The following is a 144,179-nucleotide window of genomic DNA, read 5'->3' on the forward strand; positions in this document are numbered from 1 at the left end:
TTTTTTTAAAACACGGACCTTGTTATTTAAATTTTCCTCTATTTATTGTCTTTTAACTCCTTTACAAGAGCAGGACCCATGCATGACAGAACTGCTTGCAATGGTTCAGTAAATTAGTTGATTGAGTTTTTAAATATTGCAGCATTTCCACAAGTGAAATAAAAATTTTAAATAGAATCAGGTGAAAATAGTTTTAAAAAAAATTTTGGGATGCACTTCAGCATCACTGCATATAAACAACTAGGATATGTGGAAAATCTATATACACATTTTAAATAATTCTGATGATACAAAAGATGATTTTATTTCCACTTAACTTGATTTCATTTAATCTTTCAGAAACTCTGGTCACTTTTTATATCTATACTTTATTTAGCAGTAGTTAATCTTCATTGATAAAGGGAGTTTCTGCATTGGAACTTACCTATACAGATGAAATAACAGATGCCATTTTTTTAATTGTTTTTTATTTAAGACAACCAAAAGAACCTTACTTTAACTCCTTGTTTTTTGGGCAAAAAGAGTGAGACTAGTTGGTCTGTTACTGAAGTCATAAATGAAAGAAAATTGGCTACATTTGAAAGTGATTTTATTTAACAAATGAAAATGATATCTAAACAATCTTTCTTATCACCAAGAAGCAGAATGGAGTTAATTGTAAAAGACAGAATGATGTGAGGACTAGAAAAGTATTTCATCATTCTGCAAAATAGAATTAGCCTTGTATTCACATTTCATCAGTACTCTTTGCCCTCTATTTGGACATTGATTAGAGTTAAACAAGTTTTGGAAGTCTTTGGACTTCTTCATTATGCTTCTGCTATTATATAAGCCCCTTGAGAGCAGGAACTGTCTTTGTTTTTATTTGTAATTGTTTCCCTAGTGCTTAGAAAAATGCCTGGCACACAGTAAGTGATTAACATATATTTATTGAGTATTAACTATTAAATCAAATAGGGAATGAACTTAAAAATTTTGGTACTCTTCTGGAAATGTAAAATTGGCTCGATTTCTTTATGTTTTGCTGCTTAGACTATTTCATATAGATGCCTGTTGCCAAGGGAAATAATATCTAGTATTTACATAATGCTTTAAGATTTGCAAAGTACTTTATAAACATGATCTCATTTGATCTGCATGACAACCTTGTGAGATATGTTCATTTATTATTCTTATTTTATAGAAGAGGAAACTAAGACTGAGAGCACTTTAAGTGACCTGTCCAATTTCAAACAGCTAGTAATTGAAATAGGATTTTAATTACTGTCTTTTTCAATCTTCAAACCCTATACGCTATCCCTTGTGCTATCTAGCTGCCAGCAATACTAAGAAAAAATGAAAATAAACCTAAATAAAACAAAAATAGTTTTTAAAATTGTACTATGTTTGGGTAAAATAACAAAGCTCACAGAAAAGGCTACGAGAGCAGATAAATAGATCTGAGTGATGGTTGCTATAAAGAGAACCTGTCACTTTTTCTTCCTGTAAGAAAATTAAAACACATCCATTAAGATTATGCTTTCGCTTTTACTTTCACTGTTCATTTTCAGTCCTGAAATTAAAAAAATGTTCTTTTGTCAAGTTATCAAATGAAGGAATTCCCTTAGATCAGAGCTTCTTAAACTTCTACTCTTGATCCCTTTTGGCTGAGAAACTTTTATGCAACTCCTGATATATAGGTATATAAAATAACTATGCAAATCAAACATTTACTACTAATAAATCACAATTTTGTGATACACATTCAATTATATGACCTCATAGAAGCTTAAGAAGTTTTGTTTTGATAACAAAGACCCATTCAGTTCTAAAAGTCTATGATTCGTCCTACTTATATTCAAAGAATTTTCACAAGAATTTTAATTTAGCAAGGTCATCAATGTTGACCATATCTTATACATCTTTATGCAATGTGTTACTTAACAAGAAGGTGCAACTCAGTATTATGGAAAGAACAATTGTTTGGAAATCAAATTTCCTGGATATAAAACCTGGCTTTGCTACTTCATCCTTGGCTGTGACCCTGTGTCATTGACTTTCCTTCTCTGGGCCTCAGTTTCCTTTCCTGTAGAATGAGGGACTTGGAGTAGATAGCATCTAAAGTCCCCTCAAGCTCTAAATCCTTGATTCTTTTATTCTATTAAATGCCTGTGCCTATAGCATGTGATGACTAAATGCCAATGTAAGAAATTTTAAACAGAAAGGTTTTTTTCAGTGATATAAAGTCAGTGTTTTGAGGGAAATAATCTGATGGTATTATGTAGGATAGACAAGGAAAAGGGAGAGGACGAAGTTGAAGATACCCGTATAGAGGCAAATGCACCTCTCTAAAGAGATCTTAGAATGTGGAGAGACTACTGTAAAATAAATAGCAAAGTAACAGTATACTATTTCAAAGATTAGAAAACAAAATTTTGAAATTAAGTGTAATTTGTTCAATTTCCCATAATTAACGTGTAGGCTCTGTATTCAAACTTAAATTTCTTGCAGCTTGAGTTCTATGTTCTCTTTTTCCCTAGTAAATTTATTTATTTCTAATACACATTATTTTATGAATCATGTTGGGAGAGAAAAATCAAAGCAAAAGAGAAAAACCATGGGAGAGATTAAAAAAACAAAAAACAAAAAAAGTGAACATAGCATGTATTACATTCAGTTTTCTTAGTTCTTTTTCTGGATGTAGATGGCATTTTCTGTCCAAAATCTATGGATTGCTTTGGATCTATGGTCTTTCTGATTAAGATTTTAAGCCCAAACGATTGAGACAATGATGACAGAAAACATTGTCAGAAACAGATCTGAGGAGAGAAGACTAGCTTTTCTGATATGTTATGTTCCAAAGGGTAACAACTATAGTTTTGTGTAAACACCATATCAGTCCACGAAGAGGAAGTTTTGGGGGTTTTTTTGAAATTGAAAAAAGAAAAACAAGCTTTCCCAGAACTTCCCCAATGAAATTGTCTGGTGAGGAAGTTAACATGTACGCAACTCCTGTCAAGTTTGCTTGATATACTGTATCTGCAATGTTTGATTTACTGGGAACAAATAAATCACCAACAGCCCTGGGAACTACCTGGAATATAGAAGCTCTTAATTGTTGCTATTACTGTTGTTCAACAAACTCTGACACGAATATACTAGATAAGACTCCTATCCTTCTGAGGGCTTCAGTCACCCTTTATCCAAAATGCACATTAAAAGGATGAATATTCTTTTTTAGGAAGAATACTTTAAAAAAAATCCTAGCAATCATTGTAGTTTTGCAAACTACAGAGATGTTAGGTAATCATTGCTTGTTGAGTAATTTTTAAAAAAGGCTAAAATGGAGCAAGGAATGTGGTTGGAGAAAGGGATGTGGTAACACATTGATCAGACTAGGAACCAAATGAGTGGTCAGGAGGATTTTCATCCTGAATGTAATATAACCCTGATACAGGATTGCCTAAATTTTAAATTTCCCCTGTAACAATCAGGGTAAGCCATATGTTTTCTTAGTCCTGTTCAAAAGTCTACTTTGATGCTTCATATTGGGGTAGTGTTAACTCCAGATTTTCAAAAGCTATTCCAGTCAAGCATTGGAAGGTTCTGTTTGTATAAAAGCTTTGAACATGGTTCCAGCAACAAAGCAAATCTGATTTTTGAGAACAAACCTAGTAATGTATGAAAAGTTCATCATAGTAGGCTGATCAATTGATAGGGAATATCTTGACCAAAGAAACCTGTGAAACACAGAAAAATAGAAAATGGCCTTATGACATGTGTAGCCTCCTTCAGTTTCTGAAGTGATAATAACAGAATGGCAGAAATAAGAACAGGAGCTGGTGCTAAGAATTGTAGTTTTTTAGGGTATCTACAAATTTTCATTTTGCTGTTAGTACTTCTAACACCAAAATTTGTGTGTTAATGTGTATTCTTAGTTGGTTAAGATGAAAATTAGACTCAAAAAATGTCAACTTTTTTTATATCTTTTTCCAAATTTGTATATCTTTCTTGTACACCTTGATTTTGTAAGATAGTAAGTTCCTCTCTTCCTTCTTTTCTCTCTATTGAATTCTCTTCCCCTTCCTATTCTTCTGTAAGATTTTCAGAGCACAAGAAAATTAATCCTGCTACTTTATTAACAGCCTTGTTAACTTCTTCTTTGACCCTTGATAACATTAAGCTTCTAAGAAGATACTTTTTTCTAATCCCATTTGAAAATAATCTCATCTTCCTGAGTTTAAATCTAGCCTCAGAAAGTTTCCAGGTTGTAACTTCAGGCAATGATTCTGTGCTGTTTTATTAGGTGAAAATTCATTTATTTTATTCTTGAAATATGGTATTTAAGCTCTTTTTTGTTTATAGCTTTGTCAATCCAGTGAATTTTAGCGTTTTTTTCCCTCTTTAACCTGTTTTCTAAATCAGTTATTTCTGATAATGAGGTGTTTTATATTTTCTTCTGTTTTTAGTTTTATGATTTTGGTTTTTTACTATTTCTTGGTATCCCATGGAGTTACTGAATACTGTTTTATATATTCTCATTTTTATTGTTACTTGATTAAGATTTGATATTCATTTTTCTTCCAAGTCTTTCCTCTAGAACGCTAATTTCTTTTTTTTCTTTTCTTAAAAGCTCTCATTTAATTTATATTATTTTTTAAATTCTTCATTTTTTCTAGAAATTATAGTTGATATTGTGGCCAAACTGTGTATTTGTTTAAGACTTTGCTTGTAGTTGTTACAGAAATATTGTTTTCAGAGTAAAAACTTGGATTCATTATCTTTATTATCTATGGGGTTTTTTCCTTTATTTTTCCAATATTGTTTCTTGAATTGGGTTTTGTGTTAGAGTTGGGCTTTGTGTATTTATGGAAGAATGTTTTTTTTTTTAATTTAATTTTTATTTAATAATTACTTTATATTGACACTCGTTTCTGTTCCGATTTTTTTTCCCTCTCTCCCTCCCTCCCTCCGCCCCCTCCCCTAGATGGCAAGCAGTCCTTTATATGTTGGATATGTTGCAGTATATCCTAGATACAATATATGTTTGCAGAACTGAACAGTTCTCTTGTTGCATAGGGAGAATTGGATTCAGAAGGTATAAATAACCCGGGAAGAAAAACAAAAATGCAGATAGTTCACATTCGTTTCCCAGTGTTCTTTCTTTGGGTGTAGCTGCTTTTGTCCGTCACTTATCAATTGAAACTCAGGTCTCTTTGTCAAAGAAATCCACTTCCATCAAAATATGTCCTCATACAATATCGTTGTCGAAGTGTATAATGATCTCCTGGTTCTGCTCATTTCACTTAGCATCAGTTCATGTAAGTCTCGCCAGTCCTCTCTGTATTCATCCTGCTGGTCATTTCTTACAGAACAATAATATTCCATAACATTCATATACCACAATTTACCCAGCCATTCTCCAATTGATGGGCATCCATTCATTTTCCAGTTTCTAGCCACTACAAACAGGGCTGCTACAAACATTTTGGCACATACAGGTCCCTTTCCCTTCTTTAGTATTTCTTTGGGATATAAGCCCAATAGAAACACTGCTGGATCAAGGGTATGCACAATTTGATAATTTTTGGGCATAATTCCAGATTGCTCTCCAGAATGGTTGGATTCGTTCACAACTCCACCAACAATGCATTAGTGTCCCAGTTTTCCCGCATCCCCTCCAACATTCATCATTATTTTTTCCTGTCATCTTAGCCAATCTGACAGGTGTGTAGTGGTATCTCAGAGTTGTCTTAATTTGCATTTCTCTGATCAATAATGATTTGGAACACTCTTTCATATGAGTGGTAATAGTTTCAATTTCATCTCTGAAAATTGTCTGTTCATATCCTTTGATATGGAAGAATGTTTAAGCCTTGTTCAGTACTAATCTATAAAATCTGATGTCCTGCAATTGCCTTCTCTTGCCATTGAATGCCGTGTCCTTTAAGAATTCAACATCAACTCAGGCCGGTAAAACTGCAAACTTTCAGGACCCTATGTGTCCTAACTAAAACTTGCTCTGATTGCTGCCCTCCTAATCTGAATTTTGCAGCCTCAAAATGCTAATTTTGATCTGGAAAATACAGTTATAGGCTTTTTGTTGGTTACAGCTTCAGCAGCAGCTGTGGGTTGTAGCTCCTCTTAGATACCTGTAAGACTCTTAAGGTTCTGAGCAACAGAACTACTAGCTTGTCTCACTTAAACTTTCAGTCCTGGTTACTTTATTTTTGCCTTCAAAAGTTAGGACCATGACCCTCCTCTGAGATCAGAACAACCAAACTGTAGTTCATCCCTAATCCATACATTCTTCCCTTATACTCATACATAGCTATAGTCTCCAATCCTACTTCAGTCAGAGCAACAATTCTATAGGTTTGTCCCTGCCCAGAGCATCCTGTTTTGTACACAGCAACAACTGCAGATTCATATTTTTTTCCACAGGATAGGAGGTTTCTTCCTAGATCTTCAAGGCTAGACCTCCCTACTTAAAGCTCCAAAGCCTCTGGATGTCTCCTGATTTCTGCTGTAAGGCTTCATGACCCTGGTCCAGGATGAGAGTAACAAAGCTACCAGCTACTTCTCATTCTTACTTCCTGCCTGTATTTAGTTACAAGCATCAGTTCAGTCCTCTGTACAGGTGGTTTCTATTTTGACATCCTGGACTCCATTCCTTGTGCCCACAAAGCTCTAGCTTATTCCCTTTGGTGACTTGGGCTGGAAAATTGACTCACTGTGGTTTTTCTTTGGATTTCCTGATCACCACTTCATCTGAAGTGACTATCAATTTTTATTGTAGTAATTGTAGAAGAGCATTGGGCCCTAATGCTGTCTCTAATCTTCCACTTTTGCTGGTCTTCCTAAGTTTCATAACAATTGCTTTCACCATTAAGGACAATAGAGCCACCACAATTGGCTTCTGTCATACAATAATAATTTATCTCTTGTAAAAATCTCTGTAATATTTATTATTACCATTATTACCATGTTTGATTAAAAATTCATCCCCTATTCAGCTTTTCAAGGTGTGTGATATGTTTTTCTTTCAATTTTTTAATTGTATGTTCTTTACTAGTCAGTTCACATATCAATTTTTAATTAATTATGGAATATTGTGAAAGATGTCAGTCTAAACAATTTATTCTAGATTGTTTCCCAGAAGTTCTTATGAAAAAGAGAGCTCTTTTCCAAGTTATGTTTTTTGACAGTATTGAACATTGCTATTGAATTAAATTATTTCTGATTTTTTCTTGTCTTGTCTGTTCTATTGATCTAGGTTTCTATTTTTTTTAAACCAATGTTTTTGAGGACTGCTACTTTAAAATATAGTTTCACGTCCTAATGTACCAATCTCCTTTCATTCCTTCTTTGGTACTTCTCTAATTTTTTTTTAAAGTTAAACAAATCTAATTTGATAAAATATTCTAGTCGGACAATACAGTCAACATTCTGTCCCTGTGATTTCTCATTTTGTGTTATGATGGAAAGAACTAAGGAAACATAAAACTAATTCAGATCTTTGTGTACACCACTGAAATCTTAATTGTGTTTTGTTTTCTTTATCTGTAAAAATGAAAGCAGCTAGAGCAGAGGTCTTTTGAGGTTCCTTCTAGATGTAGATTTATGATCCTAGGGACAAATATCTCATCATCAGTTTTCTAGGACCTAGACTGGTCATTGCAACTGATTTGAGTTGACTGAGCCCTATATTTTATCTTTTTTCTTTCTTTTTTTTTTTCCTGAGGCAATTGGTGTTAAATGACTTGCCCAGGGTCACACAGCTAGGAAGTGTATCTGAGACCAGATTTGAACTCAGTTCCTCCTGACTTCAGGGCTGGTGCTCTATTCACTGCACCATCTAGCTGCCCCTGAGCCATATATTTTCAAGGTACTTTGTAGAAATTTTGCAGGGAAATTATTTGCAATCATGTGCTATTTCTGTATTTTTGTTTTTATTGTGAATCTAGCTGTGACACAATGGATAGAACTAGGTCTGAAATTAGGAAGATCTGAGTTCAAATCTATCAGACACTTACTACTTGTGTGATCCTAGGCAACTTTCATTTTTAGATGGAAACAAACCTCCCAAACAATAAAAATCTCGAGTAATTAGTGCAATGTTTTCTTAACAAAAATATAAGTATTGCCACTGTCTTATTTAATATACAAATTGACAAAAAAGGCACAAAACTATGTCTCTGATGATATCTTGATAAATACAAAAATTTTAGAACCAAAGAACAGACATTTATTGAATACTTATCCTATATCAGTCTTTGTGCTCAAAGTTTGGAATGCAAAGGAAGGCAAGAGAACTCTGTTCTCAAGGAGTTCACATTCTAAAGGGGAAGACAGAATGAAAATTATTAGGCGTATGCAAGATACATAATATACAGAATGAAAGCAAAGCAACATCTAAGGGGAAGAAGGTACTTGGAGCTGGAGGAATCAGGACAGGCTTAACAAAAAAATAGAATATGAACTAAGTCTTAAAGAAAGCTAAGTAAACTTAGAGACAGAAGTGAGGGGATAGAGTATTCCACATTTGGGAGACAGCACAGAAAGGAGAGATGGAATATCTGTGTTGGAAGAACTGCAAGTAGGCCAGGGTAACTGGATCACAGAATGTGTTTAACAGAGTAATAAGCCTGGAAAGGTAATAGCAAAATTAATAAGAATATTATGCTTTTCATTTTTTTACATGCTAGTGTCATAAAAATTAATTTTTAAAAATCTATCCAAAATATCAACAAAAATCAGCTGTAAAATGTTAACTAAATTTGTGACACCTAAAAGATTTTAATGTATTTGCAGGACTGTGTCCCAGTTTCTCCTCAGGTAAAATGAGACAATTAAAGCCTTCCTCTTCTTTCCTTAATTTCTTTATTTCCTTTAGGTGATTCCATATATTTTTCCACATATTTTAACAGGAGCCTACTTTTCTCATGAATCCCAAATTGAAAACCTCAGAAAAGGAATAATCTCATTTTGTGAGTTATACAATTTCCTTTTGTAAAACAGAATTAACATAGATGATAAAGAGAGGAAATTTGAGGCAATTAGACACATAAATACACTAAGAGTAGAAAAACCAGCTTAGGTCTCCTTTATGATAAAAATAAACAAAAAGCTTCTCTCATTTCCTTGAAAATGCTATTCCATTTTTCTTATTCTATTCACTGTCCAACTTTTTTTTTTTTCCTGAGGCAACTGGGGTTAAGTATCAGGGTCACACAGCTAAGAAGTATTAAGTGTCTGAGGTCAAATTTGAACTCAGGTCCTCCTGACTGTAGGGCTGGTACTCTATCCACTGCACGATCTAGCTGTCCCTACTGTCTTAACTTCTTAAAAGAAGTTCTTGCTATCTCCATTGCCTTACTACTTACTAATTCTAAAGTCCTTAAAGTCTAGCTTTCACATTTATCTCTTTTACTTATTTATGAGACTATTTTTTTCAAAGGTCACTAATGACTTCTTGATGATCAAATCTAATATTTTTTCAATAGTTATCCTCCTTGAACTTTTTGCATACTAGACAGATAATAGATGTATGTATGAATAGATAGATACATGGATAATTTATTTTTTTTCAGTTGTTCAGTTGTGTCCAAATCTTTGTGACCCTCATTTGGAGTTTTATTTGTAAAGATAGGGGTGACTTGCCCTTTTCTTCTCCAACTCATTTTACAGATGAGGAAACTGAGGTAAATAGGGGTTAAATTACTTACTCAGGGTCCCATAATAAGTATCTGAGGCTGGATTTGAACTCAGATATTTCTGACTCTAATCCTAGTTCTATATTCATGGATATCCAAGATAGATAAAGCAATATACTAAGATAGGTAGATAGAAATAAAGATAGATGGAAAGATAAAGAGAGATAGAGGAAAAGATAAAGATGGACAGATAGATTGAGAGATAGACAGATAGACAGAAGGGCAGGCAGATAGATAACTATTACTATGAACCTAGCACCGTGCTATGCTTTATGGAGACAAAGAAAAGGCAATACCTTCAAGGAACCTACATTCCAATACAGAATTATAAACAAAAAAGGAATTGGAAGGGGAGAAAAGAAGGGCACCCATATATGGCATTATACATGGTTCACCATATCGGAATTCTTGACACTATAGTCTCCTACTTCTTCTCCTACTTCTCTGACTTCTCTGACTATTCCTCTGAGACATAGTGTAATATAATAGAAAAATTGAATTTTGAATCACAAACATCTAATTTTGAATCCACATCTAGTACTTATTAGCTATTTAAGGTAAGTCATTTAATCTTCAGCCTTAATTTCTTCATTCGTAAAATGGGGATAATGTTACTTATACCACTTCCCTTACTGGAATCAAATAAGAATAATATATGTAAAACATATGTTATGTAAAATGTACATAATATAAAATATTTATGTAATTTTTGTTCTTTTCCCTCTTTCTTCTTTGCTGACTTTTCTTCAATAGAGAAGTCCCCAAGACTTTGTCCTAAAACCTCTCTTTGTCACTCTGGATTTTCTTTCTTCTTCCTCAGTGACTTCAACTATGCCCCAAAGCTTCAATTATCACTTCTATATAAAAGATTTCCACAGATCTATATAATTACTTCAACTCAGTTCAGTAAACATAAATTAAACATCTATTATGTGCAACAAACTATGATAGGTGCAGAGATACAAAAACACACAATTTCTCCCTTTATGTAACATCAGTTCTATTAGATATTCTCTCAAAAGTACAGTGTCCCAGATTTGTGTCACAAATTGAAGGATACCCATGTTGCCAGTGGGTGTTTTGGGTGATCAGTTTCAGAATATGGAATTGAAAAATCATTCAATATTAAGAGGAACATGAGGGAAAACTGAAGTAAAATCAATGAAAATTTCCATTTTAGAAAGAATGTCAAAGCACTGCAAGAGAATGCTAATTGTTTGTGGGTTGACAATTACTAGTGGAAGAAGAGCATTTTTGGCACAGGAACAAAAGTACAGTGAGAATGGTGTCTTCAGTTATACTAACTTCAGAGCTACTGGTATGAGAAACTAGAAAAAAAGGAAAATGGATTAGATGATGACCAAGAATATCATGGGAATCTTCTATAGAAAAAACCCTATCAATTGAAGTTTGACCTCTGGGAAAGTGGGACAAAAGTAACAAGGACTGGATGATGCCCAGGAATATGTTGGGAGGCTTCTATAGAATATCACCTATCAGTCCATATAATGTATTTTACTCCCAACAATATTCCCACTATAAAGAGATCTCTTTTTCATAATCAACTTATATCTTGTTATATACAATGAGAACATAAAAACACACCATCATCTTCAACTCATTGAACTACATGTTTAAAAAAAAAATGAGTCTTGGAAAATAGTTGGAAGGTAGTGATGGGATAGATGAATGGATTAAGAAGGCAGTTTTCTGTGGCTAACAGGGCAAGATATCTTTGATTCAAAACAAGCTAGAAGGTCCAATGATCATAAGTTCTTGAAGACTTGAATGAAGTAGCTACCATTTTATTTTCAATCTCTACATGCTTCATAGGAACAAGCAATAGAGATGTTTAAAAAGGGGAAAGGAATTGTTTACAGGGTTCTCTAAAGAGTGATCTGACTAGAGCCAAGGCAATAGGAAAGATAGAAGAAAGCAAAAACAGGATTTCAGGCATTTTTCTTCCCTCTGTGTCTCTGAAAGGTCCAATGGAAACTTACTCTCACACTCTTGAAACTGGGGCCAAATCACATCACATTTCGATCTCTACTCTCCAAATCACCCTCCACTCCCATGCCCATAACACCTTCTTTTCTGTTAGAACAAAGCTGTCATATTTTTTACTGCCAAAGCAATGGCATGTCCACATATTATCTTGCTCTTTCCTTTTTCATCTATTATTTTCATCCTCATTTGGGGAATTATCAGGAGCCTTGTGTCAATTAAGTCTAATTTCAGGAAAGGTAATGATTTATAAACAAATCCAACCCTTTTCACAGTAATATGTCTCTCTACTAATGCAGAACTATGTTTTGCTTTGAAAAGTTTTTCTTTTTCTTCCTTACCTCCTCTCTCCCCCTGCTCCAAAATAGCATGGATACAAGGAAGAAAAAATAGGTTTTTTTAAATTAAATTAAAATTAATTGAAAAAATAAAAGTTAACTTTAAAAAGGAATGTGTCACTATTTTTAGGGTTATTATTTTAAACCTTTCTTTTCAAATTATGTAAGTAATTGGTAGAAATACATGTTTATTGAGCTTGATAAGTATAATACTATACCCATGATTTCATCAGTCTAAAGAACTCTTTGGTAAGGAAATTGCTGCTACCATTTCAAATTAGTACTTCCTCTGGAGTTTAGTCTTAGATAGTTGCTTAGAGAAGTGAGAGGTCAAACAATCACTGTGTTAGAGATGGGACTAGAACCCAGAACTTAGATTTAAGACCAGTTCTCTATTCAGTATTTTGCATTGCTTCTCATGTTGAACTAAATTTCTCTAAATAAGCCAAAGCAAGGTAACAAATACTTATTATTTATTATGTGCCAGAAATTGTACAAACACAAAGGAAATATAATACACAAAAAGGAAAGGGGGTGAGTGGGCATGGGGATTGTGGTATCAGAGTCCAGTCAATTAATATCATCTAGGAGAGGGATGAAAGTCGACCATCTGGGCCCATCCCAAAATGAAGTCCACTATTTTGATGAGAAATTCACAAATAGGAGAAGGGGACTTTCACTGCAAAGGGATGTTATGTGAGGTCAGTTGTTCCAGGGAAAATAAGGAATATTAAAGTGTGGTAAGTCAAAAGCATATATAAGGGTCTCTCTCTTCTTCTTTTTCCTCCCCCCACCTTTCTTTTGGACTGGACTTATGATTTCAATGCTATATGGAACTGGTTAATGGGAAATTTGTTTTGTTGTGTTCTAAAGATTTGTTTTTTTTTTTCCTTTTTCCTTCCCCCCAAAGAAGAATGGCTATGAGAAAGAGAAAATTGAACTTTTGAAAGTTAATTGAAAAATAAAATTCAACTTAAAAAAAAAAGATATGTATCACTATATTTAAGCTTATGTATTTTAAAATTATCTTCTTTCAGAGAGTTGCCTAAATATCACCAAAAAATATGATAGAAGCATCTCTTTGTTTTATGTGGGAGAATATTTTGGTGCCGAGATAAAAATTTTTTTCCTTTTATATATGGACAAGTATTTGCTAATAAAAATATTTATTTCATCATGAAACTCACTTTAATTCCTCAAGAGCCAATATAATCAATCCAACTATTAAATACCTACTCTATACAAGCCACTGTTAGTTTTGGGGGATGCAGAGACAAAACAGCAAGATTCCTACCCTCAAGAAGCTCACATGAAGAATCTGTACTTAGTCCTAAAGACAAAAAGAAGAAACTGAACATTCTTGAGCATGGGAATGTACATAATCAGACCAGTGCCTTAGGAAGATTATTTTAGCAGTTATAAAGAAGTCAGAAAGTAAAGAGAGGAAGTTGAAAGCAGGAAATTAATCAGCAGGCTTCTGCAATGTTCCAGACAAGAGATGATGAGGGCCTATACAAAGGTGGTAATCCTGTAAGTGGCAATCAAGGGCATGCATGTGAGAAATGTTATGGATATAGCATGAATGAGATTTGGCAGCTGATTGGATGTGGGTAGAAATATAAAATAAAGCATCAAGGATGACTCTGTGATTGTCTGAAAAGATAACGGCTCCCTTATCAGAACTGTTAAGTATGGCAAAAGGCATTTAGATAGAAAGAGAATGATCTTGATCATTCTGAGTTTGAGATTCAACTTTAAAAAATTCAAATGGGTAATCAAGCAAGTAGCTGATGATACCAGAGAAAATCAAGAGAATGTTCAGGGCAAGATACAGTGTATAGATCTGGGAATAGTGCATATAAATAACTGAATCAGTAAAAGTGATCAATCTCTGATTTTTCTTGTGGAGCATGATAAAGTAGAAATAATATTTAGAAGAAGTGCACATGTTTAACCTATACTGGATTACTTACCTTCTTGGAGATGAGGGAGATATGAAGAGGGAGAAAAATTTGGAACGTGAAATTTTGCAGGGATGAATGTTGAAAACTATCTTTGAATGTATTTTGAAAAATAAAAAGCTATTTTTTTTTAAAAAAAGAGTTGATCAAATCACCACGGGAAGATGTTGAGAGAGAAGAAAAGGCCCAAGTCAGAGCCTTAAAGGACACCCATCGATGAGAATGATCCAAGGAAGTTGAAAAAGAGTAGAACAGGAAAGAATTGAGTCAGGAAAAACTTATTTGTGTCAAAAATCTGAAAAAGGAAAAAGTGTTGGGGGCAGAAGAATTAGGAAAAAATTAAGAGATATCAAGCTTAAGAGATGTCAAAAGCAGAGGAAAATAAGCACTTATTAAACCCCTACTATGTACCAGGCACTGTTAAGTGCTTTATAGATATCCTTTTTTATCCTGACAACAACTCTGGGACTGGGTGCTATTCTTGTCCCTATTTATAAATGAAGAAACTGAGGCAGGGGGAAATTAAAGGATTTATACATAATAAGTATCTAAGACCAAATTTGAATTCAGGTCTTTCTGATTTCAGGTCCAATGCTCTAACCACTGTACCACTTAGCTGCTGCAAGGATTATAATGACTGAGAAAAGGCCACTGGATTTAGAAATGAAGAGATCATTAGGTACCCTAGAGTAAGCAGTTTTGGTTAAGTGATGGGATAGGAAGCCAGACTACAAATTGAGAAATGAGTGGAAGGTGAAGAAGTCAAAATACAGTGCTTTTTTGATTGATTATGAGGGGGAGGCAAGATAAAGGATAAATAGCTCAAATAGCTCTTTAAAGCAAAAATTTTGTTTATAAATGGAAACTTATGCCCCTAAAATGAATTTTTCTCCTCTCTGGATTAAGGTGATGGATTATTTCTAAAAATCCCCAATATCTTTATAAGTTGGTAGCCATTTATTCTTCATTAAAAATTCAAGTTATCCAAGGATTCTTGTAGAATTTTAAAGGATATCTGAAAAGACCTTTCTTTTCAGGGCAACAATGTTCAGACAAAACAAGTGCACTTAAAATAAGCTTTCTCCAAATTCCATATTTGTAAACATTTGTAAACCATCAATGCAAAATTTGAGCTATGTGCTTAAGTGTGACCAATGGCAAAGGAAATGCAGACAATCTGAAACCAAGAGAAAAATTTGCATGTAACTCTTTGCATCTTTTTTTTTTTTTTTTTTGCATCTATGAAATTTGATGTCTGACTTTTAGTCACAGAGAAAAATTCTTGGATATAAATCCTGTAGTTACTTAGAAATAATCATATACATGCTTTTGGAGTGACAAAATGATATAAGCCTGCCCTTAATCTCTAATTCACTTTGCCTATGCTTTTTGTATTAGTGTAGATACCAGAAGTCATGTGTTTTATTACTGGCTCTTTCTTGAATTTTGTCTATTATAAAATTTGGGGTAGTTCTCTGCTATTCTTCTAACTAGCTTAGTAAAAATACATAGATACTTTTTTTCTGTCTTTTCCAATTTAATTATTTTTGTTGAGGCAATTGGGGTTAAGTGACTTGCCCAGAGTTACACAGCTAGGAAGTGTTAAGTATCAGAGCCACATTTGAACTCAGTTCCTCCTGACTTGAGGCCTGGTGCTCTATCCACTGCGCCACCTAGCAGCCCTTTCTTTTTCAATTTAAAAATCTTTTTATTGGACTTGAAAGACTCTGGACACATATTTATTTTTATTATTGATGCCTTTTGTCATTATGTCATAGTTATTTGGGGAGAAGATGAATGGAAGAGGATTTTCCTCTATTTCCATGCTGAAACCTAGTAATAGAAAAACAAAGCAAAAAAGACCTGATAGAATTTGGCAACATATACAATAATTTGCCCTTATAGTTTCCAGCCCTTCTGCCATGATGTGGTAAATAAGGTTTTTTTATTTGTTTGTTTTATCTCTTTTCAGGGTCCATATTTGGTTTCTCAGCTATTCAGTTGGGATCTCTTTTAATAATGGTCTTTTCATTTACACTGATGTATCCATGTTATACACTACTTTTTTTTTTTTAAGTTTTTCTCCTTTCATTCTGTATCAATTCATTAAAATCTTTCCACGTCTACTAATGGATAGAAATGTCCAGTAAAACTCTGATCCTTAGATCATGTGAAACACCTGCCTGTAACAATACAAGTGGAATCCTGGTGAGCCTCCAAAAATATATCATGGAGGAGGGACTCTATCCCACCCCTCTTCAGAGTAGTGCAAGTATGAAATGCTTCTTGTTATTCTACGATATCATGATGAAAAACTTCTTAATAGGCAGCTAAATAAGAATTAAATATGAATCTAAAAGATTAAAACAGATGTAATCTATTTTCATTTACCTAGTGGCAAGCCAGGCAAGAAGTGCTATGAACTACTAAGCTGGGGAATCTCTTGCCCACTTGGTTATTATATGAATTAAGTCTTTTGTATCTTTATATCTATTCTCCCCTGAGAATAGGTAAATGAGTATTGGAGATGATAGACTAGATCTTTGAATGGCTGAAAAAGTCACCAGAGGTCCAACAATAGGTAGAGCACAGTCTGTAAATAGCTACTGAAGCTAAATCTAGTGAAGATCTAGTCATGAGAAGAAACCTGCCTGACCCATTTCAACAATAAACTATTTCAACTCCTAAAACTTTAACCCCCAATTGAAAAGATTGATCTTATTAGCTATCTTAGACTTAAAAAAGAACATACTAGAGGGAATGTTTATATAGAAAACATTTGAGTTTGAACTCACTTTCCCCAGAAACAAGATGGTAGAGTAAAAAAGAAAAAAATGTTTTCTCTATGTAAGAAGTTTTTGTATTTCAGTTCTTAACTGTATATTTCAGTAAATATTATTTTATAAAAGATAATTGATGTTAATCGGTTAATTGATAGTAAAGAGAACATCTAGTCTATTCATCCTGGTGAAATTTTACCTGCCATTTGATATTGGAATTGTTATTTGCCCTTTGTTTTCAAAGAGAACCATGACATCAAGGAGGGGATTCCATGATATGCAAGTGAGTTGGATTTAAGTGAAGGAGACTTGCACAAGATCACCTGCCTCACTTTCTCCTCCAGAGCCATCTGACTCCAGATATAGATCAAGAGGACTAGAGATAACCCTGGATGCCATGTGAGACCTTGGCCTTTTTAAGCTAATATCTTTAACAGGTTTCAGTTTGACTCGGTCCATACCCATTTGAAGAGGAGAAGAGCAACACACTTAATAAGGGCCCAAATGCAGTGGTACTTGGAAAATATCTCCAGTTCCACAAGTTTACTTCCCTAGAATCAGGAGGGGAGATATAGTAACTAAGATCTAGGGACCTAATCTGGCAGTCAAGTAGGATTTGAGAAAGGAGTTCAATGCCTATGTAGTACATTCCAAGTTTCTTATAATCATATCTTTCTACAGAGTTATATTTCATTGCTTTTATATGCTATTGTGGTTTAAGCTGGTCCCTAATTACTGAGTACCCATTCTGTTTCCAGTTCTTTATTGCTACAAAAAACATTGCAAATAATATTTTCCTATATATTGAATCTTTGTTTCTGTCTTTAACTTCTTGGGCAAACAATGTTGTTGTTCAATAATGACTGACTGTTCATAACTCCAGATGGCGTTTTCTTGGCAGACACTAGAATAGTTTGTCATTTTCTTCTCCAGGAAATTAAAGCAAATAAAGATTAAGTACCAGGGTCACACAGCTAATGAGTATCTGAGGCTCTATTTGAGCTCAGATCTTCTGGACACCAGGCCCAATATTCTATTCATTGGGCAACCAAGCTGCCCCCAGGACCTACTCACTAGTCCATTTTTATTAAACTCTATGACTCATCATGAACTTGTCATTCTTACAGTTTAAGCTGCAGGACAAATAAATTGTCAAATCCTTTCCTTAGCAAACATTTTCTTAACCAGCTATTCACTTTTTAAATCTCTCTTTCTTATTCTAAGTCCTTGCCTTTAATTGGAAAAGTGATGAAAATGCTAATTGTATGTTAAAGATTTAGTTCTTGCCTAAGACTCTCTAATTTTAGCAATATTTTCTAGACTCATTCTAGCAGTGTCATTTCTGCCTATGTGTAGTAGCAGAAGTGGATGGTAGTCATAAGATTGGATGTGTCTTCAAAGATTATCACAATTTAGATGTGTACCTTGTAAAGACACAATGCTTTTTTTATTTTTTATCATCAGGCCAGAGATACCTTAAGAATATCCTTGTATCACTTTTTCTAACCATCTTGTGAGTGCTTGCCCTGTGTGAGTTCTCAATAAAATAATTTTTTTGGCAAGTGTACATTTGACATTTGAACAATGTAGCTATGGAGTTATGCTCACACAGAGTAAGTGCTCACAAGGTGGTTAGAAAAAGTGATACAGGGACATTCTCAAGGTATCTCTTAAGAACTTTAGAACTGATTATATAACATGAGAAGGCACAAGACCACCCAGCGTGATGAGCCCTCCTCAGAGAAGTTGCTGTGTTCTATGAGCAAAGCAAAATTGAATTATCTCAGAACACACACAAGATGTACAAGGTTAGAGAAGTTATTCCAAATGTTCATAGGGACTATTTATGTCTGACCTGTGGCAGACCATTTCGAGCTCATATTGGTCTGATCACCCATAGTTGGACACACTATAACTTGACTTTAATATAAACGATGCCATTTTGGTTCTCTTCATGAATGAAGTACAATAATCAACCAACCAACCAGGCCAACAAAAACGGCTGCATTAGTATTCCTCATCAGGAAATCACCAACCACTGCTATTCATATTTTCTTCTTTTGATCCTTGCTGGGTCATCTCTTTCTTATGGGTACACATCATTATTTCCTAAAGGATAAATAGCTATTTCCTCTTCAAAAGGTCTGACTTCTTCTTTTGTAAAAGTCCTATATCTGTTACCTATGATCAATGATCACTTTTCTCTTTTTTTCTTTTTTGTATCATGTTCTTTTAACCTTCTATAGTGTTCTGATTGGTTTTCTGGAGGTCTTTTGGACCAGCCTTCATTTTAGTTGAGTAATCACCACAAGAATATCCAGGTGTTAAAGTCCAAATTCTATATTATCTCCTTCAAAGTCTTGTCTCCTTGCCTGGGGCCCAAGCTAGCTTTCTTGAAGTCTTCCAGAATGTGTCTTGGTTTCTGTGGGGGAGGAAGGAGAACCACCATGACAGTCTCTGTGTTGAAGTCTGTCTCAGTCTGAGGGTATGTGCTCCAGCCTCCAGCCACCACAAAGGTAGGAGATGAAATGAATTTCTCTGGTTGAATTTGTCCCCGCTTACATGCAGTATACTGAGTATAAACCAATCATTTTAACACTAGGGAACCCTTATTTGTTGTAAGATTAAATCAATCATATTGAGCTAGAGATCTATTAATCATCATGCTAAACTAGATAAACCATTGTCTTATCAATTTTACTGACTTAACACCTTGTAAGAATCCTTGTTTCAAGTACAGAGTTCTGGCCCATAACAACTTTCAAACTCCTGACACTGTATTTATTTATTTTTTTTTTTTTTAGTTTTGCTCTCTTCATTTTACTTCAGTTCATGCAAGTCTGTCCATATTCTGAACTTATTGACATGGGTCAGAATTTTCTCCTGCCTCTTCAAATCCATTTCCTTTGTCTTCATATCAAAGCTCTCCTTCCAAAGGAACACTTGATTGTGGGAATGCATTTTCCAGCTCTCTTTTCCTTTCTCCTCTAGAAGGAGACTATCTGGCTCTCTGAGTAGGATTAACAATTAACTTAGTTGTAGTAGGTCGATAAACATAAATATCATGAACTAGATCTATACAGGCTACACCATAAAATTTGTCATGCTCTTCATACTCCCTGAAAGCAATATTCTTACTATTTTGTTGCTTTATCTAGTACCTCTTGTGGCTAACTCTCCTAAGCACCTTGAAATTTTTACTAAATTTCCTTCCCCACTTCCTCATCCTTTTCCTCCTCCTCCAAGTCTTCTCAACCTTCTTCTCTTTATTCTCCTGTATGACCTAATGATAATTCCAGACTTTCTCTTCACTCTTCAAGTCTTCCATACCACTCTTTTCCCCTATCCTCTCAAATGAGTATCTCACCTCATATTTTACTAACAGAAAGCATTTATCTTGAGCTTTCCTTTCTATATATCAGAACTCCTTGACATCATTTCTCTTTTCCTTTATTATAATTTTTGGATGAAATCCTTTCATACATCAAGATCAACTACACTCCTTATATCTTTTATCTCATCCTCTTTTACCTCCTATAGTAGACTGTCTTCATAATCAGGCTTTCTTTCTCTCTATTCTTCTCTTTCTCCCCATTTATATATTACTTATTGCCTACAATTATGTCCAAAAAATCCTAATCTTTAAAAAAAAATCCTTACAAAGTCTTCTCTCAGGGAATCATCCTTTATCTCTACCTATCTATCTTCCACAACCCCATGCCTAGAAAAATAAAAGTTTGCTCTCATTGCCTCCACTTCCTTTTTTGTTTCTCCGTCCCTTTCAATCTAACTTCTGAGTTCATCACTCATCTGAAATTCTTTCCAAAATTAACAATCATAAATTAATTGCCATGTATAATGGTCTTTTCTCAACTTTCATCATTATTGATATTAATGCAATATTTGAAATTATTTATAACCCTCTCCTTCTAGATATTCTTTTCTTTCTGAGTTTTTATAATACTGTTTTTCTGTCTTGAGGTGTTTTTTGTTGTTGTTGTTGTTGTTGTTCTCCCCTATCTAATCACTTCTCAGTTTTCTTTCCTATAACTTAATCCATTTGAGGACTGAGGATATATACTTGAGGAATGAGCCTATTGCCATTTTGAATTGGATGTCCTGTAGGCAATTTAATCTCAATATGTCCAAAGAAGAACTTTTTACAAAAATTTCCCAGTTACATGTGAAAACCAATATTTTGTTTTGTTATACATATATGTTAATTTTTTTTACTTATTTCCTAATAAATCATTTTAAGAGAGAAAAATCAGAACAAAAGGAGAAAACCACAAGAGAAAAAAAAGAAAAAGAAAAAAGTGAAATGTGTTGATTTATATTCAGTCTCCATAATTCTCTCTCTGGATATGGATGGTGTTTTCTATCCAAAATTTATTGGGATTGCCTTGGATCCCTGAACTACTGAGAAGAATCAAGTCTATCATAGTTGATCATGACACAAAATTGTTGCTATGTACAATGTTTTCCTGGTTCTGCAAAACAGAACTTATCTTTCCTCCACAACCTATTCATCTTTCCAAATTTCTCTATTTCTAACAATGGCAACAAAATCCTTTCAGTTACCTTGGTTCAGAATTTTCATCATCTTTGCCTCCTCTATACCATTATCAAGTTTTGTCAATTCTGCATTCCCCAACATCTCTTGAATTTGTCTTCTTTCCACTCAAATTGCTGCCACCTAGTTCAGCACTTCAACCCTTTCCACTTTTACCACTATCATATCCTAATTGGTCTCCTCAACCCAAGTCTTTCCATATCTCTTGTCCATTTTCTTTCTACCTAGCTGCCAAAGTATTAATTCAAAAGCACAGACTGGACCATACAACTTTTCTCATCAACAAAAACCCAAAGTATAATGAACTATAGTTGTTGCTGTTTGTCCTTTGGTTTTGGAGATGACCATGACATCAGAGAGATAATGCCATGACATGCAAGTGAGAGATTTGAGTGAAGGAGGGCTAAAGGAACTATATAGTATGTATAGTGGAAAGAGCAATGGACCAGAAGACCTGAATTTTCATGTAAGTTGTACCACCAACTAGTTTTATGAGCAAATCAATTAATCTCATGGAGACTATTTCTTAATCTATTAAATGAGGAAGGTTGCACTCAATGATAGCTAACATTATGATAGGAATAAAATTTTAGGATCCTGTGATGATACTATTTATTTATATCTGCCATTTCATTTTCCCAACCTCTTTGCCACAATGAACTTGATTTCTCTCAGCCTATCTCAAAAAGAAGACTCTACTATGCATTATTTTATCCTAAGACTTCCTGTCTCTACTCTTATTTTCCAGGCCAGCTGCCTACTAGAATTCATTTATTCATTCACTTGTTCATTCAGAAAACACTTAAAAAGCAGATGCTACATTGCACTGTACCATGCTTTTCCCTACAGGAGAGTCCAAGATGAATAAAATGTGTTTTCTATTTTTTTGGTTGGGTTTTTTTTTTCTTTCAAGGAGTTTTAATACTAGCAGAGAAAGATGAGATATGTACCCAAACAAATGTCATAATGGAATAAGATATTTGCCTATAATAAAATGTTTTTATATTATATGTGATACTGCTATTATATACTCTATATTAGCATTGTATTATCTATATTATATATATGCTAATATATTATTAATACCACATAAATAATCTTATATATTATCTGTAGTATAATACATACTAAAGTTAACATACTGTCAAAAATTATTAACTCTATTACTTATATAATATTACATTATTACTAATATAATATTGTATTACTAAATATAAGAAAATCAATTTAAGCTAGGAAAATTAAGAATGTTTCATGAAAGAAATGATGTTTAAACTGGGAACACATTCTCATTACCTTCAGGATCAAATATGAGCTCCTCTTTTTGGCATTTAAACACCTTCACCAACTGGTTCTTACCTACTTTTCAACTTTATACTCTCCTTCACATACTTCCTGGTCCAATTAAATTGGCTTCACTGCTGTTGCTCATGAAAAATATTTTATTTGCCATGTCTGTGCTTTTGTACAGGCTATCACCTAGGTCTAGAATGTTCTCTTTATCTCAGCCATTAGAATCCCCAGTTCTCTTCAAAGTTCAGCTCAAATGATACATTCTACCTGATGCCCTCTTCATCTTCCTAATTGTTAGTACTTCTCTTCCTGCTGAAATTGTGGACCTATGTTTTGTCTACATATGTATATGTATCTGTGTTCCTTTTTACTTGGATAAAATGTGAACTCTTTCAGGACAGGAACCATTTCTTTTTTTGTCTTTTTATTCCCAACTAACACAGGTCCTGATAAAATTAGACATTTGTTTAGTAAATATGTTTTGATTCAGTTGATAAAGGACCATTTGTCTAGCCCAAAGGTGTCAAACACAGCCACAATACGGCTGGCTTCTAACAGTTTAAAATGTAATTAGGAAATATTTACCAACATAAATAAAAATACTGTTGTTGTTGAGTCATGTCTGACTCTTTGTTACCCCATTTGGGATTTTCTTGGCAAATATTTGTCATTTCTTTTTCTAGTTCATTTTATACATGAAGAACAGGAAAACAGACTTAAGTGACTTTCCCAGGCTCATACAGCTTGTAAGAATTTTAAGGTCATATTTGAACTCAGGTCCTCCTGATTCCATGGCTGGTACTCTATCCACTGCACCTCTTAGCTGCCTCCAAATACAGAAAAACATATGTAATACTTATTATGCAGCTCACAGGGATCCTTACAGACAGATTTGTAGCCCTTGTTTCTATGTGAGTTTGACATCACTGCTTTAGAGAGAGATCTTTCACCTTCAAGGGATAAAAAAACATTTTTGGAACATAAAGCTGATATTAGTTCTGGCACACACAAAAGACACTCAATTCCTCTTCTCCTTCATACCTGGGAAATCAAAAATTTTAATCTATATTTTTCTTATGACTATCTTTTTTTTTTGGGGGGGTGGGGAGAGACCTTAGAGATACTTGGGCATACATACTAAAGTTTTATTTAAGACTGATGTTCTGGAGTGGTATCCTAATGATCCAAAAAAATAGGGAGAAGCCTGACATTATCCTCAAACTGTAGGGTTGGCTTTAAGGGTCATAACTTAAGGATCCTATGGAGAAAGAGGAATGTAAGCCATAAGTCACTGCCCCCAGGCTTAAAGCTCTAAATTGTCTAATAGCTGTTCATCTGCATTGTTAAAGGGAATTTCCTCATTGCCTCAGAAATAAGCAAAGGGTTGATTTACCGTTTTGTTAGTTTCAAGCTCTAAGAAGGAAATAGAGAAAATATTAATAATATAGATTAAATGTAATAATGCAGAATAATGTGTAGAGTACTTTTTAATTCGTTTAATTGATAAGAATGTAGATTAAGCTTAAAATTAAGCTTGTACGTACATTTTCTCTCTGATAGTTATTAAACATCTACCAGCACACCCCAATATAAATTTGCAACCAGCAAAGCATTTGGGTTTTTCTCCACCACAGCTTCACATTTCCAATTAATAAGCATTTATTAAATGCTCTGTAGTGAAATGGTTTATAGCCACTAAAATCCATGCACCATTCATTTCAAGGACTTTTGAGACATTTTTAATCAATCAAAACACAGGATCATGTAATTTAAAGTTAGAAGAGACAGTATATGTCCTATAATCCAACTTCTTCATTTTACAAATGAGAAAACAAGTCAAGATAGGTGAAGAGACTTTTTTATGCCATACAGTAGGAAGCAGAAATAAGACTTGAACTCAAGTTCTGGACCCTAAATCCAATCCTCTTTCCATTAGACCCTGTTGCCTCCTGTGTTTAAATATGGCAGAACAACTACTTCTTTTTGATATGATCCTCACCCCCACCCCAATGCAAAAATGAGTGAAATGCATTTTTGTTATTATTTTGCTAAGAGATTAACTTCTCCATGATTATATCTATCTCTTGTAGACTCCATGAATGTGGTACCAAAACACTTTGTTGATATAGAATCATGTGGGTTGCCTTAGGATGCAATAATCACCGTGGATTTCTAGGATATAAGACCCTGCCAAGAGGGAGTACAGAGGCCACCTCGACCTTTGATGCACAATAAGCTTTCTGCCACATTGCAGAAATGCCCTTGTTGAGCAAGGAGCAATGATTTGTTATCATGGGAACGGTTTGAGGGTCACAGCTAGTAGCTCATAAGCAAGGATGCCTTAACAGGGCCTCTGGCTTATGAGTGGGTTGCTAGAATGACTGGATTGGCTCTCCTCCCATTGTCAGATACCATGCATACACAAAGCCCATGAGCTACTTCTCTGAATGGTGATTGGGGATTGCCTACTGTTCGTGTGCTGATCATCCTTGCAAAAATGTATATCAACAAGGCTGCACAGCATAATAAACTGGATCTCTTTTCATACTCTATGAGTATCCCGCCTCATTTATCTCTCACCTTTGAGAGCAGAGTGACTGCTAAAGAGACCACATCAGGTTTATTTTAGGGTCCCAGTCTGTTATCACTACAACCCATGACTCTCTCTTTTTTTAAAGTATTATATTCACTGGCATCATTTTTGTCTGAAATATAAAGCATTGTTCCTTCATTAATGCTGTGACATGCTGTGTGCATGTGATGGAGTGGGTAAAGCAATGTTTTTCTTTTGAGGAAATGGGAATGTCTGGGTAAACTGATTTTTGAAGTTAAAAAATTATTAGAAAAAATATTTTTTTAAGTCTTGGGGGGACAGATGGAAAAGTTCCAGGTAGTTTAGGATTGAATAGATATAACTGTTGGTTGAAGAAGATGGTGGGTGCTCTGCTTGATACAGGATCCTGGTGAATGAAGATGGAGAAAAGTGAGTAAATCCCCATGCCTTCGTTATTGTATGTACAGAAAATAAGTTGCTGTCTAGAGGCCAACAAATCAGGAAGGGAACATTTCAATAGACAAAAGAGGCCCCCCGCAGCAGTCAGCAGAGATGAGTGATAAAAAGTCATGACCCTTTTCCCTGGAATAAATGAAAGGTGTTAGTTCACAGGGAAGGGAAAATAACACAAATTTAGAACTAGAAATCATCTAATCAGATATCTTTGTCCAAGGGAAGAAACTGAAGCCTACAGGAATATTATCCCTTGCCCTACATCACACAACTAATAAGTTTCAGAGCAAGGAACTGAACACAGGTCTTAATTTCTGATCCAATATTCTTTTCACTATACTAAGGAGAAAGATAAGGAGGAACAGAAGGCTTGGCAAGGCAGAAGCAGAGTAGAGAAGAGGTAACTCATACTATCTAGCTGGGGACAGAATGCCTGCCTCATCCCTTAGCATTTCAGGGAAAAGGATCCTATTTGAAATAGGGAATTTACATATCAAAACTCATCAACCTATCTCCTACACTTTTCCAATCTCCAATAACAAAGGTTATGAATATAAAATGCCATCCATCCTCTTTATTAATAGAAGTATTACTGTAATCATCAAAAGCAGGCACATCTGAGAGACACATTTCTTCCTCAGAGGTTTGAAAATTATCAGTTTCTATTAACTCTCCAAGACAATAAACTCTAACTTAAGGACTGAATAGTCTTCAAGATGCTTTCAGCATCCCAAGTTAGAGAATATTCCAATAAACACTTTGTTCTAATATGAAGTACTTTTTAAATATTTCAGATGTTTTATTAAGGCAGAACAGAAAGCAAACATAAAAGTTTTGAGTACTCACTTGTTCTTCATAAATTTCAAACTCTAGGTCACAAATATAAAGATCAACCTCAGATCTCATGGACCTGATTGATAGTTCTGGTCTTTCCACTTAATGGCTATGTGACTTTAAGCTATTCACTTGACCTAGAATATTAAGAGCAAAGAAAGTTCTTTAATATCATTTAGTTGCACATCTTTATTTTATAAGTTCATAAGTAGATTTGGGGAGACCTTTCCTCACCCAAAAATTAGGACTAGTAATATTAATCCCTGCTTACCCCACAGAGTTGAAGTAAGCCATGAGATCACAGACAGATAGCTGGAAGAGTTCCAATAAGTCATTTTAATGAATCAAATCCTAACATTTATAGATGAAAACTTGAGTTCTCAAAAGGTACAACACCATGTACGGAAACATGTAAAGTGCTTCAAACTATTCTCTGGAGTACATTCCAATTCACTGAAAAAGCCCAGGGATTACTGCTCTTATATAACTTTATTTCCTTAAACTGTTCAAAGGATCTCTACATTACGATCCATTACTCCTTTGTTGGATGTGAAGAAACCAGCTTGTCTAGAGGAAAATGAGAACAAGGAAGCTTTTAACTATAGGCTACTAGTTGAAATTCAGGCTAGGTTAGTATGCTTACAGCAGCACTGGTGAGCTCACGTGAGTAAAAATATATAACTCATTCATTTTATCCCTGAACCTTTTCAGATTCTTATTAATACCATGATATTAGTAAAATTTAGAATTGGAAGTGACCTTAGGGAACATTCTAATTAATTTTTATTTTACAAGCAAGGAAACAGTAAGCCCAGAGAGTCTAAGTAATCTGTTCAAAGTCATGATGTCAAAATTTGAACCCCAGCACTTGCATCTTCCCCAACGTCCCCCAACAAAGAATAATATCAGAGTTAGTGACTCCAGGTAGACTGCTGGACTATAGTGAAACAAAGGATTTCCCTGATGGAGCAAAACAATGATAGTTCACATAGTCTTTTTTCTCATCTTCAAATATCATGATGTCATGGAATGATAGGTCTGGAATCAGAAAGAATTGAATTTGAATATTGCTTTAGACACTTTAGAGCTGTGTGACCCTAAGCAAATGAGTCCCTAACAATTACATGCCTCAGTTTCCCATTTATAAGATGATCTGGTAGGTCTTGAAGACCTCTGAGTACTTTCTTGCCATAAGAAGAGTATCATATCTATTAAGCCAATGCTAGGGAAGAGAAGACATGATCATAAAATTTTAAATTTCCTTTTTTCATAATATTCTTGATTAATGAGGGATGAGGGAAGAATGACAAACTTTAGAAAAAATTAAGCATTTCCATAAACTTGCTGAACAGCATTCAATGAAAAGATAGATTATTTTGAACAAAGAGGGCAAAACTTTTTACACTAAACTTTAAAGGAAATGAAGTTATGTAAGTTTTTTTTATTGAAAAATTACCATAATCAAAGACAATATGAACTGACCCTGACTTTTCTCTAGTAAGAGAAAAAAAAAAAAGAAGAGACTTCTATGATATCATAGTCAATTTTGTTAATGCTTTAAATAAATTTTGTGATATCCCTATGTCACTGACAAGGGATGCCTTTATCCTTCTGCCTATATATAATGATTTTTATTTAATTAGTGCATGGCTTCCAATTATCTAGATGCATTCTATTTTTCTGCCTCTGTATTTTCACTATATCTATTCTGAGAAATAGGAATTTGTTGTTCAGTCCTTTCAGACTGTTCACAACTCTAATAGGGATTTTCTTGGCAAGGATACTAAAGTGGTTTGCCATTTCTTTCTCCAACTCATTTTATAGATGAGGAAACTGAGGCAAAGTGACTTGCCCAAGATCATGGAACTAGTAAGTGTCTGAGGCTAAATTTGAATTCAGGAAGATAAGTCTTCTTAACTTCAGGTCTGATACTTTTACTGTTCTTTTACCCCACTAGAGACAGAAGTCCTGGGTTTTTATTCCTGGCTCTACTACTAAAAGCAAGTCATTTCCAAAGATTCTCTGAACTTCAATTTCTAGATCTGCAAAATAATTGTGCCTCATATTCAAAAGGTGTTAAAATGTACAAAACACTTCAATTACAACAGTGCTGTGAAGTATTATATCTTAATATTTAAGGATAAGGAAATACTGTCTCAAAGAAGTGAAACTATTCATTAAGGGTCACACAGTGTAAAAATTAGCTAGAGTTCCTACACCATGATGCAATCTATAAGAATCAAATTAGATGATGACTCAAGGGTCTCAAATCCTAAAATCTTAGCATTCTTGCTATCTTAGATTGCTTGATAAGGTATGTAACATAGTTAAAACCACAAAGGTAACTACCAATCAATATTTTTGATGTTGCTGCTATTTGATCAAGTAAAATCATCATGGATAAGCATTTTTTTACTATGACAATAAATGACAATTCTTTCAAGATCAATAATGGAAAGAATATTAGAAAAATGTGGGTTTGAATAGCATCTCTGACATCTATCTATGCAAACTTTGGGTAGGTAATATCTCATGGTGTTCTGAAGATAAATTGATTATCATGCCACATATTTTGTAAGCCTTAAAGTTCATTATAAATATCAATTATTATCATTAAACATTTTTGTAGTTCTAATCTTATGCCAAATCAAAAGTTTTTGAAAACCTCTTATTGTAATGTTCTTCTCTAAAATATAATGTTCTCTGGGAGCAGGTTTCTCAGGGGGCTTCTGGGAGCAGCCTTAGTTTCAGTTCTGAGTAATCACCCCAAATGTAGCCAGGAATTAAAGTCCAAGTCCTTTATTTTCTCTTTCAAGTATTGTCTCCTTCTTTGGGCCCAGTTAAGCTTTCTTAGAGGCCTTGCTGCTAGTCCTTTGTCTCTTCCAGCTTCTGCCTCTAGCTTCCTCCTTATTTCCCCAGCCAGACAGGGATGGAAAATGGAATGACTCTGTCTCCTTCTCTGAGAGTGGGCTTGTATGTCTGGCCCTGAGAGCTTCTTACTTATATGCTGTACACTGAGTACACACCAATCATTATATCACTGGGAAACCATTATTTGTTGTAGGATTAAATCAATTCTAAACTAGATTTAACCATTGTCTCCTCAATTCCACTTAGTACCTTGTTTCAAGTTCTGGCCCATAACATCTTCTTGTAGGATCAGATCAATCATACTGAACCATGCTAAATTAGATAACTATTGTCTCTATCAATTCCACTGACTTAGTGCCTTGTAAGAATCTTAACATCTCCTCCTTTCTTTTGATTTAGAACATAGGTGGTCATGACCTCCTGACTCCTCAAGGAAGTGAGAACCCCAAAAAGAAGGTGATCACACCTTTCCTGACTGCTCAAAAAAGGAGTGAAAACACCATAAAAAGGAGGTGATGATGCCCTCCCTGACTTCTCAGGAAGGGAGATGAAAACACCAAAGGAAATGGGAAATCAAATCAGATTAGTGGGTTTCTGAAAGGGCTCACTTGAAACAGGTATACATAAATCTATCAATATGGGAGGTATTATACATAATCACATAAATTATATAAGCACATAGTAAAACAGGCTAGAAGTGATGTAACAAATAACATGAATCATCATGAGGAATTGTACATGTCCATAAGTCTTAGAAATAATCCAAAAGGAATCCGTTGTCCATTAGTTCATGTGCCAGAAATCCAATAATTCCTGCAAGCTTTGAAGTCCTGCAATTATCCCATCAACATCCCTTTTCATCTGAAGGAATCCAATGATTCCTGCTGGTTTTCAAGTCCTGAAACTGTCTCATCTTGTGTTAGGGAATTCAACGATTTCTGTTGGTTTTTCAAGTCCTGCAACAGTCTTATTACCAGCCATGCTCTTTCAGTGTCAGATGTTTCTTAGGTCTTTTCCTTTGTTTTGAGGTTTTTCTCCTTTTCTGTCTCTCTCCAGGTGCTCATTGCCACCCATCTGTTTCCTTCTCCATCTGTTTCCTTCTCTGTCTGTAGGAATATAAGCAAATCCTCTCTCCCAAGCAGTTAACCTATCTAGTCCTTTCTATTTACCACTTTCTAAATCTCTCTTCACCATCTGGCAATTACATTGGAGCTGCTTACACTGGACATTGCCATTCTGTTGGGTTAAAAAACCTTGTATTCTCCCCATCTGTAATCCCTTTCTGTTATCTGATTGCTTTTCAGCGCATTGATCATATCAGAGTCCTGACCTGCTAAAGACTCTCTGGGTGTAACCTCAGCTGCCACCCCACCTATCTTTTAATTGATATCTTGGAGCTAGGCCTTGCCTCTCATTTCCCTGGGTCAATCTACATTCTGAGGCCCAGTAGAAGCCCTTGTGGCATTTTGGGCATAGGGTTTGGGGTTTTATTCTCTCACCCTGTCCTCTCACTCTGGGCTCTCAAATGTCCAACTTTTCCACAATGAAAACATCGACGACTCTCTCTAGAAGTCCCTTGCCAAGAGGGACCCTGTCTTTTCATGTTCATCATAGTCTGGGTATAATAAGCATTTGTGCCCACTGTGGCACAGCGGCTTATGATCTTCTCTAAAGGAGCATCTTTGTCTAGTTCCCATATAATTCTTTTGCAAACCTCATTGGCATTTTCCTTAGCCAGTTGTCTTATCATAATTCTTGTAGCTACATTTTCTCCAATAGTTCTTGTGACAGCTGTCTGCAAACATCCCACAAAATCCGCAAAGGGTTCATTGGGACCTTGCTCTATTTTTGTGAAGGCTTTACCGCCATCTTTCTCTGGGAGAGAATCCCAAGCTCTTGTTTCAGCAGCAGTGATTTGTTCACAAGCTGTTGTGGGGTAATTAATCTGTTCTGAATTCTCTCCATACTGACCTTCACCTGCTAGTTGGTCAAAAGTGATTTGTACATTAACTCCTGTTTTCCTATTGCATCTGGCTTGAATCCTACATAATTCATGATACTCCAAAAACCACAACAAGTTTTGTCCAGGTTCTAAACATGTCCTTGCTATGGATTTCCAGTCACTCGGGGTTAAGATTTCATAAGTCAAATTATCTAGTAATATCTTAACATAACACAATGTAGCCCCATAAAGAGTGCAACCCTTTTTCAAATCCTTAATTTTTTCCAGATCAAAAGGAGTGTATCTTCTCCTTTTTTGACTTGAAGAATCAAGCTCTTCAATCACAGGGTATGAATTTATTTTTAAATCAGATATATCCTGTCCTTCTCTCTTAGCCTTAACCAATGCCTTTTGTAATCTTGCCATAGGCTGCTTAATAGGTGGTTCCGTTTGTGTCACTGCCTCTCCCCCTCCTCCTTTTCCCTCCACCCATGAAGGGTTAATTGAGGGAAGTAGGTCAGAGGATGGGAAATGCTCCTGTTGTGAAGTGCCACACTCAGAGTTGTACTTAACTCCATTCTTATCTGATTCTTCATCCTTTTCACCTAGTTTAGTTGGATTCTCCCTTTCCTGCTCTTTCATCTTTTTCCTTATTCTATAACTTGGATAATTTCCTAAAGCCAGTTGTATTAAATTATATGCATTAAGTGTGTCTTTGGAAATTGAGTCAGGTCCATTTTCATTCTAGAATTGACATAATTGCTCTCTTACTAATTTCCACTCATTTGGATCCAATTCTTTTTCCTTAGAGAACCAAGGAGATGTGTACTGTACAGCTTCTAAAAGTTCAGTGATCTGCTCCCAAATTATAATCAAACCTTGGCTTTTCATAAGTCTGGCAATGCTCTCTACACATTTTCCTTGAAGAGGAAAGCTGTTTTCTAAACATCTGTCCCATTTTAGATGAAATTCTACTTTAGCTCTTCAACAAAGTTTCCTTGTTGTACTCACCCTAATTTCTGGGTTGAGGAGACTTTTCCACTGAAATCAGGATCAGAGGCTTTTCCACTGAGGTCAGGATCGTGTCTGTTCCACGTTCGAACACCAAAATGTAATGTTCTTCTCTAAAATATAATGTTCTCTGGGAGCAGGTTTCTCGGGGGGCTTCTGGGAGCAGCCTTAGTTTCAGTTCTGAGTAATCACCCCAAATGCAGCCAGGAATTAAAGTCCAAGTCCTTTATTTTCTCTTTCAAGTATTGTCTCCTTCCTTGGGCCCAGTTAGCTTTCTTAGAGGCTTATCTCTCTCCTTGGTTCCGAGAGCTCTTGCTGCTAGTCCTTTGTCTCTTCCAGCTTCTGCCTTTAGCTCCCTCCTTATCTCCCCAGCCAGCACCGGGGTAGAAAATGGAATGAATCTGTCTCCTCCTTTAAGAATGGGTTTGTGTGTCTGGCCCTGAGAGCTTCTTGCTTATATGCTATACACTGAGTACACACCAATCATTATATCACTGGGAAACCATTATTTGTTGTAGGATTAAATCAATTCTAAACTAGATTTAACCATTGTCTCCTCAATTCCACTTAGTACCTTGTTTCAAGTTCTGGCCCATAACATCTCCTTGTAGGATCAGCTCAATCGTACCAAACCATGCTAAATTAGATAATTATTGTCTCTATCAATTCCACTGTCTTAGTATCTTATAAGAATCTTAACATTTATAATATTGAACCTTTGTTTTTGAAAAGGAATAACATACTTTTTCTTCACTCATCACTGGGAAAAATACTGGTTTCTTTTAAATATCTAAGCTGAGTATCCTACCACAGTGCATTATAAATAATGTTTTCTTTGAAAGGTGCCCCATGAACTCATCTCAAACAACAATAAACAAAGCATTAATCATTTTGAAAGTAAAAGAAAATGTCAGGCTAAATAGTTTCTTCCAGTAGGAAAATGTTATGTTTACAGTAGGACATTGAAAAAAGCTCAGAAAAGCATTTATTTAAAGTAATATTTTTTTATTAAAATACATTTAAGACAACAAAATTATCTCTGTTAATTGATGGAGAATCAAAATAAAGAACAGATATAAATAATGAAGTTTAAATCACAAAAAGCTTTTATAACTAGCAGCGAGGAACAAAATAATTCTCCTGATACATATCTGGTTGTATTAAGGAGAAATGAAAGTCTTATATGACAATTGTATTAGCATAAGTAAAAGAAAATATTAACACATTATCAATAAGTAGTCTATCCAATGAAGCCAATTAAAATCTAGTCTCTTTTTAAATGCTGCCAATATTCTAAAGATGCAGATATCTACCTCACCTCTTCATTTTACATACAATTTTTAAAATTTTAAAATGTAAAATAATCACAAAAATGTAAGTCACTTCAGCAAATTACAAACAAAAAAAAATTGGGGATGTTAGCTAATAGTCTGTTAGAAAATTTTCTGTCTTTTTTAAAGAGAGTACAAGAAGAGTTGTGAAGATTGCAAGTACTAATTACTTAAAATCATTCTCAGGTAGTCAGTCATCAGAGTACTTTTTCACCTATGAGCAAATCAGAGTTCTCCATACATTTCTCATACATTATTTAAAATCAATAACAATATATATGGGGTGGTGAAGTTACTTTTTTGTAAAGCTTTTATCTCATTTAAGTAATACATAAAAATCCAGGATATAATCTTAGCGTTCATGACTATCAGCCCCCTTTTAAATACAATCTACTAAAACATGTGGTTTTGTTAGACAAGCTGCCTCACATGAATATGCCCAACAATAAGAAGTACTACTGACAAAATAAATAAGTCAGCTAACTATATATTCTGTTCCCTTTAAATCAAAAGGAATGAACTAAACATTCATTAAATGCTTACTGTGTGCTGGGCATTGTTTTAAGAGTTGCAAATATTATCTCGGCTGACCCACATAATTGCCCTGTGAGGTAGGTGCTATTATTATCCCCATTTTATAGATGAGAAAACTGAGCCAGACGGAGGGTTAAGTGACTCGCCCAAGATCACACAGCTAGTTAAATGTCTCAGATCAGATTTGAATTCTGAATTAAGCCCAGAACACCTCTCTGCTGAGGTTAATCTGTTTTTTAAAAAGCATGTTTAAAAACAAAGAAGTGGACATGGAAATGTCTTGTCAATCTAAACAATATTTGATAAAATTCCAAATACACCAGAAATTTGCATACTATTTACATAGATATTAGTATATGCTTTGTATTATGTTAAGATACAGGTATATCTAAGAAGCTACCCCTCAAATCTTGCTTTCCTTAAAACTCTCTCTCAAAATGTGTATCAGAACAAAATATTCACAAGTGGAAAACACATAAAAATCCTTGTCAATAGTATTATTTAGTAAAATGGGCATTTATCTGTTAAGAAAAATACCTATAAAGGAGAAAAGGCTTGTTCCCCTGGTGACAAAGCATTTCTTAATCATACCAGGAGCATCACTTTCATTTCCATACTGCTACGTACTCTTAATGGAATTTACAGGGCAAGCATTAGGTGAACTGAAACTACAAAAGTTTTCAGGATAAAATAAATATATTTTCAAAGACATTGAAAGCAAAATAACCCAGGATCCTGGCCCTCATTCTGTCATTTAAAAAAATCTATTTAAATTGGGGACATAAGGTTTTGCAAGGGTAAATGTTGAAATCAATTTATCCATGTATTTTGAAAAATAAAAGGCTATTAAAAAAAAGAATAAAACTGCCCTAAGTCTTTGGGGGTAGCGAGGAAAAATCTGTTTAAATCGGAATGTTTCCTTTCCTCCTTCCCTCATCTGACAAAAATTTATTTATAAATGAACTAATCAGGAAAATGTTATTTCGAGTTTTCTCTTGAGATTTCCAGCCATTTCCCTAACATCCAATCTAATAAGCATTCTCTAGAGCATAACCAACCAGATTGGAACCATATCTATCTTTGTGATTGATCACTTAGGAAGAGATCACAGAAGGAAAGTCAGACAGCCAAGGTTTTGGATGACTGCCTAGTGAGAAGGCAACTAATCTTCAAGGAAGGAAGCAGATTTATACTTTAACCCTTAAAAGGATGAACAGTTGAATAGAATTTCTTGGATGGGCCATAGAAATTGAGGGAATTACCATTAAAGAAATGATAGAAATAAGAACGTTAACTTTATGGAAATAGGGAAATCATCTTCATTAATCAGGTATATAAGTCCTTTCATTAAATCTATTTATATAAATTTCCAAGAAGTCAATGGAAGTTTAGTAAAGAAATTTCTTATTTTACAGGGAATTAACCTAATCTTTCAGCACCTGTTAATTAAACTTCTTGCATCTCCATTTCTTAGAAAACTAGAACTTGTAATTTTCCATGTTCCCTACTACCAGAGTAAGGAGTTTACATATATATATTACTTTCTTTTCTTTTTCGAACGGGGATTTTTATTTAAAGAAAGTTTTTTTTTTTTTCTTTTTGCAACCTTCCCCTTTCCCACTCACTAAAGGGCATTTTGGCCCGCACGCACATGCACTAATAAACACACACTGACCATATACACAGAGAAAGCCTACCCAGAAATCTCCAGCAAACAACTTGACAAGAAAGACACCAAGGCAACACCAACATACTTTGCTTAAAAAACATATGGAATGCGACGGACAAAACAGGTGCCTAACTCACATTTGGAGAGTTCACTCTCTGCTCCTTTATTCTTATAGATGCCCTGTATCTCAGCAATTTTTAAAAGAAAAGAAAAAAAAAAAAAAACCACCCAGAACCAGTTGCATTTAAAGCGCAGCCCAAGCAGAGAAGTGAATAACATCGCCAGCCCACTGCATAAAATCTCCGGCCCGGGAGAGAACCTAGAGATAACAGAGGGAAATGCGACATGAGAACTAAGCTTGGTTACCGAGCAAGGAGCGTCACAATAAGAGGTAGAATGGTGTTCACCAGGGCTCTGTAATTCAGCGGCATGTGGCACTAGCGTCTCCTCCTGCCTCTACTGCCTGCAGCCTCTCTCGTGGCCCAATGCAGGGGAGGAGGAAGGTAAAGGGCCCCTGTGAGCACTTTGCTCTCTCCACAGCTGCAGCGGCGGCCGCAGCAGCAGAGCCGCCAGCGCGCTCCTCTCCTCCTCTCCGGGGAACGCGCCTCCTCCTCGCACTCTCTCCCAAGCACTGAGCGCAGCTCTCCTCGGCCTTACCCAGCCCGTCCAACCCTGCCCAGCCCTGCCCTGCCCTGCCCTTCTCTCAGTTTTCCTGGCAGGGCTCTCGCGGACGCCCGTGCCTCCTGCCTGGAAGGAGCACGCGCTGCAGCTGCAGGTGAGGGCAGGGCTCCCCCTGTTGCCAAGAGCCGGTCTCCAAGACGCAGGATTCTAACCATAAGACAGAGAGTGGGATAGAAGGAGAAACTGGGACCAACGTCTGGAGGGACTGGGATTTTGAGCACAGTGGATTTCTAGAAATAAGGAGTACTTACTACTTTCTTGGAGGCATCAGGGGACAGTGCGGAGAGTAATCCAAAGGCAATAACTCATTCAGTTCCTAGGAGAGGTGAGCCTTCCCCCTTACCTGCCCATGTCCCTTCTCCTTTCCCTCCCCCAACCGACTCTTTCATCCAAAGTAACTCCTAAGCCAAAATAAAAATAAGAAAGTTAGTCTCATCACTATCATTTCCTCTGGTTAGTAGTTTATACCTTAGCCTAGTTTGGAGACCATCCTGAATTTTCTAACAGTACCAGGAGGCTCTTAATAGCTTCTACCTAATAAAAAAAGGTTCTATTGTATTTTTGCCAATGGATGAATCAGCTTTTAAAGGACCAGCCTAGCTAAATAGGTGATGAATTCTTTGGAGATGATCCTCTATGAAGTCAATTTAAAAAAAAAAAGTATCAGCAGACCTGATAGTCCCGTTCCACTTTCACATTGTAGAGATAGGTTAGAAGAACAAAAGATAGAAGATTCCAGGAATTAACATATTTTTCGACCTATTAATATTATTTTAACTTTATTCCAAACGGTATACAACTGATACTGGAAGAATGTGGGAGTATTTCCAACTCAACACACTGCCTGGCATACAGTAAGCCATTACTAAATGACTGATTGTTTAGGACATCTTGGGCAAGTCATTCATGTATTGGAGATTGGTTAAGTCATAAGTAAGAGAGGGGGGGGAAAGTTGGTCTAGAAAACTTCTGGGCTCCCTGCCAGATTTAGATTTATGATCCTATGGTCCTCGTCTTGTGACTGAGAACTTGGCTGACTAGTAAAAGAAACAGACTACATCAGAACTGATATTCTCACTAAAGGAAATCTGAAAAGACATTTCAGATTTACCTTAAAGGGACAATGGGGTTAGCAGAGTTGGTCTGATATCCCCCAAAAGCAATAAAACATAATGCAAGGAACCCTGAGTCATCTCATCTTTCAGTGCTTGTGAGACAAAACGACCACAATGAAGTCTTGCTGCTCCTGCACCAAAACATGCTGCAAAAGTCAAGAAATGCTGCGATGAACTTGACATCTAATCAATCGAACATTTATTAAACACAAAGTTCCAGGCACTGCACTAGACATGGACATTTATAAAGACAAAAATGAAATCAGTCCTTGCCCTCAAGGAGTATATAGTCTTTGAGAGGTAGACATATAATTAATACTAAATTAAATTAATACAAAGGAAAAATATAAGTACTTTGGAGGATGGCACTAGGAGTTGGGGGGCATAAGGAAATAAAGAAATGACACTTAATTTGGGTTTTGAACGAAGCTAGTGATTCTAAGAATCAATGGTGAGAAGGAAGAATATATTCCAGATACAGGAACCTGACTGACTATGTTTAGGAACAGAAGGAAAATGGAATGTTTCATGTAAGGATAAGTAAACAGGTCAGTTTTGATTAGAATGTTAACTATCTGAAAGGGATTGAAGTAGAATGAATAAATCTGGAAAGGTAGGCTGGACTTTAAATACCAAACAGAGAAGTTTGTATTTTATGTTAGAGGCAATAGAGAGCTTTTGAAGCAAAAAAGGGATAGAATTATAGATCTCAAGATTTCAGAGATCAGCTAGTCCCACTCTTTTAGATAAGGAAGCAGGCACTAGGATGTTAAATATGTTGGCCAAGATCATGTTAATAGTCTTAGACAGAATTTGAACCCAGATTCTGTGTTCTCTCCATATCATCATCAGTATGCTTTAAGAATAGTGTTTTGGCAACTGTGTAAAGTATGGAATAAAATAGGGAAATCATTTATGAAGACTATTTAGGATTGCAATCTTGTAGTTGAGCTACTTGGGTTGTGTCCAATTCTTAATGACCCACTTTGGGGTTTTAACTGACAAAGGTACTAGAGTGGTTTGCCATCCAGCTCATTTTACAAATGAGGAACTGAGGCAGACAAGGTTGACTGATTTGCCCAGGGACACACAGTGTCTGAGGCCAGATTTGAACTCAAATCCTCCTGATTCCTGGGCTAGCATTCCTATCTACCTTGCCACCCATCTGCCCCCTCTTCCTGGTTATTTAGTTTAAAGATAAGAATAAAATGAAATCCTTGTAGTCTAACAGTTAAAAAGATTTGTTTAGCCATAGCTTGGGAATGATGTTGAAAAAAGGCTATGCAATGGGGACATCATTGTTGATAGAGCTATGTACATCTTCTCTAAATCGATTGTCTTCCTTATAGCATGGCTATATAGAATGATATGCAGTGAAGACATCAGAATTGATAAAGTTGAATACAGTATCCCAGTCTTTGAGTTTCTTCTCTATGATGTTCTAGGGTCAGATATCAGGGAAGACTTCCTCTTGGTTTTTTGTACTTAGGTGACCAGGAAAAGATTTCAATGGCCTGAGCCTCTGGTCCCTTGAATCAACTTATTGATTCTGTATCTTTTAAGAAACAAAAGTAGGCCAAAGGGAGATAGGGAAGGGATTGGACTTTGATGCAGAAAAATGGGAAACAGTAAGAGACAAAAATATTAAGCTTAATTATCCCCATAGCCCATAAAAGAACAAAATAAAAGTCATTCTAAGGAGAATGCAAAAAAAAAAAAAAAAAGCAAAACCCTAAAACCCACACAAAGCAGCAAACCAAGATCTCCTTGCCAATTTCCCAAATTTTTAGACTTAATGCCATTTCCTGGCTTTAAAAACATAACTTTGGGGTTTCTATTATTTTATTTTTTTCGTTAACAAGCTGTACTAGGCAATAAAGATTTCTGTTTTGGGGAGAAAGTTCATTCAATGTTAGAAAAGTATTAGAGATTTTATTAATCCATAAACTTGCATGTATTTTTTAAAGATATTTTTAGTTATTTTGTTTTTTTTTTCATGGAAAGAAATTGTACTTTGATGTACTTAACACAATTATATATTTAATTTTTTTATTCTAGAGCAACATGCATGTTAAAATGTAGTTTTGATTAGCTGCCTTGGGGTTACAATTGGAATATTTCAAAACCTCATCAATTCTGTTTTAGTAGGAGTGGTAAGAACTAAAATCCAAAAATAGAGATAACAAAAAAAAGCATCCACAATTTAAATACAAATTTATTTATAATGTAATTTGTAATTTTTAATAATATGGAATTTTTAATAATGATAGAAGATTAAAGTCATCTTTTAAAACAGTAGTAAAACCAATGAATAAGCATCAAGTCCTTACTTTATTTCAGGCAATATGATAAGTGCTGAAGATTAAAAAAACAAAACAAACTGAAAACAGTACTTGTTCTCAAGGAGTTTGCATTCCAGTGGAAAGGCAATATGTTTATAAATATGTGCAATTCACATGCAGAGGACAAATAAGATAGCCTTAGACAAATGAGGAAAGGTCTGGCTGCTCAGGAAATTGGGAAAGGCCTCTTGCAGTCTGAGTCTTAAAGAAAGTGAGAAATTCCAAGAGGGAGAAATGAGGGAAAAAAGTAAATGCATGGTAGACAGCCAGTTCAGACACCTGCAAAAGTGGGAAATTGAATATTCTATGTAAGAATGAGCAAGGAAGCAAGTATGGCTAGACCATAGAGTGAATAAAGGGAATGATTTATAAGAATGATGTGATTAGTGGCAGTGCAGAGAGTTGAGGTGTGAGAATCCCCTTCTAGTCGGCGCAAATTCAACATGAAAAATTCACACACCAGAAATATTAGTAGCAAAAAAGGAAGTTTTATTGGCACTGAGAAGCCAGTTTTGCTAGGAAGACTGACTTTCTCTGTGACAAGGTCCTGGCAGAGAAATAACAAAAGGTTTTCACTAAGAAGAGAATGTCTTCACAGTGGGAAGGAGTCCTGGCAGGCAGCTATGCCAAGGAGAGAGGTTCAAGGCATAATCCTGCTTCAGACATTCTGCAAAGAAATGAGTTTAAAATGGTCTTTTTTTATAAGAAATCAATTTTTAAAAATAACTTTTTATTGACAGAACCCATGCCAGGGTAATTTTTTTTTTACAACATTATCCCTTGCACTCACTTCTGTTCCAATTTTTCCCCTCCCCTAGATGGCAAGCAGTCTTTTACATGTTAAATAGGTTACAATATACCCTAGATACAATATATGTGTGCAGAACGGAACAGTTCTCTTGTTGCACAGGGAGAACTGGATTCAGAAGGTATAAATAACCCGGGAAGAAAAACAAAAATGCAAGCAGTTTATATTCATTTCCCAGTGTTCTTTCTTTGGGTGTAGCTGTTTCTGTCCATCCTTGATCAATTGAAACTGAATTAGCTCTCTTTATCGAAGAGGTCCACTTCCATCAGAATGCATCCTCAAACAGTATCATTGTTGAGGTATATAATGATCTCCTGGTTCTGCTCATTTCACTTAGCATCAGTTCATGTAAGTCTCGCCAGTCCTCTCTGTATTCATCCTGCTGGTCATTCCTTACAGAACAATAATATTCCATAACATCCATATACCACAATTTATTCAGCCATTCTCCAATTGATGGGCATCCATTCATTTTCCAGCTTCTAGCCACTACAAACAGGGCTGCCACAAACATTTTGGCACATACAGGTCCCTTTCCCTTCTTTAGTATCTCTTTGGGGTATAAGCCCAGTAGAAACACTGCTGGATCAAAGGGGATGCACAGTTTGATAACTTTTTGAGCATAGTTCCAAATTGCTCTCCAGAATGGCTGGATATATTCACAATTCCACCAACAATGCATCAGTGTCCCAGTTTTCCCACATCCCCTCCAACATTCCGCATTATCTTTCCCTGTTACTCTAGCCAATCTGACAGGTGCGTAGTGGTATCTCAGAGTTGTCTTAATTTGCATTTCTCTGATTAATAATGATTTGAAGCATATTTTCATATGTCTATAAATAGTTTCAATTTCATCCTCTGAAAATTGTCTGTTCATATCCTTTGACTATTTATCAATTGGAGAATGGCTTGATTTCTTATAAATTAGAGTCAATTCTCTATGTATCTTGGAAATGAGGCCTTTATCAGAACCTTTGACTGTAAAAATGTTTTCCCAGTTTATTGTTTCCCTTCTAATCTTGTCTGCATTTGTTTTGTTTGTACAAAAACTTTTCAATTTGATATAATCAAAATTTTCTATTTTGTGGTCTATAGTGATCTCTAGTTTTTCTTTGGTCATAAATTCCTCCCTTTTATAAGAAATCAATTAAATGAGATTCCTTCAATGTTGTCACTGCCTCCAGGCCTAGATTTCCAGTTGAATGAGACCACTTAAGTTTGAGTTAAGCAAGAGTGGTACTGAACTAATTTTCAAATCAATAGAGGGTGCAGCTAGTCCCACCAACATAACAGAACGAAGCCACTTTATCTTGATTCCCTGAGAAAGGCCTCTCCCAGAGGAGTTTCTCAGAGTTCACCCCCCTGGCTTCCCCTCCATAGTCAGGGAGGACAGTTTCAGGATTCCCTCCATCAAGAAGACTTGGAAGGATAGATGGGACCAGGTAAAGAACCTTAAAAGCCAAAAAAGAAAAGTTCCTGTTTGATCTTAGAGGTAATAGGGAACCATTGGAGTTTAGTGAGGGGGAGTAACATCATGAAATTAGTATTTTAGGAAAATAATTGTCAGCTTTAAATTTGAGCTTCACTCTTTAAACATTTCTTCAAGAACAAATAAAGTCACAGGTATTCAATATTTGTATACCTATCCTTTTTTTTATTATTATTTTTAAAGGTTTTTATTTCCAGAATATATGCACCAATAATTTTTCAACATTGACCCCTGCATAGGCTTGTGTTTCAGATTTGCCCCTCCTTCCTCCACCCCATCCCCTAGATGTATGCCTATCTTTTTAAAGTAACTACAAAATATTTTCAAAAGCACAATTTTTTCTTTATGTAAATTATGACAAAAAGGGGGTTATGTGCATTATTAGTTTCAGACAACACATTTTCCTTCTCCCACTTCTCCCTTTATTCCTCCTATGCACTCACTCTATATACCCATGCACTGAATGTATTTTCTAAGGTTCAAGTACAAATCCATCATGTACATTAATAATTTGAGGACACAAATATTCTAATGCATATAGATGCAAAACTGATGGTCTTGTCATTGATAAAGTGTAAAATCAGATTTTTTTTTTTAAAGGTAGTCAAATATCATAACAGATAACAGAGGGGCAGGTTCAGAGAGGCAGAGACAGGACCGCAGTTCCATAAGTAGTAAGTGGCAAAGCTAAGATTCAAACCCAGATATTTTTAATCTAGATGTGTATTCCCATACCACTTAAGACAAGTTTCTCTGGTCAGGTTTTCCATACTAAATGTGAAAAAAAAAAAAAAGAATGGGCTTCTTTGATAGATTGTAAAAGAAGTTTCTTTTACATAGCATAAGTTGGAGAAGGCTTTAGCAACTGTACTTTTTAAAAAATCACAGGAAAGGAGGAAGGAAGGAGCAGAGGGAGGGAGAAAGGAAGGAAGGCACAGAGGGAGGGGAAAAGGAAGGAAGCAGAGAGAGGGAAAAAGGAAGGAAGGAAGGAAGGAGGGAGGAGGGGAGGGAAGGAAGAAAAGAGGAAGGATCATAGGAAGGAAAAATGGAAGAAAGGACTTATTAAGCACTTACTATGTGCTGGTGCTGTGCTAAGCACTTTTACAAGTGATAATTCATTTTCTCTCAAAATAACCCTGTGAGGTAGGTGCTATTATTAGGTTCATTTTATATGTGACTTGACCAGTCACATAGCAAGTAAGTTTCTTACTAGATTTAAACTTGGATTTTCCTAATTACAAGGCCAACACAATCCATTTTGCTATGATAAAATAACTTTATAGATATTAAAACTTTAATTATATGTCAACAATCTGTGATTTCATTTGGTGTGTTTCCTTCCCAGATGACAACCAACCCCTCTATGACTTAGTGGATAATCTTTCAAAGTTTCTATGATATATATATATACACACACACACACACACACACACACACACATATATATATATATACACACATATACATATGTATGTTTGTGTATATGAGCACGCACATGCAGATGTGTGTTAAAATTACCACTCAGTTTGTTAATGATTCTGTCCAAATATAGCTAATTTTATCCTCAACCAACCTATTATTATCTGTATTCAAAGCCTTTCTACCTTGATAAAGCCTGTTAAATGTTGTATTCTTGCTGGCATGACCTTAGGGTTCAATTCCAAACTATTTTGAGTTTTTTTAGAATAGGATTTTAATAAATGATTTGGGGCTTTCAAAATAATTAGTCTTGAAAACATTTGCTCCCAGTGAAATTTTTTTTGTCATTTTCAAAATTGTCAAAATTTTGACAATTCAAAAATGTCAAAGATTTTCAAAATTCTTTTTTTATATAACTTTTCTTATGCAAACTTTAAACAATGCCATTTTCTGGCTTTGAAAATATAACTACACTAGAGAGCACTAGTAAAAGAGGTTATGGGGATGGAACCAAGATGGCAGAGAGCAGACACATATCTATCTGACAACCTCCAAGCTTCCCTCAAATTTACAGCAGATTAAGCTTCTGAAGTGGTTTTGGAGTAACAGAACCACAAATATTTAGAGGACAACAAATTTCCAGAAGAAGATACTTTGGAAGAACTTCAGAAAAACTCTATTTGAATTGGGCAGGTGCAGAGGCTGTCAAGAGTGCAGGACCCCATGGGGCAAGGAGCTGAGGTGGGGAGCCAGGACTTTGTGGGATTTCAATATTTCACTAAAAATTAGAATTGAACAAATGGAAGTGAATGATTCAATGAGACTTCAAGAATCAAACAGAAGCAAAAAAAAAAAAGAAAAAGAAAAAATAGAAGATGGAAAATGGAAAATAAAAATATAACTACTTTGGGGTTAAAAGATAATACTTATATTATTTCATTCCTCTTAATGATTCAAGCTGTACTAGGAAGGAAATATTTCTATTTTGGGAAGAAAGTTCATTCAGTGTTAGGAAAAACATCACACAAATTTTATCAATCCTATAAGGTTGCTCATATTTTTAAGTTGTTAATTTGTTTTTTCATGTAAAGATATTATTCTAAGTATTTAACACTTTATAAATTTAATTTTGTTGTTTCAGATAAACATGTTAAGATGTAGATTTGATTAGCTGCCTCAGGATTGCAATTAGAATATTTCAGAGCTTCATCAATTCTGCTTAATGAGGTCTGTAAGAACAGAAATTAATTTTAAATAAAATGCTTACACTACCAAAACTCCTTCGAAAACCTCTGCCTCCAAAATCCCAACTTAAACCACTTCAACTAAAGAAAGGAAAAAAGCAGACAGGTATGTAATATTAATCATAGAACTCCTCAATCTCGGTAAAAATAGAGTTTTAGATAAACACCAATGATAGAAAATACACTTCAAGTGAATATAGAATAAAGTAAATAAATACTTCCCTGACACTTAGTCTGATTTCATTTTACATCTCCAAATTTCAATCTCATTCCTAATCCCAACATAAATTTCCCTTTAGATAAACTGCTATAGCATGTTTTCTAAACATTCTATACATGTATCTTTATGCCATTATTAACATCACTGGCCCTTCCTATGTTGGTCTCTCATCCAATTGGCCTGGAAGTTTGATTTCTATGAAGCTTTCCTAAATACAACTAACAAATTTATCTTTTTAAAGCATGTTTAATCACATCATCCATTTTTTTCCACTCCAGCTTTATGGAACTTTGATATTAAAGGAAATGTAGATGCCATTAAATCTTGACTTTCTTCTCACCACAAATAAGGAAATTTACAGAAAGATTGGCTTAATGGTTGTACTTTGTCTCCCCGCAGGATAAATCTCTTAAGCACAGGGATTATCATATGTCTTTCTATCTCAAAAAAGAAATAGGTAAAGAGATAGAGCAAGACAAGCATTTATTAAGCACCTGCTATGTACCAACCACTATGCCAATGTCTGAGAATACAAAGAAAGACAAAACTTAGACTACTTTCAAGGAGTTCACAGTCTAATAGGGAAGATGATATGCAAACAACTATATACAAATGATAGATACCTACATAGATGATGATAATTTAAATGTACATATAGATATTGAAACAGGTTGATTCTGTCTTCTTAATTGATCATGTCTACAATTAACTGATTTTTGTCCTGCAACTGCCTGCTATGATTCTTTGTCTCTGAACTTAATTCAGAAATTTAACTCTCCTGTAATGAACTGAGTTTAGAAATCCACTTTTCCTGTTAATCATTGTTCTATTCTTGTGTCAAGGAAAATAGTTGCACTTGAAGGATATAGACGGACACTAGGGATTCTGGTCTCGAATCTCTATACAACTAAGCTATTGTTCAAGAATGTCTGGTTTTATAACCAAAGATACCTGATTCACTATCTCTATCCTTGCAGATGCAGCTGGATTCAAACAATGAACATTTCTTAGTCACAGATGGGAAGGAGGGGGTGTGGCTAGCCTTAATTTCCAATTCTCATCCAATTTTCTTCTATCTGTGATGCTAACCTTACTGTTTATGTACTCCCTAAAACTATAAAAAGTGCTACAAAACCCATAACTGTTTTTTGCTGAGGAAGCTGAGATCCTATTTGCTGGTAAATTCATGCTTTACTAATTAATTGTGTCTTCTGCTTAGAACTTTGTGTCTCAGTCATTTATGTTTTTTTAAATTGTTACAATATCCATTTATCCCTATTAATATCTATCATTTGTATATGGTTGTTTGAATGTTGTATACACTTATTCATCTATATAGATATCTCTATATCTTTGTAAGATATTTCACAATATTTAAAGCTATTATTATTAATATTCATGGGAAGTAAGACTATAAGGCCTAAAGGAATGGATGGATCATGAAAAATGAATTGAGGAAATAGAGATAACACGTGCAGTCTAATCATTTGAAGAGACTGACAGTGAGTGAAAGGAAACAAGAAGCAATCTGTACATGTACAAGAGGATATGATTGAGATCAGCGCCTAAAGTCTTTGAAATATATTTTACTGAAGTCTAGCATGTAATTAAGAATTTTCCCATGCTCAGTGTTCTGGTTGATGTCAAATGATCACTGATTCCCAAGGCTTTCATCATTTCTATTTCTCAATTAGTTCCTCTTTACTGGTCAGAATATAGTCTAAATTACCAGTCCTGTACACTTGCTTCCATTATTTTCTAAAATCTAAAACTATCAGAGAAATAAAAGATATGTGTGATGCTTTGGATTTCTAACTTTGATCCAAATAGTTGAAATCCTTCACCACAACCATGTTGTGTGTGTGTGTGTGTGTGCCAGCCTACTAATCACCACATAATATATGAATTATTTGAGCAATTTTAGTGCCATTTAAGCTATTTGGAATATCCTGCATATGAATTCTCAGGTTACCACTTCCTGATATACCTAAGCACTACCCACTTCCATGAAAAAGCTGGAGAAAGGGAAGACATCTTCCTACATAAAGAAAATATTATGAAACATGTAGCTAGTAATGAATATTTTTCTATGTAATTATCAGCAAAAAGAATAACCTGACTAAAACAGAGGGTTTCATGTTGTGAAATAGTGGAAAATGAATGGATGGGTAAGATGAGAGCAGCTACAGGATGTTAAGAACTACAGTTTATCCTCAACTATCATGAGGGTAATGTTCCTAGAAAACAGTGCAAAAGTAAAAAGTGTGTGTGTGTGTGTGTGTGTGTGTGTGTGTGTGTGTGTGTGTATAATGAAAAATAGGGTTTAGGTTCCCGTGACCATCAAAATTGTAATTTTTGGCTAGAGATTGAAAATACTTTTATGCTTACAACTATTTATAACAAAACATTAATTCTGATCATTCCTAACACAGTAATCATGAAATAGTCTATAAATTGCGATACACAAAATAAAATTAATACAAAAACATAACAAAACATTTTTTCCCTCTAGTAATTCCCTAGCATTCTGTAACCTTTTATACTGACATCTGTTTAAAAACTAATTCCAGACAGTATTTATCATAAAACATGGAATCTACAATCCCATAAATACTATATGTAACAAATAAATTTCTTAGAACTAAAACATTTTAAAACTTGATTACCTTTCACTGTGTCAGGTAACAGTGTGAAAGCACTGTATTGTTGACAATGTTGTTGTAAACCTTTCTGCCTTGGCCACCCTGTGAAATCTAAAGAAGAGGAGGCTACTAGTAGTTTAGTTGATGCTGTCAGAAGACCCCCAAGATCTCAACATAATCTTTGATACTTTGTCCTTCATGGTTGGTGGATATAATTGAAGATCATGCACTATCTTGAAATAAACCAACAGGAAGTCTGGTTTGTGAGTTAATTGAGATCCTGAAGGATCTTAGAATATGGGAACAAAACAGAGCAGAGGCAAGTTGACATTTAACCTTGAGGCTGTGATTAATGATAGGACCAGTAAAACATGTAGTAGTATACTTGCAGCTTCACACACTTGTGAATTGACCTCTCTTTTTTCTCTTCTGTGTATAGCTACAAATGTGCATGGTTGCTAACATGAAAGTGAAAATGAGGTTATTAATAAGGCACACAAATGCTTGAAGTTGTGAAAGTTAAATATATAAATGCTGAGGATTGATCATATTTATAATTTAAAGTGGAAGAGTGATATGATCAAAACAATATATAAAGCAGATGATTTTGGTTGCCATTTTTAGGCTTATCCTAGAAGGGAGGGAAGATAAAGCTGTTTTATAATTTTAAGAGTAAGGGAATTAGAGTTATAGACTAGGGTGGTATTGATGGAAATGAAGAGAAAGGGACAAAACTAATGATTATAAGAAAAACTGATAGGATTTTGTGATTAGTTGTGAGGAAGCAAGAAATGGATGCTATTGAAGAATTGGGAGAATTATAATATTGTGAACAGAATGAGGATTCAGACAACTAGTTTTGAAGGGGGAAAAAGAGTTCCATTTTAGACATACTAGAATTTTTATCAAGAAATATTTACTTAGGATTGAGAGGAAATGACAGAATCTCAAAAGTGAAGTGTCTTGAAGGCAATTAGACATATGGAACTAAAAGTCTAGTCAGTAGAGAGGGACTAGAATTATAAAGCTGAAAATTAGACACATGAAAATTGTAGATAAAGCTATAGATGCCCTACCTCCACTTCTTCACTTGTTCAAATCCAACCCTTCCTTTCATACCCAGATCCTTCATAAAATTTTCCTTAATGGTTTATCTTACAGTAAAATTCTCATTACATTGAGTTTTTAGCTTTGACTATACTATTCATTTGTCACTTAATCCCTAACTGCCCTTTGACATCTCTTCTATTTTTAACTTAGGTAGATATTTAATTAATTTTTCTCCCTGATCGTTCTTTGTGTTCATATTTATACATGTGTGGGTGGGTGTGTATGTGTCTATGTAATAAGTTTATCAAGGGAAAGGGCCAATTTGTATCTAAATAAATACAAAATTTCATGAATGAATAAAATCTCAATATATATGCTATATTAATGCAGTGATCTGTTAGTATTATATTTTCTTGATCAAAAGACATATTGATTAATAAACATAATTCAATTTTTCTCCCTTTCTCCTCTCCCCACACTGCAATTTAGCTTTCACCAAGCAAGTATCCAAACAAAAAGATCTTCTTCAACCTTGTCCCAGTAAAATTATTCCAACTGAAATAGAGAAGAATGGCTTTTTTGGAAGATTTCCAAAGAGAAGAAAGCAATCCCGGATCCATATCAAAACCCTTCTTCTTAAATGGCCTGCAAAAGGACCTATGGATCCTGCATCAAGGCTGTTTTTAAAGAAATATCCAAGGTTCTATATGCTATTTTCAAACATTAAAGATACTGGTTCTTTATATTTGCCAAGTGACGATTTGATAAAATATGGAAGTTTAGAAAAGGAATGTGTGCGTCGTAAAATGAGACACTTTTTAATGGATTCAACTGTCTCTTCTGAGATCTCAACATCAACAAGTTCCCAATTAGTACCGTCTCAAGTAGAACATTCATCCAGCTTCATAAAACCTGACTTTGACCATTTAACTACACCAGACTCAATAAGCTCTTCTAGATCTGTGGATAAACCTGAAACTGAGTCTAAGAAAGAAAAAGTGAAATGGTATGAAAAACTGAAAGAACCTCATGATACAATGAATAACCAAATTTTTTCATTTGATGAACTACCAGCAACTTTAGAAAGAAAGCCTGTTACACATTATTTGTTAGGTAAAATTCATCTAATCCTATAGATAATTTTTAGTTTTTCAAAAATTTTATGAAATTTTCTGTAAGATCTATACCCTATACTTCCAAGGAAATATTCCTTTTCTATGATGATTTACAATAAGTATGGGACCAACCATAGGGAGTATATGTTACCAAGCCCCCACCTAAAAAACAAACACAGATCTCTTTTTTTTCTCTCCTAGATGTTCATCATAAAGAAGAGGAAACTAAAGAACCCATACCAATAGAACATAGAGCCCATTTTCCAGGTAAATTATTTATATTTACATTTCTCATAAGACAAGGTAAGAAAAACTACCCAAGGACAGGCAAGGAGTGAAGAATAGCAAAATCTTCAAACTTTCTAGGGCACAGGAATATTTTTCTTTGGATATGTATTTTCTTTAGTATTAAATAGCATATATCACTAAGCATAGAACTATGTGAAAAATTTTGGTATTTAAATTTTAATTTCCACTGAAACTTGGATTCATAGATGATGTGAGTAACTGAGCATTAGCTCTTCACTGGATATTAGTACTTATTTATATTTAATGTTTAATCAGTTCAAATTTTGATATAGCATCTCAATGTTATTTTTTCTCAAATAGTTATATTGTTTCTATGATTTGTTAATTATTCAGGATATTAGCCTTTAGTTTCCTTTTGGGTTTGTATCTTTTTCATTATCCTGTTTCAATTGCTAATTTTTCTTTTATATTGTCTTTAAAGAATATATTTGAATTTTCTCAACTCTTTTAAATTTGTGTAGATAATAGTCTTCTACAAGAGTCTTAGCAAAGTTGATGGTTAATAGGTGAAAGACATTGAAAGATAAAAAGAGAGGGATTTGCAAAGACAAAAAAATCCTCTTTTACCTTAGAATCTGATTTATTGTTACATATTTTAAATCCTCTTATGTATTGTTGTGCATATGACAATGCTTTATATATTTTGGTTTTTTTCCTATTTCATATTTTAAGTACACTAAAAAAAAAGGAGACTGAGTTTTGAATAGTTGAATTATATATGAAAAGTCCAGTAAGTCAATTATAGACTCTTTTGTTATTTTTGTTTCTAGACATTTATCTGTACAGTGAAAGCAATGAATAGTATTGAGAAAAAAGCCAACTTTAAAATGGGAAAATGGGTTGTCTTAAATATTGTGACCTCAGCCACATGAACAGTTGATGTCATCCCTACAGAGTGCTCCCTGGCTCATCTTTCAACTTCTATTCAATATGATTTAGCATTTAGATCTCCTTTAAAAGCATGTTTTTTGTTTTTGTTTTTTTTTTTTTTAGATTCTACAGAAGTGGCAGAGTCTGAAAAAGATCTCGTTGTGTATGGTGAAGGTTATAATAAAGAATCAGTGCACTTATTAGAGGATTCAAAAATAAATCTTGCCAAAATAGCTGTCTTGAAATGTCAAGAATTTGGAAGAAATGCACTTAGTTTAAAGGTACAATATTTTTCAGTGGTTGTATTTTTTAGTATTTTTTCTTTAATCTTTAAACTTAAACTACTTTAGATGATACTTTGTCATTGCAAATGAAGCTTCCTTTAAATGTACACCTAAATTTTGAGGGACCCATAGTATTATATAAAAATATTATTCTCTAATACATCTATTTGGATAAATAAGAGTTTAAATTTCAGTTCTGTGCATTTAACATTTGGTAATTTCATTTAAAGTAACTTTAATGAACTCTCCATTATCCAATATGATGAGGTAATAGTGGTCTTGCGTAGGTGACAATTATGAATTGGAAGCCAGCTGTGAGATACAATTGATAGACCTCAACCTTCCTTGGCCCTCAGTTCTCAGATCAGCCTGAGTTTGGATACCTCTCTCATTACTACTATCATTTCTTCTCATCTTGTTAGAAACAACTATAGGAATATCAGTTAGGCCATAAAGTGAAGATGATCTTTGGAGATTTTTCCCACATGTACTTTGGGAAAGATGTGGTAAACTAGGACCAGAATGCTTGTTTTTATCTGTTGAACTGGTCTGTATTTTATGAGGTTTGCAATGTAAGTTGAGAGAATAGAGGAAAAAATGGCTAGTTAAGATTGTGAAGATAGTAGCTACTTAACCAGGGAAGACTGTTATTTCTGTCTCATGTTTGTTAACCATTGCTATAGTCTTTCTTTTTGACCTAGTTTTTCTAATTTTCATGTCTTTTGGGAATTAATTTAATGATTTTTTAAAAATTGCATTCTTGGTTAATTCTCTGCTTTTCTGTTTTATTAGTATGTGTATACTGTATCTAGTATATGTATATTATATTATATCCTTTTCCTCTGTGATATAGCATGTGGTCCTAACTGCTGAACCTCTGGAGAGTAACTGCTCACATTTAAAATTTGCAAAATTATTTTGTTGCTCAAATGTGAGGAAGATGATAAAATTACCACAACATTCATTTTACAGGTGAAGAACTGAGATCTAGAAATGTCAAAACTCAGGTCTTTTGACTTTGGAGCTCAGTAATTTTGCCACTCACTGTTCTTTGGTGCTGCTAGCTCATGGAATATGTCTGTGTGTCCCAGATGTTTATTTCTAGGTCACAATTAGATACTCAGACTTCTTCAGTTCTAGGAAACAGAGCACATAAAAGAGTAAATTTCTAGCCACAATTTTTTTAATCTGTCTTCTCTCTGCTCACATGATCACTCTAGTTTTTTGGTTTTTGTTTTTGTTTTTTTAATTTTTATTTAATAATTACTTTATGTTGACAGAATCCATGCCAGGGTAATTTTTTTTACAATATTTTCCCTTGTACTTGCTTCTGTTCTGATTTTTCCCCTCCCTCCCTCCACCCCCTCCCCTAGATGGCAAGCAGTCCTATATATGTTAGATATGTTGCAGTATATCCTAGATACAATATATGTTTGCAGAACCGAACAGTTCTCTTGTTGCACAGGGAGAATTGGATTCAGAAGGTATAAATAACCCGGGAAGAAAAACAAAAATGCAGATAGTTCACCTTCGTTTCCCAGTGTTCTTTCTTTGGGTGTAGCTGCTTCTGTCCATCATTTATCAATTGAAACTGAGTTAGGTCTCTTTGTCAAAGAAATACACTTCCATCAAAATATGTCCTCATACAATATCGTTGTCGAAGTGTATAATGATCTCCTGGTTCTGCTCATTTCACTTAGCATCAGTTCATGTAAGTCTCGCCAGTCCTCTCTGTATAATCACTCTAGTTGAAGGTCACTTGAGTTGAAAGAAAAATTTTTCATTTGGACTAACGAGGCATAACTCAGGAAAAAGAAAATAAGAGTTTATTATGTCAGGTTAGCAATCCATTGACAGATTGATTACTGTAAAGTGGTCAGATTAACAATACCTAGCTCAAAATAAACGTGTGACAAATACAATGATCATTCTTTTTGGCAAAAGGTAGATTTATTTAGGGAAAGAGGTTACAGACAAAATGAAGGGATGCAATAGGCACCAGGAATGGTAAATATAAAATAGAGTTGGGAGAGCATATAGTTAGCAAGGAAAAAGACACGTTCTTTGGGAACTCAAAATTAACCAGGAGAAAGGAAATATTTCGTGAGGTGGGAGAAAGTCATTGACTGGCAGATTAGACTGACCAGAGTTAGCTAGAATAAGGAAAAAGGGAAGGTACTTTGAGGAAAGAAAGAATACATCAGAGAGCACTTAGTCCTGAAAGAACTTATCAAAGATCTTCCTCATAAGCAGCGCGCATTTATAGCTTTGTGAGTTTTTCAGGCAAACCAGAGTAGTAAAAGCATGAAATCAAGAGGGAGGAATCAAGAGTCAGATGGATTGTATCTGCCTAAAGATATGCTAATATCTCAAAAGGCTGTTTTAAGATACCCACAGATTGGGAATTGGACAAAGGGGGTAGATAAAGAATTCCTTCCTAGATAGTCTGGGGAAAGTTAAGTTCCCATCAAAGTTATCTCAAAGGTTGTTGTGAATGTCTTTAAAGATGCTAACTGGTTAGTTGGTTGGTTGTTGTTCTTCATATTCAAAAGAGAGAACCAAAATGACATAACTATGTTAGAGTTGAGTTACAATGTGTCTGACTGTGGCTTATCAGATCAATACAAGCTTAGAATGCTCTGCCACAGGTAGGACACAAATAGTTGCTATGACTGTTTGGGGTAGTTTCTCTAATTTTGTACATCTCACATTTCATTTGGGGTAATTCAGTTCTGCTTTGCTCATAGAACACAACACCTTCTCTGATGAAGACACACCATGATGGGTGGTCCTGGGGCAGCTAAGTGGAGCTGGAAACAGCACCAACCCTGATCTCAAGAGGACCTGTGTTCAAATATGACCTTGGACACTTAACACTTATTAGTTTTATGAGCATGGGCAAAGATGCTCACTAGATTGGATACAGAATGGATGAATTAACAATAGACTCTGATTTCCCAGGATCTGGGCTTTTTCCTGACAGGAAGAGAATAAGGCGCATCAATTGAAGATCAGTGATAGCTTCAAAGCAGGACCAACTTTAAAGACAATGAATAGGTCCACCTCAGCAGAAGAATTTGCATCCTTGCATTTCAGTTCCTCAAGATAGCAAGAAACATATCAATTTGTAGGTAGGAGTACATACTTCATACGTAGGTGGTATATGACAAAGAGCAAGCAATGCAAAAAACTGCAGACAGAAAGCTGTTACCTTCCCTAATAGAGCCTCCCCTAACAAATGATATACAATCAGACTTAGGAACAATGGGTCACTGAGTCAACATAACTTTCAATAATACCCCATTTGGTGCTACCCACATATAAGGAAAAGATTTAACAATAAAACAAAATATAGGTAGTTCAACATCACATTCAGTCATCTACCTCACCTTTATTCCCAATTGCAACATTCTAATGTCTGCTGCTAATTGTCAAATTAATGGCTATAAGCTAGGAGACACAATAGAAAACAAGAATCATAAATCATAATCCCATGTTTCCATCAATCTCAGAAAGTTCAATAAATTTAGATACAGAATCATAATCTCATGGACCAAGAAGATAAGCCTTGTTAAATAGGCCCTGGATCTAAGCTAAGGCATGTTACAGATTAAGCCACTTAGAGAACATACCACATTCTTGTTTTAGAGGGGAGATACACATATCACCAAAGTCACTAAGAAAACTCAGTAGACATAAATACCATGAAATAAAAGACTAAAGTAATGCAATAATCATCAATATCAAATAACAGCAATTTTTCTTGTACCCTAGTAAGCCAATACAAATATTCAGTTAATCAGCACATTTCATCTTGAATCCTAGATGTCCCATGTAGGTATCTGGTCTCTGGAAGCATCTTCCCCTGGACTTCCCAGAATAGGTGGTCTGCTCAGGCAGCTCTAGAGTGGTCTCTCTCTAGTAGATTTGTTTCTCTGGCTCCAAGTCATCTGCTAAATCATAGGTGACTCTAGGAACAACTTTTGCAAAACATAGTACAATTATCACAGCCATACATTGTTCCTGGAAAAAAAAACATAGCTTTGACTATACAGCTCTTTCAACAAGGTGATGATATCTTTGCTTTTTTAGTATACTTGTCCAGATTTGCCTTAGTTTTCCTTATAAGGAGCAATTTAAAAAAATTTAATGACTTCAGTCTCTGTCTGAAGTGATCTTTGAGCTCAAGAATATAAAATCTGACACTGTTTCCATTTTTTCTCCATTTTCCAGGAAATGATGAGACCAGTTGTCATGCTTTTCGAGTTTTATTTAGTTTAATTTTTTTTAATGTTAAACCCACTTTTACACTTTTCTACTCTCATCAAGAGGCTTCTTAATTCTTCACTTTCTGTCATCAGAGTGGTAACATCTGTATATCTGAGATTGTTAATATTCTCTGGGCAACCTTAGTTCAGATTTTCGATTTATCCAGCCTGGAATTTCACATAATGTACTCTGCATATAAGTAAATAAAAAAGATGAAAAGATATATCCTTGTCCATTTCCAATCTTAAACCAATCAGTTGTTCCATGTAGGTTTAAGTATTACTTCTTGGCTACCATATAGGTTATATGTAAAGTCCAGGCTAACTCTCTGGAGGGTCTCAGGATCAGTCAGAGTCTGAATCAGTCAAAGTCCTTGGTCTTTAAGGGGAGAAGTTAAGGAGGCAGGCAAGCTGCCATGTGGCTTACCAAAGATGTGTCCTGGATTATGGAGTGTGGACTCTCCAGCCTCTCTTCTCCTCATCCTACAACCAGTGACCCTGACCTCGCTTCCTCAGCCCTCCTATCCTTGCCTACCATTGTGATGGGCTGAAGCTCAAGTTGATGGACTCAGGTCCCAAGGACATGAGGCTAAATAGTAATTGGACCATACTCTATTAATGTATGCTTGGAGAAAGAATGGCCCTTGCCCACTTTTTGCGCAAGTTTGTGCAAGTATAGGAAATGACATAGGGACGATTTGTGTGGGTGGAGAGAGAGGACTGGGGAGAGAGGCAGAAAGATTGCTGGCCAGGTTCATGTCATGGCTGCTCACATTGCTATGGCCATCCACCTTCACCTCCACAAAGAATAAAAATCGAAGATTTTCCCTTAACCTGAATTCCTGACTCAGGCTGATTTTAAAATATGCAGTCATCACATACCATTACCTCACTACCACACATTCAGCAAGCACCAATGGTGAGGAGAGCCATCACATTACCATATCATCTAAGTATATGCTTATAGAACCATTATCTCACAGCAAATAGATAATTAGCCTTAAGTGCTCTGTTATCTGATTCAAGTACATCTTTTCAGAGTTTTAGCCCTCTACAATTTCTTAGGAGAAAAGTAAGTTATATCTGGTATTCCCATCTCTTTGATAACTTCTCACATTTTGTTGTGACCCACACAAGCAAATGCTTTAGTGTAATCAATAAAGTAGTAGATATTTTTCTGGAACTCCTTTGTTTCCACAATCCAGCAATTGTTTGCAATTTAATCTCTAGTTTATCTGCCTCTGAAAAACAGAATGCTTTTATAAAAATTCTTGATCCACATATTGCTAAAACCTAGTTTGCAGAATCTTAAGCTTAACCTTGCTGGTTTGGTATTTTGCACATCCTTTGGCATTGCCCTTCTTTGGGATTGGAAGGTAAACTGATCTTTTTCACCACAGGGATCACATTGAATTTTTCAAATTTGCTGACATATTGGGTGCCATACTTTAACAGCATCATCTTTTAGAGTTAAATAGCTTAACTGGAATTCCATTCCATGAGCCTAATTGTTAACAATGTTTCCTAAAGTTAATTGACTTCATTTTCCAATATGCTTGGTTCTAGATTATGCTAATCGACACTTTTAAGATTTTTCTTATATAGTTCTTTTGTATATTCTTGCTGCCTCTTCTTGATCTCTTCTGCTTTCATCAAGTAAGTCCTTACCATTTTTGCCTTTTATCATTCCAATTTTTGCATAAAACATTCAATTCATTTTTTTAAAAAAGAGATCTCCATGCTATTGCTTTCTTCTATTTCTTTGCATAGCATATTTAAGAAATTTTTTTTTCTCTGGAATTCTTTATCAGTTGGATATAGCTTTTGCTTTCTCCTTTCTCTTTTACTTTCCTTTTTTCCTTAGCTAGTTAAAGTCTCATCAGTCATTTTTCTTTCTTGCTCTTCTTTTTCTTTGTTTTTTGTTTTGTTTTTTTTTTTTGTTTTTTTTGGTGCTGTCTCCTATAGTTCTGCCTGTAGATTTTCAGGAATTCTTATTTACCTAATCCATTCACTTAAATATATTTCTCACTTTCACTTCATATTTATAAGAGATGTTATTTACATCATACCTATATGGTCAGATGGTTTTCCTTACCATCTGTTTTCAAATGAGATGGTGTTATGGGCCAAAACTTGAAAAAAGGTACTAAGTGGAATTGAGGAGAAAATGGTTAAATCTAGTTTAGCATTGATTTAATCCTACAACAAATAATGGTTTCCTAATAATATAATGATTGCTTTATACTCAGTGTAGAGCATATAAGCTAGAAGCTCTCAGGGTCAGAAAAGATAAGCTCCCTAGAAGCTCTCAGAGGTTGAGCCAGCTTCATTTCCACTTTTGTTGTGGCTGGAGGCTGAAGTACAAACCTTTGGATTTGGAGAGATTCAGAGGGCAGAGAAGGAGGCAGGAGCTCAAATTAGGAATCAAGGAGAGAGAGAGGCCTCTAAGAAAGCTGGCCCAGGCCCCAGGCATAGAGATAATAAAGAATTTGGATTTTGGACTTTAACCCCTGGCTACTCATGTGGTGATTACCGAACTGAAATGAAGGCTGTTCCCAAAAACCTCCAAGAAAACCCAAAAGAGAACATTACATTTTGGTATCTGAACGTGGGGCTGACACAATCCTGATTTCAGTGGAAAAGCTTCCATAGCCTGATTTCAGTGAAAAAGTCTTTCTGACCCAGAAATTAGGGTGAGTACAAGAAGGAAACTTTGTAAAGGGCTAAAGTAATATTCCAGTTAAAATGGGACAGATGTTTAGAAAGGAGATTTCTCCACCAAAAGGAAAATTTGTCAAAATCTTGGTTAAACTCATTAAAAGCCAAGATTTGATTGTAATTTGGGAATACATCATTGAACTTTTAGAAACAATACAGTACACATCTCCTTGGTTCTCTAAGGAAAAAGAATTGGATCCAGAGGAATGGAAATTAATAGGAGAGTAACTATGTGAATACTACAATGATAATGGACCTGATTCAATTTCCAAAGAAACACTTTATACATATAACTTAATCCAATTGGCTTTAGGAAATTATATAAGTTATAGAATAAGGAAAAAGAAGAAAGAGCAGCAGGGGAAGGATCCAGATAAATTAGGTGAAAAGGATGAAGAATTAGACAAGAAAGGAGTTAAGTACAATTCTGAGTGTGATGCTTCACAGCAGAAGCTATTAGGGCATTTCCTATCTTATGACCCTCCCCCCTCAATTAACCCTTCATGGGTAGAGGGAGAAGGAGAAGGGGGAAGGGCAATGACACAATCAGCACCACCTATGAAGCAGACTATGACAAGATTACAAAAGGCACTGGTTAAGGCTTAAAAAAAGGACAGGATATATCTGATTTAAGAAATGCATACCCTGTTATTGAAGAGCTTGATTTTTCAGGTCAACAAAGAAGAAGATACAATCCTTTTGATATGGACAAAAATCAAGGATTTGAAAAAGGGTTGCACTCTTTTATGGGACTACATTGGATTATGTTGAAATGTTACTAGAGAATTTGGCTTATGAAATTTTAACTCCTAATGATTGGAAATCCATAGCAAGGACTTATTTAGAACCTGGACAAAACTTGTTATGGCTTTTAGAATATAGTGAATTATGTAGGATTCAAGCCCAACACAATAAGCAAACTGGAGTTAACATACAAATCATCTTTGACCAACTAGCAGGTGAAGGTCAGTATGCAGAGAATTCAGCACAGACTAATTAGCATGTATGAGCAAATTGCTTACTGCTGCAAGAAAAGCTTGGGTGTTCCATCCCAGAGAAAGATCGAGGGCAAGCCTTCAAAAAATAAAGCAAGGTCCCAATGAACCTTTTGCTGATTTTGTGGGACGTTTGCAAACAGCTGTCACAAGAACCATTGGAGAAAATGCAGCTACAAGAATTATGATAAGACAACTGGCTAAGGAAAATGCTAATGAGGTTTGCAGAAGAACTATATGGGGACTATACAAAGATGCTTCTTTACAGGAGATCATAAGAAGCTATGCTACAGTGGGCACAAATGCTTATTATATCCAGACTATGATGAACATGGGAAAACAGGGTCCTTCTTGGCAAGGGACTTCTAGAGAGTCGCCGATGTTTTCATTGTGGAAAAATTGGGTATCTGAGAGCTCAATGTAGGTATAGAGATAGAGTGAGAGGACAAGATGAGAGAATAAGACCTAAAACCCTATGTCCAAAATACAACCGAGGTTTCCACTGGGCCTCAGAATGTAGACTGACCCAAGGAAATGAGAGGCAGGACCTAGTTCCAAGATATTAAACAAAAAAATAGGTGGGCCATGATGTCAGCTGAGGAGAGAAAACAGGCTTTTTTAACCTAACAGAAGGGCAGTGTCCAGTGCAAGCAGCTCCAGTGTAATTGCTAGTGATGTGGAGAAATCTAAAAAGTGGTAAATAGAAGGGACTAGATAGGTTAACGGCTTGGAAGAAAGGGTTTGCTTGTATCTCTACAGATGGAAAAGGAATCAGATGGGTGCCAACGATCACCTGGAGAGAGACAGAAAAAGAGAAAAACCTCAAAAACAGGAGAAGATTTAAGAAACATCTGACACTGAAAGAGCATGACTGATATTGAGACTGTTACAGAACTTCAAAACCCAGAGGAATCATTGGATTCCTTGAGATGAAAAATTGTTGATGGAACTATTGCAGGACTTCAAAACTTGCAGGACTTATTGGATTCCTGGCACAGGAACTAATGGACAATAGATTGATTTTGGACTATTTCTAGAACTTATAGACATGTACAATTTCTTTTTTAAGCAATCAGGGAAGACATGATAACCTCCTTTTTGGGGGTTTCTCACCTCCTTGAGAAATCAGGGAGAGCATGACCCCCTGTGTTCAAAAAACAAAAGAAAGCAGGAGATGTTATGGGCCAAAATTCTGAACTTGAAACAAAGGATTCTTACAAGGTACTAAGTCAGTGAAATTGATAGAGACAATAGTTAAATCTAGTTTAGCATTGATTTAATCTTACAACAAATAATGGTTTCCTAGTGATATAATGATTGGTTTATACTCAATGTCGAGCATATAAGCTAGAAGCTTCAGCTAGGTTGATTGGGAGAAATTGACAGAGGCAGAGACCATCATTCCATCATCCACTTTTGTGGTGGCTGGAGGCTGAAGCACAAGCCCTTGGACTGAGACAGACTGGAAGACAGACTGTGGTGGTGGTCTTCCTGCTAACCCTACAGAAACCAAGACTTGTTCAGGAGGACCTCAAGAAAGCTGGCCTGGGCCCCAGGCAAAGGATAATAAAGAATCTGAACTTTAGACTTTAACCCCTGGCTAATCGTGTAGTGATTACTGAACTGAAATGAAGGCTGCTCTCAAAGATCTCCAAGGAAACCCAAAAGAGAACATTACATTTTTCAATTTCAGTCTGAAGTTTGCAACAATAAACTCATGATCTGAACCATCATCAGCTCTATTTTTTTTATTTTTTTTTGCTGAGGCAATTGGGGTTAAGTGATTTGCCCAGGGTCACACAGCTAGGAAGTGTCAAGTGTCTGAGATCAGATTTGAACTTAGGTCCTCCTGACTTCAGGGCTGGTGCACTATCCACTGCACCAACTAGCTGTCCTCCTAAATTTTATTTTAACTATATAGAGTTTCTCTATTTTGGGGTACAAAAAATAAAATTGGTTTTATTTTGATATTGATCCCTTTGTGATGTGTAGCAACCATATGTAGAGTTGCTTTTCGAGTCAAAAAAAAAAATTTGTTATGACCAGTGAGTTATCTTGATGAAACTTTGTTAGTCTTCATTTTGTATTCCTTGACCAAATCTGTCATTGGAATTGTTATCAATTATCTTTTGATTTCCTAGTTTAGCATTTTATTCCCCTATAATGGATGTGACATTTTTAAAATTGTTATTTCTAGAAAATGCTTTAAGTCTCTATAGAATTGATCAACTCTGGCAATCATCAGCATCAGTGACTTGAGCAAAAGTTTTATTGTTGCGATGTTGAACAATTAATTTATCTTGGATTTGAATAGATATTTTTGTGTTATTTTCAAGATGATACCCCATTGTTGCTTTTCTTACTTTTTTAATGACAACGAGGGCTACTCCAAATCTTCTAAGGAGTTCTTGCCCACAAAAGTATATGTAGTGATCCCCTGAATTAAGTCCACCCATTTCTATCTATCTATTTAATCTATCACTTAATCCTCAAGAGGTCAGTGTTTAATCTTCTGCACATCAGTTTATCTCAGTTCATAGATCTCACAAGTACCTATACAATATTGATATTTGCAACATCAGATTTTCTTTTTGTCACCAGATATAACTACAATTGAATCATTTGAGTTTGGCTCTGCTGCTTTTTTTTTTTTTTTTAGTAGTGGAGCTACTTATACTTGTCTTTTACTCTTCTTCAATAGCACTTTCTGTCCTAAGGAACTTATCTCCTGGTATCATATCTTTTATCATTTTAATACTATTCTAGGGTTTCTCAAAGTATCTATAAAACTTAATGTAAAGTTTTATGCCAATATTTTATTAAATTAATGTTAAATTAACATTGGCTTAACGGTTATCTTCATTTCAACAGATTTTAAAGAATTAGATGATTTTTTAAAAGGCAACTAACCAACTTAAAAGTGATTTTATATCTATTTAAGAATTATAGTATGTGAATAAACTTTTAAGTTAAGAATATTTTTAGTGAAGGGAAAAAACTAACTAATATATAGTATATAATTGATACCTTTTGTTTTTAATTTCTTCTAGGGTTTCTTTATTGATAAATGTCCAGACTTAAGTATTTTGGCAGATCAATTGGTATATCTTAACTTGTCTTACAATAATTTAGCTATCTTTCCCCCAGAGGTGAGTCCATTTCTAATTATAATTAGTGTTAAAAATTTATTGATATTCTTGTTAGCAATCTATTGTTAATTAGTATCACAACTGGGAAGAAATTCATTATAGTGTGCTGTATCATTATCTAAAAGGAAAGAATAAGTAAGGAGAGATTAGAGATGAGAGGGAAAAAAGGAATGATTAAAAGGGTCAACCTTCTGAAAGACACAGGGAAAGTGGATTGAGATTGAGGTCAGAGGTAAAAGGGCTGATTCTATTAAGAAGGGGCCCCTCTTCCTCACTGACAAGAGGTCTCCAGAAGAAGAAAAGGCTCATCTGATTTTGTAATGTAAAAGAAGAAGGATTAGATTTGTTCATGTTCCTCTGAGGTTCAAAATTAGGGAGTAAGTAGGTGGAGAGAGAAGTAAATTGTTCCCTTCACTGAGATTATATGTTAATGCCATTTTTTTCTTTTATTGAATTCTTGCTGATTTTTTGGGGCCCAGATCAATGGCCATCTCCTTTACAATAATAATAGTTAACATATATTAAAACTTTAAAGTTTATAAAACACTACATAATGTTATATCATTTGATCTTTACAAATATTTTTGTGAAGTAGGTTCTCTTACTTTCATTCCCTTTTTATAGATAAGGAAAATGAGTCTGGGGAAAAGTTGAATAATTTGCCCAGAATCACACAGATAATCAATACTTGAGCTAGGATTCAAATTCAAGTCTTCCTGATCTAAATCAGAAACTCTTCTTTTTTCTTTTTTTTTTTCTTTTTGCTGAGGCAGTTGGGGTTAAGTGACTTGCCCAGGGTCACAACAGTTAGAAGTGTTAAGTGGCTGAGGCCAAATTTGAACTCAGGTCCTCCTGACTTCAGGGCTGGTGCTCTATCCCTGCACCAATTAGATGCCCCTCCAAACTCAATTTTCTAGATCACGTATCAGCTTTTTGACAAATCCCTCCAAATATCCCTCAAATGGACATAATCTCTTCATCTTAATTCCCCTTGGATTTCTTTTTGGATTTTCTTTTAGAAAATCACATTCTGTCTTATAATGTACTTATGTTATTTCCCCTTATTAGATTGCCATGTCCTTAAAAATAGAAAATATATCTTACTCATTTTTGTTTTCCCAAATACACATCATAGAGTGACTAACAGATTATAGTTGCTCAATTAGTATACATTATGTGAATTGGCAAACCCAATTTATCCAGTATTCTCTAGATGAGAGAGGCATCCCTACTTTGGGATACCTGGCCCAATTTCATAGACTGTAATTTTTAGCTGGGCACTATTAATAAGCCTTAATTGGGAACATAATATAGTAAGAAAAGTAAAATAAAATCAAAAGTCCTCTACTTCATTGAACTTAAACATTTTCCCCTGAAGTATTACACCCAGTTTTGCTGGATAGGTGATTCTTGGTTGTAATCCTAGTTTCGTTGCTCTCTAGAATATCATATTCCAAGCCCTCTAATCCTTTAGTGTAGAAGTTGCTAAAACTTGTTATCCTGATTGGTTCCATTATACTTGAATTGTTTCTTTCTGGATGCTTGCAATATTTTCTCCTTGACCTGGAGTTGGCTGTAATATTTCTGGGAGTTTTCATCTTGGGATTTCTTTCAGGAGGTGATAGGTAGACTCTTTCAATTTCTTTTTTTACCCTCTGGTTCTAGAATATCAGGACAGTTTTTCTTGATAATTTCTTGAAAGATGATTTCCAGGCTTTTTTTAAAATTATGATTTCCAAGTAGATACATAATTTTTAAAGGATCTCTACTGTATTTATTTTCCAGGTCAGTTGTTTTTCTAATGAGATTTCACTTTTTTCCCCTGTTTTTCATTCTTTTTTTTTATTGTTTCTAGATTTCTGGATTTCTCATAAAGTCATTAGCTTCCATTTATGCACGTCTAATTTTTAAACAAGCTGTTTTCCTCAGTGAGCTTTTGTACTTTTTTTCTCCATTTGGCCAGATTAGCTTTTTAAGGCATTCTTCTTTTCATAGACTTTTTGTACTTCCTTTTACATCATTCTCATTTCTTTTGTCTATTTTTCCTCTACCTCTTTTACTTGACTTTCAAAATCACTTTGAGCTCTTCCATGACCTGAAACCAATTCTTATTGTTCTTGGATGGTAGAAGGTTTGATCTTCCTTGTCACCATAGTAACTTTCTTTGGTCAGAATCTTTTCCCATTGTTTGCTTATTTCCTCAGCTTATAACTCCAATTTTAACTCTTTGTTAAAGTAGGGCCCTGTTTCCAGGATAGAGAGTACAATATCCCAAGCTTCAGGAATTTTGTGCAGCTGTTTTCAGAGATTCTTTAGGAATGTGTAAGTTTTCAATTCTTCCAAGGTAGTATGATCCAAGGCAAAGTATGTTTACTACTTTCCTGGCCTATGCTCTGGTCTATGGGTGACCACAAGCATTCTTTACTGCCCTATAACAATGAAAAGAGTCCACCATCTACTCTGGCTATAAGTTCTTGTATATTAGTACTCCTCTTTGCCCTGGGACTGTGAGCCAGGACTGCATCCCAGATCTGTTTATGGGCAAAACAACAGAGTCCTTTCTCAGTATTAGTAAAGAGATTTTCTTCTGACTAGCTATTCAGTCCTCTTTCTGTCTGTGAGGTAAGGCTTCCAGAAGCCACTGGTATTACCACTGCTGCTGCTGCCAATTCAAGACTTCCAGGGCCCACTCCTGGTTTGCTGGTATCCTAAGGCACTCTCATCCTTGTGAGACAAACCTTACCTGCTGACCTTCCAAGTCATCTTTTGTAGTCTGTGGGCTGAGAGGTCTGGAAGCAGCCAGTGTTGTCATTGATTCTGACACTGCAAGACCAGCTACTTTGCCTTTGGTTTACAAGGGCCAGGCTGCCCTGGTGCAGCCTGAACAGAATTGTACTGCTTTCTTACATGATGACCTTTCCTGCTGACTTTCTAAGTGGTCTTCAAAATTGTCAGATACTTACTATATTTTTGTTGTTTCTGACACTACAAAATTTGTTTAGAGTCATTATTTAAAAGTTTGGGAGAAAGCTCAGGTCAGTCCCTTTCTTTACTCTGCAAAGTTCTTGGTTCTGCCCAAAAGAAAATTAATGCATGATTTTTCAGAGTCAGTGAAAGGGATTTATTTTAAATTTCAGCTGTTTTATATTGAAAGGATTTCATAGTATTTTATGAAGTCTGATGATTTCTTTAAATATATTAATATACTAATAATTATATTATTATACTAAATCTACTTCATTGTACTGATGCTGCTTATTCAAAAACTATTATTTAGCAATTAAAAGGCAAAGAATAAATCATGTGTATATTTATAACTATTTCTTATCCCTTTTCTGTTTTGTAGGTGATAGTTTTAATCAATTTACAAGTTTTGATCATGAAAAATAATCCCATCAAAGAGATCCCTTCTACTATTGAAGAATTAAAACACCTCACAATATTTGTCATTTCCTTTAATTTGCTAACTTCTCTTCCAAAAGGGTAAGGTGATAGATTTAAAGTAATTAAATAAACAAGAATTTTTGGTTCAGCAAGGAATTCTATTGATACAGTATCTCACACAATAGGTATTTAATTAAAAAAAAAAAGAAAAAACTCATTGAATGAATGTGACTGATTTAAAAGTAGACTATTCTTTGAATGATTCTTATACAGATGCAGCTTGAAATAATGGAAAGAGCACTAGTTTTTGATTTAGAGATGGTAAACCCAAATCCAACTTTTTAAAAAAAACATATTAAGTGTATGGTCTTAAGTCATTTACATCTCTGGGCCTAAATTTTCTCATCTGTAAAAATGATCCTGTGATGTAGTTCTCTATGAACCTATACTCATAGACAAGGAAAGATAACATTTGGAAAAGGAGGTGAGCTAGTTATATTGTAACAAAGAATATTTTTAAAAATTGGAGGGAGAGCTCCAATGCATTTTGTAGATTTTCCATGAGGGTATATGTAAAGATAGGAATAAGCATTCCATATCTACATAAAAAATACAATTCTGATCATTCATCATGGCATGGAGGTAGCTTTGGGTTCTTCAAAGCTATACCAGAAAATCAGAGAAAAGGAAAGGACAAGAGGCAAAGAATTCTGCAGGAAGAATCATAGCCAAGCTTTCTTCCCCAGCTACTTTACAAAGATTTTTTTTAATGCACAGTATGAAACAGCATAATTCATTGTACAAATAGAATGCCATACTAACAAGAAGTTAGAGAAGAGTGAATCAGGGGAGACTTGAACTTTATCCTAAACTGATCAAAGGAGATGTAAATGGAATGAATGTACCCATAAAAAAGATGATAGCAGCAGAATAGACCAGAAAGCACATCCAACTACATATATAGATAGGCATATCTATAAAAGTAATCTATATTGATACATATTTTTCTTTACAAGAAGTATGCTTGAAGTATAAAGATTTACTAAAGTAAAATAGACTAAAGCAAATGTATTATATTTCGGCAGGGTAGAGGTATGGAGGAATGGGGAGAGTAGAATTCATGATCCCATATAAGGAAATAGTAAACATCACAGTTTGCTGAAAGGTCAAAAACAGTATTAATACTAAACATATATGCAATGAACAGCACCCAAAAGTATTGAATTGTCATCTAAATATTTAAAGAAAAAGTTATATGAATTAAGAGAAATAGAAAGTTATAATAACAAAGTATAAATTCTGGTAGGTTCTACCAAGTAAAAGACTTTCTATGATAAACTTTTGGCTTAGAATGGGCCAGCTGTGCAAAAAGAAAAAAATAACAAAATTCATAATCAGTCTGCCACTAAGTATAAGGAAAAGTGCAAATGACTTTGAAGTTCATGTAGGTCCCATCTGTTTCCACTGCAATAATTGTAACCATAACACAAAAACAAGTCTTAAAGTGTTTATTCATCTTTGGCTAAGTCAATGTCTTTTAAAAAGTTTGCATCAAAAAAGACAGAGTTGTGAATATAAGATATAATTTCAGTGCCATCAAGATAGAAATAACTAAAGTTTTTCAGGTATTCAGAATTTTTTCTTTTCAAAGTAATTGATAGGATTTTGTAGTTCAACTCCATCTTGATAAAGTTCTTCCCCCAAAATTTGAAAGTTTATAAAGCTATCAGCTTTTACTTTCTTCTTCTATATCGACTTCTTAAACAGAAATATTGTCATTTTTCAGTAGTGTCCAGATCAGTGACTTCAGTACCTTGAGTAAAGGGCCCTGGATAAATTGAGATTCTGGGTGAATTTCACTCGTATATATAGATCCAGATGTAATGAAATGTATTCTAGTCTTATCTTCAGTGAAATGTGTTCTTCTGTTAGGATAATTGTAATGTTTGATCTTTTATTAAAGAAATCAGACCTTAATGGAAAGGCACAATATTTAGTACGAAAGCAATATGTCTGTTGTTGTTATTCTGTCATTTCAGTCATATCTGACTCTTCATGACCTCACTTGGAGTTTTCTTGGCAAAGATACTAGTGTAGTTTACCATTTCCTCCAGTTCATTTTACAGAAGGGAAATTGTGACAAACAAGGTGAAGTAATTTGCTCAGAGTCACACAGATACTAAGTTTATCTGATGCCATATTTGAATTCAGGTCTTCCTGACTTCTGGCCCAGCATTCTATCCACTGAACCACTTCATTGCCTAGACAAATCTTTAGAAACTGAGGAAGTAAGTTTTGTTAAAGGTATAATGGATCAAAATTACTCTTTATTGGTCTTGAATGCTCTCAGTACAGAATACCAAAAATGATAAAATGAATGAAATGATTTTCTGTGTCAGATAATTTGGAAATATATTCAACTGAATTGATGACATTTGTCTGGTAATAAGTTTCATTTCAAGTTTTAAATACATGATATCTTGTATGTTGTTATTGTTTCTAATTTTTTTCTTATAATGTAAAATTTGGGAAACCATAGTATCAGAAGTGTTAGCAAAGTAAATTATCTTTAATATGTATTATTAAATTATGAATTGAGCTGTTAAAGAAATGTGATCAAAATGTTTGAGAAATATTAAGACATTTGATGGGGGATCTTTTATTATAAAATCGACAGTCAATAGCTTACTATGGGGGGGGGAGCGTAGCAAAGTCATCTTTAAGTTATCCTTGAGGGATATGTCCCTTGAGGTATAGTCTTGATATCATCTTAACCTCTTCTTTCCCTTTCATAACACATTTCTATGATCAAGATAGGTAAACTAAAAGTTTGTCTTTGTATTACCAAATCAATCAATCAATCAATTAATTAATAGATTAATATTAAACCAATTCTGAGTAACTATAATAGGTTGCATGTATAAAAGATATTACTATTTTTGAAGTTGGGGTCAATTCCATAGCCTAAGCCTAAGCAACTAAGGAACTAAGAAAATGAGTTCTTAGACTTGCCGTCCCCTTGCTAATAATTATATACTCATGTATAAGATTAGGTCCTTGAAGTATCTCATTTTTTCAGGATCAACTGAAGATAATACCCTCAAAAGGAAGAAATAAGACAAAAATGTGAAAGTTTCTAATTAAATGAAGCAATAAATGTTGATAAAGCAACAGACTCTAAAATAATTTATACACACAGAGATATATTTGTGTATAATATGTGTATGCATATAGTGTGTATATACACATGTATATATATGTATCTATGTGTTCAATTGGTTTCTAAATAATTATAATGGAATATAAAGGCCTTGAGTGTCTTTTAGTAACAAGTTCTCAAAATTGGATTAAGGATTTTACACATAAAATTACATTTATAATTGTAAAGAAAGTGATATTACTTTTCTGCTAAGTTTCTCTGATTATTTCAAGAGATAAAAGGGCTCATTTTCAAAGCTAGACCCTCATGGTTTTGTTTTTTTTTTTAAAGATTCTTCCTTCAGCCTGCTGAAAGCAAGCCTAATATGATGGTATCATACTAGATACAGCTTTTAGATAAAGATAGAAAGAGTATATGATATTAAAAAGGGAAAATATTTGAACTTTCAGGTAAATTATAGGTCCCTAATTTGATGCTCTTCTCATAGCTCTGTTGTTAACAGGATTAGAACCATAAGATTTGAGCTGTTTTTCTCCACATGAACTAAATATTGGAAAAACAAAATTTAGAGGTTGTACTAAATTATATTGACTCTTGTTACTGGAAGATTTTAGCAAAATTATCTAGGAACCTCTACAAGTGATTTGAAACTAGAGAAGTAGATTCATTAGGAGACTTGTTGTCTTTATTCCACTGGAAAACTCCTGTTCCTCCTCATAGAGAGAAAATATTAGGTTCACATTCTAGTTCAATCTCTATATATTATAATCTCACTAATTTACAGGCCCAAATCCTTCTTTGCCTTGAGTCAAAGGGACCCTGATTTCTTAGAGCTTCCCTGAGGGACTAGAAGGCTACAACATTTGGTAGGGAATCCTCCCTCCAATGTTACCATGGCTTGAGCTTCAGGGTCCAGTGGGAAATCCAGCACCTATACATAGAATTAGCTTCCCCTTCAATTCCAAACTTATTTCTCTGTGCCATAAGATTAAAAAAGAAGAGGAAAAAAAAAAGAGATAGTCTTTCCTTCCTTACCAGTTTAGATTACAATGCTTGTGCCATGAATGAACTTGAACCTTCAGCCTCTCTGAAAATCTTGCAAAAGAGTACAAGTGTGAACCAGTCTGGTCATTTTAAAGATACAACCTGTTCTGGGTATGTAGCCAACTGAAAATGGCTACACAAGGTAAGGGAATGTAAAATGTTTTCTCCCAGAAGTCCCACCTTCTATTGTAGGTGATATGGACATGTTCCAAAACCTTGTTAAACAAATAAAAGAAAGAACTTTCTTCACTTACAGAAATTAAAAGACTATGCATAAGCCATATCATCATGCAATCTATTAACAATTATAAGAAGTTGCTTTAAATAATACACTTTCAGCATTTATCTTTTGATAGTATTGAAACTTACTTCTACACTTATAGACCAGGTGCCAATATATATTGCAAAGGGTCTCATTGCCTTACAAAGAGTTCAGAATTCTCATTTAAAGTCATTTAAACATGTAAATTCTCAGTTTCCCAGAACTTTTAACAATAAAAAAGTCAGTGTTCATGTAATGCTTTAAGATTTACAAAAATATTAAATGTGCTAACTCTTGATTCTAGTAACAATTCTGGGACATAGGTTTTTACTGATGAGTAAACTGAGGCAAAGAGAGGCAAAGTGACTTTCTTAGAGTCACACAGCTGTTAAGTAGCTGTGGCAGAACTTGAAGTCATTAACTCAGCCACCTGGTTTCAGCTCCTTCTATATCTTGATCACCAAACAATTGAATATAAATAATAATCAAAAGCAACATAGAGGACTGGGTCACTTATGTAAGACCAAGTAACTTCACTCTTTGTTGGTTGAATGTTTATAACTGCCTGAAAGGTGCCCAAATATATCACATAAATGTTGGCGGACAGGAAAATCGGGATGATATGCCATCTAGCAGAGGGTCTAAAAACTTTAATAATTTCAAAATAGGGATATGTGTAAACAATATTTTGAAATATCTGTAACAATTATAACATGATGTGAAATTATCTATGACTTTTATCTCGTGGTAAAGTCACAAGTGCTACTAATAACCCTTGTTGTCTATATTCATCAGTTAAGGAAATAGTAAGTTTCATTTATTGTTATATATGCAGGTAGAACCTGAACTCAGATCTTCCTGACTGAGGCCAGCTGTTTAGCTACTATACATTGCTGCCTCTCTTTAGAAAAGAACAATGTCTATAACTTTTTACCTTTAGTGAAATTCCTAATATTCTCTTAATTCTCAATAAGTGACCACCACATAATTATTTTATAGCATGCTGATTTTCTCTCCTTTTAAGGTTATTTACATTGTCTGAACTTGAGTTCCTGGATGTCTCCTACAATGAAATACTTGTTATTCCAAAGGAAATCCAATATCTCAGGTATTTAAAAAGTAGTAAATACAATAAAATTTATGTATTTTAAACATGTGTTTAGTCACAAGAGAGAATTGTTCTTTCAGGGATAATTTAATTCATGTAATATATTTTAAATAGTAATTTGAAAGCAAGTAAAGATAGAATATATAAAGTATCAGTTCAGGAAGAATGTAAATTGGGATTTCTCTGTGGGGTACTTATTAATCAGGAAACATTTGTAAAATGCATATTATGTGTCTGGCACTGTGCTAAGCATTGTAATAAAGAGAAAATAAAAATTTTCAAAACTGTTTGAAAAAGAATTTTAATGATTGTCTAACAATACTGTTACCTTTATTCATATTTAAATACTAATCACAACTAATTTCAAAGGACCCTTAACCTTGAGATAAAGAAATCCAAGACTAACAGGCTGTAAGTGATAAAGCAAGAATATATAAAAAGGACTTAGTTGATCTTAATGTACATTTTTTAACTGCTTGATGTCTAATGCATTAGCCAAATCTGACTTGTTTAATTTTTTACATTTTCTCTATGCATAATTCTTCCAGATGCTTTTCTATCTGTTTCCAACACTAGGGATGGGGGGTGGGGAGAGTGTGGTTTTATACACAAGAGAATTGAGATAAGTGAATTTTTTCAAAAGAACATTAGTAATGTTCTTTTTAACAAGGGGAAAAAGAAATTAGTAGAAGCAATTGCTACCATATAAACAAATACATTAAGAAAAGACCTTTATGGTATTAAGACCAGGAATATCCTAATTTGACTGAAATTGAGAGCTTGTCCCTTAAATGTTTAAATTAATTTTATTTTTAGAGAGATATTAAAATATTTAACTGGTTAAAATATAACTTCAAAGCTGTGGGGTTTTTCTGCTGACAGTATACTTGAAAAAAAAAGCAAAGGATGTAGGCTAGATGAATGAAGAGCAATGATCTTTCCTCCACTTTTGGTTCTAGCTCAAATTTATTTGCATAGTAAACTAGAGAAAATATTCAGAGAACCCTAACCATAGGTCAGATAATTGTTTGTGAAAGAGACTGTGATTTCTAATTTAGCCATAAAGATAAAGAAGAAATAACTTCATGTGGAGTCATTTTGCCATTTTTGAAAAAGTGGATATAGCCTTCTTGTAACTTAACTAGTTGTCCAACTGTACTTATTAGGAAAAACCTTTTAGTTAATACCCTGTAATGAACCTCCGATGAACTAGGAGGTATTCTAAAAAGACATAGCCCAAAAGCTAGTGAGATAAAACATTGCCCAGCAAACTCAAAGAAAACAGTACAAAGATAGGTCTGGTGGATATTGGAGGACTCTCAAGATTAACAAGAAGCAGATGTTGATGACCAGGCTGAGAGAGTAGTGATTTCATCATTAGACATCAGAAAACATTCAGGTTGCCCTTCATGCACGTACTTTGATCACATATGTTCATAATATGCGTTCCCCCTTGTGAGTGCTTTATACTCAGGGTATAGATATTTGTGGCAGAGATTTTTCTTTCCCCAAAGACTGGGGAAAAGATATTCTGTTATTATTCTTCTGACTATGCTATCTTATTAAATGTCTTTGATTTGAATTAATTGTATCCATAGACCAAAGATACATGTTTACTATATTTTTACAATATTTACAAATATTTATAATATTTACTATAAAATGTAAACATTGGGTGGGAGCCATGGTTTTGATTAGATATAGACCCATAAAATATTGAAAAACTCAGTTGCATAAGGAAGAGGACAGCCAGACAATGAACTTGCTTCGAGAACATAGATGATATTCTCACCTTTACACTTAACCATCCATCTGTTATACTATCCCAAAAGAACATGGAAACTGTAAGTGACTAAATTGGGACTTATCACTCCAAAGCAAGAAATAGTGCCTCAGTAAGGAAAGAATCATTTGAATAAGGAAGGATGACTGAACAGAAGAGTTTATCTCTCTTAACTCCTACCTGGAGGTGAACAAACATTAGAGCCAAGATACTTAGAGTATTAAGGAGGAGAGGCCTCTGCCACTATCATTGTTCATTGTCCTAGATGAAAATAGCATTGTAAAACTCCAGCTAAAAAAATCACGGAACTACTAACCGACATAGTGATCTACAAGATATAACCATTCATAGAGACTTTGTGTCCTGTAAGGAACCAACCTAGCTGAACAGTGAACAACTCATTCATCATTAGCATCATGACTCATCTTGAATGTCATGATTCTATGGAGAAATAAAGGATGTTGAGACTCTGCCCTTTTGAAGTTGTGACTGTTTAAATTTATACTCATTCTTCTCAAAGACTGTGGGAAAGTATGCCCTGGTGCCATATAATTACTGTTTTTACAATTTTTCTAAACTCCTTTGTTAAAGAATTAAATCTTTTGGATGATAAGTCTAGTGGGGGTTCTTAATCTAGTCTTAGGAGGATGACCATACACAGGTTATCTACCCTAGAATCCTAAGGATTAGAGCATCTTTCCCACAAGGGATTCAAAACCTCAGATGCAATTTGGAAGGAAAGAATTTCTAAGGGTGTTACCCTCAGCTATGCTAGTCCTTGGGCTTTAGACAGTTCATTTTTAGCCCCAAACTTTAAGCCTTTCCTGTCTGAGAAGACCCCCTAGAATTAGGTTTCTAGTTTACATGACTTTTGAGAAAGCTAGGGCTACCTCCAATTCATGGGTGTGAATTCACAGTGATGCTTTACCTGAATACTTGATTACTCCTCTAATGCTGGACTCCATTTATTTTGCTTTTTAGAAATTAGAGATGTACAAAGGTTGTCATATATTAATATACAGATTTCACCTGAACTCTCGCACTGACTTTTTATATAGACTAATACCTTGACTTAGTTGCAAGTGAAAACATGGTTCTCAGACTAATTTTGAGTTACATTTTCACATAAGAATTCCATGGTTCTTATATAATTCAAAGAAAATAACTGTGTTTATTTTTTGTCATATGTAGTGGTCATCAAATACAGTGGGAATTATTAGTAACCATGGCTTTAGAATCTGTTATAATCAGTATTTAGCTCTAGTAATATGAATTGCATAGGTTATTTTTAATGATGATCTTTTCCTGCAGATCCCTTAACTATTTGAAACTTGATGGAAATGAACTAACAACTTTTCCACCTGAAATTTTGAAACTTTCACTGGACAAATTTTCTTTAGAAAATAACTTCACCCACCCTTTGCTGTGGAAAGAGAATTCTAAAAATGATGCTCAAACTCTCAAAGATCTAACTCTTTTGTTCTTATCTCAAAATGAACTATGGAAAGTTTATAAGGACCATTTCTCACCTGAAATTAAGCAACAACTAAACACGTAAGCAAACTATGGAAACCTTCTATTATTGACAATTATTTTTCTATTTTGTTTTAAACCAGAATATTCCATGTAGTGGAAAGAACACCACATTTGAAAGCAGATGATTTGTATTTGAATTTAGCTCTTCCACTAAGTTACTGATATGACCTTGAACAAATTACTTAACTTCTGGTTGTTCATATTTCCTTATCTATAAAATGAAAGTGTCAGATTTCACTAAGTGTTTCTATTAGGTCACCTTATTAGACCAGATGACTAGTATACAGTGCATTTGATAGAAGGTTTACGAGAAATATATCTCTGAGATTTCTTTCTGATATCAAAGAATCAACCAAGTGATTTCTGTTGATGCAAAGGGTGGGGAGAGGAACTTTCCTTTAGGTACATTCCTCCATTGTTTTATGAATAATGACATGCCCTATGTAAGCTGCAAATCACTTAACTATAGTAGGTAGACATTGTATGATTAGCAGTTAAAACTTTCGGCTGAATCCCTGAAGACATGGAAGAAAGTATTGGAGTAAATCCATAGGAACCATTTTTCTGTCTGGAAGACTGCAAAGAAACCTGTATTACTTTGTTCAAAAGGATTCAGTAATGAGTAAACATGCATGCAAAAAGCCACCATTATTATTTCAGGGGAATTCACAAACTCACTACCACACTTTGATAAACCCATAAAGAGCTTTTCATCCATAGTTTTCTGAGGAAAGCTTGTTTTTCTCTAATCAGTTAATTAACTAAATTCTTAAATACTTAATTCTTAAAATTCTTAAGCACTTTTTTAATGCTAAGTGATATATAACTGTTTTTAGTTTAGATTTAGTTTAGATTAGTCTTTTTCAACTGAGGTGTTGGATGTATTCAAGGAAGGCTAGTACTTTCGGGTGAAGCCCTTTACAGGACTACTTTCCATCTTTGGTGTCCATCTAAACCATCTAACTCTCACTTATGTCTCCCAAGAAGCTGTAGCATGCACAGTGACCGCATGCCATTAAACCAATTTGTCAGAAATGCTAAATTAGATTAAAGGTAACCAAGGAGTCTAAACCCTATCGTGACTTAGGGGGTGTCCCCAAGCATATGAAGACTATCCCTGGTGGAATAGACAGATGAGAGCAATTTGTTCCAATGATCATGAAGGTAAGTGAAGCAGGTGCTGTGGTTAGATATTAAAGAGGGTCATCCACTGCATCTGGAGCCATCTCCAGTCGTCTTAACTCTGTTCTGCCACCAGACAGTGATGATTTTGGAAAAGGGAGTGAGACTGATGACTTCATGTAACTCTGTCTTGCTTAAATCCAGTTTTCACATGAATCAAAAGACATTACCATATAATTTTACCATTTCTATCTCAAAAGTCCTATAGCAGTGGACGAGGATGTGGATACAATATGTGGATATAATGGGAGCTGTAGTCACAAACCTGCACACAGGCAGCCCAGGTATAGAGAAGTCTTATCATTAGAAGCAGTAATGGGATACTGCAGCCCCCTAGGTGTCTGAGCAATCTTTTAAGGATTCTGCTCACTTCCAGCTGTGAGAAAAAAGCTAGAAAAAGTGCCTTAAAAATTGCTTACTCAACCCTGGCATGATTACTGTGGCAGGCCTACGGATCCCACCCTGTACTTGAAACTCTAAATATATAAAAACTTCTTCAGAGTTGATTACACTCACTATCAGTACATAGAATGTGCACATACTTATAAAGAATACAATTCTCTAATTAATTAACTAAATTCTTAAATACTTAATTCTTAAAATTCTTAAGGACTTTTTAAATGCTAAGTGATATACAACTCTTTTTAATTGATTAGTCTTGTTGCTAGAGAATTCAACAGGCATCATTTCTAGAGAGCAGCCCTGAGTGAATTAAGGTTGACAGATGAAGGTCAGATTAGTGATGTCAGAGCTGGATATCCATTTTTCTGGAGTGGCAACAGTAAAAGAAAATGCTGTGAATCTGGTATTGATTTTACAATCAGAACTAATTTAGTAAGCAAACTCACATGGTTTCCAAAAGGAGTGAATGACAGGCTCCTAACATTGTAATTGCTACTTTTCAGGAAATGCCACCATCATCAGTTCCTATGCTCCCACCATGACAAACTCTACAATGATAGCAAAAAGATTTGGAGACCCTTATCATCAATGTGCCAAAAGAGTATAAGCTAATAATTCTTGGTCACTTTATTGTTAGAGTAAGTTCAGACTACCAGACATGGCAGGGAGTCCTTCTGAGGAATGGAGTTGGAAATAGTAATAGCAAGGATTACTTCCTATGGAAGACTTGTGCATCTCATGATCTCATTACTAACATATTCCATTTAATGGATGCACCCTCATAGCAAACACTGACATTTAATAAACTTAGGTGACTGTAAAGAGAAGAGACTGAGACAGATAGAATATGAGAGCAACAAAGGCAGTGTATGGTGCAGAATGCTGGACTGATCATAGACTTATCCTTTTCAAGCTGAATATTCACATTCAACAAAAGTTAAGGTCCTAAGCAAAAAGACAACCAGGAGAATTAATGTCAACAGATTAGACTGCTTCTCTGAGAGGGAACAGTTTGATGCTAACTTGGAGGAAAAGTTGAGACAAAACACATTTGGCAACAATGGAGCAGAAAGGTAATTGGCAGCTTTGAGAGATTTGGTGTACAGCACTGCATTTGCTCATCTGAGTCAGACCACTCACAAACATCAAGACTGGTTGGATGAAAATGATGGTGAAATTCAAAAGTTGATAAATGAAAAATGAGAACTCCACAGGGTGTACCAGCAAGATAGTTCAACCTTCTCTAAGAAGGTAGCATTCAGTTCTCTCAAAAGTAAAGTACAATCAAAACTTAGAAAGATGTATAATTCTTGGCTCAGTAAGAAAGCAGTTGAAATTCAGTTTTATGCTGATAGAAACAATTCAAATGCTTTTATGATACACTGAAGGCTTATGGGTCAAAGACCTATGGGGTATCTCAACTATTCAGTGAAGATGGAGCATATTGATTAGTGATAAAGATATTATTCTAGAGAGGTGGCCTATAATGTTCTCAACAATGCTGAAACCATTGACATTTACCTCAGGTTTAAATCAATTCCGGTTTAACTGAAGTTCCAACTAAACAAGAGGTTTTGAAAAGTATTAATCTACTTTCATGTGGCAAAGCACCTGGTGTTGATTCTATTCCAGCTGATCTTTACAAAATGAGGATGTACATTGTTTGTACAAAAGCTGACTGAAATTTTTCAGATTATATTGGAAGAGGAGTTCAAGGATGCCTCCCAATCTATAAAGGCAGAGGGAATAGACAATCAAAGGAGTGTCTCTCCCTTAGTCATTTCTGGCAGAATTCTTGCCAGTTCCCTCCTTAACAAGCTGTTCCTTCACCTGCAAGAAGGTCATGTACCAGAGATTCAGTGTAGCTTCAGAAGAGATGAGGAACAATCAATATGGTTTTTGCTGCCTGACAACTCCAGGAGAAATGCCAGGAGCAAAACACAGGTCTGTATACATTTGTAGTTTGCTTTTGCTGTCATTCATGAGGAGTTAAAGAAAATTGCTAAAATTTGATTGCCTAGGGACAGTTAGGTGGTGCAGTGGATAGAGCATCAGCCCTAAAGTCAGAAGGACTTGAGTTCAAATCTGATCTCAAGACACTTAATATTTCCTAGCTGTGTGATCCTAGGCAAGTTACTTAACCCCAATTGCCTCAGCAAAAAAAAAATTGATTGCCTAGAGAAATTCATCAATATAATATATCAATTTCATGATGCATGCTTGCTCAGTCTGTGGGACAATTGACAATGTTCTCAGGCTTTCCTAGCCACTGGTAGAGTGAAATAACGTTGTGTGCTTCCTTCCATGCTTTTTAGCATGATATTAATCATGATGTCAAACACCTTCAATGAGAACAAACTTTGCATCAAAGTCAGCTACTGCACTGATGGTAAACTCTTCAACTTGAAAAGGTTACAAGCAAAAAGTAGAGTGAGTGTTGGTAATGCTTTTTTGTTTGCAGATAATTGTGCACTTAATTCAGCTTCCAAAGCTGAGATGCACAAAGTATGGATCAATTCTCTCCTGCTTGTGCTAATTTTAGCCCAACAATTAACACTAAGGAAACATAGTGCTCCATCGGTTAGCATCCTGCCATCCATATGTGGAATCATCAGTTATAACAAATGGAGAAGTTTTGAATGCTGTGGATAAGTTCACTTATTTTAGCAGTATACTTTCCAGGGATATAAGGTCCACAGCCACAGTTGGGCACACTGATTTTAACACAGTGATATCATTTTGTATTGTATATACATTGTAGACTCTTGATCTTAAATTTTTGTGTTTTATATATATATATATATATATATGTGTGTGTGTGTGTGTGTGTGTGTGTGTGTACACACACACATTCATGCATATCCATATGTCTGTTTTATTTTCATATCTATCTATACACACAATACACACACACACATACACACACACACACACACACATAGAGAGAGAGAGATAGATTTTAGACCCTTAGACACAGAAAACTGTTTTCTGCAAAGATTTTAAAAAGAAAATTTTAAACTTTCTTATTGGGCTCCTCTGCAATTTCCAATCAATTTCTGCTCACTGTACTTTCTTTGCCTGTCCCTACCTAAGCCATAGACTTGGTCTAGAAGTGATCTGTTTTCCTCTATAGAATGGGTCAAAGCTAAGCAAGTCACTTTTAGGTTAACTCTGCCTTTATCTCAGGACAGTTCCAGGACTAGGAACTATAATCTTCCTGTTGTTTTTGTAATAAATGAATAGCTTAGAGATTTAACGGATAATTCAGAAGCTCTGGAATGGCATAGGCCCTCATTTGATGGATGAAGATAAAATACAACTCAAAGAACGAGCCTATCTTCTGAAAAGGGTATACAAAATAGCCTTGTTAACATTGGAGTGGGGTGGGAAAAATTATTTCTTATAGGAAAGAAAAAGGAGACATGTTATTTCAGCAGCATGTACAGGTACTAAACTACCATGCCTCCTGATTCCAGCAGGGTTTATACAAATTGTTAAGTCTAAGTTTCTTCATCTATTAAATGAATATGACAACTACTGGATGTTGTAAAGATAACAGTTTTTTCAAACTCTCCAATTTGTGCCAACAAGGAGTGCAACTATCCAGGAGACCCTGCCTTTAACAATAGGCTAAATTTACTAATAATTACAATCTGGGTATTAGCAGGCATCTCTTCCTTTAGGGACCCTAAGAATTTATTGACCACGTTCTCTCTAGACCAGAAGATGTCTAATCTAGTAGGAACCACAGTAGTTATTTATACTAATGCCCTGCAATTATTTATACTAATACATATACTAATACAAAAGTATTGTATATACTTGTACTTGTACACCATGATTACATAATTTCCCCCACTCTTCCTTTTCTTTCATCTTCCACCTTCCCCCCCATCCCTTTAAATATATTCCATTTTCCTTTCTTCCACTCATTTGAGGATCATCAACAGAACCACTTCTAGACCCTCTGTCTAATTAAATTTCTTCTGTTACCCCTTAAGATACTAAGGTTTAGAGGAGATATATAAACCATCTCATATTAAAATATTAGTACTTTATCATTTAGTTTTTTATCGTTTACTTTTTTATGTTTTTCCCTCCTATGTTTAAATTTCAGAGTTTCTATGTAGCTTTAGTTTTTTCATTAAGAATAGTTAGAAATTCTCTATTCCACTGAATGTCTTTTTTTTCCCCTCATATGATCACATTCAATTTTGCTGAGTAAGTTATTCTTGGTCATAAGTCTTCACCTTCTGCAATATAATCTTCCAGGCTCTCCAATCCTTTGCAAAGGTTACTGCATAACTGTCTCTGATTCTAACTGTATCTCCTTGGAACTTGGCTTCTTGAAGTATTTTTTTTCTTTCATTTGGAATGTCTGGATTTTGACTATAATGTTCCTAGGAATTTTCCTTTTGAGATTTCTTTCAGGTGGTGACCAGGATTTTTTTTTTTTTTATTTTCACTTTCCCCCATCCTCTCCCTGCTCCACTTAGATTCTAAAAGTAAAATAATTTTGTTTAAACATTTCTTTGGATATAGTACCAAGATTTTTTTTCTTTTAATCATGGATTTCTGTTAACCCAATGAGTCTTATTTTTTTTCTTCTCAATTTGTTGTTCAAGTCAGTTGTTTTTGCTGTGAGGTACCTTACATTATCTTCTATTTTTTCAGTTTCTAATTTTGTTCTGATACTTCTTGTCTCACAGTGTCATTGTTGTTTCTTTTTTGTCTCTTCTAATTTTCAAGGAATTCAAAACAAGGCATTGTACCTCTTATTTTAAACTGTTATTTTGCTTTCTAGTCCTTTCGTCTATAACTTAAATCTCTTCCCATTTTTTCCTCTAACACTAGGATTTCCCTTATAAGAACATGTCATATTCCCCCTTTCTAAGTCTTGCCACATCTCCCAGAAGTTCTAGCTTTTCGTGCCTAAGATATGTTTTTTTGTTGAGGCTTCGTTTACAGATCTTAAAGCCATTCTCTTCTTTCAGGTTTGTGTCTTGAGTATTCTGTTACTATTACAGTAGGATTCTTTTGTTTGTTTGGTCTACTTTCTGACTCAAGACTTTTAGAGTCAGGTTTTGCTCGATTTTTGGGGAAAGATCTGAACTGGTGGTCTTGTTGCTTTCATAGAATATTGAGCGTTAATTTATTCCAAGCTCTCAGAGAAATCTTAGGTGGAGTCTTCCTTTCAATGCTCCCATAGTGGTATTATCCATAGTGAAGTATGATCCTATTATCCCCAGTCCCATCCCACCCCACCCCCATCTGAGATCTGCAACTACCTGACTTGGACTTCAGTCTGAGCAACAGTAGATTTTTTTATAATGAGTTACTGTTAACCATCTGGGAAGCTCTGCTGATTCAAAGGTCCTGTTTATGGTCATAATAATATCTCCAAACTGCTTGTTGTTATTTGCCCTTTATTCTCAAAGATGACCATGATGGCTGGGACATGAGAGGTAATGACTGGACATGCAAGCAAGTTGAACTTAACTGAGAGGACAGATGTTTTATATCTCTCACAGCAAAATGGCAAAGATGACAAAGGATGGTAGTTGTTAATCCTGGAAGGACTGGGGAAAGACAGACACATAAAACTGTATGCTGTTGGTTGAGTTATTAATTGTCCCACCAATTTATATTAAGAAGTAATTAAATTTTTTACACCCTTTGGTCCCAGAGATCCCACTGCTGGCATCCACACTAAGATGTCCAATGAGAGAAAAAAAGTCCCATATACTTCATAACATTTATGGTATTATTTTTTATAGTAACAAAGAAAAAGAATGAAGGAAGGAAGGAAGCAAACACTATATGTGAGGCACTTGTGTTAAATGCTATACAAATATTAATTTATTTGATCATCACAATACCCTTGAGAGGTAGATACTATTATTATCCCTATTTTATAGTTGAGGAAACTGAAGCAATGGTTAAGTGATATGTCCTGTCCAGAGTCACATAACTAGTAAGTTGGAGGCCAGCTTAGAACTCAAATTTTCCTCACTGTAGGCTTAGCACTCTATCTACTGTGTCACTTAACTGCCTCTAGAAAGCAGTAGATATCCACTAATTGGGAAATGGTTAAACAAGTTTTATATAAACATATCATATTGTAAGAAACAATGAATATGAATAATAGAGAAATGTGGGAAGATTTAAATAAAGAAATTGAAATAGGCAAGTAAAAGGAATACACTGACTACGGCAATGTATATGGAAAGAACAAAACAATAAAACTGAATGCTATATAATTACATATATTTTTTCTTTTTAAAATTTCCTTATTAAATTTCCTGGTCATTAAAAAAAGAATAGAAAAAAAAAACAGAAAAGGAAAATAAAATAAAATAAAACAGAGCATTGTCATGTGTCCAGCAGAACATTAGGGAGGCTTCAAAATACATAACAATAAATTTCCAGTTCAAGAAAGGATATATAATAATAGAAATTATATTCACAAATGTCTTTTCTTTGATTCCTTGTAGCTTGTTCACTTGTTCTCTGCTGCATACTTTTTTTAACTTTATTTTTCCCCCTTTTCATTTCCTGTCCCCCTACTTTCCCCATAGAGACTATAGTTAAGCACAGATATATTTAATAGATACACACACATATATAACTATATATACTCAAACACACACACATATGCACGTGTGCACGCACACACACACATATATACTATCCTTGATAATTCTTCTATTTTAATTCTGCTCTTTAACTTGTCTTGCTATTACTAATCTTTTAAAATTTTTTTTCTTTTTTTATTATAGCTTTTTATTCAGAAGATATATGCATGGGTAATTTTTCAGCATTGACAATTGCAAAAACCTTTTTTCCAATTTTTCCCTTCCTTCCCCTCACCCCCTCCCCCAGATGATAGGTTGACCAATACATGTTAAACATGTTAAAACATAAGTTAAATACAATATATGTATAAATACAATATGTCCATACAGTTATTTTGCTGTACAAAAAGAACTGGACTTTGAAATAGTGTACAATTAAACTGTGAAGGAAATCAAAAATGCAGGTGGACAAAAATAGAGGGATTGGGAATTCTATGTAGTGGTTCATAGTCATCTCCCAGAGTTCTTTTGCTGGTTGTAGCTGGTTCAATTCATTACTGCTCTATTGGAGCTGATTTGGTTCATCTCATCACCAAAGAGAGTCGCGCCTGTCAGAATTGATCATCATATAGTATTGTTGTTGAGATATATAATGATCTCCTGGTCCTGCTCATTTCATTCAGCATCAGTTATGTAAGTCTCTTCAGACCTTTCTGAAATCCGCCTGCTGGTCATTTCTTATAGAACATTAATATTCCATCATATTCATATGCCATAACTTACTCAGCCATTCTCCAAATGATGGGTATCCACTCAGTTTCCAGTTTCTGGCCACTACAAACAGGGCTGCCACAAACATTCTTGCACATTCAGATCCCTTTCCCTTCTTTAGTATCTCTTTGGCGTATAAGCCCAGTGGAACACTGTTGAATCAAAGGGTATGCACAGTTTGATAACTTTTTGAGCATAGTTCCAAATTGCTCTCCAGAATGGCTGGATGTGTTCACAATTCCACCAACAATGTATTAGTGTCCCAGTTTTCCCACATCCCCTCCAATATTCCGCATTATCTTTCCCTAACATTCTAGCCAATCTGACAGGTGTGTAGTGGTATCTTAGAGTTGTCTTAATTTGCATTTCTCTGATTAATAATGTCTTGGAGCATCTTTTCATATGGCTAGAAATAGTTTCAATTTCTTCATCTGAGAATTGTCTGTTCATATCCTTTGACCATTTATCAATTGGAGAATGGCTTGATTTCTTAGAAATTAGAGTCAATTCTCTATATATTTTGAAAATGAGCCTTTATCAGAACCTTTGACTGTAAAAATGTTCTCCCAGTTTATTGCTTCCCTTCTAATCTTGTCTGCATTAGTTTTATTTGTACAAAAACCTTTCAATTTGATATAATCAAAATTTGCTATTTTGTGATCAATAATCTCTAGTTTTTCTTTGGTCATAAATTCCTTCCTCTTCCACAGTATTCTTCTAATTTGCTATTACTAATCTTTTCCCACCCATAGATCCCTCCCTTGTCTTCTTCCCTCACCCTTTTCATCCCCCACCACCCATCCATCCTTTCCACCCTTATTTCTTTATAGATTTTGGAGAATGCTTTATCCTTCAAGGTATATATGTAAGGTGGCCTATTTAATCCATTTCTAATGTAAGTAGATATTCAAGACTATGAGCTTTCTCTCCCCCCTCTAATGTTTCTATGTTTATTCTTCCTCTGCACCTCATTTGTATAAATCTTTTTTTTTTGAGCTACTCAATTACTGATGTCAAATCGTAAACATAGGGTACATGTTTTCATGTAAAAAACAATTTGTCCATGTTCCTTGAAATTAATTTTGGATATTGGCTCTTATATGTTAAATTTTCTATTGATCTTGGGTTTGGTTGAAAGTCCTGAAAATCTGCCAGTTTGCTGAATGTCTTTTTTTCATTCACTATAATGGATGATTTTGTTGGATATGACATTTTTGATCATAGTCTTTTTTCTTTTTTGGTCACTGGTACATATGATTCCAGGATCTGCAGTCTTTATGGATGTTGATAAAACTTGTACAGTTTTAATTGTTGTTCCAATATATTTGAATTTTTTTTCTTGTTTCTTGTAAAAATTTCTCTTTGACCTGGGGGTTTTGAAAATTGGCAGTAATAATCCTATATGTTTCCCACAAAGAATCTTTTTGAGGTGATGATCAGTGGATTTTTTTTTTATTTCTACTTTCTCCTCATATTCTATCATTCTAGGACAATTTTCAAATGTTTATTGAATTAAATTGCTTTTTCTTCCTCACACTTTCCTCCCACATGCCTACACTAAGAAAGAAAGAAAACACCACTACCACCTCATGTAGCAAACAATTATAATCAAGTAAAGAAATCCCTATATTGGCCATGTCAAAAGAATAAAAGTTTTAATCTGCACTTCAAATACACATTTCCTGACACCCTGTTTTCCCATAAATCCCCTGGAATTATAGTTTGTCCTTGTATAATTCATAGGTATTTAAGACTTTTAAAGTTGATTTTCTTCATAACATATTGTTGGATGAATAGTTTTTTCTGGTTCTACTTTTACTTTATTTTGCATCAGTTCATAGAAGCCTTCTCAGGTTTCTCTGAAACTATCCCCTTCCTCACTTTTTATAGCATGATAAAATTATATCACATTCATGTACTATAACATGTTCAGTCATTTCCTAGTTGATGAGCACATTCTCAGTCACCAATTCTTTGCATCATAAAAATTGTATAAATAGTTCCCCCTTTCTTTGATCTCTCTGGAATATAGACCTATTAGTAATAGTGCTGAATCAAACGTTACACAGTTTAATAATTTTAGAGGTTTATTTCCAAATTGTTTTCCACAATGTTTGGACCAGTTCATAGATTTACCTATAGTATTAGAGGACCTATTTTCCCATAGTTGTCCTCGCATTTGTAATTTTCCTTTTTTTTGATGACTTTGCCAATCTGATAAGGTAGAATCTCAAAGCTTATTTAACTATTTCTCTGATTATTAGTGAATAATAACTATTAATTATTACTATTATTTTTCAAATAGCTATTAAAATTTGGATTTCTCCCTTTGAAAATTCTTTATTCTAATCCTTTGACCATTTATCAATGGGGGGAGGTGGCTCTTACTCTTATAACTTTGAATCAGTTATATATTCTATAAATGAAATTTTATCAAAGAGATTTACTGCAAAGATTTTCCCCCACCCCTTTTACCTTCTTATTTTCTGATTTTAGCCACATTAGTAATCAAAAATGTTTATTTTGTCTTTTGTGATTTTCTCATTCTCTTTTGTTTATGAATTTTTCTTTTTATATTAAATCAGACAAGTAATTGCTTCTAATTTGTTTATAGTTTCACCCTATATATGTTTTGATCTATGGTGTAAAATATTGTGCCTAATTTCTTTCAATCTATTTTCCAGTTTTCCCAAAATTTTTTGTAATAGTGTGTTCTTACCTCAAAGACTATGATCTTTGGGTTTATTAAACTCTAGGGCACTGTTATTAATTACTTCTTTATGTAATGTATTTAATATCTTCCACTAATGAACATTTTTTTCTTAACCAATTTAACCAATCAAGTGTATTGACTAAGTTTGCCCTCAAAAGAAGAGATATGAGAATATACTCCCCTACCTTTTTTTGCAGAGTAGGAGGTTATGTGTATTGAACATCATTTTCATTTTAAAATTCCTTTGACATGTTGGTTAGTTTTGCTGAAATGCTTCTCCCTCACCCTTCTTTCTTTTTTTTTTTTAATTCTTTGTTATAAGGTGTGCCTTTTTGGATAGAGAAAGGATATATTTGAAAATGATTATAATATAAAAACAGGAAAACAAATGAAAAATTTAAAGTATAAATTATTGGTTTTTTGTAAATGTGCATAGCTTTAATGCCAGAAAATTCTATTCTCTATGTCTCATACTTATGTATTTTGTAAAGAACAAAATTATATACATGACAATGAAGACTCCAATCATCCTGGATGATTAGCAGAGAAGAGCCACAAATTTCAAAGGCAGGAAGAGGGTAAAATTTCTAAAACACATAAATTCCTGGTTTCTGCTTTATTTTGTTAGTGCTGCTGTGTTTTGCACATTTTGAGTTCTTATTAAGATGTGGAAAGTCTCTTAATGTTTCCATTGAGATAAGCAAGAACATAAATTCATAGGCTTAAAAGCAATTATTTTTTCTCCTGAGTTTACTTACAGCATTAGTTCCTTTCTTTTCTTTATTCCCCTAAAATCTTGCCAAATCTTCAAATCTAACCTAACCAACGTATGCCTTAACACCTGTATCAATGTCTCTAAAGTCATTTTACTTCAGATTGATAGCAAGAATCAGATAGATAGCAAGAATCATCTTCTTTGATCAAGAACCAAAGAATTGTAAGAAACTTCTGAGAGACAACTCATTCATTATTTTCATGTACCTTTCCTGAGTTAGAAGTCCATAATAATTACAATTCATTCATATCAAATCTTTAATCAATTATATGCTTTAAGACTCATCATCAGTTAGCACTACCACTTTTTCCTCTTCTGTCTACTTAACTTTCCATATTTTCTATTACACATCCCCTTGAGGTGTCCATTCAAATCAAGCCTATCTGTTTGTCCCTGCACATCGTATTACAAGATCTCCCTTAGGAAGGGTCAATGGTCTAAAATGTGTCATCTTTGGCATGTTAATTGAATTTAATAGTTGTAAACCCATAGAATTACAGTTTGCAATAATACTGGTGATGTCAAAGTTGATGACTTTGATATTCAGTATAGTGGTTTTGTTTCCTGAATGTGAAATACTTATTCTGGATATCACTCCTTTAGAAATTAATCACATGCTGCTTTATGACTTCTTCATTATTGCTGTTTTAAATTGTTACTTAATTTTAACTCTCTTTTCTATTCATGTGCACATAGGTGGCTCAGTAGATAGAGCACTGGCTTTGAATTAGGAAGACCTGAGTTCAAATCCAACCTCAGACATTTATTAGCTATGTGACTCTGAGCAAGTCACTTACGCTCTGTCTGTCTCAGTTTTCTCAGCTGTAAAACGGGGATAATAATAGTAATGTATACCTTCCAGGGTTATCATAAGGCACAAATAAGACTATATTGTAAAGCTTTTTGCAAGCTTTAGTCTATAATTGCAAATACTTCTTTTTGTTATTACTATTATTGTTATTATTTCACTGAGGTCAAGGACCATATCTTTTGTTTCTTTGTATTGTCTAGGGCCACATTATTGGAATACCAAATGTATGCTTGCCAAAAAGATTACTTTATGGAGAATTCACACAGGGTAGGCACTCACAAGATGGTCAGAAAAAGTGATTTAAGGATACTCTCAAGGTCTCTTAACAACTTTAAAATCAATTGTATGACATGGGAGACATTGGTATAGTACTTCCCAGCATGGTGTGCTCTTATCAGAAAAGGTGCTGTGCTTTATGAGCAAAGCAGAATTAAATTATCTCAAAAGAAATGTGAAATGTACACAGTTAGAGAAGCCACCCTAAATATTCATAGGGACTATTTGTGTCCAAACTGTGAAAGAGAATTCTGAGGTCATAATGGTCTGATCATCATAGTTGGACACACTGTATCTCTAATATAACTGATGTCATTTTGGTCTTTGAGAACAAAGGACAACACCCACCATTATCTATGGTACTTAAGAGCATCCTATGTAGTAAACATTCAATAAATAAATTTTTCCCCCTCTATTTCAGCTCTAATTTGTGTGAATACTGCCGGGGCCCTTTGTATGGTAAAGGACTTCGTCTCATTCGATCCTTCGATGTTTTTAATAATTCACTTATTCCCATCTTGCTTAAAGTCTGCTCTTCAAAATGCTTTACGCATGCAGAAAATGATCCAAATATCTTGACTCTTTTGACCAGATGATATTAAAGTCATGGCTTCATTAAGAAAACTGTAGTTCTACCGCCAAGTCAGGAAATTTTGCAATCTACAAGTTCTATTAACAGCTCTTAGAGAATCTAACTTTGGTGAAGTTGCTATAATACAAAACACAGACATCTTCACCTGAATCTTCTGTTAATCCAGGAGTTTTTCTCAAATGTATTACTAATAGCAATGACTGGCTTTTTCTCAAAGAAGAATCTGTAAGGGGCTACTGGAAAATATGAAGTCAAGGACAATTTTTTTTCATTATGTGTTCTACATAATAAAAATGTATTATAATCTCTACAATAAACATTTTTCTGCATTTAACCTTTTTACCTATAATCTGCTTCTAAGTTAATAAAAAAGTATGCGAAAATGAAACATGATTTATGCTCATTATAGTTTATTTATTTATTTGTGCTCATTATAGATTCAGGCATCTGAATCTGTGATCTCATCATTTTTAACTAATGTTACAGTATTAATGTCTAAAACATGGGTCTGTCCAATACCATCTACTTACTTAATAAACTTTATGTTTAGCTTTCTTTTTGTTTTTGTTTTTAAAAATAATTATATGTATATGCATATAGCAAATGGTAAAGGATAAAACCAAATGTATATTTACAGTTCTTTATGCTTAAAAATATGTTCCAATGTACAATATGTCCATAAAGCTTTTTTCCTTCCATTCTGTTACTTTATTTTTGTATTTACTTTATTTTTGTATTTCTGCATAATGTATATGCATTTTTCTATTTACATAGTTATAATTAGTATGTGTGGTATTCTTTTGGTTATGCTTTCTATTATGTATTAATATTCCTTTATATTGACATCTATACATATATTGATATTCTAGATAATTGTCATTAATCAAGATTTATTCTTTGTTATATAATATAAGATAGTATTTTGATAAGGATAAATATAAGGACTAGATCCATAGTTTCATTGGTATGGGAATTCAGTGTAAGGGATCTCAAGAAAACCTAGATTCTAATCCTGCATCTAATGGGTACTGGCTACAGGACCCCTAAAAAGTGTTTTGATATAACATAAAACTGAAAGATTTATTATGGCATAGAATCAAAATTGCAACTAAGGTGGGTCAACATGAATTCTGTCTTAAAGTCCCAATTTGGATGCCATTCATATCACTTAATGTCCTTCAGAACTAGAAACAAGAGAATTTAGTGCTTAGTTAGCAAAAATAATATTTTTAAAGGAATAAATCAACTGTGGTAAGTTCCTTTCAATCTTCTCCTCTTTCCCTCCATTCTAGACTTGTCAGAAGCCCACCCCTAACAATTACAGGCAGGAGAGAAAGAGAGAGAGAGACGGAGAAAGAGAGAGAAACAGGGATAGAGACAGAGACAGAGAGAGAGAGAGAGACAAAAGATACAGACACAGAGTGACAGAGACAGACTGAGACAGAGACAGAGACAATGTGTGTGTGTGAGAGAGAGAGAGATCGATGAATGAATAGATAGATAGAGATAGATAGAGATAGATGATAGATAGATAGACCATTTATTAAGTGTTAATTGCTAGGACAAAAATACAGCAAAACCATACTCTCACTAAAAGAGCTTAATTCTAATGGGAAAGACAATACCTAAAGGGGAGCTAGAGGAAAGAGGGAACAGATCATCAGGAAGTGGATTTGTTCTATGATAGACAAAATAAAAGGTCATCTGTAGAAACTGGATTCTACTCCTTGTGTTGTGGTCTTATCTTCTATGGTTCCACACTTAGCTGTAGTTCTTGGGTGGGATATTGTTCTGTTCTTTCAGAAAGAGCTGGGACCTCTGTACCTAAGCTAGCAAAAGCCTTCTTTGTTCTTCTCCCTGGGAGCCTATATTGATTCCCACTGTGGCACAAGCATCACATCCAGTAGTCTTGGTACTAGCCTTGGTCAACAGTTCATGCTTCCAAAGAACACTATAGGAGGGGATTTCCTTATTGTTAAAGCACAATGTTTAGGCTTTTGCTCTCTTTGTTAAAGGCAGAAAGTCCTGCCAATGAGGGTATGACTGATAAAAGTCCTAGTACCAATCAATGAACATTAAACATCTACTATGTGCTAGATGCTATACTAAACATTGGGATGCAAAAAGAGGGGGAAGACAATCTCTGCCCACAAGGAGCCCATAATCAAATGGGGAAGAAAATATGCAAACAAATGTGTGCGCATATATATATGTGTGTGTATATATATATATATACACACACATATATATTTATATAATAAATGGGAGGTAATGCTCCTGGAGGCAGTTTGAGACTTTATTCAGTAGGAAAGTAAAAGGATTATTCTTGGTTTTAGGAAAATTTAGTGGCTGACTGGAGGAGGGATTGGAGTGGGGAGAGACTTGAGTGCAGATCTACCAGCAGCCGACTGCAATAATCCAGGAATGAGGTGATTAGGGCCTGCACTAGAATGGTGGAAGTGTCAGAAGAAGGGGGTATATTCAAGAGACATTACAAAAGGGAAATTGACAGGTCTTGACAGATTGGAGTTGGGGAGAGGGATTCGGGGAGAGGGGAAGAAATAATGAGGAATCCAGATAATGAATAATTCTTTGTGAGCTTGAGTGACTGGGAGAATGCTCTCTACAATCATAGGGACGTGGGGGGGTGCTTTAGGAGGGAAATTATGTTTGGGACATAGGGAGTTTAAGATGGACTACATAAGTCAAAGTATAGGGAAAAAGGCGTTTCCTATCAATGAGGCTTCAGGTTCAAACTCTTTGGTGAAGGTCAGAAATACCATACATGGAGGTATGGCTGCCAACAATCCTAGCCCCAGCCCAGGCTAGAGACTTAAGGATCTAGAAGGAAAGATCTTCTCTAACACTGAAAGAAGAAATTCAATGACTCAGCCCCTGTTTTCTCTGGAGAACAACGAAGATGACCCCATGGCTGCCTATTTCAGCTTGTCCACAAAAAATGCAACTGTCAGGAGGTCTAGTTTCAGCTTTGATTAACTCTTGAGCTAACGGGAGGTACTAATGGTCCAGGCTTAACCTATTCCCCTCTGAGGTTCAGTAGGATTTAGCAGAAAATGACGACTCCAAAGAAGCTTTATTAGTAGTCTATAGACAATACTAGCAGAGGCCAGTGGTGGATGTGAACAAGGTCCAGAAGCAGCAAAACCCATAGAATGGAATAGAGAAGGAGAAAGAAGGCAAATAACTTGGGGGAAGGGAGTCAGAGTATTGCGGAAAGGTTCCACTCAGAGTATTAGGCAACACCAGTGGGATAAAAGGCCTAATCTCCAAAGCATTAACCGATAGTAGGGGATAATTGCATGTACATTCAAAGGAATGGCAGATTGCTCCATTGACAAAGATTTGACTGATGTTTTTATAAATATTTTCAAGAACATTTCCCCATTTATCTGCAAGTGGTAAGGGCTTTTCTCCCAGCACATGGTAAGCAAAAACCAACTCAGTATTCTGATCTTGGGCATCTTAGAAAGGGAAGCTTATCTTCCAGGGAAGGGTAAGCAAAAGCCTAACCAATATTCTGTGCCATCTCATCAAGCCTTTACATCAAGAAACAGGGTAAGGGGATGGTCTATTAATTTACACAGAGGAAAAAACCAAGGCTTTGGAAGAGGAATGAGAGAGCCAGTTAGTTTCCATGGCAAATTAAAACCATGTTACAAATCAGAATTACAAAATAGAACCAATTTCACTTTAGGGTCTCAGTTCTGAATCTTTCCATCTCCCAAGTAAGGCACTCCCAGCAAACTAGTGACCCATTTAAGCTTGGTCTTTTTGCTTCTGAAAAATTTTCCAGGTGTAGGACTGAATCCTCTTGGTAAAAACCCTCACCTTATTTTATGGTGACACTACAGTTCACTTGCAAAATCTTTGTCTCTTTAGGCTAAGTCATACCAAGTTAATGGCCAGTTCTTCAATAATTACCAAACAGTTCTAGGATATAGGGTTTCCCAATTTTTTCTCTTGAATTGGTTCATACAAATGAGTATGAGAGTTCATACAAATAGAAGTTACAGGATCAATTAATGCCTTGTGGACATGTTCAATGTCTTTACTATGTTTATTGTTAGCTCAGTAGCTTACCTGGCTTTTCATAAGAAAATAAGCTACTTAGAATCTCTTTACATTCTACATAAGCAATTAAAATTTTACACACTATGAGATGTAAAATGATTCACTCAAATTAAAAAGATCACCCTTTACAAAGTATAAATGCAATTTGAGTGAGATTGAATTTTTACTTTACAAAAGATGAACCTAGTACATAAAATGATAAAAATCTACAATTGACAGAAAATATAATGTCTCTTACTAGAGGGAGGGAGAGAATTCAGGACTTAATTTTTTTTAAGGATTGAAAAAATCTTAAAGGAAAAAAATATGAGGATGACATCTACATTAGTAACTGCAAGTACTGGATATGGATTGTATTTCACTAATCAAAGTCCATCAGAGTACTATATTTAAAAACTTCATAAGCTACTACCATGGGAGAAAAGAATTTCTAGTCATCAGAATGGATAAAGCCTTTGCCCTCATGTCTTCTCTCTCTCCTTCACTACCATTATTGCTACAAACTTGAAAGCTTTTCTTAGGCACTTTGTACATGTGTAAAGTGAGAGAGCAATCCCAGTTTGGAAATTGTTTTTGTAACAACTAAATTTTCTATATCTACTTATTATATATATTTTCTAAAAGCTAAAAAAAAGGAAATCTGTTACTTGTCCAAATAATAAGACATTGCCTTATGGTATGGTTAGAAGCTTTTTATGGAAGGTTATGCAATCATAAGTCACTTTGACATCAACTGAGATTTAAGATGTTTTGTGGGGTATACAGAAGTAACTATGTGACAGAATGGATACATTTGGTACTTGGAGTAAGGAAGACTAGAGTTTAAATATCTTGAATTCTGAGCCAAACTTAAATATCTTGAATTTTGAGCCTTATTATCTATTTTGTATCTGCCCATGACAGTTATGCCAAAGAATAAATTCCGTAGTCCACAAATGCAACTTCTGTCATAATTGAGCAATATAAACTTTTCATCCACTTTGTGTTTCCATTATGCATAGCTAGAATGATCTCCTTATACATGTCAATGTATAGAATGTATAGAAATACTTGTTTTATTCCACAAATTGAAAAAATTAAATTTAAAAAGATATATGGTACTTTGGGACTTGATGTAATCAATAATATCCATGAACAATAAATAGAATAAAAAAATTCAAGAAAAAGGAACCCTATTCAAGTGTACAAAAGATTTAGCAGTTTTGTTATGGTCATATGAACAGATGCTCTAAATCACTATTGATTAAAGAAATGCAAATTAAAACAACTCTCGGGTCCTATAGAGGGCCAGTATTGAATAAAGTCCAATTGAATAAAGTATTGAATAAATAATACCTGGACCACAGGAAAGAATCTGGTCCAGGTATTATTTGAGACCTGTTCTCTGTAAGGGCTAATCTGTTCAAAGCATTGGTTCACCATCTCCCTAACAATGAATGAAAGACATTCTCTAGACAAATTTAGGATAATCTTGATGAAAAATGGATATGACAGGAACAGGGCATCACAATTATGCTATTTATAATTGTGTCTTGATAAATACATTGCTATGATAATTTCTGCTATTTACAACTGTTTCGATAAATACTTTGGTATTGATAAACTTCACAACTATTTATAATTCTGTTGGTATTGATAAGCACAACTATTCTAATTACAATTCTATTTTGATAAGTACCTTGGTATTAATAGTTAAGGTGGATACTAAAATGTCAAAGTATGGTTTATGCATTAACCCTGAAATGTATATGGCATCACCTGGAGGTAGCTAGTGTTAATGTAACATTAGCTTAAAGAGCATACAAACCCTGGCTCTCAGATTAATAAATGGAGATTGCAAAGCATATCTTCCCCCTAACTTTGGATATTCATTTCAGATTCACACTCTCGGTTTTCACTGGAACTGGACTCTCACCTATCAGATTGGCTAATATGACAGAAAATGAAAATGACAGATGTTGGAAGGCTTGTGGAAAAATAAGGACATTAATGCACTGTTAGTATAATTGTGAACTGATCCAATCATTCTGGAGAGCAAATTAGAACTATACCCAAAGGGCTCCAAAACTGCAGTACCACCTACTTGTAGGTCTTGTATCCCAAAGAGATCAAAGGAAAAAGAAAAAGACATATATGTATATAATTGCAATGGAAAAACTATTGTGTTCTAAGACATGATGAGCAGAATGCTTTCAAAAAAACCTGAGAAGACTTATGTGTACTAATTGTAAGCTGAAATGAGCAGAGCCAGGATAAAATTATACATAGTAACAGCAATATTATAAGATGATCAGCTGTGAATGATTAGCTATTCTCAGCAATATAGTTATCTAAAACAATTCCGAAGGACTTATGATGAAAAAATGCTATCCACCTCTTAAAAAAAGAACTGATGGGGTATGACTGGAAATTATTTTGGGGTTTTTTTAGTCAGTGTTTTCATTTGTGATATGACTAATATGAAACTGTTTATATGACCAAATGTATATAATCTGTGTCAAATTGCTTGCCTTCTCAAGGAGGGGGAGGAGAAGGAAAGAATTTGGAACTCAATTTTTTTAATTAAAAAAATTTTACATGTAATTGGGGGAAAGTTTCTTAATTTAAAAAATTGATTTAGCAGTTATTAGCCATAAAGAAATGAAGAACATGAAAAATGATATTCTAAAAAACAAATAATATAGGCTTACAATCATGAATGATTTATTTAGAAAATCCTTCATGGGGAAAATGAAATTTTAATTAAATAGAAGAATTCCAGGAATTACTAATGAAAAGAGTAGAATTAAGTAGAAACTTTGAAATACAAACTCAAAAGTAAAGAGAAATATGAAAGTTACATTTGAGAGCAATCAGGAAAGAGATGATACAAACAATCCTTTTTTTAATTAAAGTTTTTTTTATTTACAAAACATATGCATGGGTAATTTTTCGACATTCACCCTTGCAAAGCTTTCTGTTCCAAATTATCCCCACTTCTTCCCCCAACTCCTCCCCTAGATGGCAAATAGTCCAATACATATTAAATATGTTAAAATATATCAAATATCCCTTAAGAACCATGTTATCACAGTCATTAAGGGAATCAAATAAAATGGAGTATTTGAAAGTGATTTTTGTCATATTTCAATGATCTTAAAAGAAGAAAGGAAAGAGAGAGGGGAAAAGATACACCAAGGAAGAAAAATGGAATGAGAAGAGAGGGAATTTATGATCTCATAAAATCAGAGTGTGAAAGCAGAAGTTTATTTGAATGAGATCCAGACTTCACTTAAAAATTCACCTCTATCTGGACTAATCAAAGGTGATTAGGACACACTTTTTTTGTTATAGAAATATATTCTCAACATTGTATACTGTAATAAGATTATGTGATGATCTTGACTTTTTTTCAACAATGAGGTGATTCAAGACAATTCCAAAAGACAGGGGATGGAAAGTGCCATCCGCATCCATGGAGAAAACTATGGAGACTCAATGTTGACCACAGCATAGTATTTTCACCTTTATTGTTACTGTATGTTTATTTACTATGTGTTTTCTTTTTCGTGGCTTTTTCCCTTTTGATCTGATTTTTCTTGGGCAACATGATGAATATAGAAATATGTTTAGAAGAATTGTACATATTTATCAGATTGCTTGTTGTGTTGGGGATGGGGGAAAGGGTGAATGGAGGGAGAATAATTTGGAACACAAGGTTTTGCAAAGGTGAATGTTGAAAACTATCTTTGCATGTATTTGAAAAAATAAAATACTATTGGAGAAAATTCGGGGGCTTATTGGCCATTGGTTGCCATTACCTCGACATTCTGGCTCTGCCATTACCTCGATGCCATTTCCTCAATGCTCTAGTGTTGCCATTACCTCGATGCTCTGGTTCGGCCATTACCTCGATGCTCTTTCTTGCTCACGTCAATACATTGACAAACTTGGAACTCAGAAACAAGTCCTTTGACTTTTAGACCAGTGATCTTTTCACTAGACATCACTGATAAGTTCTACATTCTATCCATGCGTTGTGTGAATTTTCCTGTCACAGCTCTCAAGAGCTGCTGCTCACCAGAGTTCTTTCTTCCACGCATCAGCACAATACTTCCTATGCCTAGAAAACTGGAAGGATAGTGGAAGGAATCCAATATCACCATTTCTGAATTATTATTAAGCCTTGAATTGGTGCAATCAGAGGTAACTTATAAATAAGAATATATATAGTCCTTGCAATAACCTGGATCAGTTGTGAATAACTTTAAAATACTTTAATATATAGTAAAGGTCACCAGGATCATTGAGTAATGCTAATTACTCTCAATAACCCTGATGACATTTCTGGATGTTTGATCCTGTGGTAGGAAAAGAATATTTTTTATATATAACAAGATTTTCTCAACATTAAGACTTCATTTCATTTAATTCACATGTTCCTTTGGGTGTCATCTGTCATCTTATTTATAAAATAGAAGAGAAAAGCTCTGAGACCAGTGGTTTATGCTGTCTGAAAAATCACAAGACAGGGAATCAGAAGACCTTGTTGGCTCATGTGCTTGTTTTAGTATTTGTGAGTTGTGCAATCTTGGGCAAGTTATTTAAACTCTCTAAAACATTATTAATTTCCTCATCTATAAAAAGGAGTTAATATACTGGTTGACCTCTCTACCTCAAAGACATGTTATATAAATTTGTGCCAGTGGAGATACAGGTTTACAAGTATTTTGTAAATGTTATCATAGTCATCTAATAATGTGTTGCAATTATTGATAGCAGAATTCATCCTGATTTTGTAACATGATTTTTCTGCGAGTTTGGCTTCACATATCTCTTGTATAATATATATTCTCTATTACTCCAAAGTGGAGTAAAGTACTCAGAACCCTTCATCATTTTAACTTTGTCCTTGTGCTTTTAATTTGGGGACAAGGTACTAAAATGTAAGAACTGTCTGTGCAATTTATAGTAATATAAAAATTGGCTCCAAAAAGCAGATCAATAATCTCCTGTCTTCAAAAGGGATTGGGTCCAACTTCAGAGAGAAATAGGAGTCTCCATAATGCATCCACCATCTAATTGGAGAATACTTTGCTTAGGCACAGAATTTCCTTTTAACCTCAGCTAAAGAAACAATTCTCTTGGTCCAGAAAGCAAAAGGATAGATGGTCTTATGACAGCATTCTGCCCAGGACATTTTTTTCCATCCTCTTGGGAGAGTGGGCAGCCTAAATGGACTTTTCCAATTTCATTTTCTCTTTCTTATGGCAACATACCAAGAAGTAATCACAAATTGATCTACAGCCTCTCTCTTGGCAATACTCAAAAAACCTGAAATTGTCCTTGCATTCAAATTATAAGTGCATCCTTTCTCTCAGTATTTGTCATCACAGCTAGAAGATCCATAGCCTTTCCTCTGTCCACCAAGACAGAGCATAAAGGGACAACGGACACTTTGCATTAAAAGGAAAATAATATATTATATGGAAAAGGCAAAAAAGACTATACATAAACACTTAGTATTATTTACTTGCTGAGTTGATATAGAAACAAGTCAGAGAAGAAACATGAGAATATTTGCTTCATAAACACCCAATGCTGTTCTTGGAACAAAATTTCAAGTTCAAAGGATCTTTACAGGTCATCTTCTTTCACCCACATGTTAAACAGAAAAGGAAACCAAGGTTGTAAGAGCTTAAGTTCATACCATTAGCCAAAAGCAAAACTGGAAATACATTTTGAATCTTTTTATTCTTTCTTAGATCAGTGCTATTTCCAATACAGCAGATTACTTCTCAAAGGTTCTTCTCCTAAAAGTAGGTGATTACCTCCATGGAGTGATTTGAATGGCTCCCAAAAAATCTGTGTCCTCATAATCTTATCTGTGAAAATTCCAAATTTGGCAACAGTAAAAGACATCAAATATTCTCACAAGAATTCTTTTTAAAAAAGTAAATAAGCACATCCATCTCATTAGTATGCAACTTGCTTTGTCTTTAGTAAATCATAAAATTATATGTTTTGCAAAAATCTTTCAAAATAAATTTATGATTTATGTTTAATAATTTATTTTTTTATATTTTTACATACCTATATATCTGGAGTTGCATAAAAATTTCTTGAACAAAAAAGAATCATGATCCTGATCTAGGATATGTTTTCACTGTTTATTTTTGCTTTGTCTGATAGTGATTAGAATGCCTGTTTTTTTTTTTTAATATTTTGCTGATATATATGGTACATATTTTTGTTTGCTTTTCTTTTTGTCAAAAGGGAGGAGCCAATCAAGAAAGAGGATGTGAAAAGAACATATCATTCAATCAAACAGCATCAATTTATTTATTTTCAAATGAAGAAAATTGTATTTGTTTACTATATGTGCTTATAGGATATGATTTCTTCCCCTTACCCTGACCTTTTTACTATTTGAGGGAAATTGCCTCCTTTGAATTTTACTGAGATTTATTCTAGAAAAGGTATATTCTACCTATTCATTTTTTATTCTGTAAATTTCTTTGTTTTTTCAACATGTTTCTTGTAGGCAACAGTTGTGGTATTTTATTTTCTTATCCAATTTGTCACTCTTTATTGTTTTATTGGATAACTCAACCATTCATACTCAAAGTTATGAGAATTAGGTTTGTACTTTTCTCCCTATAGTCTCTGATTTTTTTTTTCAAATTAGGATTTTCTTCTTAAAATACAGTTCCCTATCTTTTCATCTAATTTTATTTAATCTTTTTTAAAACAACCCTATTCCTACTAATTCTCTTCTCCTTTCCTCTCCTTCAAGCCTGTCTCTGTGTCAATTTAAATATTAAGATACCCCACTTTATGTCTTTAACTAGAATTCTATCTTTATGGGAACAAGTACAGCTATCTCTCTCTCCCTCAATATCCTATGTTCAAGAATTACATCAGTATCCCAATTGTTCTGGAGAACAATTTGGAATTATGCCAAGAGAACTATACAACTATATCCTTTGACCCAACAATGCCACTACTAAGTCTGTCCCAGAGAGATCAAAGATAAGGGGAAAAGACATATTTGAACAAAAATATTTATAGCAGAGCTCTATGTGATGGCAAAGAATTGGAAGTTGAGGTTATGGCCATCAATTGTGGAATGGTTAAACAAGTTATAGCATATGTTTATGATAAAATACTATTGTGCCATAAGAAATGACAAGCAGAAACACCTGGAAAAATGTATATGAACTAACTAAAGTGAAATGGGCAGAATCAGGAGAATATTGTACACAATAACAACAGTACTATAAGGATGATCAATTGTAAAAAACTTAACTGTTCTGATCAATTTTCTACATGATGTGATAATTCCATAGGATCCATGATGAAAAAATACTCTTCATATTTAGAGATAGAAATAATGAACTCTGAGTGAAAACTGAAACATATTTAAAATATATATTTATATATAAATATATAAATAAATATAAATATATATATATATATATAAAGAGAGAGAGAGAGACTGGCTTTGAAATTATATCTATTATAATCAAATATTTGACTTATAGGGGATATAATTCTTTCTGGAATTTAAGATAAAAGCTATTTCCTTAGGTACTTGGGGTTTTAAAGAAAGAGTATCTCTTCTCTAGACCTGCATAGTAACAAATGATTTATTCTTGGCCAACTTAATTTTTCCTACCACTATATACTTCCTTTTTAAAAAATTATTATTATAGGTTTTTATTGGCAGAACATATGCATGGGTAATTTTTCAACATTGATTTTTGCAAACACTTCTGTTCCAACTTTTCCCTTTCTTTCCTCCACCCCATCCCCTAGATGGCAGGCAGTCTCATACATGTTAAACATGTTAAAGTATATGTTAAATACAATATATGTGTATATATTTACACAGTTCTCTTGTTGCATAAGAAAAAATGGATTTATAAAGGTAAAAATAACCTGGGAAGAAAAACAAAAATGAAAGCAAACGACAACAGAAAGAGTATCACCATATACTTCACAATCATATAAATGTATTTATCAAAGAAGATATTAAGCAGTAATCAGGGAAGTCTTACAGACAGGTTTAGAAAATAGAATGCACAAGAGTTTGGTGGGTCTCTGAGATTTAAAAGTGAGATTAAATCTCAGCTTATTTGGGGAGAGAACAGTCTCACCCTATGAATTCACTGTTAGCAGGCCTGGAGTTGTAAGCACTGAAAATTGAGGGGCATATTGGAATATTACTTTTTTCCTACATGCCTTAAGTTTTGAAGGAATCTCCGATTTGCCATCCAAAGGATGTGTCTTCTCTTGTTCAGTCTCTCTTTCTTTCTCCCCTTCTCTCAAAGACTCTTACTCAATCAGGAGTCCTATCTTCATCTGTCTTCTCAGTATCTCTAAAAACCTGGAAGTAGGGCTATATAAAGCTCTGAGAAGAAGAAGGGGAAGACTACTAAAGACTGCTACTACTCATTGGCGCATTTAAATAGGGCTTTAAAATTTTGCAAAATGCTTTAAAAGTATTATCTCATCCTCACAACATTTCTGTGAAGTAGGAGATATACTACTTCTACATTTTACAGAAGAGAAAACTGAGGTTGAGAGAGATGAAGTCACCTATCCAAAGTCCAAGTAAGTGTCTAAAACAGGATTTGAACTCGTCTCATCCTCTATCCACACTCACACATAATTGATTATGAAAACAAAAAGCATTTAGGTAGGCAATAAAGGTCCAAGCCTGACTTTAAAAATTGGATTTGTTTACTATATGTGCTTATAAGATATGATTTCTTCCCTTTACCCTGACCTTTTTACTATTTGAGGGAAATTGCCTCCTTTGAATTTTACTGAGATTTATTCTAGACGTATTAGCTGCAAATAAGTGGGATATGATTTACTAAAGGACTGCCCATACCCTGGAAATGGGGAAAAGTGACTGATCTAGAACTCCCTAACCTCAATTACTCAATAAATGCCCCTGGGGTGTGTGTTATCTTGACTTCATATCTGACCTCATTATACTTAGCACTTCCCTCACTCTGGGGCCCCTGCACTGAAAATGTTTCATAACTGAGAGCAGTGGTTTCCAAACTTAGTGGAGTTCTGTATATCCCCCCATCATCCTCTACCATGGCTACATAAGCCAAAGGTACTACAAAAGACTAAAAATGTCAGACAGAAGCAAAGGTCCAGCACATATTCACAGCAGCATCCTTTGTGGTAAGAAAGAACTGGAAATGAAATAGGTGATCATTGACTGGAGAAATGACAGAATAAGTCATGGTCTTTAAATGTAATGAAATAAATATTATTCTGTTATAAAAATAAATTTGAGAAATTTAAAGAAATATGAAAAGACTCTATGTATTAATGAGGATCAGAATAATTAGAACCAAGAAAATATATACAATAAGTACAACAGTGTAGAGGAGATCACTAAAAAGAAGTTAAATTAAATAACTCAAAAAAAGAAAAAAGTGAAATTCTCATGATTTACAATTGTGTCTGACTCTTTGTGACTCTAATTAGGGTTTCATTGGTAAAGATAATGGAGGGGTTTGCCATTTCTTTCTCCAGCTATTATATAGATAAGAAAATCAAGGCAAATAGGGATAAGTGACTTGTTCAGCTAGTAAATATCTGAGGCTGGATTTGAATGCAGGCATTTTATCATGTCATCTACTTGTCTAAATTTTCAGAGAACAAATAATGAAATATGACTTTTCTAATAACAGCAGAAGAAGAAGATCCAATTAGAGAGAAAATTAGTATGTACTGTGAGATACAGACACTGGAAATATTTTTGTTTGCTTTCCTTTTTGTCAAAAGGGAGGAGTCAATCAAGAAAGAGGATGTGAAAAGAACATATCATTCAATCAAACAACATCAATTTATTTATTTTCAAATGAAGAAATTTAGCCTTGACAACCTCCAAAGTCCTTTGCACATCTAGAATCTATGATCCTATGATTGTTGATTAATCTGACTTAGCAACAGCCATAAATTGTTAATAATTGGGCAATAAGAGGAAGATCATCAAAATGATTATAAAGAATTGGTTACTTTAGTGGGTAAAAGATGAAATAGCTGAGGAAACAAAGGTTTAAACTTCCAAACATAATGATTTATTAAGCAATGCATGCCATTTGCAAAGCAAAGACTTTCTTCAACTTTGGCATTTGACCTTGAATACAGGGGATCAAATGACACTAATTAGGTAAAAGAAAATAATTAAGAAGGAACAAATAAATATACAAAATTAGGTAATCTGATTTCAAATTGGAGGGAAGAATTGGACTTTCTGTGTTGGAAAGAGGAGAGCTAATAGGCATAATTCCCTGAAATCAGAAAAAAAAAAGTGTCCTACTCCCCCCATTGTCTCTAACAATCAAAGGAATGTGGAAATAATAACTGATTGATTGATACAAGATCAAATGTAAGATAAGAAATATGGTTTAATTGAGATGTATAATCATGAGAAAACTCCTTGCAATATAATTGGATCTTATCAGGTTTTTGGTCAACATAACCTAGCTTCTTTTTAAGTGTCTCTAAGCAGCAGGGAGAAGTGGTCCAGCTTCCCAGCTATGCAGGGATGTTCAAATAGTACAATAAAGTTCTCTCACAATTCCCACAATTTAATAAAGTTTTCTCACAAGACAGAAATTGGCAGATCCATAATTAAATATAAAGGAAACTGAGCTAGTTCCAGAATTGACTCACAAGATGGAATAAGTATGGTTTGTTCAATTCCAACAACTGACCACTCATTGTCCTATTCCCCTCTGTTCCCTCAACACTAAAAACAAAAATTAGAAATAAAAGAAAAACAGAAGTAGCTGGCTTGGTTGTTTGTCTTATTAATGCTTTGTGCTTTTTATACCATGATTATTTCTTAATATCCCCCATACTTTCACATGCTCTCTTGAAAGTAACAAAGAAAAAATAATTGAGCAAGATAATACCATTCTTACTTGACCGTTGTGCTTGAATTTTGTGTTGCTCTCTGTGAGAATCTCCAAGGACCAAGATCTATCTGTGCTTTCTGGAAGGGCAGAAGTTTCTAGAGTCAACTTTCCCTGCCTATGTGGATTATATGGATGGATCTTCAAGATGCTGAGAGATCAGAGGAGGAGTTCTTATAGAAGGATAACCGATCTCAGATTTGTGGGCAAGTACAGATGCAAAAGGAACTTTTCAAGGGTTCCTTTTTCCTCAGCTGAAAAATAAGAGCAGTAGAGTATGTCCAGAACCTGGCATCTCTTTCCCAGAGTAACCCCACCTTTTCAATGAATGAGATAAGCGTTTACAATCTAAAATTAGGCTCTAAATTGCATCTGGAAGTCCAACCTGCACCTGAATAAAATGATTGCTAACTTTCTTCCAACTCTATGATTTGTGTGACTTTTTCTTTTCATTTGGCCATTCTTTAATAATAATAGCTAACATTTATATAGCACTTACTATGGTGCCAGGTAATGTGATAAACAATTTACAGTGTTCATCTCATTTAATCTCAGAACAACCCTAGAATGTTAGTATTGTTTTTGTCCCCATTTTACAGATAATGAAACTGAAGCAAAGTCATTTGCTTCATGTGGCTAGTAAATTTCTGAGGCTGGATTTGAATTCAGGTCTTTGTAACTCCAGGTCCAGTACTCTATCCAATGAACAACCTCTCTGCCATCTTTAATTCATAGGACCATAGATTTAGAGGGAGAAGGGACCTTCTAAGCTATGTAGTCCTGATCCTTCATTTAGCAGATGAGGAAACAGAAGTCCAGGAGAGATCAAATGACTTGTCCAAGATCACATATATAGAAAATATCAAAGCTAGAATTTTAACCCAGGTCATATGATTCCAAAATCTGCCCTCTTTTGTCTTTAGGCTATACTGCCTCCTGAAATATGGTATGAAGAGTTTCACTTAATCTCAGTGAAAGTGGGTTTCCTACATCCATTTATTTTAGCTTAAAATACTGTCAGCACAAGTGTTTGGAGATTTTTTAATTGCACAACAGAATTCTAATTTTTAATAAAAACTGAGAATATTACAGAAAGGGGAACAGAAAAATTAACTTAATTTCCACCATTGAAGGGGTGAAACAAATAATATATTCTCTGTGTTTCCCTTTAAAACTTTTGAGATAATGCCATACTGGCCTCCTTTGCTCACATATTGCTATTGCATTGTTAAGATTGTGAAATTAGACAGGAAATGCAACAGTGACAACTAATTTGAAATATAGTCCAGATAGCATTCATTTCCTGTAACTGAGGTAAATAGTGTCTGATGGCAGAGAACATCCTATGAGAAACTAATCTTGAAGATCTCTCTCCCCTAAACAACTCTACTCAACTCTCAGCTCCAACCCAGGTTCCCCATCTTATCTGCTCTCCTTTATAAGTTTCCATAGTAATGATGAAGGATATTCATTGGACCTTCTGTGTGGCTATCTGGCTGCTTGCTGTACATAAGGGAAGGGTGTAAAATAAAATGGAAGTGGATAAGGAAATGGGTCAATAAGTTTAGAACTTAAGTGAAAGAGGATGGGATATATTTTGATTTTTTTTTCACCCTAGATCTCTGATATTGACACAGGGAATATATTGCTTTGAACCTTGAGATAATGTGATTTACTTATAGTCAGTCCTTCGCTCTTGAAGCAACCAAAATAACATCACTATATTGTGTGGTTGTTAGTGTGTCCAACTATGGCTGATCAGACCAATACAAGCTTAGAATGCTCTACCAGAAACAAATAGTCCCTATAAACATTTGGGGTGGATAGTCTAACTTTGCACATTTCTTCTGAGCTAATTTGATTCTGCTTTGCTCATAGAGCACAACACCTTTTCTGCTGAGGGCACGCCATGCTGGGAGGTCCTGTGCCAGTGTTTGCCATGTCATGCAATCAGTTCTAAAGTTCATAAGAGAGACCTTGAGAATGTCCGTGTATTGCTTTTTCTGTCCACCTTCTGAGCACTTGCCTTTTGTGAGTTCTCACATAGAGACTTCTCTATCAGAGGAGAGACTTGAATCCAGTCTTCTTAAAGACTTTTCCTATGCCTTATTTAGACTTTATTACTATATAATAAAGACAGAGCATCCCAAACAAGGAATACCATAATTTGAAGCCTCACTGAGATTGGATTTATTGAGAAAAATCTCAAAATGGTGTTTAGTTTTTACTGTCACATTTGAAAAGGGATTAAAATCAGCTCAAAATTAGGCTAGTCATTAAACAAGGAAAAAAAAACTATTGACATGGTATTTTGATTTTAACTTATTATTCATTATTATCCTTGTTTTTACTGTTGTTATTAATTTGATAAGTATGCACAGGCACTCTCCTGGGTCCTTGTTGGTCCATTCATATAGCTGTTAGTACTGGCACCTGTGATATCTCCTTATAAAGATATAAGTTCTCATTGCCTTTTTGATAAGGTTTCTGATCTGACCTTAATTTGATGCCTTCTTGATAAAAAATGATACCTTTGTCTTGGTTGGGGTGTTTGTTGTGCTACTTATATCACATTAATGAGGAGTGATTTATAATTGATTGATTTATAGTCAGTTTATATATCCCTAGTTTTGGCCATTTAAAGCAGACACAAAGACATTAAGATTAGAAAAAGGACCTGGGAACAGAGAAATACAGAGAGAAGAGAGGCTGTACAGAAAGCTACTTGGTTCTTCAAGATACCTTGAGATATCTTGAAGGGATATCTATACTTTACAATCCAGTGGCTCTCCAAAAAAGAAAGAAAAAATGAAGAATGCGGGTCTAGGAATGGAGAAAAACTAAAATCAGCAGAATGATATCATATAAAGGACTATGGGCCTTTGCTTCCTGATTTGCAAAGGCCAGGTTTGCTCTTCTCCACATTAAGTCTCTGATAACCATATAGAATGAGGAAGTGCCCCAAGGATTATGGACATAGTAAGAATTTAACTGGGTAAAAGCAAGAAAACTAGGTTAAAAGGGGGAAAGTCCAAAAAAACAAGATTATAAAATAGGAGAAGGGAAAATCCAAAGACACATAGTCCCTAAGTCATAATCCTTGTTTTAACAAGTGCTTCATTGACCACTCACTTACCATCCCCCAAGCTGATATGACATCCAAAATTTGGATATGAAAGCAATTTCAGGGAGGGGTATTATTTTTCTTCTAACAGAATAATATCCTAGCCATACCTACTATCTGCTATTGACACCCAATATGAGTCTCCATGGGAGACATGAAGAGGAGAGGGGAACCCACCACCTTATCTGACTGCAATTGCTATCTTTTAGGTCTTCCTTCATCTTATCAAAAATATTCTTGTATGCTTTGATGACCTTAGAAAAACACTACTGTAATGAGAATTCATTTTTTAATCTGATCCTGAACCAGAGGTCTCTCCTGTTTAATTTAAGGATGTAAACTAGAAGATTGGTAATATACCTTCTAGCTCTAATTTGAATTTCTGAGCATTTCCCAGCTAAGTTCAAGAACTGGGCCAATAGAAGTAGTAGGAGGCAGTGAGTGAAGGCCAAATTCCTAAACCAACAGGGGATACCTCAAAGTTTCTTTCACCCTGTAAGGACATCCAACAAATTCTCCCAACACCATGTGCATTCATATGTAATTCTCTTTTGATGGAGAATTCACAAAAGTGGTATTGGGACCTTTGAGAAAATCCCTAGTTTTTTCTGCTTTTCAGAAGATATAACAGGTTTAGTACAATTCTTGGTACATAGTAATCATTTAATAAATGCTTGTGGACTTCATAACAATGCTATGTTTAATCTAGTATCTTTCAAACTAACCTATATTATGGACAGAATAAGAATGCTGGAAAAAAGAATTAGCATTTCTTAAGCATTTGCTAAGTGTGCTAGATTGTACTAGGAGCTTTACAAATATTAACTCATTTGATCCTGAAACAACCTTGTGAGGTAAATGTTATTTTCCCTATGTCAGTTGAAGAAACTGAGGTAGAAAAGTTTGATGACTTGCCCAGAGTGACATAGCTAAGAAATGTGTGAGGTCAGATTTGAATTTAGTACTTCCTGATGCCAGGACCAGCTTGCTAGCCACTTAGATTTACCATTCTAATCTTTATCACCTTTCTCCAAGAATTCCTTTTCCTCACTGCCTTAGATGTTTCTCAGAGGTGTGATTATGTCCTTTTATTTAATCCTGAGCCTCTTACCTATTTCATGGCAGCTTGGCAACTTTATGGAAATTTTTGTTTCATTTGTGCTTTTCAAAATTTCCTTTCATTCAAACTAACAAATAATAACATTCACACGGTTTACACTTCAACAGAATTAAATCAGACTTAATTTCCCCCTTGCAGTTCCTATGAAGGTTCCATGAATAGAACATGCTACTTCAATTACAATGATTCATTACTGTTTCATTAATGAGGAATTGATTTTAGTTTATGGGTTACAGTTATCAATGCAAACGTTATTAGGCTATTGACCATCACAAAGGAATGTTGATAAACTGGAGCAGATCCAAAGGAGATTGAAATGGATGTGGCAGGGAATGAGAAGAGTCAGGTATACATCAATTGATGGAGACTGCTAGCCTGAGGTAGGAACAACTTAATGGAATGAAATGTGTAACTATTTAAAGGACTATCCTGGGCCTATTGTGGGTAACTCAAGTGGGCAAAGGAACTTTAATAACCCTCTAATTTGTAGAGGGTAATTATGGCATTCTAATTTGGGCTTGATTCAGGTAGGATCAGGGAACTTAGCTAAGTGGCTAAGTCATGAGAGCATCAGGCCTGGAGTCAGAGAGAGCTGAGTTCAAATCCAGGCTCAGATACTTATTAGCTGTGTTATCTTGATCAAGCTACTTAATTCTGTTTGCCTCACTTTCTTCATCCATAAAATAAGCTGGAGAAGGAAATGGCAGTTCAAGAAAGCCTCAAATAAGATCATAAAAAGTTGGACATGACTGTAGAAAACAACTCACCAAGGGAAAGGACCTGTTATTTCATTGGTATATGGATGGATAGTATAAGGCATATGGCCTGGATGAAGAAATTCCATTTACAAATTCAGGTCATAGTCTTAGTAGGCTGCCAAGAATTGTAAGACGCCAAATGACAAGCTCAGAGCCACATATACAGCACTTGCAGGAACCACATGAGAACCCAGATTTTACTGACCTGCTTAGATCTGCTTATAAATGGAATGGGCTGCCTTATAAAATACCATGTTTTCCCCAATTACAGTGTTTAAAGAGGGGCTTGACATCTACTGGCCAATGATATTGCAGAGGGTACCAGATAATAAGGAAGGAAGAAGAGTATAGAAAGTACAGAAAAGGAAGCATTGTAAAGTAGCAAAGACCCCTTGTCCGAGAAATCAGAAACTTGGTTTCAGGGTTCATGCTGCTATTATCTGTGTGACTTCGGACACGTCATTTCATCTCATTGCTGGATCTTAGCTCCTCATTGTTAAATGAAACAAAAGAGCTACAGAATCTCTGTAGGCATTCAATAATTCTAAATTCATGTACAGGGTCTCAGATGGGATTATATGTATACATATATATACATACATATATATAAAATCTATGAAGTCTCTTCCAACTTTATGAAAATAACTTAAAATTCTCAATTTTTGGTTGTATTGTAGCAATAATCTCTTCCTTTTTCCATTCTATTCTTTATAATCTTTATAATCTCTGCCATCCTTCAAATGATCTATCACTCATGTTTATGGTGACAATCAATGGATTTTCTGGTAAGTATAATTTCACTGAAACTTTGCAAAAATAATAGCCTTTGGAAGAGCCTGTGCCCTTATTTTTGTTTCAGGAAATTTTTTTTTTGCTGTCTCCATGTAATTTACATAGTCTTCTGACTCCTTAAAATTAGAATTTTGTAACATAATTGAGATTTGTCATAGCAGGGAGTAGATAATGGAAGACTGGGGAGGGAGACTTTCTTCAACTATGACCTGGATAGATAAAATTTGCCTTTGGTGATGAAAATGAATGAGTAAGATCTAAGGTTGTTATTATTCAGTCATAGGCAACTTCTCTTGACCTCATTTGGAGTTTTCTTGGCAAAGATACTAGAGTGGTTTGCCATTTTTTTCTCCAGCTCATTTTACAGATGGAGAAACTGAGGCAAGCAGGGTTAAATGATTTACCCAGGGTCATTGGCAAGTAATGTGTCTGAAGACAGATTTGAACTCAGGAAGATAAGTCTTCCTGGCTCCAGGCCTGGCATTTTATCTACGGTAACCTCTGGGTTAGATTAGATTGTCTAACACAGAGGCCTCTTCATCCCTTCTCATGGAGTTTTAAGAGTCTCCTTGATTCCAGTCCCAGTATTTTATTCACTGGTGCACTTAGCTGCCTTTGAAATCTAAGATACATGGTGATAAGATTGTACATTTCTATAGTACTTAACATTTGCCAAGTGCTTTCATTACACTATTTCATTTAAACATGTATTATCCCCATTTTATAGATGAAACTGAGGCTCACAGAGGTGAAAAAAAATTGCCCATATTCATGCATTTAGTAAGAGTTGGGGATAGGCTTTAAACCTTGGTCTTCCTCACTCTAAATACCGTCTCACATGATGAATGTATGAAAGATATTTGTTAAGAACATTCCCTGTGCCATTTATTATTCCATGAATACAAAAACAAAAGAAAAAATAGTTTTTACATTCTAATAGGAAGAGACAATATATAAGGCAGAAGTGGCCAAAGATAGATATTTTAATTTCGAAAATTATACTGATGATGAGCAGTTATAGTCTCAATATTTGTTGTATCACAGCAATAATCTCTTCCTTTTTTCACTCTATCTATATTGACTATAGTGACACATCCCAGGAGGGGCAGTTAAATAGTTCAGTAGATAGAAACCCAGACTTGGACTCATGAAGACCTGAATTCAAATCAGGTCTCAAACACTTCCTAACCATGTGACTTTGGACAAGTCACTTAATATCTTTCTGATTCAATTTCCTTACCTATAAAATGGAATAAAAATAGCACCGTTCTCCCAGAATTATTTTAAAGATTAAAGAGGGAAAAAGTATTTTCAACGTATTTGGTACATAGTAGGAATTATATTGAATGCTTGTTCCCTTTCCACCACCATTTTTCACTTCCCTTTCCTTCCCCCAAGTAGCAGTGACCATAAAATGGTAACCAATACTGATAGAGAATACTGATAGAACTTTGTACTAGAAATGAATTCAGGAAGTTCCACCCAGACCCAAGACAAAGGAGGGAGTATTTAAGGAGGTAATGGAGTCAGCACAACAAAACAGCAAAAGGGATCAATGTCAAACCAGACAATTTTTGATTATATTCATTCTGCAGTCTGTGGAAGAGAGAGAGAACAAATATCTAGATCTGGCTCGGGGTAGCAGTGCATTTAATAAGTTGTTGTTTGTCTTTCATTCTTAAGGAGGATCAGTAATATCACCGAGTAATATCTTGATTTGCTTGTGAATTGCTCCACAGTTGCGCAGTCAATAGTCTCACTCTCTTTTCCAGAGTCATCAAAGTCCAGTTTCAGAACAAAAGTCAAGATGATTGATGAGGACCAGGATGAAGGGGATGAGTCCTTGACACGTGACCAAACTCCAAGCACTCTCCAGCACCTGCTTCAGCTACCTTGATGGCCATTCACCAAGGGAAGTCTTCTTGGAGCTACAGGCGAGAGTTAGGTGACAGATGGACACCAAAGATAGATGAAAAGCACTCAGCAAGACCTCACACCAGAGGTTTCAGACCCCTCTGACCTTGCCATACACCTTAATTGTCAAGTAATAGTAATCTGGTGATCATTTGAGCTTCCCTTTGTACTTGTTTCAAATAGCTATGGCTGCTGACCTCTGGGAGAGACATTCAAACCCTGTCTTGGTATATGAGTCTATGGTAGCCTCTGTATTCTTCTGGAGTTAGACACTGTATATCCCCAAAAAGAATCTGAACAAAGATATGAGGTATATCATGTATTTAGCCTTTATTTGTATGTCAAATCTTTGGTGACTGAACTCAATCCTCCTTCCTTAGAGAACAGGAGTTTGATGCTAATCAACAAAATACGAAACTATAAATGAAGCCTTTTCAATAATTTTTCAAGGTCAATCATCTTGATATCCTAGATTTCCCAAAGAATTGACTGGCCAGGGCACTACCATACAACTTTCTTAATCTAAGGCCCCTCACTTTTCTAAGGGAACACTTTCTTAAGTAAAACAAATATGCATAAAAAGAGACATTTTCTAAAAAATTAAAAAGGCATTTCTATTCTCTCTATGGCTAGAAATGTGAACACGTGCATGCACACACACACACACACACACACATCTTTACAATCAGAATTGCTTGAGGCTTCATAAAATGACAAAATTCCAGGGTTGTGAGAGATCTCAGAGATCATCTAGTCCCATTCTTGCTTTAATTAAAACACCCTTGATGACATACTTGACAAATAGTCATTCAGCATTTGCTTGAAGACCTCCAACAAAAGGAAGTTCCCTCCCTCTGGAGAGAGCCCATTATATTCTTGGACAGTTCTGAGTATTTCCTTACATCAAGTCTAATTTCATTTGTCTACAAATTCTACCCACTACTCTTTGTCCTTCCCTCTGAGACCAAGCTAAATAAATGGACTCATGAAGATCTGAATTCAAGTCAGGTCTCAAACACTTCCTAACCACATGACTCTGGACAAATCACTCGATATCTTTCTGATTCAGTTTCCTTACCTATAAAATGGGATAAAAATAGCATCTTTCTCCCAGGGTTATTTTAAAGATCAAAGGGAAAAAAGGTAACCAATTCCACAGAAAGCCCTTCAAATACTTAAGTGCCAGTATAGGTTTTCTTGAGTCCTTTTTTTCCCAAACTAAATATTCCCAATCAATCCAAAATAATAATAGTAATAAATACACACTTACACATTATATAAAAAAATGCAGCAATCCTTGTCCTCCTGGAGTTTACATGCAACAGGTGCACAAGTAACTGCAAAGCACATTCAGATCATTTATACAAAGTATATTGTAATTTCAAGAGAGAAGTGCTAGGAATTTAGATGCTTTCATATAGGAGAAGAGACCAGAGCTATTCTTTGAAGAAAACTGGGAATTCAGCTAGGTGGTGTGAAACCTATGACCACCTTTCCATAAATGAGTCAAAAGCTAGATGTGAGAGGGGTGAACATCTATGAAGACACAGACAACAATACTTATGAAACTTGGATCAGGGAGGCAGAGAGCAGAGCAGAACAATGGAGACAGCAGAGGACATTATTCTGTTGGCTGTTTTCATAGCTGACTCAATTTAGTAATACTCTTAAGCTCTTATGTTATGTGCCTATGAAACCACAAGACAATGTACTTACCCAATTAGCAAATAGCACCCTTTTCTGAATATATAGCAGCACATAAATTTAGTGTGGCTGTACCCACAAAGTGGGTTACACCCTTATAGCACCAGCTAAGCTTGATAGACAGAACCTGGGATTTTGTCCACTGATGGGTCAGCCTAAAATCAGACCAGATGGCTTGGTCATTGAGACTGACAATAGCAGGATGGGGCAGCTCACCTGACTCTGTCCAAGAGGAACCATGATCTCACCTTGATGGTAGGGTTTTTTGTTTTTTTTTTTTGGTATATGTATTTATATGGTTATCTTGCTGCACAAGAAGAATCAGATCAAAAATGGAAAAAAAAAGAGAAAGAAAACAAAATTCAAGCAAACAACAACAAAAGAAGTGAAAATGCTATGTTGTGATCCATACTCAGTTCCCACAGTCCTTTCTCTATGTATAAATGATTCTCATCATCACAAGATTATTGGAACTGGCCTGAATCAATTGATAGTATTCTTAACGGGGTGATCCCATATCTTTGCTGTACAGTCTGTGGCTGATCCTCAGGAGCAAACTCCACCCAGAGGGAGCAGTGAGCCAGCTTTGCTGGCAGCCTGGATGGACTTTTTCATTCCTCTGTAATCCTAGATAGCTCTGAGTTGTCTTGCCCAAAACCATACCTGATTTTAGGTATTGACATCTTCTATATAATAAACATAGATCATATGGCAAACTTCACATTCATTGGACCAGAGTTATTCGCGGCACTAACACGTCACATTTGACAGTGGAAATGAGGAGAGAGTGCATGCCAGACATAGGGAATGATCCCTGCAAAGGCACAGAGGTGAAAGAAAAAAATTCTGTCTATAGGAAACTGATGGCAAGCAATTTTGGCTAATGTGTGACCAGGAAATCAATATGAAATAAGACTGGAAAAGTAGATGGGAGTCAGATCATGGAAGGCTTTGAATGTAGAGCTGAGGAATTTACATTATATGTAGGAAGCAATAGGAAACCTTTGAAGATTTGTGAGATGGGAGAAGGGACACAGTCAGATTTGTGTTAGAAATTTTAATTTGCCAACTACGTGTTGGATGTATTGAAAAGGAAAGAAAATGGAGTCAGATTATTTAGGAGATTATGTAATAGTAGACTAAGGACAAAATGAGGGTCTAAAATAGGCTAAAAGTTAGGCAAAGGAAGAAGACAAATACAAGAGGTTTTGTGGAAGTAAGGGTGATAGGAAATGGCAACTCATAGGTTCAGGGAAGTTAGGGAAAGGGAAGATTCGAAAGGGATTCAATAGGTGGTGATGCCCTCAACAGAAACTGACTTTTTGAAGGAAGGATGTATTTAGGAAAAAAAAAGAGTTTTGTTGGCCCTGTTAAATTTTAAATAGACATATTTACTAGTGAACATTCGGGAGAGATTAAGATTGGACTGTCTACAGATTTTATAACCATCTGCATATTATGATAATCAAACCCAAGGGAACTGATAAGTTTATTAAGTGAGAGAGTCTAGAGAGAGAGAGAATCTAGGGAAGAGACAATTCTCTGGGAGGCAATTCATTCAACTGATACTCAACACATGATCATAAGGCTCTTTACTATCCTAACCCATCTTCTCTGGATACTCTCTAATTTTGGAATATCCTTCCTAAAATATAGTACCCACACCTGAACACAAGGTCCATATATGTTTTGACCAAGGAAAAGAAGATGGCCAGTTCCTTAACATTAGACACAATGGCTCTTATGATGAAGTCTAAGATTACATTAGCTTTTTTGGCTGCTCTAGCATACTGTTAGCTCATTAAAAAAATTCCAGATCTTTTTTTTTTTTAAACAATTATCTTACTATACCTCTTCCACTGATGACACTGATGTTTTTCAAGGATACATTCATCCCAAATATCATCTTTTTAGATTCATTCCAAATGTTCTCCCCTGTTGAGATATTTTGGATCCCAATGTGTTAGTAATATCTCCCAGTTTGCATCATTTGCAAATTTGATAAGCAACATCATCTATGCCTTTATTCAGTTCACAAATAAAAATGTCAGATAGCATGTGGCCCTCAAGTCCTCCATGGGAGTCTTTCACAAGAGATCTCCCTCTGTATAAATTTATAAGTTCATGAGTGATTACACATCAATTCAGCATCCACATTAGTGGAGAAAGGAAAAGATCCAAGTATAACACTTAAATGTTCAAAAAATACTTATTAAATGATATTTTTTATAACCAATGGTGGTATAACATTTATAGATGGTATAAGAATAATAGTTGTGGCTTCTTAGTTTTCCTTTTTTTGCATAGTAAAGGCTGATGGTTTAACATGTTAGAAATGGTCTCTCCTTTTCAGGGGTTACAGGATGGTGACTGATGGATATGCAGGTGATCAATGCTGACCCCATTTCCTCTATTTAAGTATTGGAATCTTTGAGCATACTAATTGATTGGAAAGGATGAGAGTATTAAAGTGGAATATTCCTTTACTCAAGATTAACGAGAATATGAAGGACATTATTATTTATGAAATAAAGTGCTAAGAGGCTATCTGTTCCAGAGAGGCACTTTAACTATGGGTTTTATTGGAAAAAAATTCAGGCAGGCCTGTTGATTTCAGGAGTGAAAGCAATTCAACAAACAAACAAAAACCCACAAACAGTTAATTCATACTTATGATACATGCCAAGAGATATAGACATTTTTCTAAATTATTTGGCAAAGTCTAGAAAAATGGCCTTGGGCTATTCTTTCAAACTATAAACAACAGATTTTATAATGAAACTTATGTTTTTTCTCTTGAAATTCTATATGTAAATTCTAACTCAGATTCTAAAGGAGAAGAGAAATAAATTCCCAGTACATAAAGATATAACAAGGGAATAAAAGGCAAAATATATTAACATGTGCCTATAAAGCATTTGTACTTGCAAAATCCACATACAAGTGATAAGGGTGATAGAAACAAGTCAGACATTATAATGAGTCATGGTGGCCATGAAATTTTGTAACTTCATTTGAATCTGATTATTTATCCAAATTTAAAATTTAAAATTATCAAAATTTAAATTTTGAATTTAGCTAGAATGGACTAAAAGAAAGTGCTGGATTTGAAACCAGATCACTAAGCTTTAAATTTTGGTGCCACAGTATATCTATATGACCATGGCTAAACCACTTTGGTCTTTGATTTCCTTATATGTAAAGTGGATGAAATAATACTTTGAATGCCTCCCAGCTCTAAATGTATGATCTTACTTATCATTAATGAGAAAATAAAAGCTACTCATTATAAGCTTCTCCTCCTTTTTTCCTCATTGGTATTTTATTTATTTTTAGTAGTATTTTATTTTTGTCAATTATATGTAAAGACACTTTTTAAAATTAAGCTAAATACAAAATAAAAAACCAATAAAGACAGAAAAGGAAAATAAAAACAAAATAAAACATCGTCTTGGGCCCAGTAGAACATCAGTGAGGATTCATAAAATATATAACAATAAATTTTCATTTCAAGAAAATATATAATAAATAGATTATATTTATGAGCATCAATTTTTCCTTTACTTCCTTTGTAAGTTATTCTTCTATTCCCTGCTGCCAACTTTAAAATTTATTCTTTTTTCTCCTTTCACCCCTCCCCACCTTCCTCAAGCAAGCTACAGTTAAGTACAAATATATTTATATATACATATGTATAAAGATATTATATATGTACCTACATATATTTACAGCTTCCCATTCAGAGCCTCCATGGTATATATGTTCCTTGTTTAACCCATTCCTTTTTTTTTTAATTTTTATTTAATAATTACTTTATATTGACAGAATCCATGCCAGGGTAATTTTTTTTTACAACATTATCCCTTGCACTCGTTTCTGTTCCGATTTTTCCCCTCCCTCCCTTTACCCCCTCCCCTAGATGGCAAGCAGTTTTATATAAGTTAGATATGTTGCAGTATATCCTAGATACAATATATGTTTGCAGAACTGAACAGTTCTCTTGTTGCACAGGGAGAATTGGATTCAGAAGGTAAAAATAACCGGGGAAGAAAAACAAAAATGCAGATAGTTCACATTCGTTTCCCAGTGTTCTTTCTTTGGGTGTAGCTGCTTCTGTCCGTCATTTATCAATTGAAACTCAGGTCTCTTTGTCAAAGAAATCCACTTCCATCAAAATATGTCCTCATACAATATTGTTGTCGAAGTGTATAATGATCTCCTGGTTCTGCTCATTTCACTTAGCATCAGTTCATGTAAGTCTCGCCATTCCTCTCTGTATTCATCCTGCTGGTCATTTCTTACAGAACAATAATATTCCATAACATTCATATACCACAATTTACCCAGCCATTCTCCAATTGATGGGCATCCATTCGATTTCCATGTTTAACCCATTCCTGATGTGAGTAGGTTTTCAGAACTATGAGCTCTCCTTGCCTCTGTAATGCCTCTGTTTCTATTTTTCTTCTGCATCTCATTTACATAACTATTTTTATTTTTTCCTAGACAGTTTTGCTTTTTAAAGTCATATCACACTCCTCTGTTCCAATTACTGATGTCAATTTTTAACATGACAAACATTTTCATGTAAAAAACATAAATAAGTTGTTCATCTTAAATTCCTTGAAATAAATCTAGGATGTTGGCTCTTATATGTTAAATTTTCTATTAAGTTCTGGTATGGTTGAGACAAAGTTCTGAAAATCTGAAAGTTCATTGAATGAATGTCCTTTTTTTTCATTCAATATTATGAATAATTTTGTGGGACATGATGTTTTTGGCCACAGGCCTAGTTCTTTTGATTGCTGGTATGTATTATTTCAGGACCTTTGGTCTTTTATTGTGGCTGCTAGTAAATCATATATAGTTCTATTTGTAGCTCCAGCATATTTGAATTGTTTTTTTTCTTGTTTCTTGAAAATTTTTCTCTTTGATATAATAGTTTTGAAATTTGGCAATATTTCTAAGTGTTTTTCACAAAGGATCTCTTTGAGATGGTGATTGGTCATTAGTTCTATTTCTATTTCCACTTTCCCCTCATATTCTATCTAATTTTCTCAGATTATTTCTTGTATTATTATGTCAAAGTTTTTTTTTTTTGTCATAGTTTTCTGTTAGTCCAGTTATTCTTATCTTTTCTTTTCTTGAACTGTTCTCCAGATCTGTTGTTTTTCTTCTAATCTGTTTTACATTCTGTTCTATTTTTTTTCATTCTCTCTATTCTGTTTTATAATTTCTTGGTCTCTTATAGCTTCACTGGCTTTCCTTTGCCCACTTCTAATTTTCAAAGAGTTATTTTCATCCTTAAGACTCTATCTCCTTTTCTAGTTGGATAGCTTTTTTTTCATAATCTTGTTTTTCTTGGATAGTTTTTAATTTAGTTTAGTTTTAGTTTTTCCTCAATGTCTCTCATTTGATTTTAAAGTCTTTTTTGAGTTCTTCTATAAATTCTTTCTGGGCAGTTAACCATTTAAACATTAATCTTTGGGGTAAGGAAGACTTTTTTTCACTTCACTGTCCTCCTATGAAGATGAACCCCTGTCTGTCTTATTCCCAAAGGAAATTTCTATGGTTGGGTTTTTTTTTAAAGCACCTCTAATCCTGGGTTTTGGGGGAATAGTGCCTCTAACTTCACTTCAGCTCTCTCTTCTGACCTAGAACCTCAAGCCAAAAGCTCTACCTTCTTGCAAAGTGCCAACAGCCAGTAGCATCCCTGCCTCACTGCTTCTGCACTCACTAGGTGTGTTGGCTCCTTCTTGCCCAAGACCACATCTCAGCAGCACAACTGGGTCTGCCAATCCTAATTAGCTGAGGTTCCCTTAGTCTTCCCAGATTCAGACCTCAAGCTCTCTGGGAAGTGAAAGTTCCTGTGACTCCTGTTGAGATTCCTGCCAAACCAAAGCTAGTAGTAGCTAGATAGTATATTGTAGAAAGCAGTAGACTTGAAGTTAGAAAGGCCTACATTCAAATTAAGCATTTATTAGCTATGTGATCCTGGGCAAATCATTTAATTTGTCTGAGCCTCAGTTTCCTTGGTGACAAAATGGAAATAGTATCTACCTCAGAGAGTTATGTAAATCAAATGAAAAAAATATGTATAAACCACATTGCAAACCTTCAAATATTGGTTATTATTTTTTGTTCTGCAACAAAAATATCTTAAGATCCCCTCCTTCTTTCCCACTTTGCTTCATTCTCAAAAAGGTAGCCCTTCTAGTCAAAGTCATCCTTCTTTATGGGTTTTAAAAGTTTTTTGTTCTCATGTCCTCTAGCAGGTTGCTCCCTTAGTCATTCTTTCTCTAACTCTTTTCCTTCTCTCTTTGTCTTTGTCTCATATCTTCAATCCTTTCCCATCCAATCCCTTCTCTACTGTCTTTAAATATCCTCAAATAGCCCAGAATTTAAAAAAAAACTTTCACTTGCTATTATCATTCTTTCAAGCTACTATCCTATATCCTGCCTCTCTTTCACAGACAAACTAGAAAAAGTTATCTGTACTCATTGCTTCCTGTTCTCTTACTCACTTTTCTGCTCCCCCCCTTTGCAATCTGATTTCTGACTTTATCATTTAACTGAAATTTTCCTTTCCAAAGTTACCAATGACCTTTTAATTGCTTAATCCAATGACCCCAGTCTTCATTCTTCTTGACCTCGCTATAGAATTTGCCACTGTTGACTATTCTTTTCTCTGGGATACTCTCCTCCCTAGGTTTTCATGGTATTGCTCTTCCTTGGTCCTCTTCACACTTGGCTGATCATTCCTTCTCAACCTCCTTTACTATGTCATCATTCATAGTCCACTGAATGCTCCACATGGATGCCCAGCCTGAAACCTCTTATTTTCTCTCTCTCAGTGATTTCATAAGATCCCATTGGTAAAACAATCATCCTTTTGCAAGAGTCCTATGTCTATGTATATAGTCCCATATCACAAAATATCTGTTTTACATTTTTTACTAAGTAACCCATAAGCATCTTACATTCAACATGAATATAATTTATATTTTTCTCCCCAAATCCAGGTTTCTTTAAACCTTCCCGATTTCTATGAAGGATATCATTCTCCTTCAAACTTCTCAGGTTCACAACTTTATATTCAGTCCTGACTCTTCATTCTTATTTATCTCCCATCCATATTCAATCAGTTGTCAAGTCTTATCAATTATAACTTCATGCATCTATCTCCTTCTCTCTACATTGTAACCACTACCTAGTTCAGATTCTCATGATCTCTTCTGGACTATATAGTTACCTTCTTAGTTGATTTCTCTGTCTCAAGCATCTCTCAAGTCCAATCCAGCCTCCACTCAGCTTCAAATTGATATTCCTCAAGCACAGATCTAACTATATCACTCCCCTGCTCTACAAGCTTCAGTGTCTCTTTATTGGCTCTTTGTTGAAGAACAAATGTGTCTGTTTTACATTTAAAATTCTTCATAATCTAGCTTTACTACTACTAGGAATCTACTAGGAATCAGCATGGTTCAGTCAACTAATCAACAATTATTTATGAAATGCCTCTTAAATTGTGTCTTTCTTTATATTCCCAGAACCTAGCATACTGCCTGGAACATTTAATATATGTTTTATTTTTTTATTAAAGAAATAAATATTAAATTAATATTAAACTAGGATTTAAAAAATCCTATAAATATATATAATTATATATAAACATATTTAATTATTATATATAATATTTATATAATATATAGATTAAATATATGATTATATATAAATATAAATTATTAAAATCAAAATTCTCTAGGAATATACTTCCTGTCATATGCTGAAATTCCAACCAAATTGAACTGGATATTGTTCCATATATGCAATATTTCTTCTTTAATCTGACTACACAAATTTTCTCCCATGTCCAAAATGTACTTTTGCCCTCTCCCTCCTAGAGAATCCCTAGTACCCTCAAAATGCCATCTCTTATACATGATATTTCCATGATCCTCTAGTTGTTACTAACATCTTCTCCTCCCCATTATATCACTCTATTTTTATTTATCCATATGATATGGCTCTCCCTACATATACCTCCTACCCAACCAAAATCATCTAAACTCCTCAAGGGCAGGGAATTATTTTTAATTTTGTCTCCCTAGCATCTTGCACAGTGCCTAGAATTAGCATTTTAACAATATTTGTCAAATTAATTAATATTATCTAGATCAAATCTCTTCATCTATTCTACAAGAATAGTATAAAAGACTTTTATAAAATGTTTTGCTATAAGATAAGATAAACTACATTGACAGCATCACTCATACCTATCACTTAAGTCAAAATAAGGAAATAAGATTGGTTGGGCATGACCTGTTCTTAATGAAACCATGCTAGTTGTATTCGTTCACTCTTTCCTTTTCAAGCATTCACTGTCCATCCTATTAATAATATATTCTAGAATTTTGTCAGGACTTTCAGTCAAGTTTGCCAGTCTATTACTTAAATACCTCATTCTCTTTTTAAGAAAAAAAGTGAACAATTGCCATTCTAATCCTGTGATTCTTCTCTTGTTATCCTGAACCTTTCAAAGATCATTATGACAAAGTAACAATTTCTCGCTACAAGTTTATCAAAGGCTGTCAGATGCTAAGTTCATATTTCTCAATTTTTCTTGAACATTACTTCCCTATTAGTCATTATGAATAATTCTGTTGTTTTTTTTCCATCCAAAGATCATTCTTCTTGGAACAAAGTAAAGATTGAATTGCTTTATCTTCTTTCCACTGTAAAATGTTATTATATCATTCATCCAGAGATAGGAGCAGTATCTGCCATAATCCCCTGTTACATAGATTAATCCTTTCTTTAGTCTTGTCCCCAGTATAGCTCGCTATAAACCTTTTACAGTTTCCCTGGGATTTTCCTGCCTTCTCAGTTGACATGTTGGTGAGGACAAAGTTTAAATGTTTCCAATTTTTCTCATTTTCTCACCAGTTTTAGCCTATTAGCATCCAAACGAAGGCTGACAGGTTAGGAACAAATTCTGTGATCATAGATCAGGCTGGATCTATTTAGCTCACAAATTAAGTAAAAGATCAACTATTTGAAAGACATTTCTTATTAGACTGAATAAGTACTGCCCCTTTATGGACAAAGATGATGTCATCCTTACAATCAAAAAGAACATCTGAGGTAGCAAAAAACACTTTAGGGAAATGATGCTTTATTTGTTTCAGTCATAGAATATAGGAAAATACCATAGAGAACATTTCATTCAACTATCTCATTTTAAAGAAGATTAACTGAGACTCAAAGGGTTCAAATTAATTGCCCAATACCATAACAAAAGCCATTAAGTAGGCAAAAATAGGTTTGGATTTAAGAAGTCACACTTTTTCCATTGTTGCCATTAATTAGATAAAACAATTGCATGGGAGAAGGAAGTTTCAGAAAGTGTTTAACAGTATTAGAGTGCTAAAGCTAAAAAGGGCTGAGAGATCATCAAATCCAATCCTCCAGTGGAAGATATGGCCCAGAAAGAGGAAGTAACTAGCTTATGATGATAACATAATTTGAGTGATTCATAGAGTGGATTCTTTGTCCAAATAAGCCTTCTGTCTACTGGCACAAACCCTTTCCTTCCTTTTCTTTGGCAATGCCACTGTGATTTGAAGACAAGGTCTGATCCAATGCTCTTTTCTTTATGATACTGTATGGGTTTAACACTGCTTCAGAAACATTAAAACCATCGTTATTGTTATAAAAATGAGGTCCTTTCAAGCCATCCACTCGTGCTTATGAGGAGAATGGTATAAGATAGGAAATTTAGCTTATACCTCTGAGAAAAGAGATCTTTTGCAAGGTTCTATGTATAAGTTTATAATGAATCCTCAGTTATTGTACAACTTTGTGTCAGAAAAATATGTAGTGCAATGATGTTGTAGACCTAGCCTAACTGAGGAAGGCTAAAAAACTCAGTTTTTAAATATAAATGAAGTAAGACTCTCATGGATCATTCAACATCAACAAAACAAGGTTTACTTAACCCTAGCAGTAAAACAATGGTCAACAAAGCTATCCCATTTGGCTCACACAGACTCAATTGTTTTCATCACTATATAGAAACTCATCTGGTCAGCAAAGCAGTGTGGTGATTTGTGACTAGGAGACATTGACCAAGTTTGAAGGACACTGAGTCCATATGAACTGGCCTAATTTATGCCTTTAAGTGATCAATAGGCTACTAAAGCAGCTTGAGATTTTTTTTTCCTTGAGCTGATCAGATCTTAAAGACCAGCTTCCTTGTCTTTCAGGGAAAGAATGATCTTGACTTACATAGCGTAGGGATTCTGGTAGAAACTTAACCTACCACAACTTCTAATTAAGGCTTTCTATCTATGTACACATACATACACACACAACTGTCTCTTTTTATATTTCTACTTTTAAATTTTATACTTCTTTATGTAACTTACAATCCATTCACACATACCTTTCTATGCACAATACTCCATCTCACAAACCCATGACTTATCACTGGCTGTCCCTCATGGTCAAATCTTCTTCTCATTCAAGCATTGCTTCTAAAAAATTTGAATTTTTTGATATTTGAAAATCTAATTTTTAATTTGAAATTTTTATCATCATGATGCTTCTCCTAGAATCACTAAGAAAAAAATATACTATTGGTCAGTGTTCTAGCATCATTGATTTGCAATAATTTAGGTATAGAACTAATAATAATGGATAGAAATTTCAAGGGGGAAGATATAAAGTCAATACAAAAAAGAACTTTCTAAACCATTAGAGATATGTAAAAATGTAAGGTGTTTCCATTCCAGGCTTCCTTGGAAAAGAAGATAAAATACTAAACTTAGGAAGATTTGTATTCAAATCTTGTTTCTCACACGTACAAGTTGTGTGACCATGGCTAAGTCACTTCAGTTTTCTGAACCTCATTTTCCTCATCTGAGGAACTGAGAAGATATTTCTATTGTGCTTTCTTTGTTCAAGTAAGTTCATATCTGTAAAGCGAATTTTAAAGAGTCATATAACAGGATGTCTCAAAAGTCTTAATACAGTTTAATACTGATTAAACCATTAAAGCCTTAAATGTACAGAATTTTGGGATACCCTATATCTGTTATTACTATTCTTCTTCTTCGTAAAGTAGTGATATCCCCATTGATGAGATAAATGGACTTCAGCAAAAGACCATGTCCCTGGCAACAACCCAGGATCTGAGTTGGCAATGAGAAGCAAGCTAACCCTGTAGAATTATCTTGTACTGACAGAATTATCTATACAGAGAGAGCTACCTTGTACTGATGCCCACAGTTAGTGTATACAATGTGGAGGTTAAGCTATAGAGGTCAACTCTTCAATAAACAGGATGGCCCCTGCCACCAGATGATTTACTGATGCATAGAATTAGAATAGTTAACACACTTTGCTCTGAGTCCTTTCCTATAAAAGGTCCCACCTTTCCCCTTACAAATTGTGAGTTCTATTAAGCAACTGAATTTACCTTATGGTGACATAATAAATCTTTTTTTTGAGTTGGAGATGGTCTGAGATTGTGACTTTTTTTCCTGAGGTGGTTGGGGTTAAGTGACTTGCCCAGGTTCACACAGCTTGGAAGTGTTAAGTGTCTAAGGTCAAATTTGAACTCAGGTCCTCTTGACTTTAGGGCTAGTGCTCTATTCATTGTGCCACCTAGCTGCCCCTGAGCTTGTGAATTCTTTCTGTACAACTCTCCGCCTTCATGACTTGTTGTACCTCATTACCCTTGATTTAGTGTATTCAGGCAGAGGCTGGATGACTACTTCTCTGTACAGAATATCATAGAGGAATAGGGAATTCCTGTATTAGGCAGAAGTTGGCCCTACACATCTCTGCAATCTAATGATTTTAAATGCTGTTATTATAGGTAGAACTATTATTCTGAAAGCCAAGAGAATTATTCTCATCCTGTTTCTCGTAATGTCTCACAATGTGACCTTATTCAGGGCATTTAACCTTGATGACTCTTCTTGGCTTCCTTAAATTTTTAAAATGAGAGAGTTAAACTTAATGATCTTGTCTTTTGTCTGGCTCTTTCTAACCTGTGTTCAAATGAGGAGACGGGCCCTAATCCTCAGAGTTCTCAAGCCTTGTTCTCTTTACCACAGATGCCATGATATGGCCCTGTTGTCTCTTCTGCCTTGTTGTATCTATTTTTTTTTTTTTGCTTTTTGGTGGAGATGGGAAATGGCCATGACCTTGTGGGTCTCAAAAACTCAGACTAGCAAACTACCAGAAGGTCCAGAAGGAGAGAGTCCATGCTGGGTTTTGTGACCAATCAGTCCAGCATAGAAGGGAGACCTGAATTAAGGACTTCCAAGATCTAGCTTTATGTTAACAAGACAGACTAATCCAGCAGCTGTGCCACATTTGGATGTAAAATTGGTGGGATCAATACCATATAAAAAACTGTTAAGACAAAAATCTTTTCTCACCAGGGACTGAAGAGAGGACCACTCAGGTCTTGGGGATGGGAACGGGAAGAAATAGATGTCTGTATTTCTATTTTGGCAGGTAAAAACTTAAAAAAAGGTACTTTGATCTATTAAGTCCTTTTAGCACTAATAGTCTATGATTTTGTGATTTACTAGATAAATTACGGCATTTGAAGTCAGGAAGACCTCAATTAAAATCCTAAGATTTGAAAAAAATTTTGAAAATAAAAATCCTAAGTAGCTTTATGACTTTGGCCAAGTCATTTAAGTTCTTTTGTTTCCTCATCTATAAAGTGGGGATAATAGCACCTACCTCAAATGGTTTTTGTTAGGTTCAATAAAATGATATAAGGCACTTGCTACATAAATGTTAAGAGTAACTAATATTACTATGACTCATTTTCAGACACTGTAGTATAATAATTGAAATAAGACTTGGGTTAAAAAAATTCTAGTTTAGTTGCACTACTGTATGACCTTGAGCAAGTGGTCAAAGTTTTTCTTGGGCCTCAGTTTCCTCATATGCAAAATGGGGAGACAGGTCTGGATGGCATCTAAAACTGTTATCCCACTCTAAATCTTGTGTTTCATTTGTGCATTATTCTTGGTTCTTAGAAGAGTGTCATGGATTCTGATAAGCAATGCTGCCCCCTTGTGTAGAGATGGGATTATCACTTTAATAAGGAAAAAAGAAAAGAAATGAAAGGGAAAGAGAAACAAAAGAAAAAAGAAAAGGAGAGGAGAGGAAAGGGAGGAGAAGGGAAAGCAGGAACAGAAATATCTAAGTTCCACTTACTGAAAAACAGCAGATACTTCTGCTTGTGACAAAGACATGATTTTCCTGAATGGAAAAAAGTACTAGACTCCTGAGCGATGCAGGAGCTAAAGAACTTCAGGGATGGGACTTCTGTACACATATTCCAAACTCTATAGATATATCCTTTGAGGGTCATAAACCTTAAATTAACAACTCCCTCTTCATTCTCCTTCTCCCCCTCTGACCCATTCTTATGTAGTGGGATGTGTTGATATAATCACAGAAAGAAGAAGATAGCAAAGATACCAAAATATTAATATGTTAACAAAGTGCAACTGAATTTGAAAGGGAACTGGTCATTGACTAGTGCTATGTATATATGTATGTAAAGTCCACAGTGCCAGAGAGCCAGGTAAAGGCACTTGACACCTTGAGTACAGGGGCCATTTAGAGGGGATTAGGTAATCTTAAGTAAAAACCCTTGGTTCTTGAACAATTTTGCCTTAAGTTGGTCCTGTGCCATTCCTTATTTCCAAATTGGATGTATATGTATATGTATATATACATATATATATGTATTAGTATTACTATGAAACATGTATTAATATTAATGTAAATGTATTTGTATATCCTTATTTGTAACCACATATTCCATGCTAAGATATCCACTCTCATATACAGATTCCTGTGTGTTTCAGAGCTTCTTACATCTTTCCTCAGTCCCCAATATCAAAAAGAGTTTACAATTATATGATTCACAAACACATGGGATATGATTCCCTTTTGTTTATCCTAAATCACATTTCTAAATTTATATCTTATCCTTTTATACAACATAGTATTTATTCCTTAAAAATTCAAAATGCAGAAAAGACATTGATTTAATTTATTCTCACCTTATTTTTGTGAAGCATGAAATAGTCATTTTCCCTGTAAGACTGTTGAGTGATATGGCAAAGTCATACCCAATACCTTTAAACTCAAGCAATAAACAAAAAATAAATGCATTACATCCTGTGTATTCAATGTTTCCCTGATCATCATTAATACTTGAATATCATTATACAGACATAACATCTACTAAGTTCCAGCACTGCCTCAGAATCTGTATCAAGATGAAATTATCTTTTTTAAAAATGGACTATACGATCAATGCATAAGAAGCTACAAGATCTTCAAATAGAATCTGCACACCCAGAATTAGAATAGAAATCAAAGTGTCAATCTGACTAGGTCACCAAGAATTCAACCTAAGATGAATGATACTGTCCATCTAGGGAAATCTTCACAAGAAATAAAGCATATTGGGAACTGATTTGTAAATGGTTCGAAGAGAAAATTAATCAACAAATATTTGTAAGTGCCTTACATGTTCCAGGCAGTGCTCTAGGCACTGGGAATACAAATGCAAAATTGAGGCAGGTTCAGGCCTCAAGTATTCTAACACTGAAACTTAGATGATTCTGATACTTAATAATTGAAGATGGCTCTCTAAAGTCTGGTCAGGAAGACACTGATCTAAACTTTAATGAATATAATTAGCTGTATATAATTGTGACAGGTCTGTTACAAGGTAATATTAAAAATATTCTTAAGAATACTCAATGTGGGGGCAGATAGGTGGCTCAGTGGATAGACTACTAGTGCTGGAGTCAGGAGGACCTAAATACAAATCCAGCAGGTTAACCTTCATTGCCATATATGTATGAAGGGAATAAAAATTTTCACTTAGAGATTATAGAGGTGAATTTTTTTGCATCAAAGTTAATGGACTCCCTAAAATCTATCCAAGGACCCCTTGATATTTGTGAACCCCAGGTCAAGAACCCATGATTAAGAGGTAGATAGGACCTCATTTTATAGATCAGGAAACTGAAGCCCAAGTAGGTTAAGTAACTTGAAAGTCACATAAATAAAAAATATCAGGTGGAATTAGAACATAGATTCCAGAGAGAGGGCGCTTTCCTCAGAAATGTGCTTTCTCCATATGGACATCATCATATTCCATATTCAAACAATAACTGTTCAGTCAAGGAATGGGATTTTTTTTCTCTAAGAAATTCCCAGCAAGTCTTTTCAATATAATGAGGGGGAAGGGATTAGTCAACAAGGGCCAAGTCCTTAAAATATATTCATTTTTGCTCCTCTCATGGGTTACACGGATATTCTCCTTGTGTAACTTTGAAAGTCATATGTAACTACAAGAATTGGTACTATGTGATGACAATTAGCTCTAAAAATAGAACAAATGATCTGATCTCAAATACAAAGGAACAAACTGCCAATCTCATTCTCCTTTTCTTCCTAGCAGCAAGTAAAGAAAAATCCATCGTGAGTTTCCAGGCAGAAGAAAAAGGTCTTATTTCCTACCTAGTTTTGATGTATCTGTACACACTGGGCACCTCTCTTGGATGAAAAATTTTTAACTTCTTTTTTCTTCTTTTTATTATTATTTTTAATTAATTTTATTTATTATTTTTTAATCTTAAATGAGTACTCTGAGAATACTCTGAATATATTATTAGGTAAATCCAAGAGATCCATCAGTCTTCCAAAGGCCTATCAAAAATTAGAGTCAGTAGCAGAGTCCACCAATGGCAGAAGTAGGATCTAACAGAGTGATGGTGGGCAATTGCTGATGAAAGAAGACCCAAAGGTCCTGGTGATATCAGGGTATAATAGTGACACGATATAAAGAAGTTCCAAATATAGACCATATAAAGACACAGGTCCTCAAAACCCAACAGATGAATAAGAAAAGGATTTCCAGGTTCAAGAATCAGGAGTCATGTAACTTCTGAGTTATATATTATCTACATATATTCTTCATTGTCATTGTGTAAGTTTGAACTCACTCTCCCTAAGAATCATGTGAGTGCTTCTTTGGAAATGGAAAGAATGATTATTGTAATTACTGTTCTTGATATACTCTCAATGGATTATTTTTATAAAAGCTAATGGGTTTTAAGTGGTTATTTGACAACAGAAAAGACACTAATGGAGACTCCAGAGCCATAGTATTTCAACGTGAATCCCTTCAGAGCTATTTCTAGAATCTTTAGTGAAAAAAGCAGTCAGCTGTCTGCTGGGAGCCCCAAACTTGTCCTGGGTGAGCCGAGATAATGAGCCCAGTGGGGTTGTTACACCAGTAAAGGAGTCAGAGAAGTGCTCATTTGCCATGAAAAATAAATTTAGGAATCCTGAAAATGATTCAAGCAACCTCTACAAAAGGCAGTGTTGTGGCAGAAACTTGAGGGTCAGAAGACACGGGTTGTCTCTATCACACATGAGTTACATGACTATCTCTGAGCCTCAGTTTCCTTATCTGTAAAATGGGAATAATCAAGTGCTAGACTGGCTCATAGGGTTGTTATGAAGATTAAATGAAGAGAGAAAATGTGAAATCACTTTGTAAAATATAAAGTGCAAATGTAAGACATTATCAGCCCCACCAACATTGCTGTCAGCACTTCGATAGCTGAGTCAGTGTCAGCAGCTTTCCCTTGGCAAGAGCCAGAATGTCCCTTCTGGCCTTGTCATCTTGTCTTATTGGCTATTGGCTGACTTTTTTAGCAGGGTCCAGCAAGCAGTCAGGACCTTTTGTCTCAGTGAGACCAACTTCTCTGCTAATTTAATGCCATCTTAACAACAGCTTTGTTGGAGAAAGGGAGAAAAGCAAAAATTCAAAGCTGTCTTCAGAAAGGCTCATTTATTGTTGGAAGAACTAGTCTTTTTTTCCCTTTAGAACCTTTATCTTATTTATATATTTTGTTATAAAAAAAAAATTATTTCTGAAATTACCTAGACTAGAACCTCTGTCAGTAAAACCAAGAAGATAAGGACAATCATGAAGTCTAGAAAGTTTATCGTCTCTGGTCCTTTTTCTTCCTCCCTTTTAATGCTCTCTCTTTGCCCTTCCTCCCCACAAGTACACACTCTAGTGTTCTCATGCCTGCTTCTCTTTCACCATAGATTATTCTTTCCCATGTAAGTGGATCTCTCTATTCTGACCTCAACTTCCTGAAGATCAGGTAGATTACATTTTTGGCTCTTCCCATGATTCTCCAGTATCCTTAAGGAGACTTGGGGGTCTAGCCTGCAAATGGCTCTATCCCCCACTAATAATATTCCCTCAATTGTAGGAATCAGTTCTTTGTACCCCTGTTCCATTTAGCCACTTAGAATCAGATTAGCTTTACACAGAAATATTTATTTCAAAAGGAATAATCACAGAAAATATAGTTTAAAAAAAGTTATTTCAAATATGATCCTCAAGTTAGAACTAGCTGTTGAGCCAGCTCTAAGAACTTTGGAGGGAAGTGATCAAAAAGGAGAGAAGCAGGGGCAGCTAGATAGCACAGTGAATAGAGTTTAAATCTGGCCTCAGACACTTACCACTTCCTACCTGCATGTCCCTAAGCTAGTCACTTAACCCCGGAAAGGAGAGAACCTCTTTCTGAGTTTTCCTGTGCTCATCATTTATTGCTTCTTCCTGACTAGGAATTCCAATAACAATATAATTTCTATTCTGCTTCTCTTGAATTTCAACTGATGGTTCTCCACTTTGGTTTTCCTTTCTAAATCCTGATTTTCTCCCATTACCATATCTTTTCCTTTCTGACAAACATTTTATTGTAAGTGGAAAAGGCTAGTTGGATGTGATTGACAAATCCAAAGCATCATGGTCTGGAGCAAGTCGAATATAGACCATCTTCTCTACATCTAATATATACCATAGATTTTATAAGAGTAGGTAACAAAGAATTAAAAGGATGGGTAGTATCCTAGATCTCAAAATTCCATGGGGAAATTGACCTAGGAAGGATTGGAATCTCCCTTTGAATGAAATGCTGGAAGACACAGAGAACCCATTCTGATACAGAGGAAAAAAAGAAGTTGTCAGACCTCTATGAATTGATCCAGAGAGAAGTAAGCAGAATTAGGAGAGGATTTTATACATGGACAATACATTATAAAGAAATACAACTTTGAAAGATATTAGAACTTTGATGAATGTAATGATACTATGACTTCAGGGAACTGATGATGAAGCACATTTCCCATCTGTCATCAGAGAAGTGATGAATTTAAAGTGTGGAATCAGTGTTATGATCAATGAAGGAATTTGTTTGGTTTGCACTATTCATATTTGTTATGTGGATTTTCTTTTTTGTTTTTGTTCATGCCTGTGAAAAAATTAAATGAAAAAAAAGGAGGTTGTCATCTCTGCCATTTAACCCTCTGGTTTTCTTCGAAGCTTAGCTCAGCTGCTACCATCAATATGAAACCCTGCCTCTTCTCCCTACCCAGTCTTCCCTCCCATTTATCTAAAACATCTTTAATTAATTTCACACAAATGTCACTTGTTTCTCTTCAAAGGACTCTAAGGCAGGATCTGTTTCATTTTTGTCTTTGTATATTTAGAACCTTATACAGTAGCTGGTACATAGTTGATACTTAATGTATACTTATGATTAATTAATCAATATGGATGTCAATCAAAACAGAATTAAAAAAAATACTAAGACCAAAAAAAAAACTTGAAGGAATATAAGAAAATATATCCCCACCTACTTTATATAGATGGTGGACTTATAGGTATGGAACACTATATATAAGATCAGGCTTTTTTTTTTTAATGTGTTGATTGATTCTGCCAAACTATGTATTACTTGTTTATTTTTTGTTATAAGGGATGGATCTTTGGGAGGGAAGGAATCAGGGTTATATTGGAAAATATAGGTGCTATAAAACTATATTTAATGTTGAATATATACATATATATTAATTATGAACACATATGTATAGCAAAGGATTTATTTTTTTTTTAATGTCCAGAGGATAGAAGCCAAGAAAAATGCCAGAAGATAAATACAGAGTGTGGCTTGGTCTATGAATATTATCAGATAAAAAAAAATTTAGCATGAGCTAGCTAATGCTGAAGACAAACACTAAGAACGACAAAAAGAGGCTGGGGGTTATTTGTTTGTTGTTTTTAAAAATTATATCAGTAAAGAGAAGGATCAAAGAAAGGTTAAAACTACAGCTTAGAATGGATAGTATGATCACAGTAGAAAGCACAGAATTATTTAACTTTATTTTGCTTCTATTTTCTCTCCAAACAAAATAATCTTTAGACTAGAAAAAAAAAGTTTAATAAATAGGGAATTGAAATCCAAGACAAATACAGATACTAACATATTTAGTTGCCTATGTTGAGAATCATTACAGACCTAAATGAAATACCAAAGAGGAAAGGATTTAAGGGTCTAGGAACTGACTTACTACTTGTCAGCTGTCCAAGGACCAGTGTAACTTAAAATTTAGAGCTCACTGGCATGGTAGCCTTAGGATAATGACTTTTTTTTTTTTAGCCAGTAGTTTTTAAAGACCATTTCACCAAAGTACAAGAGATTGTAATCTGCTAAAGAAACCACTAACAATGACAGTCTCATTGTCTATATCACCTAAAGTTTTTCAAGAACTTTTCTCAAAGACAGGCCATGAAATTTCAATCATTCATTTATTCAAGAATCTTCTGAATCTATACTATATATTATGTATTCTACTAGATACTGGGACAGACACAAAATAAACAGAAGTTACCAACCTTTCTCACTGTCCTTGAGAAGCTCTTGAATTAGCTGAGAAGACAAAGTACATTGTATGACCTTGCATATTTTTTCTTCTTAATTTCAATTAGAAAAATTTTTTTTCTTCTGAGATAATGTTTCTATTTTCTTTCTTTTTTTTTTTTTTTAATTCTACCTCATGGTCAGCAGGGACTTTCCAGGAGTATAAAAGGCTGAATCAGTTTCACAACCTGAGAAAGAAGTAATACTAAAGCAATTTTCCTTATTTTTTAAAAATGTAACTTAATTCTTCCATGAGGAAAAAATATATAAAGTTAAATAATATTTATATATAAATAATAATACAAATAATAATAATCAATAATTAAATATTTATATATAATATATTTATTTATTTTGTGCTTCTATAGGATTTATATTATAATTACATATAATTTATATATAAAGTAAACATATTATACATAATTTATATTATAATAAATATATCAAGTTAAATAAATAAATTCATTTCTGCCAAGGCAGACAAAGGGTTAAATGAAAGAACTAAATTAGTAGCACCAGAGAGCTCACCACTAAGTGGAGAAAGTGAGTCATCTTCTCATTCTTTTGTATTAGCCTCCCTTACCTCCCCCTCTAGCCCCCACTTTAGTAATCCTTTCAGCCTCCCACTTCCTTTTTAACTTTCAGTCCCACATCCTTAAGACTGATAGATGTCACATCCTTTAGACTGATAGATGTCACAGACTATCGTCATTGAACAATTTGGCTAGTAGTTTTTATACAGTTATGTTCAAAGATGAAGCTAAGGAACAGAAAATGGAATTTTAATAGAAGTATTTTTTTCAAATATTCATGGAGGGATAGATAGAGCATTTATTAAGCATATACTATTTTCTAGGAAGTTTTGGATTTCTGCAGAGATTTGGAGTTCAAAGTTGTCTTTTATTAACCTTCTGAGGCTTGAGCTTCCATTCAAAATTGAATGAAATTCCTTCAATGTTGTCACCACCAAGGTTAGATCTCTAATAGAAAAGAAATCACATCTTAGAACAGTGGTTCTCAAGCTTTTGTTTTCAGTATCTTTATCCTATTAAAAATTATTGAGGATCTCTCCAAAGCGTTTTTGTTTATCTGGATTATATTTATAGACATTTACCATATTGGAAATAAAAACTATTTTTTAATTTGTAGACCCTCTAAAAGGGTTTCAGAGATCCCCAGGATTCCCTAGACCATACTTTGAGAACCACTGCCTTAGAAGTTTGAGTTACTGGGAGGGGTCCCAGACTAATCTTCAAACTAAATAGAGGGTGGGACCACATCTCTGATCAGATCTCCAGCTGAATGAGACCACTTAACTGCCATGAAGAGTAGGTCCCTGTCAGAGGAGAGTTTCAGGGTTCATCCCCATCATTTGGACACTGTAAGGGTTCACCTGAAAGGAGAGGATATATGTACAGTAGGAGAAGAGATACATGCAAGATAGGGGGACACATGCACAGAGAATGTGTGTGACCAAGGTGATTCATACTCTTTGGGGCAGTATCTTTATTAGAATATCTCTGACTCTAAGGATGCTGCTTGTTTCACCACAGAGATAGTTATGTACTCTTGATGATGTCACAGTATTGAAAGCTGACCTGTATCGTGAGGTGGTTTCTGCTTATGTATCCATTGTTCTGTTCTTTGTAACTCTCTGCTGGACCACAGCTGCTACTGTTGTTTTGTCCTTTGTTTTGGAAGAGGACCATGACATCAGGGAGAAAATGCCATGATGTGCAAGTGAATTGGATTTAAGTGAGGGAGGGCTGTGCAAGGTCACCTGCCTCAGTTTCCCCTCCAGAGCCATCTAGGTCCCATGGCCAGATGGAGATCAGGACAACTGAAGATGGCCCTGAATGAAATGAGATACTTTGGTCTTTTTAAGCTAAGGTTTTCAGCAGATCTCAGTTTGACTAGGGCCACATCCACTCAGTAATTAAGGCTAGGTAGCAGTTGAAGCAAAGAATCTCCTCTTTTCCCTAATCTAGAAATATTTAAAGAATGAATGAATCTGAGAGGGGAAGATCCTCAGGTTTTCTGGCCAAAGCAGAAATGACTTCTATTTACATTCAATATGAGTCAATCAAGATTCAAACCATGACCAAATGGAGTTTGGCCAAGGATTTTTGGTGGCCAATTAGAATCAGGTGGTTTTGGTTTAAGGTCTGGTCCTTAATAAATCTAGTCAGTAAACCCCAAGATATTTTGGGAGGTTTCAGAAATGCAGAAAAGGAAAAGACATCTGTGTATAAGGGTATAATACCCATGAAAGGGGGGTGGAAGGAAGAGAAGAAAGGAGGGATGAAGGAAAGAAAGAAAGGAAGAAGTTAGAAATGAAAACCACAGACCCAAATTATTGAAGTGAGTGGAAGGCTTTAATACATTTCTTGTAAGAAGTGGGCACCATACTCCTTTGAGGGAACATAATAAACATGATTTATAGACGCGCAAACCAGCAGTTATATTCCATAATTTCATCTCGTCTCCTCATCCTTACCTCAGAATTTCCACTGAAGTTCTTTCCAAAAATCTAATATTTCATGGCACTCCTTTACATGTACTCCTTGATATATTACCTTGTTCCCCTCCCCTTGGCACATCATCGTATGTTCTCTTAATGAAGTTCGAATTTTATGCGGGTGTGCTAGCTTATATGTGTGAGGCTTATTAAGCATGCTCCATTAAAAATGTTGCTTGCCCAGAGCATAAACCCAGGTCATTTGCACTCAACCAGCACCTGTAGTTACTTCTGTTGATTTAAAACTTTCTTTAATTCTCTTTAGCCAGGATGTACTACCCCTAAAGCTTACATCCTATTCTTTTTATCTATGGAAATGGAGGAGGAGGCTGTGAGACTCTGAAACTTTTCAACTGTGGAAACAAAACCTTACAATTTTACTTTTTATAGAAGGAAGGAAGGTATTTTCCAACCAATTCCAAACGAGCTTTACTCACAGAGATGGTTGTTTGTCCTTCATTCTCAAAGAGGACCGTGACATCAGGGAAATGATTCTGACAAGGGCTAGGGGCTTTAGTTCTTTAGCTCATGTTTTGGGATATGGCAAGGGAGAGGATGCCTGTGGGGAAATGTCTTATGTCTTGTGATCCAGCTCCTCCAAATTTATGCCAAGCTAATTAGATGGGCATAGGCATTGAAGTTTATTTTGAAACTGAACTACTCTGCTGCTTCTCAAAGTACTCAGTCTAAATTCTTATTTGAAATTTTCTGATTTCATTAATAAAAAGAACATTCAGTGAGGAACCTCACTCCACCAATGCAAATGAAAATGGTTCTGGAACATTTGGTCTTGTTTCCTAGGTTCTGAGACATCAAGTGACTTGCCCTAAGTCACAAAGGCAGCATGCATATGTCAGAGGCAAAGTTTGAATGGAGGGTATCCTTATCTCTTAGATCAGGCATATTATGCATTTATCATCTTATTGGAATTATGGACAGAAAATTCTTTATTACACCCATCTCACTCCTAGTCATTGGCTTGGATTCCCAGAAACAAGATTGATAGGAGATAACTGATACTGTGGAGAGAAATTTTAAATACTTCCCACTCTTCTCCCCATCCCAAAAAAGTTTGGAGCAGGTCAGGCTAGAACTGTTATAACTGAAGGCAACAGCCTGAGTCCATAAAAATCACCTTTAAAGCATGACATATGAAATGTCATTATATGAAAGGATCGAGTTGATGAAACTAGTTGTCTTGTTCTACTTCCCCCTAGTAGTCAAATTTCTACACTATAAAAGAGAAGAAGGTAGTAAACTTAATTTCTATTCCTTGTTTTTAAAATATTATTAAGGGAGTTATTTGTTCAGATCTATAATAGAAAGGGGGAAAGAAGTCAGGTTAGACTAACCTTACTTCCTTTTTATAATACAATAACTAGAAGATCTAGTTTGGGGGAGAGAGAGACAGAGACAGAGAAAGCATTTGTTAGGCATTCAATGTGTGTGAAGCAGTATATTCAATGTTGTGGATGCAAAATCAAGAAAAAAAACGATGGTTTCCCACTCCAAAAGGCTCTCATTTTAATTATAAGAAAAAATGAGAAGCTGGAAAGGGGATGAGAGAGACAAGGTAGCTACTATGGTGGTACAACAGGCCAGAATCTGAGCTGGAAGTATAGAGAGAAGAATGAATAGTATATGATTGGGCCTTTTCATTAAGATAGGGACTCACCATTTTTAAGCTGGTTTATGAATGGAGTCTTCACTACAAGTCGAGATAGTCAGTGTGAAGGTAGACTGATAAGTATGGTTGTGATAACATAGCTAGGCAAATTTGAAAATGGTTGAATAATTGCATCCAAACAATGGGATGTCAGCATAAAGAGAGATCACTCAAGGAACACTTGGAACACTCAAGGGATTTGTTCTTGGTTGTGCTAAGTTAATGACTTAGATAAAGGCAAACACAATGCTTGTCGTATTTGCAGGTGACATGACATTACAGCACACTGAATGACAGAGTTTATATCCAGAATGTCCTGAAAAACTAGAACAGTGGCTTGAATGGAATAAACAAAATGTAATAGATAGAAATGTAAAATTTTACATTGAACTAAAAAGCTAAATTTCATTAATATGCAAAAGTTGTAACTCGATAAGAGTTTCTGAGGAAAAGGTCTATGAGTTTTAGTGGATTTATGATTAATATCAGCTTAATATGAACCCATAGCGTAACATGACAACCAAAAAACCTAATGCTATCCTAGGTTGTAGTAAGAAAAGCATAATGTTGTCCAGAATTAGGTATTGACCTTTCTATACCCTGCCTTAGTCAGGCTACTTGAGAAGTGTTTTCAGTTCTAAGCACTGAACTTTAAGAATGACATAGACAAGTGAGACCACAGCCAAAAGTATGCAAAAATAATAAGAATACTAAAGAACAAGTCTCATGGTAATGAGATAAATGAACTAGAGAGATTTAGCCTGGAAAATTAAAATTCAACATATCCAAAATTGAATCTATTATCTTTCTTCAAGCTCTCTGGCCTTGTGATTTTCCATATTTCTTTCCAATTACCATTATCTTTCCAATTAACTAGGCTTGAACTCATTCTTCATCATTACTCTTAACTTTTCATTCTCTATCACTCTACATTTCCAATCAGCTGCCAAATCTTTCTACTCTCCCATCTTCTAGTTCTTCATAATTTACAACTACTCTCTTTTCTGTACTTATGACTGACTACCACCTAGTTCAGGTCTAGGGCATTTAAACCTCTTTACCACTTGGCCCAATTTCCCTTTCCACATTTATTATATACATTATTCCTTTTCCCATGCTCTTGAATCTATACTCCATCTCCCATCTCTATGCCTTTGCATTAGTTGATCCCTATCCCTTGACACTCCCAGCTCACTTCCACTTCTTAGAATTCATTATTTCCTTCAAAATTATGTTCAGACAACACTGTCCACATGGAATCTTTCTGACCCCCTCCCAGTTATTAATTAATATTTTTCTTATACTCATTCTGTACTTGTTTTTTCCAATATAAGTTCCTTGAGGACAGGAACTGCTTCATTTTTGTCTTCAGCACCTACCATTGTATATTAATAGTATTCACTTAATAGTCATTTGTTGACTAATTGCAGAGAAACAGTACCTATAGAGACATAATAATGTCTTCATATCCTTGAATAACTATAATATGATTTTTTTTTGCTTAGTCTCAAAAGGCATATGTAGAACTAAAATGTAGAAGTTTTAAATAAGGAAAGATATCCTAACAATTAGAGATTTTAATGGTCCTTAGAGGCCACTTTATAGTTTGTCTTTTTTTTTTTTAAATGAACAATGGGGAGTGGGATACCAGTAGAGGTTTTTTATTTGGGAAATGATAGACGTGATCAGGCTCATATAATATGTTATATACACTATATATCTATATATATAATATTACATCTATATAAAGTATGTATATATAATGTATAGATATTGAAAATTATCATACATAATGTATATAATATATGCAACATGACATAATTATGATAACTAACTGAAAGCTAGCTTTTTCTTATTCTATATTTGTAAGGCTTTTTGAAAGACCCAAATATAAACTTTTTCCACATTACATTCTGTCCTATACAATTCAGGCCACAATTCTAGCTTATTGAGATCATTTTGGATCTAAATTTTATCATCCAAACAAAACTTCTTAAATTGTGGATTATGATCTCATATCTAATTCCGTAATTGAATAAGGGGTCACAAAATTATGATTTATTATCAGTAAATGCTTGATTTGTATACCTATTTTAGGAAGCCCTGATCCAGTATGCTATCCCTTCAAATTTAATGTCATCTGCAAAATTAATAAACATTTTAACTATAACTTAATTCATGTATGTTAAATTATGTATATATATGTAAACATTTGTATATTTGCATATCTGTGTGTATATTTCTATTCAAATGTTTGTTAATCTACTTAAGAGGATTAGCCTGGAGCCAGGAAGAATGAGTTCAAATCCTGTCTCTGGTGAACACTGGCTATGTAATTCTGAGCAAGTTAGTTGCTTAACATTTTAGTTCCCCTAAGACGGTAAAGTATATAAAAGGTGCTGACCTATACTTGTAGAAGGAGCTTTCTTATGTATGTTGGGACTTGAGGAAATGATGTTTCCTATACTAATGAAATCACAGGTGATGTCTCTATCATTATTACATTTATATATTTATTCATATAGCATTTTAATATTCCATTAAAGTGCTTCTCTGCTTCCTCTTTAGATTGTCATCTCAGGGCCTGCCTGGTTAATTTGAAAAGGATTCATTTGAGAAAGACTAATTTGAGAACAAGGTGGGCCTATGGTGATGAATTTTTCATATGCAACAACAAATGAAAAAGCATACTACAGCATAAAGAATGGTGCCTTAAGCCAGGCAAATGCTGACCTCAAATGCAAGTTCAGGATCTGGAGATTTCATCTGAATTCTTAAATCTTTCAGTTATTTTTCTTGACAATGTTATCATATAAATTGTTCTCTTGGTTCTGCTTATTTCACTTCACATCCATTTAGAACAATGCGGTTAATCTCAGATAAAAATAGGGACACTAATTTGTACATAAGAATCCCTATGGATCATATATTGACTTAGTTTTAAAGTGTAATATTATCTATAGCATTTATTTATTTATTTTGTAATTTCCCATTTACAATTTAAGCTGTTCCCTGAAGTGGGCCATATACTTAACTTCTCTAGTTTGGACTTTTATTATTCCCTGTAATTACTTCTTTTGTCATTTTTCACACTAAAATAATATTGCATTACTTTATTATAAAACAATCTGTTCAGCTATTCCCCAACTGATGAACACCTCCTTACATTCAAGTCTTTGTTTCTCTCTATCTGTGTGTATATTTTGTGTCTCTTTCTCCCTCTCTGCCTTTTACTTTCAGTTATCCTTTTAGCATTTGGAAATTTGATAATTTGATTTGCTTTCAACGATTCTCTTCCTGGGGAGCTAAGTGGTACATTGGATAGAATACTTATCTTCCCAAGTTCAAATCTGGCTTCAGATGCTTACCAGCTGTGTCACCCTAGGCAAGTCATTTAATCCTGTTTGCTTCTGTTTCCCTATCTGTAAAATGAGCTGGAGAAAGATATGGCAAACCACTCCATTATTTTTGACAAGAAACTCTCAAATGGGATCATAAAAATTCAGACATAATTAAAAATAACTGAACAGCAATATTCTCTTAATATCATCCCCCTTCTGAACACCACCATCTTCCTACTTGTTTCTCTATTGCGTTTGATACATTTATTTATGAAAAACTCTTTTGTCCAATTCACACACTGATGTCCAGTTGTCCCCCCACATTTCTCCATGTTTGCATATTCTCACCATAATTAGGAGAAATAGCATTTTCCCCCATTTTTTCCTTTCTACCCTAACATATTCCTTTTTTATGTCCTTACCTTTCCCTTCTTAAAACCCTCAGAACAGAAGCAATTCAGCACCACTCCCCACAACAACCACTACCTACTTTCTTTTTATAACACTCTCAATTCCCTTTGAAGTTATTCAGGTTTTGAAGAGAGAAGTTTCTTCTCTCTCTCACTGATATATTATCATTATGTCATAAAATCCTTTCAAATTGCTCAAATAAAATTGCTTTTCTAGTTTTCTCTTAAGTCTTGACTTGCATTTTAAAGTTCCTGCTTAGCTCTTGTCTTTTAATCAGAAATACTTGAAAGTACTCTAATCCATTAAAGATTCATTTTTCCTCTTGTAAGATTAAAATTAGCTTTGCAAGGCAAGTACCCATACTGATAGCTACATACTGAGGCATTTCCAAGGCCTCAATGTGGGGTTACAATCTCTAGAGGTCTTTCTTGTAGCAGCCTTCTGTTTTATTGCTTTTAAACAGAGAATTCTGCAAACTACAGTCTCCATCACCATTGTCACTGATTACAACTCAAGGTTAGATTTGTTTGCCTATGCTGGAACTGTATTTGCTGGTTGCCATCTTTTCTTTTGACTGTTGGCTTTTGGATTACTTTTTATGCATTTCTGGGATAGATTATAGTTTCTTCTTAGATTTCTTGATAATTATTCTCTCATGTAGATTTTAGGTTTTTGGAGTAAATGTTAGGCAGGGATCTGGGCTACTTGCCCCTTATCAAACAGTCATCTTGGCCAGAAGTAGGAGATTAATCCCAAAAGGAAAAGAACTAGTTGCTGGAAGGATAGGCAAAAGCTTCCCAAAGTAGATGAAAGTCAAGATATGCCCTAAAGAAAGTGGAGTTCTTTATTCAAGGAATAGTAAATAGACCAATATTGTTAAATCATAAAGTTTGGGGGTGAAGGGAGTAAAATATAAGAAGATTAAGATAGCAAAAAGGATTTAGGTTATGAAGAGCTATAAATGCCAAACAGGGGATTTTATATTTGGCCTTGCAGGTAATAGGGAGCCAGTGATGTTTATTAAACATGGCTTTCTTTTTCCTTTTTTAATGGGGCAAGGGGAGGGAATAAGAATAGAAAAGTAAAAGAAGAACAAGAAGAAAGAGAGTAAGCATGATGACTTTGAAAGTTATATGTTGACTATATTATATTTATTACATTATATTTCAAAAAGAAAAACAACCTGCATACAATAAAGGTTCACAGTTTCACATACATTCATCTTTTTTCTGTTCTACTAAATGGCTATTTTATTTGATGTTTGTTAACTTCAGAATAAAAATAGAATAAATTTTTAGAAAGAAAATGCATAGGGCCGATGTCTACTATTCCTTTATTTCTGTTTAAAATGGAATGAAATGACAGAGCCAAATAATTTATAGCTAACACAACAAATTGTCTAAAGGGTACATTTCTATTCATTTGTTAATTATTTTTGTTTTGAAACAGCTAATATTTCTTCTTTCAATGATTTTCCTTGCTTATAATATAGCAAAAGCTTATATAACAAATTATTTCATTTTATTTTACAATAAAAGGAAGAAAAGAAAAAATGAGGGCAGGCAGGGGCCAGGTTGTTAATGACTTTGAATATAAGTGTAGTGGGATAGAGTCCTGGACCTGGTATTAAGGGAGATCTGAGGTCATTTCAGCTTCAGATCTATAGTACCTGTATGACTTGAGGCAAATCATGTAAGCTCTGTCTCAGTCTCCTCATCTTTTAAATAGGAATAATAATAACACTTCTGACCTTGTTTGTTGTAAAGAGAAAATGAGATAATGTTTGTAAAGAGCTTGGTAAACCTTAAAACACTAAGGAAAAGATGGCTATTATAATCTGATGGCAATTAGATGGGTTTTGATTTGATTTGAGAGAGAAGACATCCTGGACATAATTGAGTAGGAAAATGACATGATCACTGAAAGAAAATCATTTTAACTGTGTGGAGGATATATTGGAGTGGAGAGAGACTTGAGGCAGGGATACCAATTAAGAGAATTATGCAATATTCTAGGTGAGAGGAGATGAGGAAATGAACTAAGATAGTATTTGTGAGGTGAGAAAAAGATTCAGATGTGAGAGATCCTGTGGAATTATAAATATCAATATATGTCACTGATTAGCCATGTGAGGTATGATGGTGGAAGGAAATGAGAATCAAGATTACAAATCTCAAACCTCAGACATTATAAAAATGATGGTGCTCTTGATATAAACAGGGCATTTAAGGGATATGTTTAGAGGAGAAAATGAGTTCCCCTTTTGGAGTGATTGAGTTTTCTCTAGAACATCCAGTTTGGAATATCCAATAGGCAGTTGATGAGGTTAGATTGAAGCTCAGGCATGAAACTGGACCTGCATGTATAGGTACAGGAATCATTTGTATAGCAGTGTCTAGTAGTCTTAAATGCATGGCAACAAGGATCTCTATTAGGTCAGTAAAAGTGGGAATAGAGATGAAAGGATGGATGTGGTATCATGACAACTCTGTTTTTGTTCTATGCTATTATGTGATGGACTGTTTCAAAACCAAATGATTATAGTGTTAGAAAAAGACAAAAAACTGACATCAAAAGAATACTTCAAAATCTCAAAACTCTAGCACTGTGGTAGCTTCCAGACAGGAAGGGTGACTAACTTTCTTGTCTGAATCAGAACAAAATCATTCAAACTCAGCCAATCTCATTCCACCATCTCTTGTTCTTCCTGATAAGACAAGAACATAAATGTGAGTGAGGACTATTGGACTTTAAACTACAGTGTAACCAGGTTCTACTGAAAATAAAACAAACTAAATTTGGGAATCATACTCCTTGTCCTCAAGGAGCTTACAATCTCTAACCACTATAAATCAATAAATTTAACATCCTTATACAGCTGCTTCTTTTTTTCAGTAAGGAAAAACATTTGAAGATATCTCTATTTAAAAACTTATATACTCCACTTATTTTAAATGAACACACATCACATCATTTATTTTCCCTCTATTTCTACATTCCCATTTGATTGCTTCAAACCAGACTCCTCACAGAGT

At 34.7% G+C, this 144,179-nt stretch overlaps 1 protein-coding gene across 2 annotated transcripts; it reads left to right on the forward strand.

The window, feature by feature from the left end:
- Nucleotides 1-35,594: 35,594 nt before the first annotated feature.
- On the forward strand, nt 35,595-111,954 carry LRRC63 (leucine rich repeat containing 63). Of its 2 annotated transcripts, none has more exons than XM_051987308.1 (10): nt 35,595-36,849; nt 44,839-45,047; nt 49,343-49,966; nt 50,170-50,235; nt 51,271-51,428; nt 62,463-62,561; nt 65,908-66,044; nt 71,436-71,519; nt 74,614-74,856; nt 111,522-111,954. In XM_051987308.1, the coding sequence occupies exons 2-10, from the start codon at nt 44,957-44,959 to the stop codon at nt 111,562-111,564; spliced, it is 1,545 nt and encodes a 514-aa protein (XP_051843268.1). In that variant the 5' UTR covers nt 35,595-36,849; nt 44,839-44,956; the 3' UTR covers nt 111,565-111,954. The 2 variants fall into 2 exon arrangements, with proteins under 2 accessions (XP_051843268.1, XP_051843267.1); XM_051987307.1 differs by lacking the exon at nt 111,522-111,954 and adding an exon at nt 88,765-89,328 and having other exon boundaries at nt 35,601-36,849.
- Nucleotides 111,955-144,179: the final 32,225 nt, after the last annotated feature.

This window comes from Antechinus flavipes, chromosome 3 (genome assembly GCF_016432865.1).
Source record: "Antechinus flavipes isolate AdamAnt ecotype Samford, QLD, Australia chromosome 3, AdamAnt_v2, whole genome shotgun sequence".
In the NCBI taxonomy this organism is placed as follows: domain Eukaryota; kingdom Metazoa; phylum Chordata; class Mammalia; order Dasyuromorphia; family Dasyuridae; genus Antechinus; species Antechinus flavipes.

Bases quoted from the DNA above. Each gene is read 5' to 3' on its own strand.
- LRRC63 (XM_051987307.1), top strand. From the start codon at position 44,957: ATGCTTACACTACCAAAACTCCTTCGAAAACCTCTGCCTCCAAAATCC. The intron at 45,048-49,342 runs GTATGTAATATT...ACTGCAATTTAG, and splicing joins GAAAGGAAAAAAGCAGACAG to CTTTCACCAAGCAAGTATCC. The intron at 62,562-65,907 runs GTGAGTCCATTT...TCTGTTTTGTAG, and splicing joins TAGCTATCTTTCCCCCAGAG to GTGATAGTTTTAATCAATTT.